Source organism: Metopolophium dirhodum, chromosome 4 (genome assembly GCF_019925205.1).
Source record: "Metopolophium dirhodum isolate CAU chromosome 4, ASM1992520v1, whole genome shotgun sequence".
Lineage (NCBI taxonomy): Eukaryota > Metazoa > Arthropoda > Insecta > Hemiptera > Aphididae > Metopolophium > Metopolophium dirhodum.
In genome coordinates this window covers 5,653,139-5,797,317 of record NC_083563.1, presented here as the reverse complement: position 1 = coordinate 5,797,317, position 144,179 = coordinate 5,653,139, and the positions used below count along the sequence as shown (strand labels likewise).

General features: G+C 28.8%; 2 protein-coding genes across 7 annotated transcripts in view; both read right to left on the bottom strand.

Annotated features, from left to right (window-relative positions):
* Positions 1 to 3,246, bottom strand: part of LOC132943265 (uncharacterized) — a 10,645-nt gene extending 7,399 nt beyond the window's left edge. For 2 of the 5 annotated variants that reach the window (XR_009664336.1, XM_061012181.1), the window contains exons 1-2: positions 2,491 to 3,240; positions 1 to 469 (exon numbers count right to left, since the gene is read on the bottom strand). The exon at positions 1 to 469 is cut by the window's left edge and continues 4 nt beyond it. Coding sequence is in view for 4 of the 5 variants with exons in the window: in XM_061012181.1 (XP_060868164.1) it covers positions 1 to 469; positions 2,491 to 2,638 (617 nt within the window). In the remaining variant the exon portion in view is untranslated. Of the gene's footprint in view, positions 470 to 2,200; positions 2,308 to 2,490 lie in introns of all 5 variants that reach the window. The other 3 variants (XM_061012179.1, XM_061012178.1, XM_061012180.1) reach the window with 3 other exon arrangements.
* A 44,289-nt stretch (positions 3,247 to 47,535) lies between these two features.
* Positions 47,536 to 143,418, bottom strand: LOC132942468 (Ig-like and fibronectin type-III domain-containing protein 1). Of its 2 annotated transcripts, none has more exons than XM_061010878.1 (24): positions 143,195 to 143,418; positions 107,552 to 107,599; positions 94,234 to 94,339; positions 84,381 to 84,608; positions 80,211 to 80,321; positions 79,863 to 80,105; positions 79,557 to 79,718; positions 79,133 to 79,347; positions 76,766 to 77,001; positions 76,291 to 76,497; positions 75,896 to 76,229; positions 73,320 to 73,647; positions 67,723 to 67,898; positions 67,301 to 67,439; positions 67,098 to 67,233; positions 66,006 to 66,198; positions 64,989 to 65,235; positions 59,478 to 59,788; positions 56,012 to 56,165; positions 55,172 to 55,315; positions 54,632 to 54,743; positions 52,525 to 52,727; positions 50,167 to 50,348; positions 47,536 to 48,612 (listed from the first exon to the last, which is right to left on the bottom strand). In XM_061010878.1, the coding sequence occupies exons 3-24, from the start codon at positions 94,292 to 94,294 to the stop codon at positions 48,454 to 48,456; spliced, it is 4,281 nt and encodes a 1,426-aa protein (XP_060866861.1). In that variant the 5' UTR covers positions 94,295 to 94,339; positions 107,552 to 107,599; positions 143,195 to 143,418; the 3' UTR covers positions 47,536 to 48,453. The 2 variants fall into 2 exon arrangements, with proteins under 2 accessions (XP_060866861.1, XP_060866862.1); XM_061010879.1 differs by lacking the exon at positions 143,195 to 143,418 and adding an exon at positions 129,312 to 129,837.
* Positions 143,419 to 144,179: the final 761 nt, after the last annotated feature.

The following is a 144,179-nucleotide window of genomic DNA, read 5'->3' as shown; positions in this document are numbered from 1 at the left end:
ATTCTTGCTTCAAGCCGTTCTTTAGCTACTTGACTTATCACTGGTGCAGTAGATATTCGCTGAGCTTTTTCTCTGCAAAACTCTACATGTCGATCATACGATTTAGGTCCAAAATTTCGTGCACAATGTGGACATTCTTCAGAGTCAACAGGTTTAGTCGGTAGTTTTTCATCAACTTTTTCACCTCGTGCTGCTTTCACAGCTCTAACAAGCTCTTCATGCTTAGCTTTCCAGTTTTTTTTTGAATTTTCTATGCCAATATAGGCATCTTGAGCCTTTTTCATATGTGGTAAATATGCTGCCATATCAGTACCTTGTCTACGCTGTTTAGACGAATCAAATGGTACCTTACGTTTTTTAGCGTTTTTTTGGCATATAGTTGAGTGACGTTGTAATAAACTTGGACGGAATGAACGATTGCATATTATGCATGGTAACAATTCAATAATTTCATTTTCTTTTGGAAATCCTATAATAATAATAACAAAAATAATAAATATGAATAAAATCATATAAATATATATATACCCATATTAGATTTACAATTTATACAGATATTGAAACAAATAATAATCTTATTTAGTGATTAATGTATACTGATGCAAAAAACAGTATGATTTCTAGTGATCAATATTATATATGAATATTTCAGGAATAAAAGTACAACTATGAAATTAAATAAAAAGGAAAAACGGTTAAATACTCGATGATTAAATGTATACCAGGAAGTACAAACAATACTTTGATAAGTCAAGCACGTAATGAAGGGGGGAGGTGGGAGTGATTGCCCCCCTTCCCCCAAGACCATATTGTAGTAACTAATAATTAATTAGCACATTTTTTAAGCCTCAGCTTTTCTGAAAAAGGGTAATTGCCCCCCTCCCAAAATAAGCACCTATTTACGTGCCTGAGATAAGTTGTAAGTCAAAATGAAATTTGTGAAACTGTTTATAAGGATTGGACTAAACAGTTGGAACACCACTTCTTATTAGTTCAATGTATGAACTATATGATTCAAATGTCTACAAAAAAATATTATAATGTCATATGGTTCTATTTCATATTAGATATTTACGAAGATATTTATTTATGAAGATCGATGACTAGTGACTAGTGACTATAAAGGAGTATTTAAAGCCCCAGTGTTATATTTAAATATAAAACGAATACACACCCCTAAAAAAATCCTGGTTACAAGTATACAATGTTCATAGTAAGATAGGTAGATGGGAGACCGCTTAAAAAAATTTCAAACTTATTTAATGATTAAAAAAAAATGGAGAGATAACTATTTAGATAAACATAAATACCACAAATAATAAAAACTTATTTCTAGTCCTGCAAAGTTATTCTCAAGATGTGCATGTTTTAAAAAAATATATTTAACTAAAGATATTTCTACATAAAACCTGCATATTTTTTCTTAGAATATATACCTAAAAATAAATCCATTTGGTTATAGAATACAATTATTAACGGAAAATAGCACTGAACTCTATATAGTTATACAGCTTAGTGGAAAATAGGTAAAAGATGATAAAAGATTTAAGATTTCATAGGAATTTCACTATTAAATAGTAAAATAGATATAAGTACTTGAAAAATTTTAATCAATGATTGGTAATATATATAGGTAATTAATAGAAGAATTATTTATTTATTCTTGCGTTTAAAAATGCAATGCAAGAAATTGTGAAGAACAAAACTTATTTTATTTTTATATTAATATTTATAGTGTTTTAAAGTGATATGTACCAATTAATTAATTGATTTTTATTTATTTAGGTTAAGTAGCTATTACTTATTATAATATTATTATTATTAAAATTGTAATAAGTTATTACATTTTTTAAATATGTCTATACTCTATACCTGATACATGTATAACATTATTAAACTATAACATAAGTAGTAACATATTAACAAACCATGTAATACCTAGATTGATATCATGCAAATAAAATAGTTTCTAGCTTCTTTATTTAGCTACTAAGGTATCAGATTTTGTGTGTCAATATTTCGTTAGGAACTCAAACTACAAAATTATATTATATGTATGGATAAAAGTTAAAAAGCAAAACAATGATTAAATAAAACAAATCAAAACGGATGGAAAAATAAAATATATTAGACACTAATTATTAGTATCTATAGGTAGACCATGGGGATTTCAAGCAAACACAGTATAATAACAACCTACGTGTCGAATACAAACAGAATAGATGAGCAGTAGATAGTGTAGATCTAGATAATGCCCGAAATTGACCTTGGATTTTTTTCATCTCAGTATGATTAATCAATAACTGTCTAGAAAAAATCATAATAATAACAATAATAACAATATATGCGTACATAACACTGTACAACGGTTATGTAGCACTAGACCGTACAATGTTATATTATTATAACTTTACAAAGGGTAAAAATAAAAATGTCCAATAGAGATCAATCGATTGTCATTATAATAAAATAAAAATTTGAATTAGGTACCTTCGTCATAATGTGCTTGGTCCATTTTCGGAAAGTGGATCTCGCGAAGGATGGCAACAACGAAATAACGAACCACTCGTCTATAATAGTATGTAGGCAGCACACACACCTGAGCAGGCAGGTAACAGTAGGTATGCTGTTGTATCATGTACAATATAATTACATCAGTTTTTGTGACACTCGGCAGAATCACAGATGTCGGAGAGAATGTTACGTTCGAAAACAGCGTACTATAACTTAGCAACAAGACGGGATGGTTGTTAGTTGTTACTATAATAATATCACAATAATTATATCGTCGTATCCATGAGTATCATGCGGGGGCGGAAAACAATCGATACGACTCGACAACGGCGAACCGTGTAGGACGACACAGCGTACCGACCAACGAACCGTTCGTACGAGCACGTCTTGTCGTCGGCATACAAATTATACATGCAATTTATGACTACAGTCACACTTCCAGTACAATAATATTATTATTTTAAATTTAGTATTTACGTCTTATCTGATGCGAAGCCAGTAGCGAGTAACGACGATACGAAACGCACGGTAACATTTCATTAACTGAAGAACTGAACTACAGTACAAAGTGAAGCGAATATTGTGAATGAGTATTGAGTGATGACTGACGAGTGAAAACAACGTAATCTGTTTATCATACTATTATCATTACTTATGATTATCTATTACTGGTGATAACTCTAATGGTGATAAGAGCGACAGATTAGGAGGACGTGCCCAAGACCACAGATTTCTATCCAATTGTAGCACAGATGTTGTCGTGTACTCGTGTAGTATGGTAGTAGTAGTGTAGTAGTAGAAGTAATAGAAGTCTGTGCCACGGGAGGTAGTACAACTTTACTACACTCAGCGTCAGATATATTAGGCATGGCGGTGGCGCGGAATAAGGAAAACCAGGGGTTCTCCGTATATGGATGTTATTCCGAATAACAACGATGTGGAGAAGATATTATCTTTCTACATTGTGCCAATAACAAATATTAAAATATCCATCAGATAGATTCTATATTAGTATATTCCCACAGGCTTAGATCATAATTTAATAGTAAGACCACCGGTATATTCCATAATTTCCATATCACATTATAATCGACGGTCTTCTAAGACCGTGTTATGATCTATTAATATTGTCATTGTCAGCCGAGGTCATTTATTTTTGTACATATTTTATGATAAATAACTTGGTGGGGAGCGCCGTGCGGTCGAAAGTCGAAACACACCGCAACTAGTTTGGGCTACACTGAAAAAAGCCGCCGCGCCTTGTCAATTTATCTGACGCCGACCAGTGCTATCAAAAAAAAACTCTGTCCCACGAGAGATCATGCCGCGCACCGACCAAAACTAGTCCCCCCACGCTTCATACCTGTCAAAGGGGAACCAGTTTCGACAGCAGGGTGACGCAGGGGGATGCGCAGAACCGGCATATTCTCTCGTGGGACAGAGTATAGTGCTGTACGGCACCATACCTTTTTTATAAGCATTTAAAGTTCGAATTTTGACAAAATTTATCAAAATTATTTCAAATTTAACACCATCTATTACAGTGATCTACTTGTAACCTACAGTACAGCAGAGCGACATGCACTTATACCCGCTTTTTTAAACATTACTAGTAAATATTTTAAGATTATGGCATTTCCTAAGAATATTTTTCTTATTATTTAGATTTTAGAGCAATCCATTTCATAGTAATAAGTACCTATACAAAAACACGAAAATTGGCAAATTATTTTGTACTTAAAATTGATAGAATTTCAATTTCAATTGGTTGACGGTTGTTAAAGGTTAAAAACATCTAAACTACATAACATTTTTACGAGCATTTGAAAAATATATACCTAAATAACAACTTTTATCAAAGGAATATCGTTTCAAACGAGATTAGTTCATTTGTTGTAGTGATTCAAAAATGATTAATTATATATACTTGAAACTTTCCACTATTATACTTTACTTATAATATTAACATTTTGAGACCAAAAGGAAATAATATCGTGGTTTCCCGCTAACGAGTAATGAAAATCATATTACCTATATATAGACGGCAGCCGTCGCGGCGCGCCGTCGCCTCGTTCGCAAAATAGGTTAGGTATATACAGTATAAACACAGAGTACTGACAACCGCGATCCACTTAAGAGTTAAGGATCAAATTGTCCAAAGTAAAAAGACGTTTCGAAAAAATATGATCAGTATATAATATAATACACTAATGTACATAATTATTATACCTACTAATTTAAAATTTTAAAATAAATACAACATTTTACTGGAAACCATGAATATAGTATACATTCCAACTTGTTTATTTTATATTCTGAGTAGATCCTTGAATTTATTGATTATAGCTACAATAATCTGTGCTTTTTGATTCTGAGCGATGAATGTATTGATTTTAAAATTGTAAAAAGTAACGATGTGTGTTTTTTAAAATTTAAAAATTGTTTATATCTGTGTACACAACTGCAAGTAAGTACCTAGTTGAAATAATGCTTCGATTTTAAACTTCAGTATCTTGTTCAATGGGAAAGTGAATATAGTATTGGTACTTTGGGGAGTAAAAAGTAAAAATTCAGTTGTTTTCAAAATCGCCAAGAAAAACAAAAAAAAAAAATTAAAGAAAACCGGGAATTTTTACACAGGACAAAATGGTTTTTGGTGTAACTCTAAGACTAATGACCGTAAATACATGGCATTTCCACTGAATGTTTCTATAAGCATAAAATATTTTGACTTGTTTTGAGCTGCTTATTCGGAAATTTAAGTCTCCAATATTTTTAGTTTTTTTTTTTTTTTAATGTCAATAAAATACGTAAAAATCACAAGAGTTTGCAAACTATTTTGAGTTAGAAATTAATATTAATTTTACTTTTAAATCTAAGATTAAAAGATTTAATACAAGATTTCTCATATGTTTGTCTATCTTTCCTTAAAAACGTCTACCGGAATGTCAAATTAAATTTTTATGAGCGTTTGAAGTTCAAATTTTTACAATATTGGATATTTACTCGATTTCTCAAGTAGCGATTTTCTTATTTTGTTATAATTCAAAAATGAATAACCGTAGATACTTAAAATTTACACCATGTGTTTTTTTCATCAAATCCTATACTTGATTATTTTTTCAAAATATTTTGACTTGTTTTGAGCACATTATGGACATTTTCAATTTTCAATTTGTTTAGTTTTTTTTTCTATAAATGTCAATAAAATATTATTTGTTGGGTCAAAAAGCGTTAAAATGTAATACAAGGCTCCTGATATATTGTTACAATATCTAGTAGTTTAATAATAATAAAAATTCAAGTGAACAATTTTTTCTTTTAAGCATTTAAAGTTTAAATGTTGACAATTCGTATTTTAAAATTGTAAATTGCTTATATATTTTAAAATACTCATAGCTCTCTTAAAATTAAAATATATTAAAAGGAGGGCAAGTGGATGTCTCTCTGCTATACAGTAAGTTATAATAGTGGGTCACTGTATAATGGATGGTATTGAATTCTTTGATATTATAATATCATTGTATACGAAAAACGATTCTGAGCGGAGATGGTTTTTCAGTGTGGATATTTTATATTATGTTTATACCTATTATTAATACAGTAAACGGTATAAGTTGAATTGTTATTCTAACATTACAACAAAATAACTAAAATTGTTATTATTGGTTATTTAATATGTAATTTCGTTTAAATTTGAACATAAGATAATTATAAAAAAAAAAAAACTGTTTTTGTATACTTTTTGGTTACAGAATAACTTACTTACGTGAAACCTTGTTTTAAATTTGCAATCCTTAGCTATACAAATTGATCATTTTATAACTTTTTAACTACAAAATCATTTTTAAATTTTAAATTTGATAAATGATGTCGAAAATCGAACTTAAAATATTTATAAAAAAAAATTGTGCATAATATGTATTCTTAATATTGTTCAACTGCTGTAGTAATAATATTTCAGGAGCTTTGTATTATACTATACTACACATCTGTCCTACTTATATTATTCAGACATACAGTATTATATAGTATGCACCTACATAAACGATATTGTTTACAATTTTAGTATCTGTTACAATAATATCTGTACCTCAATTTATTTTGTGTTTCTTTTTATTCCTATAGAACACTATATTGATTCTTGCACACTAAATGATTTATTTTTAAATAAAGAACCATAAATACAACTGAAATAAAGAATCATAATTATTTTTAAATTAAAATGCATGCATCTGATTTACATTTTTCAAGTGTGCAAGTACAAAACCTATTAATTGTTCCATTGGCCTTTGCCGTTGTTGTATTTATCAATAATTATCTTGGTACTTATTTAACAATATTTTCAAAAATCATACAGGTATTACACAAATAAAATGATTTTAATTTATTAAAATTAAATAATAAAACTACAAATAATACAGATTTTATATTTTCAATTTGTTGTAGGTATGTGACACTGTAACTGTATAATTTATTTTTGACTCCCTACTCAATAATACCAGACAAACGTTTTGAGGTCGTTGACTTGTTAAATTTTATTACTTGGTATAGGTTGAAGTACTCAAGTTTTCAGACTATTCCAAGCAATATCATCAAAACTGATATATGTAATAATAATGATCAACTATTATGAAATGTCCAATGTTATGTAATATTGATAATGCCTTGAGGGGTGGTGAGTGGTGACATAGTGTACCTTGTGATTGATGTATATTGCCAAAAAACAATACAATCCGTTCAGGGACGAACCGAAGGAAGGTCATAGGGGGGGGGGGGGTACACCCCCCCACTCAGCAATATTTGATTTTCAGTCGGCAAAATGGAATTTATTTTCACCTGAATTAAACCAATTTTTTTAAGACGAGGAAAGGAAAATTAAATATATTGTTTAAATGTTAATATTGTTTTTACTCAATATTTTCGTAATGGGTTATGGAGCGGATTCGCAAAAGTATAGCGAGACTGCGAGAATCGGCACTCAGTACAAGATAAAACACCTAATGAACGGCTTTTTGTCGGCTTATAACCATAAGCGCAACTAGGGGGTTGGCTGGAGGGCTTAGCCCCCAAAAACTTGTAATAGACCCGCAAAATAAATTATTCATTTGTTTCCTAAAATACTAATAAATCTTTAAAAATTAAACTGTATTTCTTACTTTTTTTTTTGGGGGGGGGGGGGGAAATGTAATTATTTAATTTTTATTTAAACTTTACAATTATTTTATATTGCCTATGATAAAATATGGTAAATATCATTAGCTGTATGCCTGTATTTGTTTGAAGGAAACGATTTATGTCGGTATATTGGTAAGATTGTTATACATATTTTTAATGAATATGCACTGAACTAAAGTATAGACTATAGAGACAGTGAATTGCGGAATAAAAATCTCCCAGACTACAATGTTACTGACAACTAGGTATTGATTGATCAAAGATTTTTAAAAGCTAATTAGTGTAATAATTATCATATTATTAGTATTTAATCACAACTATATTATACTTACTATAACTACTTAATAAATAATTTTCAAAAATTAACAACAATATTATTTTGTTTTATATCACGATTTTATACACTACTTATAGTAATATATGGGCTGTCAGACTGTTCTCGCTCTGAGTTGTTTTTCGTATGCAATAATTTATCATTCAAATTTAACACATCCATTGCAGTGACCTACTCAATGACGAGGTACACCTGCTGTATAACGGAGTGACTTAACCGGGTTTTTTTATACATTCAACGATGTAAAAATAAAACATTTTTATGTAGGACCTTTATAAGTAGTAAAACATATAAAACATAAAAAGACGATATTTTACAACGCGCGCGTGTGTGTAATGAACGACGTTCGCCATACGACTATTTAAAATATAGTTGACATAATGACATTCTTCGATTAATAGATACTATATTTTATGATTTTTAAGTAATTAATTCATTCGTTTTTTTATATTAATTGAAATAAATACTTAATTTGTTACAATTATTATAAAGTATATAATTGTTCTGCATATTATTTGTTGTAACTAATTATATATATTATTTAAATAGTATATAGTTTTTTACACAATCTTACAGTTTTGTTTGATATCAAATCGTGTACATTATTTAAAGTTGCTTTGAATAAAGTGAGTGATATGTCCCAGTTGATGTAGGTACCTATGTTATTTTATTAATATTGAATGTGTGTGCATGCGAGGTAGGTATGACTTAGGATTGACGTCGATGTTTGGATTCCATTAGAAAATATTCTATAACAAATCCGTGTCATAATGTCACAGTGTTATCACAGAATAGATATAATACTTAAATTATACCTAGATATTATCGTATACTTTTTTGTGTTCGTAGATGATACCTAATATTGATTGCAATACCTATACGTTCTCTGTATAGTTTTTGTAGATTAAGTATATTGACTGGTTTCCATTGTTTAAGTTTAGTGGGTCATAGGCATTTGCACATTTTGTTGATGACATAATTACACCTTTTTTCATTGCATTTTAAAATTAATTTTGTATGATTTAATATAGGTAATTTAAGTTAGATACGATCATATTATAAAACTGCGCACAAACGTGAAAGTTATAGTTGGAGGAATGTATTGTTGGTTGTTTCTTCTTGGTAGATTTCATGTTGTTCTTCTTGTTGACATTTCATGGATGACATTTTTTTAAATGTAACCAAAATGCTGTAGACATTTTTTACATATTTTTAACGATTTTATATTTTTTAAACATCTCAACTATATAAAAGGTTTTTATAAGGTACCTATGCTATTGCCTTATTTTATTACCGGTTTATCATTTGAAATCGGAAATCAATATAATTGTTTGGTTCTCCAATAGGGATTTAATTTATAATATATCTGTTATTAATTAATTAGGTACCTACTTAAATATTTGTAATATTATTAAATGTTTCATTATGTATGAGATTTGCAGTTATTTTTATATTTATATTTATTAAGACATCCGTGTACCTATTTCTAAATTTGTATTAGGGGGGGGGGGGTTTGTATTTAACATTATTTCCCTTTATACTTTATAGTTTTATAATTTTATCTATTCAAACTTATAAATATTTTTAACTTATATTGTACAATACTTCGGAATTATTACATAATTACGTCCACAAACTACTAAGATTTTTTGAATTTATTACAAAGTGACGCACGTAACTTTGGGCCCGAACCCATTTTAAGATTAAGAGTCTCGTGCTCTATTCCGAGCTTGCTGGGTGGCAGATAAAATTGCCTACTTTGTGATTTCCAATCATAAACAGGTAACATGATTTCTGATTTTGAATTTTCCTCTTTGACCTGTGCCGGAAATGTTTTAATGTTCACTTCCCAACGGTGGCGCTTTTCTATCACTGTGATCACTATCTATCTAGTCATGTCAAAAGGAACCATTAAAGCAGTGTACTGCAGTGTACTATACTAATAATAGGTACCGTGATGGTATACAAAATTAATTTCGGAAGTTGTGTTGATACAATGGTATATTCTAAATTCTTATAATATAATGTGTGATATTATATAAAACGCAGACGTCGTATATAGGCGTATAGCACTGAACTATATAAAACGGCGCACACATTCGACAAAATGAATATACAAATTCAAAATTTAATGCACCATAGCGAGTCTCTCCAGTTCCTACAACAATTAGACAAATTAAAATATCAATATGAAAAAAATTATTAAAATTCCTGACCGCACCAATATTTATAAAAAAAAAAAAATAATTTTTGGAATGCATTCCATTTGAATAAAATTATACATTTTCACTTATTAATAGTTATATACTCTAATTAAACTTGGTATTGCACTATTAGTGTCACACACTCACACGACATATGATTTTAGGGCCTCCCCATTGGTGAAAGTAAAAGGTAAAATACTTTTAACCATGTTTTCAATATATTATCGACTTATTCAATTAATTTGTATCTAACTTTAGTTATAATTTAAAAATTCAAATTCTATTATGATTAAATAACATCTATATCAAATATTATGGCCTTAATACATAATGTATAGATTATCATACAGCGTAGGTACCTATACCTACCTATACATAAAATATGAATAATATGATAAACCTACAATATATACATAGCTACTGTTATTGCGTTCTTTGTTCAGTAACTAAAATTATTAACATATTAAAAGGGTCCTTTAACCTTTTCTAAATAAGTGTGTACGATGCTATTAAAAAATGAATTTAATTTACTTTACAGTTTACCGCATTTGTATTTTGGTGCTTTTTTGTTTTATATTATTTATAGTCACTACATATATGTATTATGCGCATAAAATATACAATTTTACTATTACTGGATAAAATAATAGCTTCTATAAGAGGATCCAGCACTTAATTTATCTTTTATAAAATACCTTACCCAGGTGGCCCAGGAACCAACATTATCACACATAATAATATCATTCTGTATAGATCCACAATGAAAATGATCATACCAATAAGTGTTATCTCTGTCATTAAATTGTATATAAATGTACATTCGTACACATTATAACAATAGGTTGTTTTACATTTAAATGTATATTATATAAAAATATATAATTATCCAATATAATATTATTTTGTACGTATTATTAAATACGTCTTATTTATGTGGTAAAAGTGGGAAAAATCTGGCCGACTTCAACATTGGTCACAGCTGTAGTATCTAAAGACAGCTATCTAGTTGCTGTATATATAATATATATTATATGGTTTAAAACGGTGTCTAAAACTGTGACGTTGTTACTTGATATTAATAATATCATGTCTAATATATTTCCGGTCACACCATAGACAAATAAATCATACGCTGATACACATGACAAAATAGATATATGTATCACACCCAAACACATGTGATTTTATAGAATTCCGGAATCTATCATCTTGTGCTCACAAGATGTTTAGATAACTTAAATAATTTAATTTATAACTTGTTGTAGGTATACCTATTAGCATAGGCGCAAATTGACTAAATTTTTTGGGGGACTCAAGCCCCTTTTACCATAGCCATATTGCTTAGTACTACAGAATATAAAAATTAGTAGATTACTAGATTTTGAACTGGGAGGACTTGACCGACATTTTGGGGGACTAAGTCCCCCCAGCCCCCCCCCTATTTGCGCCAATGCCTATTAGGTACCAAGCACCAAGGAGTAACGCTTATTATATTATATGTATAGAGTTCTTAACATAATATTGTTTTTATTATTATTAATTCCATAACCTAGAACCTACGTTATACTTCTAAACATTATTATTGGTAGTTTTTGAAAATCCGAGCCTATACAGACATACAGTGATTGATAAATTAAAACAAAAAACCTGGCGTCACATATTATATTATTATTTAATTTAAGTGACACTAGGAAATAAACATGACAGTTGTCCCTTATAAAGTCGTAAAGTCACATTATAAGGACTTACGCCCGGTATAGTAGCCTATTTACCCCATGTTATTCTCGTACATGGTTACATGGACCATAAAATAACATTGCTAAAATGTACCAACTTTAATTTTTCATTGCACATGTCTAACTTATACTTTTATCGATTTTAATTATTGTTTAACAATTACTAACCAATAGTTGGCATACGTAATTCAAATTTGGTTAAAAATAAACAAATAAATAATCAATTTGTAATTTTTTCAATATTCTAGGATCAACAATTATATTTTTTTTTTCAGTAACATTTGATTTGTACTCCAACTTAACCTGCTTTATAATTTTAATAAAGTAAATGTAATGTACCTACCTACATTAAAAATATATAGATAAAGATATTATAAATAGTCTATTAATTGTCTCTTTTATTATTTTATGTTACCTATTAGACTAAACTATTTTTTTTTAGTTTTTTTTTCTATAATTATCAATAAAATTTTATTAGTTGGGCAAAACAGCGTGAAAATTTAATGCAAGGCTCCTGATATAATGTTACAATAGCAGTTGAAAAGTATTAATAATACATATGCACAATTTTTTTTTATAAGCATTTAAAGTTCAAATTTTGACAAAATTTATGAAATTTATAAATTAATAATTATTTTGTAGTTAAAAATTTATAAAATGTTAAATTTTTTTAGCTAAGGATTGAAAACTGAAAACAAGGCTCCACGTAAATAGGTTATTTATAGATTACTTTATTCACAATATTATCATCAAATATACTTGGTAATATCATAGGCTGACTGACCGTTTTCGCTCAGACCCGTTTTTCTTATACAATGATATTATATCATTGAATTCAAATTTAACACCATCCATTACAGTGACCCACTTCTAACCTACTATACAGCAGATCGACATCCACTTACCCACCTTTTTTTTTTTTTGTTTTTCCCGGGAATATTAAATTTGAACCTCACATATTGACAGTTAGGTTATTTTTAAAATGCAATGTTTAAAATTATTATAACTATTAAAAAGGGAATATTTATGTTTAGGTTTTCATATAATAATATAACTTTTAAAAGATGGTTAGGTTATTTAGCTTGCTTTTAAAACCAAATGATTTATAACATATAGACAAAGTTATACTAATATTTTTCTTAAATTTCGTATTAAATTTGTGTTTACCTCTATATTGAAATAATGTTTCTATGTTTATATACAAGTTTAACAAACATTTTTTAAATAACTTCATAATTATAATGATTTAGTTCATTGTAAACAAAATCAGTATTGGGTAGTAGGTATAAATTCAATATAAATCGAATTAATTTATTGACTGTTATTTTTAATTTGTTTAAATAATGAAATGGGTATCAGAAGCTCATCCCGAACTCTCATTACCATAAGAAATAAGTGACTGAACGAATGAAATATACACTAATCTAATTGCCTTTTATCAAGACATCAAGTACATCTCATAAGATACGAATAATTTACGAATAAGTTGAACTAGGTAATCAATTTGTTTTCTCCATTTTCATTGAGAATCAATATACAACCCTAATTATTTTATATAATTAACATTTTCATAGCATATACATGAGCAATTTGATTTATTCTTAGTTAAACATAGTAACGAATGATCAAAGAATCTTAAATTCCTTTGAGTGGTGATATTTTGTGAGTTTAATGTTTGGTTTTGTTTGAATTTAGCTCCAGCAAATTATTATCCAAGATTTAGGTGAGTTGAAGCCTATTATATTTGCATTATAATATAAGTTTTCAATATTTTTTTCTTGAAGATGAATAATTTATTACTGTATGATAATAATAAAAACGGATTATATCTGCAGCGATTTGATCTGTAAATTATTTTTTTTATATTTCGTTAAATATTGGATTGGCACGTTTTTTAATAATGGAAATGTGTGTTATTAGTTTATAACATATTAAGTATGCATGGATATTTGGATTCTAACAGTTATTTTCTATTGATTTATGATTGTAATTGTGAATATAGTAGGTGCTAAACGAGTAATATCAAATGTTATTGAATTTTTTAATATAAAAGAGGTAACTAGAATAGAACATGACTTAAATTTAAATTAATTTAATTATTAATATAATAACTTACAATTTTGAATTTATCGATTAATATTATAAAATTATGGAGTAGATAAGTGCTTTAGGTGCGTTTTACTATATTATTATAATGGTAATTATATTGCTTAAATAATTTGCATATTATTATAAATCTAACATTGAATATTAATAGTATGTTTTATAATTAACTAAAAAAAATCAATTAATTGAAATAACATAATCATATTGTAATGCAAAAACTTGAAAAATATAATATTTTTGGAAGTGTTTTTTCCAAACATGTTGAAAATCTAGTGTGTTATTATGACTTGCGATCAAAATTCATATCTAATAGGAAACACCAATCACTAGGGACAAATTTTAAAAGATTGTGATAAAAATAATAGAAATACGCATATAATTTTGTATAAATATGCTAAAATATGCAATACCAAAAATTAATTAAAATTTGTGTTTCCTATTAACTTTAGTCAAATTAACTACACAAACAATATAAGACCTTTTAATTAAAAAATGAATATTATTCAATCAGATATCAACTTTTTTTTATATTTATTGAAAATCAGTTTACACCTCATGGGCCATGGCGTATTGGAAAGCATATAGATACATTATTTGTCGATTTTAAAGTGTTTGTAGTTTGTACCGATCAAAATTTCATAATTTATAATAATATATCCTACAAGACTTTTTGCTTATATTAATTTATTGCAAACAACTTCCATATTTTATATAATATTATTATTGTGCCCAAGTACAATTTAAAGCTTTCATTTCTCTAGTAGATTTTTATATTAAAGTGGTCAATATTTCTTTTTCTACATTCGTAACTTATCGCAAAAATATGGCCGATTTGTGGGGGGTGACAATGTCCACCCTAGCCGTGGAGGAGGGAGGGGCTACGCCATTGTCTATATCAGTTTAATAACTTATAATTTTTCTAAAAATACAAGTGAATGAATAACTAAAGTTATATTATTTTATATTAAAAGGCTAACAACTTACCACTCCTGCTTTTTTTTTTGTTCCATCCTACCAATCGATTTAATAATGCGATAATATTTCAGAAAAATAATCTGAATTCGTCAGAATGTCTATTCGAGATCAAGTGCGCCCGCAGGATAAAATCCCGCCCGGGGCAAGATAAAAATTATTTATAATCTAATATTAGTTATAGCGATATTGATATTAAAGTACATGTAGTTAAAAATTCCCAGGGGGGGCAATGGCCCTTTTGGTACCCCCCCGCGGGTGCCCATGTTTGAGATCGGTCAGTCCACGTTTTAAGATTTCTGATTTAAATTCCAAATAATCAACGTTTGAAAATTCCAAAATTTCAAAATATTCAAGCTAAATTTATAGATGTTGGGAGGGGGGGGGGGGCGAAATTGGAAAAAGTGAACTGGCCAATCTCAAGTAGACATAATCATGAATTCAAATCATGTTAGGTTAGGTCATGAGGTTTTGTTGAAAGAAGCCACCCTCTAAGACTTTCAACATAACTTTATTCTAATATCACTTGAAATCTTGTTGTGCAATAATTGTATAGATTGTTTGATTAGGAGAAAAAAGGTTAATTAGGTATAGAAAATTACAATCTTTAAAAATTATTTACAAACAATAAAAATTAATTTGTTTATATGTATAGTTACTCAAACTGTGGGTTTAATATTATTCATTTTATTTTGGCCAGTGGTGATATATTTTGTGATTTTGATAATTTTTTTTAAGTACCAAGCAACATTCAGTCGCTGCAAATGTATATTGAATAAAAATTATAAAGTACCTACCTACACCAACCTCCTTTGTAATTATGTATTGAATTATTCACCATAATTATTTTATCGTAATTGTTTTGTTGCCAAGCTTTAATGGTTTTTTTTTTCAATCGGTTTTATACATACTGCTTACCAACCTATATAAGATTACATAATAATAAAATAATATATTATGATATGTATCTATATAATATATATAATATATCAATCAGAAAATCACTGTTATTTTCTTCTCTTCAACCTTTCATTAGTATTTAAATATTTTTCTTAATAATAGATTATTATTACCTAGCGTGTATGATAATATTATATAATACAACCAATGAATGTAGAAATATTTAATATGCTAGGTAAAAATATAGGTAAAAGCATTTTGTTAACTATGAAAAATTGATTCTTTTGATAAAAACGTCTATTTTTGTTCACCAATAGGTCGACATTATGCACTTTACATACTTATACCTTTGAATTATACTAGTTATATATATTGCAATTTTTTGTTGCATGTTATTTAATCATATATAAATATTTTTTGACCGTCACAGAATATTATAGAATATGTATAGGTAGGCCGTAGGTACTACGTGCATACTGTGTATGGTAAAATGGTAACATATCAATAATATATCATTATTATTACTTGCAGACAAAGTTATTGTAAATTATTAGTATAGGTTTTTTCACGTTTTATATTTCACATAAATTAGAATATTATGTTTGTAATTTTGTATAGGTATAGTCGTATAGACATGATTAATTTGGTGTTAAAATTAGTTTATTATATCACTGGTGGTTACAAATGTTATTATTTATAAAATATTATAAATTAAAAATACAATAATGAAAAAAGTTAAATAAAAATAACTGATTCATAAATCATCAAAATATTTAGTAGGTACCAAATTTTATAAAAGAAATCACTCAAGTATACTAAGTATGTCTACCTTTATCAAAAAAAAATATCAGTCAGAAGTCAAATTAAATTTTTATGAGCGTTTGAAGTTATTATTAATATTATTTTGTAGTTAAAAATGTATTAAATGTTCAACTTTTATAGCTAAGGATTGAAACTTTAAAATAAGGTTCCACGTAAATAGGTTATAATATATAAATTACTTTATTCACAATAATATTAACAATTTATTTATATACTTAGTAATATCATAGGCTGACTGACCGTTTTCGCTCAGAATCATTTTTCTGATACAATGATATTATATCATTGAATTCAAATTTAACAGCATACATTACAGTGACCCACTTGTAACCTACTGTACAGCAGAGCAACACCCACTTGCTCACTTTTTATGTATTTAATTGTAAATTTGTACATGTTTTATATGTTTTATATTTACAGTTACAGAAAGTGACAGCTGAGTGTATCAGTTTTGAGATTGCATAATCCATGATTTATTTGTTACACAGACGGTATATTTCAAATTATACTAATATAATTATATGAAATAAAACAATATAAATAAACAAAATGAGTGTAACACGTATAATATAAATATATAATGGTAAATATTATAATCAAACGCCATATTCATCTATTACAAGGACTAGGTGGTTGCAATAGTATTTTTTAAAGCGATGTTTGATTGCTATAATATACCTATATACGTTTTATAAGCCTATATTATTGCACCGCGTAATGTATATGAGTCGTAAAATCGATTATTTAACAACACTCCTCCAAATGTTCAATTCAAACAAATTATAACGTCACAATATGTAATATATTATATAGTTACAGTTGGATTTTTTTTTTCCGACAATCATTGTTCCGGAGCCAAAAAGGCGGTTCAGTATATTATAGTAAAATATAATATATAACATTATACAACACACTCCATCGGTGTGTCTTATTACACAAATTGTGAGCACTAAAATATAAGTGTAGGAAATTCGTGAGGTTTGATAACAATATAGAAAGAAAAAAACGCAAACACAGCAGTTCTATGTAGGTACATTATAATGGACAGCTGTGTGTGCGCGTAAACCTAACATCGAGAAATCTACGCACAAATTAAAACAGCGACAGCTATTATTCCCGCAACAACGACGCACTTTAGTAAACTTTATATTGCATATTAAATTATATAATATAATATAGTAAATCATTACAGTGATATATTATAATGATTAAATCATGTACAAATAAAATTTATATTTTATAGCATAATATAGTTTTCGCCGTACTGTTGTGCATATTCTGTACCTACCTATACACTTGCCGATAGCTGTACAATTAAATAATATATATAATAATATTTTAATTCCGTAATGTTGGGTATCATTATTTCCGTATGACACGAGCTGTGCATAATAAATGTGATAGCAATATTATTATATAATATATTCGACGGGCCTTGATATAATAATTCGGATACCCGTCGACAAACGCTCGTGTTTAGTGAACGCAAATGACACTATGACAGCAGTGTACCTACCCCGTCGTGCGATCAGGAAAACTTTTATAGTGCTCATACCATACCTAGTAATCATTTATTTACGATGTGAAAAACTCTCCGGAAGTCTTGCACTGCAAATGATTGCAGCAAACAGATAATAATATAGGACGTACCTAACATCGCAAACGCGCGTCGTATATAATAGGTATACGCGTATACCTAGGTATCTCTTATAATCGTTATAATACTGGGTACCTACGTTGTTTCCATACAGAACTACTCCAGAACGAAGTCATTATGGTTTTTATTTAATCTGTATAGGTGTGGACGAGTTACAAAATACTGACATTACGTCATTACCATATTTATATTGCTATGTGCAGCGGAGACTCACGAGTTTATTATCGACTACGCGTCTGTAAATTATACACCTAATATTATAATATAGAATATTATATAGGTATAGGTGCCAACTGTCATTGTTAATTTTCTATGAATAATCTCGGCTGGTAATTGGCGAACACGATGGATATTATAATATTATTGTCGACTGCTGTTTATATCGCATTACATTATTTAGTATTAGAATGTTCACTGGAATTCGTTGTTAATTGAAAATAGGACAAGGATCAATGAAGTCCAACAAAAGCTCAACAGTCAACATGAAGTTATTTAAGTGCATACTTTCAAAATAATAATAATAATTGTTCTGACGGGGATGATAAATTAATTTTAAATAATACTATAGTGGAAATAATATTAAAAATGAAAATTCGTAGAATGAAGGGTACCGAGATCAAAATGTGCCCGTCATAAGCAATATAAACATGAGGTCTGTTAATTTATTTAACAATTAAAACTTTTCGATGTAGACCGATATCTTAGGAAAAACAAACAAAAATTGCTAAATGAGCAGCATACTCTTCACAATAAGTCTCATTTAAAGGGAGAATAATTTATAATATTCTGTTAAAACATTCGACGTTAAGTTAGGTTTAAAAAAAAAAATATTACTAATTTTGTCTTTATATTATATTTTTTTTAGTTTTAAAATAAATTATTATATGATTGTCACATAAATATTTTATCAAAATTATTCGGTTGAATTAAAATCTAAATTACACTATTACATATCTATGTATGTGAAAAGGTGTAAAAATATAAAACTTAATAACCTTACCATTTTCATAGACCTATATTATGAATTAAGCACATATCTGTACTACAAATTCAAAATGTATTACTCATACAATAAGTCGTTGATTATAGACGATATTATGATATCATTATAGGATTAGGTAATTATAGTATAGACTATAGACTATAGTATAGGTTCCAACTAAAAATGTATTTAGTGGTATAATTGTTTCCTCTTCTGAATTACTATACTAGGATAGTTATCAAATGGCCATAATAACAATGTGCTTGAGGGAGAAATTCTAATAAGCTTGAGCAAATTTTAAAATCACCGTTAACTAATACTATTAGTTTAACGCGTAAATTTAATTTTATTATTATTTGTTACTGTTGTTTTAATTGGTATAAAAACCTATACAATTATAAGCTGTACCTACCTAGTATAAACCAATTAACATTTATAATAACTCTAAGATGTATTACCCAATATACCCAATAGCTATACCTACTTAATTTTGGATTCTCAGCGAAGCGATGAATGTATTAATTTTACAATGATGTGTGTATTTTTTTTTTTATTTTTTTATTTGTGTCTGTGTACACAATAAGAAGTCGAAAAAATGCTTCGATTTTTAACTTTAGTATCTTGTTTGATGAGAAAATAAATCTAGTTGGTGCATTGAAGAGGTCAATATTTAAAATTCACAGTAGTTTTCAAAAGCAGCAGGAAAAACAAAAAAAAAATTAAGGAAAAACGGTAATTTTTACCTAACCTTTTTTATTTTTAAAATTTAAAATGTACCAATTCTTTAAAATTATATTGTAGGTAATATGCATATTTTATTTTGACAACCCAATGAATTATGGTTGTATATTGTATGATTTGTAAAAGCCACCCCAACTGAAGATATTAGTAATGGAGTTTTAATTTTACAGCTTACATTGTTACACGGGAAGTGGGTATCTACCGAACACTCGAAATTACTTTCGTTATTGTATATGAATATGCTATCACAGCAGCCCTCAAAATATTTAGTAAACTTACCTGTTGCATACATTTAAAAAAAAATAACTACCTTTTTAGACTTAGTGGACTGGATTGTTTTTTTTTATTTCAACAAGTACAAAATATTAAATAATAATAATCTTTTTAAGTCTGTTCTGAGATATTTTGAAACATTATTGATGGCCATAGAAAATATTTCTCTCAGCACGTTGGGTTGGGCATTGAACTTCAATATACCCACTATTATAACAAATATATTCTATTGCGGTTTATATTGCATTTTCCATTTACAAGTCTCAACCCGAGGTTTGATTTTGTGTAAAAAATACTAACACTGTGTATTAGTTATAAATTGGAATATTTTGTTTTAAATTGGTTGCATTTTATTATAGTAAGGTCTCAAAGTTTTAAATTCATATTGGATTTAGGAATAGTTTATAAAAAATTATTTTTGTATTTTGTGAATAGTGAATGCGTGATAGTTAAAAGTTCAGATTTTGAAAGTAGACAAATTGTGAGAGTACCTCCGTTTAAATATCTTATTTAACTCAGTAAATAAAATAAGTTAGTGAATAATTGTATTACATTTTGAAAACTAAATTAAATATGGTGAATCATATCAATTTATTTCTTAAAGTTTACTCAAGGTACCTTATTAGACGATAAAGTTTGGATAAGAACATTATTCAAAGCAAAGTTGAAATATGTCATGATTGAATGTGCATGTAGCATGTGATATAAAATGATTTATTTATCCATTTACTTTGGTTTTCCAGTTATGATGATATACCCACGATTGGATATTATGTTTAAGATGGTAATCGAAAGCAATTTGTGGATTTTCATGAATAGAGTCGATCGCTTAGTCATCAGCATATTCAGCAATAGCATAGTGGTTGGGGTATATTGTATTTGATACAAATATCTATATGAGTGCCTTGGTGTACTTAAGTTTTTTTTTGGTTGAGAGGTATGAATAGATTGGAATGAAAGTATTGTTGTTCTGCAATATGTATAGCACGAGTTGAAAAGTATATGGTGATGATAGTATATTGGTTTTAATTATTAAAAGAGACCAAAATTAGAGACCAGTAATTTGGCATGGCTATAATTAGATGTGAATAATACAATTGTGAGGATATTATTTTTGCGTTAGATAAAGTGCCACAATTACAATTTTGAGACAACAGTGCAAAACATTTTTGTATCATTTTCCCGTTAGGCCCAAATACAGTGTGACGTAGGCCACTTGGCCACTAGTTGAGAATCAGTTTCCTTTCCAGATATTGTATTATAGTAGAGATAAATACTAGAAATTACATCTTATCGTATATTAGTTTTAAAAAAATGATTTTTATTTGAGCTCGTAGATATAGTTAGTTAAATTATAGATGGTTAAAAAAATAAACGAAACACTTAAGTGAATAAAAATCACCGTATAATATGTAAAACAAAACAAAATAAAATAGTAATAACATTATCATAATATTGTTTATTATTATTATTAAAAACAAAATAAATATAAACATTTATAACTTAAAGTATTAAAAGCTTGTTTTTATCAAATATGAGTTATGTATCGTAAATACGATGAGGTATGTATTTATATACTGTTTTCAAATAAAGATCATAATAAATGTAACTCACAGGCTAATCAAGTCACCAATGGTTTTTTTTATCGATCTATAACTTTCCAAAAGTAACTCCCAAATTTCCAAGTTTCTCTAAACCATAGTTGAACCTCCTCTTTTCGAGAAAGATACCCCTCAATGTATGTGCTGTTAATCGTATGGCCACACCCGTCACCAGTGCTTAATATCATCATCATCCTAAGTGTGATCGTATTGTGGTGAAAACTACAATTTATCTCAGTGCATCAAAGATTATAGAAAAGAAACAGCCAAATGTGCTTTATTCAGCGGGCCTCATCCAGATAATTATAAAGGATGTCAAGTTCACAAAGAACTAAAATATAAACTTCAGAAACCCAATCAGATAGTTATTATTCAAAAAATAAACTACCTCAGCCAGAAATTTCTAACACTAACGAGAAACCTCAAATCAACTCAATAGACTTGGCTCCTTCAAAAAACTTATAACTAAACAACAAACCCCTCCAAGGATAGTTCCAGCACAGTTAAACTATGGTACTTACTATAGTACATGCTCGTTAAATTATGTTTAGAACTTTATTTCCTATTGTCTTTTATTTTAATCACGTTGCTAAAGTATACATTCAACCAAAAATGTATTCCACTTCAAATTACAAGATAAAAAAGTAAATTGATATTTAATATCATTTATTTTTTGTAGTTTAATATTATTAAACTGGAAAATAGTTTAATACAAAAAAATATGTGAAAACTTTTTTTTTAATAATGTGTTTCTTTTCATATTTATACCTATGAAGATTTTTCCCCTATAATATATTTTATAAAAATATTAAAATTATATTTACACGTATTTTGTAAAAAAAACTTTTTTTTTGAATATGATATTCAAGCATCTTTAGAATACCTACCATTATTAGATTTCTAAGTTTTTATTGTTATTTTTTTTTATGTCGTTATAAATATTAATAATATATTTTTCATTTACTTCTCAATAGTTTTACGGAAAAATAAATTGAAAATTAAATGTTTTATTTTACATTTATTTATAATATAAAATTATAGACATTTTTAACTTAGGTAATAGAAAATAATGTTATGACTTGTGATTTCTAGAAATAATTACTTAAATACTTATAGAAGCTCATAATATATTTAGCCTATATAGGTACAGTCTGTTGAAGCTTACCTGGAATATCTACGCAAGATGAATGTCCAAACAAGGTAAAACCCATGACTAAATAAACAGACATGTCAGCAAAAATTTCATTTTCGCTATCGTCGCGTATGTTCCCCAGACATGGAAAGAATAATATAAAATGTAGAATGTAGAATCTACAAATCTAAAAACAAAATTTGTTTATTACTTTTATTGGGTATTTATCATTTTATGGGTTTATAATCAATATATTTTTGTAAAATAATGTACTTTTAATAATGAGACGCATTAATACCCGTCGGAATAAATAAATATACGACGAATTATTATTTATTACCCACGTAATTTTTGGTACTATATTACTATAATAATATAACTGCAGTGGCGGCTCGTGGTTTGGACGACGGGACGATCGCACCCCTACTAAAATTAAGAAAATTAATTGTATAATATTCTTAATTTTACATTTTTAAATAGTAAAATAGTTATAAATTACCGTGTGCTTGCGGGTACGTCTAAGCTGCGTTCTTATATACGGATATTGGACGACCGGCAGCGTCGTAGGTACAAGTAATATTCAGAATTCGTATATAATAACTTATAAGCAACGTGTGAAATCGTGTGCGTGCGGGTACGTTTATTGTTGCTGCGATGTTAATAAATAATTTGACGGTTTTTGTGAGAAGGTGGTCAAGTCAAAAACTACAACTTTTCAGGAGACGATAAAAACGTATTTACTAATGACATAATAATATTTTATATTTTATATTGCTAAATTATGTTTAAAACTACAAGTTGTTATGATTTTGAAAACAAAATTTAAACATTTGTTATATTTAGTTATTTTTAGTCGATTTATCTGGTATGACACGAAGCATTTATCACTTTACTGACTTATAACTTTGTGCACATAATGAATTGTCCATCTTATCACAGACTAAAATTCAATTATCAATCTACTTCTGACTTATCCATTTTATCACATTCTACTAAATAAAATATTATATTATCCTTCCATCTTACCTGCTTTGTAGTTTATTGTTTATGGTCTTAAAATTACTTTATTACAACATTAATATTGAATATTAATTGTCTTATCATAAACGATAAACCTAATTATTATATAACACACATATTTCAAACAATAGACATCATACTATTTGTTTTTACAAGTAACAAAAAAAAAACTTACAAAACTTTTTTGTTAGATACTTAAATAATGTGAAATAGGTTTTAATCTGACTTAATGTAATAAACCATAATATTATAAAAACTATTTAAGGGGACGGAGTGGCCGAGCGGACTAAGGCGTCGGTTGTGTCACACACCGACGCTGGTTCAAACCTCGGTTCACGGGTGGCATTTTTCTTCGGGCAAGTCACGGTGTCCGGAGAGAAGTGCCGCCGTCCCCCACCCAGCCATGGCAGACACCCACGGGTGCCCACTAAAAAATCTGCCAAAACTACACACACGTGTAACACCTACAGTTCCCTCCCCTACAAACAAAAAAAACAAACAGCTAATGGCCATAGTTGCCGGGCTTTACAATCATTAAAAAAAAAAACTATTTAAGATAAAAATGCGTGTAGTGTTGTGTAACAACATAAGAATAATAATTGCACATTAAAATATTATAAACATAGGAACTTATGTTAACTGGGATAGGTACCTCTTTATTAATAAAATTATGACTTTATTATTTACATATCTAATAATAATTTTTTATTTAATAAGTATAACAGTAAAATATAATTAACCTTATTGCACAACTGTTAATTGTAATAAAAACCATAAACCTAATTAAAAAATATTGTTAATCACTCTCATTTTCTGAAATCAAAGGAACACATACATCATTGGATGTTTTTAAGCTCTTATAAAAATCATGATATACATCTGGGATAAGACTTAATAAAGTCATGAGATAAATTTTTTTTCTTGTGTAATGGGTAGTGGACCACTATAAGTTGTAGGTACAGTAAATGTAGGGTTTGGGATTCTTCGAGTCATGTTTAAAGTCATAAATGGTAAATCTTCAGCTAACGAATTCTTGTACATTACTTTATTTTACAACGAAACTGATTGAGTTAGTAAGTAAAACAATTTAATCATAACAATACTATTGTATAAAATCAAAATATTAAAACAAAATAATAACCAAGCAATACAAAACATGGTATATTATAAACATTGACTTGTCCAGTTTCTCACGAAAAATTATTATAGATTTAGACTTGTCCGTTTACGCACATGGCTATTACATAAAACTATTCATATAGCAGAAATTACAGTTCTACCATTAGACGCGGCGTAAAATTCCCTACAATATGCACCAATAACCCGAAAAATGATAAAATCTGACTTGACCACCTTCTCACAAAAACCGTCCTTATATACGGGTTTGGACGACCGGTAGCGTCGTCCATACAGTAAAATATTTATATATTACTATATTGGGTAATTTATTTTTTAAAATTAACAGCGTTGTCGGTTGCTAATCGCTATATATTATTATTTATTATTATTTTAATTTCCATTTTCTACTGCGACTTGCGACTATATAAAAAGTAAGATGCATGACAAAATAGATTTTATGTTTTGTATATTTTCGTATACCTATTTAAATAATTTGCAATACCTATGGCTACCGCTATTATATTTAAAGTCGCACCCCAACCACCAGCACCCACGAGCCGCCACTGAATATAAGTATATTTAATAAAATAATAATATATTTAATATTAATTTAACATAAATTTCTTGAATTCTATATAATTCAGAAAATATTTCACGACCCACCAAAAATTGACTGACGACCCACCAGTGGGTCGCGACCCACAGTTTGAGAAACGCTGATGTAGATTATTATTTTAGCGTACAATATTTAAGCGTTTATTCCAAGTCTGGGGAACACTTTATCACAATTGTATGCACATTATTATCGAGCTGACATGCCTGTTTATTTAGTCATGGTAAAACCAATAATATTTAAATAAATATTTTATTTATCTTATCTAATTTTCTAAATATTTTCACAAGCTTGTAATATTATTATATATTTTGCATCATAATATCGAGGTATATTATATAAGATTATTATATCATTTTTTTTTTCAGTCATAATATTTTTAGTTTAAAGGAATATTATTGTTTGTATAATGTATAATGTGGTAGAACTCAGTAAATATAATAATATACAAGTATAAATAAAGTATATTTTCTTTTAATCTGCTGATTATTCTCATAGTCGCGTGCCCGTCAAGACAAAACTAACCATTGGAAGATATTTTTACCTCTGATCACAGTCTGACCTGTCTTATACTCTTATGTCGTAGTTAAGTTAGTTTAATAATATATAAGCTTCCATCGAGATAAATAATGGAAGCAAGTATAAGCAGTAAGTAGTGAGTACTGAGTATTAACCAATTAAATTACTTATATAAAACGACGGACAGGATAAAAAGACTGGGTGTGCGCACTTGTTTAACAACAATACGTATATCATCGTGATTTATGAAAACAATAAATCTTAACATAATTTAGACGCTATTTTTTGATCTTTGAATTACGATTTACGATTATAACATTTAATAATATTCATAAAATGTGTAGGCATTGAAAGTTCAAGTATTAGATATAATGAATGCAATTTTTAAATTGTATAATAAAAATCAGTGAAAAATATATGTATATTATATGTTATATTATATTATAATACTCGTATGTATAACATTAAATTCTTAAGTTAATAATTTATGAAAATCTCAATAGCTGGTAGTAGTATTTATTATTTATCTGAAGTGCCTACCTCTGTAAAATTTATAAATTTCATCGACTTTGGGCATTATCTGTAATTATTTTATAATTTAAAATGTTGAAATAGTTTCATCTTCATTCGTGTAAAAGTTTTATGATAGAATATTGAAATTCTGAAGCGCTGCATCCAACCAAAATAAATAGGAAACTTGCTGCAACGTCTTTAAATCCTTTTAGATGTTACTAGTGATCCAATGTAAAATAATACCTTAAATTATTTTTATCTGTATACATTTTAAATTATAATAACTAATAATATATAATAATATGTTTATAATGTTTATATCATAATATTATAATTTATTAAGCATAAAATATAAAGTATAAAGTATCTACATAAATTACCTATTTTTATTTAATTATCAGAACTTATGTTATTATTATGTCATAGTATTATGATATCACAATACATTTTAAGAAAATAATGTATTCTTGGAACATAGTAATTAAACTATAAGTAATACTGTTAATAATGTAACCTTTTAATAGATCAACTTATCAATTATACTTTTATGATTTTACGGATAGTATACATTTGCTAATAAAATATTTGTAACTAGGTAGGTAATTTAATGTTTGAAAATTGAGTGAATGCTGAAATTCCAATGTAGCCATTTTATCCCATGCTCAAAATAAATCGCAGTAATTGTACAGTCAGTACTGCAGTCAATAAACAGCCACTATATCATGTCAGAGTTTTATTTGTTTTTAAGGAATTGAGACTTTACGATTTACTTAAATTATGTGACATGTGACACTACAAAGTAATATACAAGGCCAGCTTTTAGTTAAATATGCATTATTACGCTGTAGATCGCAAATACAATTATTAGAAAAGACCAATAACGATGTTTAGAAGTATCAGATGTCAATTATTATCATTTATCGTCATTCGTCAGTATAATCACCGCAGCATTTAACAGTGATAGGTAGTAGGTAGTTTAGTGGCAAGCACACCACGTATATCATATGATAACGATAAATTACTGTAGGCACCTATGACCTATCTGTAACATTTGTTATGATAAGAGCATTTACAAACACTAAAATACATAATATATATTATTTATAAATTAAACATTTATTACTTCATTACTGAGAAGAGACAGTAGACAACTAGTTAATAGTTTATTATTTATTATTTATAATATGATAAGTCTTATAAAATATATATTTGAACATAATTTGTATTCCTTCATGCTGTCGTGGTCGGTAACTGTCATTCCGTAACCACATCTAATATATTATTTTATGGTTATATGTGAGTGCATAAGACGTGTTTTAGACGTACGTTATAGTATTATAGTATTATACGCATACTACACATGCGTTTTATTGAGAAGGGCTACCAATTCGTACAAACAATTTTTTTTTTGTGGTTATATTCATGTAAAATATTCACCTCCTGCCCCTTAAAAATATAACCACATTACGCCATCCACAGCTACAAGTGACATACGTTTAATATTTAATAAACAAGTACCTATTCATTATGTTTAAATTATTTTATTTTTGTTTTCACTATTGCTGAGTGACGCAAATTGTTTCGTTCCCTCTATACATTTAACAAGAAAGTTCTAACAGCAGAAATGCCCATTAAAATGTCAACTGAGAAACGGACCCCCTCTGTGCAATATACAACAGATTGACGAATTTTCCAGTCCATAACCAATGACATTCGAAAAATGAACTGGGATTTTTGATTTCTATTGATCTACAAATACTAGTGTAATGTATAATATTTAGACTTAAATAAAAACATGGGATAATTAATTAGAAGGTCATGCCGAATATTGAAATGACTCAATATACATATAGGTACGGCGGATACTACTTTGAACAGTGGAGAAGGTGACGTTGACTGGCGTGGACGTTGTGCGTCGGGTCGTCTTGTGGAAAAAAAACTGCTGGCGATTCGATCCTGTAGAGTCCTTATGTAATATGATTTTGGTGTAATCCCTTCGTCTGATAATATGCATCGATATCTGCGTTTACGTGTTGATGTGTTTATGATTTTGTCTTCAGCGGTGTGACAAAGGTGCCGCCGGTAATTTATTGTGTTAATTATGTCCAAACGTCTTGATCGGAAAATTGTCGGCGGGGTCTTGAAGTATATGAGTTACAATGCGGTGTCGTCTGGCGCCGTTAATAATATTGATTTTGTTTTTACTAAACGTCTGGTCGGTGAGGTGTTGAATACTATTTATGTTTTGCATGTGTCGTGTGTGTGTAAGAGGGTGCGTAGATATTTGCCTAATGCGTATATATGTATATGTATTATGTATATTGCATCACCCCACATTCCATATGGTCCATCGTTTATTATAGTTATCCCGTGTTTTTATTTAAGTATATCTATATCTATATATATATAACCTAATTTTCTTTCATAAGAACTTTGTCCTGACAATTACGAACATAACAAAAAAAGAATCAGCCAAATCAGTTCAGTAGTTTTTTCGGTTAGCGCGGTCGTAGAAAACACCTTACAATTATATACAATAGTATAGATTACACTAGAATTAAAAAAAAAATTAATTTGACGATATCTTAATCGGTTACATCATCCAAATGGATCATAATATTATATTAATGTAATTATTATTATTATTTTTTTTTTTAACTAAAACAAACAAGAATATAATATATACTACAATATGGTTTATGTACATATATATTATAGATTCTGAGCGGAGCGAGAAAGCTAGTGGTTAGGTTATACATATATAATACCTTATCTCTAAGCAAATTGGATCAAGATAGTACCTACTTTAGAGAGGTCATTTTGCGATTTCCTCAGTAGTTATTTAATGCCACAGAAAAAACTACCTACAAATCACGAAAAACCGCTAAAAAGGAATTTTAATTTCTAACGCTTTGGTTATCACCATAATAACGAATAAAAAATAATAATATTATAATATTAATTCAACTTACAAGATATAATAAATAATAACAATATAAAAATTCCAGACTGAAACCGTCTCCGCACAGAATCGTTTTTCTTATACAATGATATTATATCATTGAATTCAATTTTAATATAATCCATTATTAATGTACCTACTTGTAATCTACTGTACAGCAGAGCGACATCCACTTACCTGCTTTTTTTCTGTCAATATTATAGTTATCTAGTAGCTATTTTTTTTTCTTATTATTAAATTAGTAAATAAATACAATTATATAAATTTTATCTTTTGCATATAGTACCAACGTAATATTTTTTGCATACATAACATAACGATATGATATTAAAAACGTGTAGGTAGTTAATATTATTTTGTGTTTACTGTTTTAGTAATATAAATTTGAAATATTGCATTTCATTAATCTCGAATTATCAGTTGTAGATACCTCATAATATAGTCTATAGTCAATAGTCATATAGATAACTTAATTATTTACGATTTTTGTTTTTTCAATCCAAGTGTTTATTATAGTTAAATCTATGAACTATAAATAAACACTGAAATGATTTCTTATAATATTTATCTTTTCAGTAGTAATTTATAGAAAAAGGAAATAATTTGGTTATATAGTTTTGGTATCTCACCCTAAAAATCTTTACAAGATCGTCAAAAATTGAATTGTTATAACAATTTGATAATGTTTTTTCTGAGAAGTCTACTCAAGTAATTGTGTTACGAGCTTTTTTTTGTATACTAGCAATTTTTGGCTCTTATTATACATTTTAAATTATCCACAGACTTTTGGAGTTTTTTTTCTGTTTATAAAGCAATTTAAAAAGTTTTTTCAATGTTATTTTTTAAGTTATCTAATTCAAAAATAACAATATCAGCGTAATTTACAGCTTCTGTTACTTCACGATTTATAGATTGTAATGTTTTACTTAAATGTAGCTTATAGCTAAAAGAAACTGTAACTTTGGTCATATATAATATATATTATTGATAAAAATTCCATACCAAATCATACTTGCATATTCACATACAAAAAATTACATTATAATTAATAAGACTTAATAGTACCTGTTATAATTTGGTACCTAGAGAGTAGAGGGCAATAAGAGCAGATGAAAATACCTACTGTAGTTACCTACCTATCTGCATGGCCACATCTAAAATGGAGTAATTCTCTCTAAGTGGATCTACAAGTGAAAAATAATATTTAGTTTAGGCACAAAATTCAACTATTATAATTCATAAAACCATAAAAATAAATTATTTTTTAAACACAAATGTATTAATAATAATGAATTACACAATATGTATCACATGTATATATTATGTGTTTGAATTGGATTAGGTACCTAGTATTCTGTATTTCTATTTGTGGCACTACATTATAGCATGTATATTGTATATGAATGATGAAACCCAGGGGGGGATCCAGAGTTAGGAAACTGTGGGTCAGGACATTTCCAGTGCCGCAACTAGATTTTGTGGGGCCCAGATGCGAAACATTTAATGGGGCCCCTCACCCCTATAGATAATAATCTTACCTTTAGATGTTATAAGAAGTCAATTTACTCTAATTTATAAACTAACGAAGCTACATGCTGAGCGTAAAATTTGCTATGTTACCCACTTGTAAGACGGAGACAACACAATATGCTGGTATCAGCCTTCAGTTCATAATATTTCATAATATATTATAATTAAAGAAAACTCAAATATTATTCCTTCATCGAGACGTTTTCTAATTCTTCAGAAAACTGTCATTGACAAGTAATTATACCGAACAAATTTAAATAAACCATGGTAAAAGTTTATTGAAAAAATAAATATAATTATGAAACATTTACACGTAATAAGTATATTGACTCATGTGGCCATATTGCATAATACACACACTGAATTAGCTTTTAAGTAAGTTCGGAATTAGGCCAACGTTATGTATAAATATATTAAATATTATTATACACAGGTACATAACACAGCCAGAAACTATAAGTAATATATTTTAAAATTTGATATAATTTCTATATGTATAGTTTAGTTTTTTTTTTAAATGGAAAATTGTGATATTTAGAATAGGTATTGAGAATTATCTTAGAAACATTAAAAATGAATAGTAATAACACTTAAGCTTGATTGAGCGGTTGAAATAGATACACTTTAGTCTGCAATATGAAAACATATTATTATGTCTTTGATAATAATGATATATAGGTACAAAGTTATTATAATATAATAAATTATACATTATATACCTAATATATTATACTTGAAAAATAGATTCAACTCAATTTAATGGTACCTACTTAGTTAATAATATAGTTGTTAATCTTTATGAATCAATATGCATCATCACTAAATTTTTTTATTGCAAAAGTTTATAAAGATTAAAGACAATTATACTATTGTAGACATTTAAAAAATAACTTTATTTGTGTTTAAATTTCAGTAATTTTCTACTTTATTTATAGAAATATAATTTACTAGTTGTATTACCTGGCTAGGTAAAATTTTCATTCGCATGGGAAAAAAATTAAAATGATCTTTTGAAATGATTTTTTGACGCTTTCCTTAAATGTACATACTACATACATTGATTACGGCTCACATGGGCTGTAGCATACCTTCCGCAGCGATCGCTGGTATATATTCGTATGCTACGAACTCCATGAAGCCTGACACAATTTTCAGAAGGCAAGCCGAAGACGTCCTAGACATCTCGTTCAGAGGGTCCACTTCTCGAACTGGCCTGGGTTATCCCTCCCAGACTTCCCGTTCTGAATCCCTTCCTTATCAAGCTGGCCACAGCCCACAGCTCTAGCTTCGCGTGCTCAGATGGTCACTCCCCTGCTGCTTCCGCCTGGCGAGCCCTCTCCTCTTCCTCTTTGAGCATCAGAATCTCCTCCACCATCTTGTAGAAGATCCTGAACGTCTCTTCCACATTGCAGAGGGCTATTGTCTTCTCCTGTTCGGCACCACCTATCAAACATGGTTCAAACTACTTTCTAAACATTTTTTGGTATCTATCTAAAAACGGGTTCAGACATTTTCCTTAAAATTAGCAAAGTATTTTTTGATTTTTATAACCACAACCATACATAATAGACATATTATTATATAGATAGGTATAATGAACATTTTTGATTGAATGAGACATCATTAATTAAATCAATGAATAACACATGTTCCTCTTACTAAATTTTAACTGATTGAAAATTATTAAATATTGGTTAATTATTTGATTTTTAAGCAAAAATATTTTAGTATAATAAACCACATCACATTCAGGTTACTATTTAAAAAAAAATAAAAATCTAGGTAAACATAAAAAAAAATTAAAAAAAATTTACATTTTATTTTTTTTAACTAAAATGAGTGTCTTACTCATGCATGATGAACCTATAAAAAATATAAAAATAAAAATAAATAAATAAATAATATTATACATAATTCATTTTAATAAACATAATATAAATATATCTACGATCACCTATATAATATTATAATATTATATTATAGGTACGCGTACGTTTAAACCTGGTTTAATGGTCGTAAAAAGTGTATTGCTTTTTATAATGTACATACGATATAGTTATTCGTGATGACAAAATGTTGATGGTCATTAAAAATGAAAAAATAAAAATATATTTTTTTTTGAAATTTATAATTGTATAATGGATAAACGCACGCAGTTACGAATTTGCATAAATGAAAAACACGACCCTGTTTTTTGTCGCATATTTCTATGCCTCTTTAACAAATTATTTTTTTTCAGACCACGCGTGACGCAAAATATAATATATATACTTAGTACTCTCTTCTTTTGAATGACTGGTTTTCGACGAAGCTAGGTATACCTACAAAACGGTTTAAAACGTTCTTAATTACATCATCGTCGTAATTAATGCATGCGTCCATTCAGATCAAAAAATAAATAAATAAATACGAAATTTATGCGAGAAAAATCCGGCCTCAATGCATTTAGAATTTGATATCATTAAATGGAGCCAATATTAATGCCGTGTGTGCGTGTTAATTATATGGTTTATAGTTTATACGATGTAGGCAGTGAAAATGATACGCTGCAGTTCAGTAAACACGCTTCGACAAATGCCATTAAATGATGACGAATTCGGCACATATAGCAGCGTACAGCCCTTAAAATGTTGCTCCCATATGCGAACAACAGTAATTTAATTGGCCTTGATCTGTATCTTATTATTATGTACCAATGAACTAAATATTACAAATTGTATTGGATCGGAACACCGGGGTTGAAAAACTAAAATCCACAAGAGCAATACGAATAGGGCTTAGCGATAATTTCAAACTTCGTTTGATAATAAAATACAATAAAAATAAATTTTTTAAATTTTATTCGATAATTTTATTTAGTAGGTATTCATATTGTGGCGATGGTACACATAATAAAATACAATAAAAATTATTTTATTTTACAATATTATTTAGTGATGGTAAGCGCAGCACATTCGTAAATAACGCACATAATCGATTTTACGACTTACAGTTTGGTAGTTCCATAAAAATGTCGTCGAAATTAAAAGTAAAATAAAAAAATGTTATCATAATATCCTACTTATTACCTACATAAATGTTTTGAAGTTACCAAAAAAAATGTAAATAAAAACTCGTAGGTACTTATATAAACGTGTTTTACTATATGTTTTATGAATTTCCCGACTTTCGAGTATTTAATATGTACTCTGTGAAATTGTTGCGAGTTCCGACTGTAAATAATTAATATTAATAGTAGACTGGTTAAATGCATATTTTTATAATTAAAAAACAAAAAAGAGTTGGATGTGTAACTGCCATCATATGAGTAAGCAATTTATTGATCCGAAGTGCGACTGATTCGGTAGACCACATGCCAACGTTTTATTGTTACTGAATAGCTAGATTACATAATACACACAGGTGCAATATTATGGTTTTATTATATTTGTCTGAGTGATAAAAGGACATTTACTAAGGGAAAAAAGGAAATTTTTATTATGTTGCAAAATCAAATTTAGTGCAATAATAATTCATCAAATCCAACCTTCCGAAATTTTTTTTTCTTAAATATTTCTACGATATATTGTTAAAGTTATACAAACCATAAGATTACGATAACGTATTCCACTGGTTAACTCATGAATACTAAGTTTTTAAAAAATAATATGCCCACGCCCCACAGAGAAAATGTGAATGATTTTTAAAATTAACATAACATAGATGATCTATTATGGATATCAAAAATCAAGATACTAATTAGAATTTTAATAACAATTTAAGATAACGTTAAATATTAAAAATTTTTTTAGTACTATATAAGAACTATATTAATATTTAAATCTTAAAAGGTTCGAGATAAATTTCGTTCAACTGAAAAAATAAAAATAACATTATTATTATATTATTTTTAATTGACCTCATTGTATTGAGGTTATACTTTTGCATTTTGCTAAAACGTAATTTATACACTTTACAGCTTTGAGTACTTGCAGTCTCAGTATATCACCGAGTACCTACAATTTACATATTAGTTTTGATCGGTTGAATGCATTTTTTAATTATTCGAAAGCATATATTGGCGTACGCGTTGTACCTACATTATAAGAACCCATTCTGGAAAGTAAAATAGATACATATTGCAATAAAACCAATAACTTGTCGTTCGTTGAGAATCTAGTAAAATTATGTATACAAATTCGTGTATAATATTATTTTATGCGCAGAGAAAATTTAATAACAACGTACCCTTACCGAGTATCTGAACTCTTTCCGTCATAAAATGAGATTTTTGAAAATAAATGGAATCGTGATATTATGTAATATACGTACTTACATAACTCTTGAACTCTAAATGGCGTGAATGGAAATACCTTTATACCTTCATATAAACATTATTATAATTTGACTATGAAAAAGTATTCGTCAAATGTTGTCATAATGACAACATTGCAGACATCCATAAAATATTCAACTGCTGAATTTTGCAATTCCCGTTGATTGTTTGTTTTACTCACAGCGGGTGGATTTAACTGAGCTTTTCTTACACTTATCATATATATAATTTTTTTTTTTTTTAGATGATTATCACAGAGTGATGTAAATGTATCGGTTCTACCATGATGATGATGGTGTGTATGTGTGTGTGTGTTTTTTTCTCACAGCAAATTGGATGTAACTGGCACGAGGTTGATAGTAAAAATTCTCAGTACTTTTACAAATGAATAGAAAAAATTAAGGTAAAACTGCAATTTTTACGCAAAATCGCTTTTGTTTATTTGTTGTTATTCAAAAATCATATAACCTTCAGATACTTTAACTTTGAAGCTTTTCTTTATTATGTTTATTATTATAGTTTACTTAACGCAATACAATTTTCAAAATATTTAAATTAATTGTGTGTTGTTTATACCACGAACCTAATTACACTGTTTTGTGGTATACCTATGCGAGTATTGTATTATACATTAATAACAGTTATAAATATTATATTCTGATATCATATTATAAATTATAATAACAACTATAAGTCAATGCGTCATATATTAATATACGCGATTTGTTTTTGCAATAATTATTACTTACTATTTCAATCTAGGTACTTTATATTAATAAAAAAGTAAATTATTAATATGTAGGAATATAAATATTAATTGAAATATAGGCTAACAGAACGTCTACGCTCAAAATTATTTTCTGTAGGTATGCAATGATTTATCATTCAATTCAAATTTAAGAATTCACATTCATTAAAGTTATCTATAATACTCAATAACAAGGTACACTCGACTCCCAAGATACAGCAGAGCGACTTCCCTTATTTATTTAACCGTGTGCTTAAGAGGAAAAATGTATTATTAATATTTATTATTGTTTACGTATGATATCAATCTAGCTACTATTTTTTTTTATTTTATGATAAACAATACGAGCATTTTTATTTAATTATTTTGAAAATTAAATAATTCAAAGAAAATATTTTAAAAAAATACAAAAACAACAACAGCAACAATAGAACAATTTTAGTGTCGTACAGGTTTAATTCAAAAAAAATATGATGATCTAATAATTTTAGATTCTGAGCGAAGCGATGAATGTATTGATTTTATAATAATGTGTGTTTTTTTTTAATTTTTTTAATTTTTTTTTTGTGTCTGTCATCACCTTTTAAGACAGTAAAAATGCTTGGATTTTCTTCAACAGTAATTATTCTGCTAAGAAAGTGAATCTAGTTGGTACTTAGGGGGGTCAAAAGTAAAAATTTTCCAGTAGTTTTTAGAAGCGCCGTGAAAAACAAAAGAAAAATTAAGAAAAACGGAAATTTTTACGCAAAATCTGTTTTTGAGAAAATCGATTTTGGTTTTTGGTGTAACTCTAAAATAAATAGGAACATGAAATTTTGTTGGTTGTTTATATTTGCATTTTCTATCCACGATCAAATTTAAAAAATATTTTGATTTGTTTTGAACTGTTTAGGAACATTTTCAGTTTCTAATTTTATTAGTATTTTTTTCTATAAATGTCAATAAAACTTTATTTGTTGGGTAAAAAAGCTTGAAAATTTAATACAAGGCTCCTACTTTATTGTTACTATGATACTTGAAAAATATTAAAAATCCTTAGTCACAGTTTTTATTTATAAGCATTTAAAGTTCAAATTTTTGCAAAATATGGAAAAATCACGAAAATTAGCAAATTATTTTGAGTTAAGAATTCCTAGAAATTTTACTTTTTAAATCTAAGATTTGAAAATGTAATGCAAGATTATCCATAAGTTTATCTACCTTTATCAAAAAAAAAATGTCTACAAAAAAGTCAAATTAAATTTTTATGATCGTTTGAAATTCATGTTTTTGCAACATTTGATATTCACTCGATTTCTCATGTAACGATTTTCTAATTTTGTTGTAACTAAAAAAACGAATGACTGTACATACTTTAAAATTTCACTGAATGTTTATATTAGCATTTTCTATACACTATAAAATTTTGAAAATAATTTGACTCTTTTTGAGCTGTTTACGGACATTGTCAGTTTTCAATTTTTTTTAGTTTTTTTTTCTATAATTATCAATAAAATTTTATTTGTTGGTAAAAAAGCGTGAAAATCTAATGCAAGGCTCCTGATATATTGTTACAATAGTAGTTAAAAAATATTAAAAATACAAATGCACAATTTTTTTCATAAGCATTTAAAGTTTAAATTTATCAAATTTATAATTTAATAATTATTGTGTAGTTAAAAATTTATAAAATGTTTAAGTTTTATAGCTAAGGATTGAAAATTTAAAACAAGGCTCCACGTAAATAGGTTATATATACATTACTTTATTCACAATAATATCATCAAACATACTTGGTAATATCATAGGCTGACTGACCGTTTTCGCTCAGAATCGTTTTTCTAATACAATGATATTATATCATAGAATTCAAATTTAACACCATCAATTACATTGACCCACTTGTAACTTACTGTACAGCAGAGCGACATCCACTTACCCACCTTTTTTCCATTAACACATATATATGCCACATTTATAGTAAAATATGCAACATTTCTTTACTTTGGTCGATATTTAATGCTTTTAGAGATTTAGACATACACTATACAATATACATATTAAATAGATTGATTTAAAATTTTTAAAAACGCGTTGTACCAACTTTTGTAATTTGTGGTTAAATAAGAAGGCATTAGATCGCTAAATAAGTGTTTTAATAATATTTTCCATCAAATGACAATTATATTAATATTATTACCTTTGTATTTTAATCAACAATAAAAATTAAATTAATCGATCATATAAGACCAAAAAAAAAAATTGAGCGTAAATTATCAAGATATTCATTTAATATAAGACTTAATGAATTGTTCTGAAGAAGACGCATAATTATAATTATTCCAATTTTATAAAGTTATATTAATATATTCGTTTTCCACAGATTTGCTGCATTCTATTTAAATAAATATTTTGAATTAAATTGTATTTAATACCATTCGTTTTTAATAAATTCAGTGACGAAAAATAATTTAGTCAAATGTATAATACTTTGGTAGTTTTTGCGCACCACAGCTGTAATGGCGCATAAAACGGCGTTGGCGAGTACCTCAACAAATTCAAATTCCTCGAAAGTACCCTAGAAATGTATCGCGAGATGTTATACGCGACTTATCTAACGGCGGGTCTTCTCTACCGTAGGGTGCTACGAATACTTAACTGTTCAATAAACTCCCAAACCATAACCCTGGTCCGTAGGTATTTATAAAACATTAATATAGGTAGGTAATACATTTCGTTTGCGTTAATTTAATAACGTATTTTGGAAACGAAACGACAAAATATCTCTTGACTCAACGCAAGCATTCCATCTTGACACTTACACATTATTAGGTATTACGAGCGGTGTACTTATAATATATACAATTTGTACAGCAATACGCAATTTTGTAATTTTATTTTTATTTTTTTAATCACGCAAATGACTAACATTCTCCGCTTGAGCTTATTCCGGATGAGCTACCGTGATGGCCACGGCGCGACGTTTTATTCAAAGCATTTATTTTTATTATTACTCCTTTTTAATTTTATTCGCATACAACAGTTGGTCAATACCGTATTGTTGGCTTTCGAAAAAAAAATAGAATAATTAGATCAATTTCCCGTATTCGCCGTTCAATTTCCGGCCGTCTCTAACGATCGAGTTAGTAATCGTCGTCGCCGCCGTTGTCTTCGTCTTCGTCGTGCGTTTAGCATTTATCTGCGCTACATAATGATTTATTATAATTATATATAGATATATACGGGGTGATACATTTAAATTAAACAATCATCATGAAAAACACAAACGTTTATGAAAATATTTCTTTTACAGAATATTTTAAATCGTTTCAAAACAACATTGTTGACTATTTTTTTTCTTTATTATTTTAAGTTTGCAACTATTTTGAATGACAACATTCATTTTTTATTGAATATTTTGAAGTACAGCATTTCGGTCCATAAAAATACAATTTTGAGCAAGTAGTTTTTTAGTTAAAGGTAATAGGTAATTAAGTAAGTTTTTAAATTTTTTACGAGTGGAGAAGTGTACTAACATTTAGTGGGGTACCTCTCCACTCTGCTACACATCTAAACATTAAATACTTATACATTAATAATTCATAAAGTATACACGACAAAAATTCAAATTTTGTGTTTCAGACTAGTGACTACAAAAAATAATTTTGCTTTGGATTAAGGAATAATTGAAAATGCGAGTTGTCACTAAAAAAGTAAGAAATTCAAAAAAATATAGTTTTTTTTGTAGAATGTTATTTTTTATGGACTAAAATTATGTTGAAAAAAGTATTTTTTAAAAAGTGAATATAGTTTTTGAAATAATGAGTTTCTTCCTTTAAATGGATCACCCAGTATAATATATAGTATACATGCATATTGTATAGGTTCTATTGTTAAGGCAACGTCATTTTTTCAATTGTACGCACACACCACACATTGTTATCATAATATAATTTACTCTTTATTTTTTTTTTCTCTCACCGCTTCCCGTACCGAGATTTCCATTAAAAAATAGACGTAACGCGACAAACATCGCGTCTACGGGCGGCAACGTCTTCATATAATAGGTAAGTACTCGTTCATACTTCAGCCGCACAGCTCGACGACAACAATAATACATAGTACATTATATAGGTACATACAGTGCACAATATTATATACACATGCAGCAGATACAAGTTCAACACTCGGCAGTCAGCTCCCGTGGTTCCGACAATTTTGCCGGATATTCTACTCCTTATTTATGCGCGGTGGAACCGCTATGGCGTATACGATTCAGGTTAGCTAAGGAAATAAAGCGCATTACAATAATATTTACCAACGTAATAATTATTAAAATATTACTATATAGTATTATTATAGTGACTGCAGGTACGAAAGTGTATATAATTGTGGGGGCTTCGTCGTCATCGCCATCGCCAAATACTAGAATTTAGAGATAATATTATTGTCCTTAACTGAAATTAAATTATCTCTTTTTTCAATAACTTTTACTTGGAACCGATTTAAATAACAAGACTTGACGCAGAATAAATTTGTTGGACTTGAAAGCCGATAAAATATTTTTTTTATTGATCTTATAGGCATCAGAAACTTTGGCTATATTAGCATCTTTTAGTGGGGATACTGTTGGTCGAGGAACACGTGTATGTGTGGTGAGGATTTGTCACTAATAAGTAATAACCCGGGTGGTCACCCTTCCGGGAACTAGCAGCGCCGACCGATAATTGACCTCAGAACACATTAGTGACCAGATCCACCGAGCCACACCAGGCCACTAAAATATTTTATTAAAAAATAAAATATAGCCGTTAGAAGTTTAAAATTGCTTTTATGAAAAATGTTATACTTTGGGATTCCTCCTTTTGGTTCTGACACGCTACGTTATCACGGTGCTTGTATAGTCGCTTCGTTTGTATATGACATTTTACGGTTACTCAATTTTATTTCTGCACTAACTGCGAGAAATAATATTATATTATATTATGTTTTATCAAACTATACACCACCCATGCCATAATGTGTCATTACTTTGACATTTATAATACCACCGCACTATCCTGCTGAGCGAAGCGAGACGAGTGACATGCACCGATGTACCAGTTCTCCATATATTCTGACCATTTTTAAATTAAAGTGTTATTTGTGGTTCCTTGTTTTTGACACCTAATAAAAACGTATTAAATTGCGGGTACATATTTTATACCGAAGTTTATGTTTTATAACATACAATAGGTACAATGTCGATGTAAGAATTCAGAAAGAGAAAGACGGTTTATAAAAATAAAATTGTTATAGGTACTTATAATATCACAGTACCTATGTAACTTAATACACTTTAAATGGTTTATATTATTCAATATGAATACCTATAAAATATTAATTTTTATCCCGTTCAAACGAATGTCTGAACAAATTTACACATCAAAAAGTCACAACTATACTAGGTAGTATACTGTAATATAAAAGTTTTAGCATATTACATAATATGTTTTGTATCTCTCGACCTTTCTATAATATTATTATTCGATGAATTATCAGTAAACGTATAAAAAAAATCCAAGAATTACCCACGTCGTTCTATCCTCCATTCGTCCCCCATTCAAATTCCACCCTTATTACCGTGTGCACGTGTACCTACAGGCTACAATCAGTTGATTGCAGAGAGAGTGTTTGGGGGGGGGGGGGGAGGTCGAACCTTTCTTCCACGACATTTATATTATGATGGGTAAGACTGCAATATCTGTAATGCAAATGATAATTGCAACACCGACGGATGTCATACAATATCTCACAATGTGTCTTGTTAATTTTGGTAAATACTGGTGTACGTTATTGGAACGTTATAAATACGTATTAAATTGGATAAGTCACTGGTTGTGTTTACGCATTACTATTGTTAATTTTGATCTTTTTTGAAAAACAATCGCGCATCGACCGTTTAAAAGGTCGTACATCATTTGTACATCAATATTATTTAACAATAGAACTGAAAGAAAGGTGTACACCCAAAATCACAAATTGTTTTCTAAATTTCTAGTGGTACCTATCTATCATTTACAACGGGCTCCTGGACGTCAAAAACTAGACTATATTCTAAAACATTAGCCAACTAGCCAAGTATTGATTTATAATATTATTTTTACTTTATCAGTTTTTACTCAGACTATATTATGTTTATAAATGTATTTTAACTATGACCATAAATATAATTATAATGTGCCTGATTGAAACAACACAATTTATTTTAAATTCATTTTTACTCAAACTATATGTGTATAAGTATATTATTTGTATTATAACTATGACTGCAATGTGCCCAATTGAACTGAACACAATTTATTTTAAATTAATATTTACTCAAACTATAATATATTAATATGTATATATTTGTAATTGTTTTTGGAGTAGAAGTGTAATCAAGTAGTTCAAAAATGTTAAATTTCGAACTAGAAAATAATTTGCATATTTTCGAGATATATCGGAATATCGGAGGTATCTCTAATATCCAGGGAAAATTCGAACCCTTTGGAGTGTACCTGGATTCAAACTGCATAATATTGTCGCGCATTCTTACACGGTATAATAAGACATGGACATCGACAGACATGCAATCGCACTCGTCTGTAATGCGCATCGGCCCGTCCACCAATGGGCCGTACCTATAATCGTTCGCCTGCGTACGTCTTGCGCACTTGTATATAGTTGTATATAATAGTACATAGCATAGGTATATATTATTGTATAAAGTTTGTCGCCGCGTGTAATTAATCTTCGGCGCGGCGTTGGACGCGATAACGACACACGAACACACTCTGTGAGTGAGTGCGGCGGCGACGACCGCGACGACGCGCGACGGTGGTGTGCGCGTCGTCGTCGTCTTCGTGGCGGAGTAATGGATGGTTAAACCATTTAAAATGTAATTACTTTCTCTCCGAGAGACTTTGACGTTGTAATAATAATAACAGTAATAATCATAATCATAATAATAATAATAATAATAATATGGCGAGAGAGGAAAACATTGTATTATTTTATATACAAATAAAAATACGTGATATAGACCAAACTCCGAGTGCCAATTAGTGGACGACGTGGTCATATAATGTCATGTAAGGCGCGTGCTTATGTAGCCTAGTCGGTGTCGTCGGAAATCGTATATTGCACTTCGGTGCGAACATATTATTAATATTATCATTTATCGGACGGTAACCATACATAATTTTTTTTTATGATTACCACTACAAATCGCACGCCGACGTGATTTGATAAATATTTAATTCAACATCATGTCTCGTGCAGGTATACGCACACGATATTGTTGTGATAATAATAATAATATTATAGTAATATCGTATCGTACGCGTTCCGAAAAATTTATCAAAATAACGTGCAACACTGTCCCGGAATAATATTACTTCATTTTAAATTTAAATTAATTTATTCCGTCCGTTCCCCCTCCTCGTGCTGCGTATATAATGGTTTTAAGTATTTCCCCTGTTTAAGTATTTGTCCGTTGTATCTCACGGAACACATTAAAATGCGTATCAATTTCGTGCTTATAAGTTATAATGTCATTTTGCGTGCCGGCTAAAACGCAAAATGCTTTTTTACTCCTATTACTAAAAGGAAGGGTAAAAACAGGAACGGCAATCATTTTGTTACAAAATTGTTGTCCCGGTTGTAGCGTATTCTGTAATGACCGGATTTTTAATTATTCCGCATAATTTTACACTTGTCTGATTTACCGAGAATAATATCTAACGATAAACTTTTACCGTTTTATAAAATCTTTGATTTTATCATTGTAATTTTTTTTTCATTTTTCATGTCGCAAATAACGTCAAACTCGTATATACCTAAATAATAACACAACAATATCATGATATATTATCATTAGCTGTACGCGGTCTGTCGTATAAATTATACAACTTATTATTATAATAATATAACATGTCCATACAATGCGTGCACGTGGATTGATCGAAACGGTAATTTATTTCTGCCGTTCTCGAGTTATTTATTATTCAGCGTTTTATTTTCGTATCAATTTGCCGCGCGAAACGTTTATTATAATTTATGACCGCGCGTGGCATATACAACCAGATTATTGTGTACATTATGTATTGTATTGTTGAACGTTGTTGGTGTTGTTATCAGACATCCTACCGGTATTGTGTTGGTCGTGGTGGACAGGTGTGCACACTTCATAACAGGGATCAAATTCGAGTTCGTCACTGGGCGTTATAAGATAGGTAATATAAAATATATATTATTATATCGAACTATCGCTGTTATTATCATTTATCATAGACACCGCAATAATCGCGGTACCGAACTCTGCGAATCTAGGTAGGCCTCCTGTAGATCCCGTGGGCGGTTGAACTCTTACAACTTTTATTGTATCGATAATAACAGTCTCGAAAATAACAAGGCGGTGTGTGTACATATTAATATATAAGATTACTACCATCAAGAGAATGTGGAGCAGAGGATTTTTTCCAAAATAATATTCTTCCAGATTTAATAATAATATAATCGTGGCAGCTGCAATGTACACCAAATGCAAGAAACAATAACCAACCAAACAGCGGTTATTCACTAGGCACGCGCATCCTATTTTGCTTCTTCAATAATATAGTTATTAAAAATCTGATTTTTGGAATTTTCAAATATATACTTAAAGACCTTCAAATTCTTGAGATTTTTTTCGTATTATTCAAGGAGTGTCCTGTGGATAAACAAACTACTATTTTTCAATTGAGAACCCCCTTTCCAAGTGTAAATTATTTAACCAAAAAATCCTTGAAGAAACGTTGACGTATCAAAATTCGAAATCAAAATTCAAACGAGTAGTTATTGAGTTATTTAACGTTGTGTGCTAAGGATATAGATCTATGATAATGAGTTTGGAAGACATGGGTGGTATGGTAATTTGAAAATTGTAGTTATTTATATTATTCGATCAATATTTATAATTTATGAAAGCGATGCAAATATAATTAGTAGATACTCCATCCCGATATTACCTATACCTTCATCAATTATAGATTTTATTTTTTTGGAAAATCACGTTTATTTTTATTATTCTTAATATAACAATTTCTATAAAATACGATTGAGAACGACATTTTTGGTAACACGATTGAGAACGCTTAATTTTTTTTTCCAAACGTTACCAAATTTAATCGAACGATAATGTGTTGATATTTATCGAACTTTTATCGGATTGACCGTATGTCATCATATTAATTATTTTATGTATATTTTACTGAATCTTTCAACTGCCAAATAAATAGTAAGGCAACTTTGCACTTAAATTCGTTCTCAATTGTATTGTTTTTTGTGGTTATTTTGAGTCATCAGTAAGTTCTTGGCTGATTTTAAGTGCGTTCTCAATCGTTCAGCCAAAAAGTTATAATGTTCTCAATTGTTCGATACCCAAAAATGTAATAACTTGAAAACTGCCCTTAGAAGTTTGAATTAGGTAGGTACCTTATATCAAAAAAATTATCTGCTAAATAATTCACAGTAAAAATAGATGTATCTCATTTGATAAACTGAAGTTTGTATCACCACAGGACACTCCTAAGTATACTATAGTACAAAACATCTCAAGAATTTGAAAATATAGTCTTTGAGTATATTTGAAAATTCCATAAAATAGACTTTGAATAACCTTATTATTATTGAAAAGCAAAATATGAGGATGACCATGGTTGGTGAATAACCCTGTATATAGGTGTATAGTTTAACCTGTATAAGTTCGCTATACATATATTCGCGTACCTAAGTTATTTTCGGGAAAACAATATTGGCCGGTCACGGACAACGGTAACCGGTGTCCGGTAGGTATAACAATATGGGTACCCACCATTATAATATTATTCCATTGTTTCACGGGCCGTGAAGGTCGTGCTACCTCGCGTGGTCCGATGACGGTGACGGTGGTATAGGCGATTTCATACCGAATTATTATCGCGATCGCGGCCAATATCGGGCAGTAAAATATTATTACCTACATTACATTCATGTCTACGATCGTCCGCGCAGTGCCCAGTTATTATTGCGATACGCGAATAGAAATATCGTCAAATATCCGTGGTTGTCGTTGTGCAACAATAGTGGTCGGGAAACATAACGTCATATGGTAATTTTGGTGAAAAATAAAAATAATCCTCCGTCACACCACGCATACGTTTAATATATATATATATATATATATAGTATCTCGCCCTATACCCATAACCATGGTTACCGCGTCCGTTACCCGTTCTACGACGTACCATATTATTATTGTAACACGTAAGCTGTTACGCGTGGCCAATGCGCACCGTACAGTACTATAATAGTCATAATAGTCATCTGGAGAACCCTTTTTGAAATAATATTTCCACGAACAAATTGTTTCCCGCCCGCAGCCGCGTATACATTCTTCGCGTAAAGACCTCGTTCTCCACCTACGCGTAATGATCGCCTTCACCCATTACTGGCGGAAATATATACCTACCCCTTCTGGAAATTTCGTGATATAATTTATTTTCAAAGTTCATTAACTTGATTTTAATTCAATTGCTTCATTCTTCCCGGTATTTATCTAATTAAATTCCCGGCTAAAATTCAAACGATTCCACGGCGTTATGGCGGCAATTAAATCGTTCTGCTTATAGCTGCTATATACGGCCGCGGTATTATGACAATGTGTGCGCTGTAATTGTACGCATAATCAAACATTAATGTTGTTTAAGCTGCACTACATATACGATACGATATACTAATATATACCGTTGTAGTCATATTAAATATCCAAACAAATAGTGTGATAGTGTAGTATTATAGTGTAGGTATACTTACCATTTCCCTTATCCGTCAATCCGAAGGGTATATATGAACATGATAAAGACTTGTTCGTTTTAAATATAAATAAGCCAAAGACAAATTGTTATAATTTTCCATTTTCAGACATGCATATTTGATAACGATTTTTGTTACATACCTATACTTATATTATGTACACAAGGAATAATTTGAAAGTAAGGAAATAAATAATTTAACAACAGAGAATAAACAAAACACTCTTATATTTTCGCATGTAATCCTATATAATATACTGTACAAAAACCACAAGTTCATTAAAATTTCAATAATTGTAATTCTATTCGATTATACATAATATACGACGGGTGCGAATTGTTATTTTGTATCTGTATATTTATATTTTTATATAATATAGATATTATAATAGAGATCACAGTGGTTACAAACGTTAATACGTCTTATAGATAATTTTTTTTCTTACTTTACAAAACGGTTTTAAAACAATAATATTAAACTTAAATAAAAACATCTTACAATATTATATACCTAACAATGACTATACATAGTAGCGGTGTTTAAGGTATTGGAATTATTTACGTATGATACATTAATAATATTATAAACAAGATGCTTTCAGGCGCATATACATAAATACCACATATATCACGCAAACATAAAATACTGTATATATAATATATTATAATACCCTAAAGAAATTCATCTAATGACCAGTTATTATTTCAATATAGATTTAAACGCCTTTTAGTGTAAAGCATCAAACACACGATAGGTACATCGCTCCGTGTCGTATTTGTTAGTTCATTTGGGGTTTTTTTTTATGATAACTAAAGTAATGTGTGGACACGACTTAGAAAGACGCTGAAGTAGAAATTGTTTTTCAACAAAATAGGTCTCTCTCCCTAACCACCGTTTTTCCCCCCTAAAGCTAGACATACCTTTATAATACATGGTATTTATAATTTTTTTTTTTCGTGTTATTAAAAATACGATTTTGCGACCTTATAGTGCTTAAAATAAAATGCAATATACCGTATATAATCATATAACAATCAATGTGATTTCACTGATTTCTATATAAATATATATATATGAATTTTTTTTTTGAGTGGGAAAAGTGGGATTTTGTTTACCCGACCTGTAGTCTCTATGGCTTCAATCTTTTAAACCCAGCTCCGTCCGATCCAAGTTTAAGTTCTTCATATAATGTGGGTGGCACTTCGGTGGCTGTATGCAAGTGGTCTTGTTTCCATTCGGCGGTATTGAGTCCGTTAGTTGGACCCGAATAAGGTAAATCAGTATGATTCTGTAACAAACGGATACGAATATAATTTTAGAATACTTTAGAATTATTAAAACATTTAAATGAGATAGTTAATAATTTCCGATATTTAAGTAATAAGTATAATAGTATATTATACAATGCACTTTTATTTACATCAATGTTGAAATCAAATTACGAACACACTAAGAAATAATTTAGAAGTAAATGAAAAAAAAATAATGATAATAATATATATTCGTTTGAATAAACAATATGAAATAATAAATATTATATAGAAATATACATAATAAAACAAAGATATTGTCAAAATGATTGAATCAATTAAATTTGTCAAGAAATAATATTAAGTACTTCAATTATTACTCTTGTTGAGAAGTACGCCAATAAATATGAGTACAATTAATTAATTGTACTCTAATAAAGTCGGTTATTTACTAGGTAATTTATCCTTTTAATCAATTTAATGAAATGTCATAATAATATTTTATATGCACAGAATTCATTTTTATTTTATTTAAAATGTCAATAATGAAATATTTTCAATTTATTTTCGGTTTTTAATTATTTAAAAATTCATTTTTTATAGCTTACAAATTATTTTCATATTAATTGTTTAAACAATAATTGTATGTCAACGATAGAAATATTTATGCGTTGATTTAATAATTTCATGTACACTATCAAAATTCAAAAGTATCATAGTGGGTAATTATGAATTAAGTCACTGAGAACATCGAAGATTTATTTACGTAAATGTACCTAAATATAAAGCATACAGAATAGAATATTTAAGTTTTAAAATAAAAGTCATACGAAACTCGACACATATTATCATCAAATCGTTATTTCTGATGTAAGTATTTTTATACAAATAATAACTTCTTGAAAATATGAAATATATTTAGTATTGAAGTACTTTATGTTTTAAAATGTCGACCTTTTACCAAGTGCTGTTAAAAAGTAGTATTTAGCTAACACGAGTTTTAGTATAATCATAAAATAGCATAATGAACTACTGTTATTTAAAAAATAAAAAAATAATTACCTACGTATAACCAAAAAAAAAAAAAACTGGTATAAATAACAATAAAAATCGGGTAAGTGGATGTCACTCTGCTGTACAGTAGGTAACAAGTTAGTCACCGTAATGGATGGTATTAAATTTGAATTCAATGGTATAAAATGATTGTACACGAAAAACGATTTCGAGCGAAGACCTATAATATTAATTACTAAGTAGGTATATTTTATGATAATATTATTGTGATTAAAGTAATTAATTTTAGTATTACGCATTAAGATCTACTACAGTAAGTTAAATTCATTTTTGCCAAAGTGAAAGTGTTATAGTGTGTATAAAATATAATAATGTACTTGAAATACCTTCCATATACCTTTTGACCCCCCAAAAGTACCAATGTACCAATTAGATTCACTTTCCTACCGGAAAAGATGCTGTTGAAGAAAATTTAAGTATTTTTTTTGTACCAAAAGGCGAAGACAGACACAAAAAAAACACACACACATCATTGTAAAATGAATAAAAATAATTTTATAATTAAGAAATATAATTACCATGTTTTCCATGTTGACTTCCCTTAGGTAACTTGGATTTTCAAATGAGACTCCACTTGATGATTTGTGCAATAAATTACCGTGACCGTGCATGTAATATACTACACCAGCTACTATGCCTCCAACGATCAAAATTGCAACAAATACGCCAAATATAGTTCCGATATCAGCACGGCTTTCACCTAAAATGCATATAACAATAAACAAACATAATTTGAGTGTATTCACATACGTTTTAGCTTAAATCAATGTACTAAATTCAAATTAAATGATAGATACATTATGTTATTATATAATGTCAATATTACTTATTAAAAACAATATTAGTTTTGATTACTTTTTTATACAATTTGGAAAAACAAGTCGGTCAACTGATTTTACTCATCCAATATAAGAATAAACACATTTACGATAATTCTGCCTATTGAATCTTAAATATTTATTTTATACTTATATGTATCCAATATACGTAGGAACTTTGTAATATTTTGTGTAACTTATTCTGACCCAAATCGTATATAAATAATACTAGTCTACGCCAAGGGTCATCAAACTACGGCCCGCAAACAAGTTTTAACCGACCCCTCAAAGAACAGTAAATAATCTAAAAATATGTTTAATACCCAAAGTCTTTATCGCGCACGCGTGTCAATTGACACAATCACCTGTATCGGCTCTATCATAATTTACGAGCTGAACGATTAAGTTTAAATGTTAAACAGTGAGAGAGATTAACCACTTCGATGAAATTAATCGACAACGTCTATTCAGTTACCTCTATACCTACGTCTGCGGTGATTTTCGGCCCACTAAGAGCTTTTGATATTTAATGTGGCCCTCAAATGAAAAAGTTTGGAGACCCTTGGTCTACATTGTAAGATATACAGTTTATTATATATTTTCTAAAAAGCCATTTACGTATGAAATAATATTAAACAACTATTTCCATTACTGATTGAAATATCTGGTACATATTTTAATATTTACTACTAAATTATTAACTCTGGTGCAGCGTTGTACCAGATAAGTGTACCACGATTCGAAAGTACTGTATTTTATTAATACTCAAACGACATTTACGGGTTGTACGTGAGTCATAATATTATTTTGGTTTTGGAATGCATTAAAAAAATATCGTTATTAAAGATACCGGAAAAATATGTCACGACATTGGTGTAGCTATTTAGCCTACCCAGGACGCCGCGTGATCCACGAATTAAAAAAAATACGTTTAATTTTTATACCTTCCTTTAAATTAATGATTCCAACGAATAAACAAACTAAAAATATGTATTTTTAAAAACATCTTTTAGTTGGAATTTAATTAAAATACTCGGAAAAAATTAATTTTAATAAGCGGAGCCTATGGAACAATAAAAAATCCTATTTAATCAAATTCCTAGGACAAGGGTCAAATTTTAAGTAGTATTACTTTACTTTTAACTTAAATGCCAAATAACAATGTATTTTAATTTTATACTGATTGAGTATTAATTAATAACTTACCAATTTCCAACTGTTATAATTATTATATACTTTTGAGACTCAATTTAAAGTATTTTACTTATTTCAACTACATACGATCATCAAATAAATAAAACCGTATTATGACAATGTTACATAAAAGACAAAGTAAAATTCAATTTCACTTTTCAACTAAACGTGTAACTTTCGGTTATACTAGTAGAATTTGTATATATACTTTAATCTAACACAATATAACAAATTCATTCAGATTTAAATCCCAGAAACGTTACTTTAAGAATATAAACTACTTAAATAGATATTCTAGTTTTTATTTTATAGTATTATTTTTATTTTTGAACAGAATTATTATAGTAATGGTATGCTCACATTAAATATTATAATCACAAACAATTAATTAACGTTCAAATAGATTGATACATTTAATAAATAAAAATATCTTTAACTATTAAAACATTTCATCTTTTTTTATTTGCCTCAATTTAAATGATTAATCATTATTTATAATATATCCCTGCAGCTTCCGTAATTAAAATAAAAGTTATGAGTGTACATAACACAAGCTGTTTTCATTTTTAAAACATGGTTTTTAAGAGCTGTCAAAAATAGACCATAATATATAGTCTGATTACAGTGTTTACGATGTTTTCTCAATAATATTTTTTTTAAAAAATGTGTAAAGTTTGTTATTTGTTAATATATCAGCGCTCGGTAAAAACCAACAAAACATTGTTCCAGTTTGAAAAACTTTTTTTTTATCCCAGCGACCAGTATTTTCATCATTACGATAAACATTTTACAACTATATACAATAATTTTTTTTATATTATGTTCTAACAACTTTTTTTTTAAATGCAAGCTAAATAAACTCACCCATGCTAGCCGCCGACGTGACGTCCTTTTCGGCAGTAGTAAATCTAATGGGTTCAGTCAGCGTGCTCATGCCCCTCGAATTACCGGCTTTGAGCACCAACTCGTATGTCAAATCGTCCTTAAGCCCGCTAATTTTCATGGACGTTTCTTTCGTGTCGTTCTTTTCTGGCGGGCTGTTGTTGCCCACACGTCTCCAAAATACCCTAAAAACGAAAAATTGCATACATTAAATTGCGATATTCTACGTAAAAAAGTACTACATGTGCTGCTGTCATTAAAACTGCGAAATTCTTGAATTATTTACGAACAAAGTTGTTCAGCTAATTATGAAGTTTTTTGTGTAATCTTTATAGGGTTACTAGCTAACCTGTATTATATTGTTTTAAAAATTGATACTCAAATACTTGAATACTGTGAGTTGGTTTTTGCAGTTGATTTTTATCCGACCACTTTTAATTTTTCCTAATTACTGCAGTGTTTAGAAATACAAATACAACGAATTAGCTGATACTCATTAATTTCCACTTAAATTTCAGAACTTATGATATTCCATTTTTCAAAAAATGAATTCCATTGAATATCATATTGTAATACATATATGTGAAGGTTTTCAAACATTTGGTCACGAATAAAATATTGATGGGTCACACTATAAAAAATGATTCAATTATTTGCAAAATAATTTATAAAAAACAAGGGTTATCGCTTTGCTATAAAATAGGTTTCGAATATATCCATCTCATCATTGAGACTATACTCAATGTAATGAATTTGTTTAATTTAAACTCAATGATAGATTATTGCATACGTAAAACAATTCTGAGTGGAAACGATATAATATTATGTTAACACTAATCCTCTATTGCTGAGGATATTTTATAATTTATTTAGATTACTATTCGCAATTTATTTTCTTATTATTAATACGGTACGCTGAACTAATTTTTGCAAAAACTTCAAAAGTATATATTATCATTAAAAACTCTTATAAGTATGTGCTTAACCTACTATTATAAGTACTCCCAATGTACTTTAGAACGATATAAATAGTTTAAAATTCGTCTGAATATAGATAGAATAATACATAGGTGTATTATACTAATATTGCATATAAAACAATAATGAACGATATAGCAAATAAGTTAGCCTCTGCGATTAATATATATATTTTTTTTTATTTATACCGAACTTAATCATTTTAATATGATCCAATTTCGTCTAAATTAGAACTTGAAAAATGTCCATCAAAGAATGGTGCTCATTTATGTTTGATATTTTTAGAATGCTGTAATACTAGCTTATGAAAAACTTTAGATTACATTTTCGAGCTTTAGCTTTACAAATTAAAAGTTGTGAGTTTTCGATATTTATTAGTTGTTTTAAGAACAACTTATAAGGGATATATTGTATTGAAATGTCCAAATTTTTTACTTTCAAACAAAAATTGTACCTTAATCGGAAATTTCAAATATCTCTTTAAATAACGCAAAAAGAGCTGAGATATTTTTAAAATTATATCATGTATATAAAATGCTTGTATAATTATTTGGTATTTATGGTTATTTTCTACCTAGAAACCACCCTAAAAGTTGAAGATTGAAGCATTTTGATTGCTCCAAAAGTTGTTGATGGACACAATAAAAACTTTCACTTTTGTTAAGCCAATACCATTCATTTCTCCGATCAAAATCTAAAACTGTTGGATTTAAGCAATCGTATGATCAGGTAAACATTTCTATTATATTACTACAATAGGTACTATACTACATTATACACAATCATCATGTTGATTCGAATCATATGAATGAAAAACTCGTTGTTTTCGGTGTTTCCGAATAATAGATTACTACCACGAACATGAAAAGTTTTTCTAACTAGAAACTAAAAAATGATAATGATAAATAAAAGATACCTAAAATTTAATTTTTTTCCAAATTTAGAATTAAAATTATTTATGTAAAATAAATATTATTAAAAACGTTAGTGTTTTCGGAAATAAAGAGTGTGTTACGTTAAACGAATCACTCTGTATATATTATATTAATTATTACTATCAAACGTTAATTTGTTAGTTATGCAGAATAATGATTAATTTTGCCGCACGTACCTGTAAACTTCGACGGTCTGCGGGTTCTTCGCTGGCGGGTCCCACTTGACCGTGATAGTGTGTGCGTCTACGTTCTCCAAACGGACGTTGGTTGGTGGCCCCGGCAATTTGTCTACAAAATTATGTTTAATAATAAAGCAACACAATAAAATATGATTATAACGACGTAATAATATTATTACGATTATTTTAGTGGCGTATGTACGGAGCGGGGAATTAATGAATTACACATCAATATTAATAAACTTCCAAGTATGCAATTAAGTATATTATTTCTGTCTCCAGTTGAGACTACTCTGGATTACTCCAAATCGAGTTTTTAAGGTTGTGAATTAATTACCCCCTGCCATCCATCTACGACCAAATATACATAATTCAGTGTTTAAATTTCAACAGAGCATTATTCTTTTTATAATTCTTCGTACTCGAATCGAATCTCTATGCGACTTCGCTCCTTTCGGCCCAAACGGGTAAAGAGACGATTTTTGCGCACGTATTACTAATTATTTTATTCGGGTGCGCCAACAAACGGTTCTATACCTCTGAGCTCGTGGAAACAGGCCAGTATGGACTTGGAATAGGAGAGCACGCACATCTTGTTGTTGACGGGTTCACCTCGACACCACTCCAAACAGCGTCTGGGCACACCGCGGTCCGAACAGCAGGCCCTGTGATCCGACCCATCTGGAACACGAAATTATATTATTGTACATTTTAGTGCGTATGATATAATATGCATATTTTATGTATGCGTAGACCCCAATGTTGCGGAGTACCTATATGTGTATAATGGACAGTTTGCTGTACGACGTTATTATTGTATACATACTGGGCCGGGAGCCTCGAGATACTACGATAACATTAGTTTAAGATAATATCATATTACCATTGAGTATGTATTATAATATGTATTATAAATTATTGATAATATTATGATTACCAAATGCTATTATTATGTGTTATTAAAAGTGAGTTACAGTGTGTTATTATCATTTGATATTTTTTCGTAAAAAAAAGAAAAGCTGTTGAGTAGTTTGATAAAAAAAAAACGATGATCATGAATTAAATTTAATAATATTGCCCGCTTGCTATTATATCGGCTATATTATTATATTATGATATAATTGTTCAACATTTTTACTTGCTCCTTGTAATAAGTATGATAACTATAATCGTGTATACGAAAAATAAATCCCTTTAAAATATATATATATGTTATCGCCGTGACTCTGGAATTTAGTAATATAAACGATTATAAACGAAGTGTCGCTGACTGTCCGATACAAAATATATAAAATGGCACCTGAACGTGGGTAGGCAACGCAATAGTTCGCGACACAGGTTAGTTATAATGTTATGATATTATTCAAAATGTGGTACCTGATGCACATTTCATTAGTTTGTCAAAGTCGTTGAAACAATCGGCTCTGCCGATGGCCACGTTGATGTCCAGATATGACGAAGAACACGCGTCCAAGCAACCGGCCGTCACGTTTTGTTGAACGCAACATTGAGTCACGTTGTTGGTCATCACCTATAAATATATACAAACACACACACACATATTATATATATATATGACACGAGATGGACCATATCGGACGAGTCGCAGTTAATGGATATTGAGCACAGTTTAATAGTGTATTAAGTGCATTGTTGAAATCGTGGTTGTCGAGTCGAGTGTGTTGGGCGGGATGCGGAAAAGCTGTATTATAGTTGTTTTCGAGTACACAGAAATACGATGTACAGGGTGGGAAAAAAAAGGTTGGCGTCCCATATGATGCTCAATGGGTATTTGTTTCACTCGAAATGCACGTATTTTGATCACGTCCAATCAAGTTTTGACGATAATAATTTTTAATATGCCTATAATCATCAACACCGATTTGAGTAAAAAATTATAATTTAAATTGATACCTATTCAATTCAATAATATCAGCACCGTTGTATACGTGCTCGGTGGCAGTATGTTTATTAAAATCGTGAGATGCATGTTAAATGAAAGAATTTTGGGTCCAATCGCTTGGTAATATCTGTACTGTTATTATATATTTTCTAAACTATTTAACGCGGATTAAAATTTTATTGAAGTCTATGATTTCATTGTAACTTAAAATAATAATTATTAATTATTGACATATCTACAAGGAGAAAAATAGTAATAATTATTATTATGTTACACACTTTCTACTAATAGGAAAACTTTAAATTGTTAGTGTGCTTTAAGTACCTATTTGTTTTTTAATCTGGATATTTTTACAATAATTAATTCAATAATATGGAAAAATTAATAATATTACTTGCTTTATTCTAACAATAAGATTTATATTTTACAGTATATTTTGTTTCCCCGCATAATAAAACTTTAAAAGATTATAATGTATTTTGTATTAATCGATCGTTAAGGGGCACATTTAAATATTTTACACATTTAAAATCATTCCGTACTTATAAGACATAATGTTTGAATGCGTATAGGTGTTTTATCTATTCATTCCATTGAAATACCTACATCATTGAATGCCTGGTTGTGCTTTGTTTTGATTCGAATGAATGTAGAATATCGTGATAAGTATATAGGTACTTAACCTTAAGAAAATATGAAGTATGAAGGAAGATATTTTGTGGTAATTAGCTTAAAATAATAACTATTGTATTTCCCGGACTCTTTAATTTTACATGATATTAGCTTAACGTCGAGCAATTGGTCGCACAATTCTACCCTTATAGTGTGTATCACATGGTTTTTAAAAACTTGCCATCATCAAGTATACCATTGATTACCATAATGATGTTAAACTAGTGTTGCATATCAATGTATACATGAATTATCAAATTAAACTTTCGCTTCGGTGCCTGTGGTAATTTGTGGTCATCAGAAAAACTGTTTGGTTATGTGATAAAAAACACACCTACAATTTGAGTAAAATTAAATGAAATATAAAAAATACCTTCATACTTATACTAAATATAGATATCATACGCATACGAGTTTAATACCATCCTTTGGTCCACCTTGTATAGTATATTATACACTGTAGCCGGGGAAAAGTGTTTCGAATGACAATACAATAATAATATGACGGGTTAAACTAAATCGAGCAGAATGGACAGACAGTATGCAAATGTCATTCGAGACCAGTCGTCTCTCTCTCTCTGTCTCTCTCTCTCTCTCTCTTTCCCTCACTCTCTCTGTATAACTAAAGCGTATAAAAGCACATGATTAAATACTTGCGTGCTAGTATAGATATTTGATGTGCATTAAGGCGATTTCAAGGATTTATAAAAAAAAAAAGTCGTGGCCGCCTTTTATCTGTCAGTTCGAAACAATATGTTTGTATTATGCCATCAATCCTCGTTATTATATCGGTCGGTAATAATAATAATGGCGGGCACAACACGGATTTGCCAAACCACGCGCGTCTTGTTTATACCTAGCTATACCGCGTTACTAAATATTATATATATGTGTATATATAAGCACGAGTGGTGCGGTACCGTCGTCCCGGCCGATCCCACCGCGTTTAATCCCCCAGCGGCCTTTGATCCTATACCGTGACAAATGCTCCGCAACGTGACTCGCCCTGGCCGTCACAGCCACGGCGGAGGCGTTATTACCATTATATTATATACAATATGTCGGTTCGTTGTAGAGCCCTATCGTATAATTTATCCCCACCCCACCGCCCGCGTGGTTTCGTCGCCATTCCGGGGGTAGGTCGGTGGGTGACAAAAAAAAAATAAAATAGTCCTAAGCCCCTGGACTGAACCCGGCTAAGCTATTGCCGTATTTTGTCATTTGCGTGCGTATTCTAAGCCCTCCAAAACTCGTCAATATATATGGTTGTATATATGGATTGCCGTAAAAGAACACACGTGTGTCGCGCGCGTGTGAGTATGTCTATGATGTGCGTGAGTGGGTGTAGGTGTTTAGAGGACATGACTCATACTTATTGCCGTATCGTGTTATTTGTTTTTACGGCTATAATATAAGTACAAATATTATCAGTGATGTTTCCATCAATTTTCTTCAATGTACCTTACTTAGTCTTCGGGCGTCTGATCTAGAGTATTTTATATTTTACTTATGCCTGATGTGAGATGAAGAAATCACAAAACGATCAAAAATAAAATCCAAATTACATTTTTTTTCTAAGTCTATACGAAATAAAATAAAAGCAACTTATTTCGATAATTTAACAAAGGATAGGTATACCGCTATCTTTATAATGCACTCCTTAAGGCAGCCGATAGATTCGTTACCTATATTATTTTCAGCGTTCATAACTCTAAAATCAACCCAATCAGTAGAGATTCGAAATGTATCACCAGTTCAGTCAAAAAGACCGCCGGGACCTCGTCCTAGATTACGAGTTCATTGTTTGCACTGCAGTATATTCATGATTTTCAACTACATTTTGAGAGGATACGGTGTAGTAAATATATCGTACTTATTTAGTAGTATAATATTATCATCCGAGATATAATACTTAATATAATATGACGCGTCTGTCTAGAAACGCAAGTATCGCATCGTCACGAAGTAGTATCGTCCTACAATAACCCTCCGATTCCTCCCCTGGATACGCCACCTGCCTACGACTAAAACGAGTCGATGAGTTTTCTAAGGCCACGTGGTGACCGAAAATGTCTATTAGATTGGTCCTCCTCGTATCATAGTAAACGTGGTGTATCCTAATCGTTATTGGTGACGGACACGGGACTGGCGCTCATGCACATATTATTATATTCGCGTGTACAAGACGTGTGTGCTACACGCGACAATAATTCATTACGCGACGCATGCGCACAACCCGACCGGCGCGGCACAATGTGTTGTACTTACGGAGTTCCTGATGCGCACCGACACGGGCTTGGTGGAGCTGCCGAACGAGTTCTCGGCGTGACAGAAGTAATCGCCGTCGTCCGTCTCCGTCAGCTTGCTAATGGTGAGCTCCATGACGAACTTGGTGTAGTCCTCCTTGGACCGGATCACGTTCACGTTGTGTTTGCCGCTCTGGATCACCGGCGTCCGGCCCTGCGCGTCCCTCCAAAACATCGTTTTCGGTTCGGGGTGCGCGTCCACCATGCACTCGAGCGTCACGGTGTCGCCCAGGTTGGCCATGGTGATTTTCGACGCGACCAATTTGGGAACGTCTGAAACACACGGGATATATTGTTATTGTCGACGACAATGACCGTTGCGCGACGAAAAATAATAACGACAACGATGACGTCATAACCGGCAAATTAAATCTATAATACGCGGCCGCGCCGTTAAACGCATTACCGCAGCAGGTATATATCACGGTACAGTGTCTCCGTTTTCGCTCGCTAATCGGATCCAGTCACGTCGACAATACAAACGTTATTATTATAATATAATGTAGGCCCAGTTGTGGAGCCAACATACGCTTCAGCTATAGAGTATTTACGTAATTTGATATAATTTAACCGTACGCAGATCACAACGTGCATAATGCAATCTCCGGTACTCCGCCGCCACGCACTGTTACGCGGCGTTATAACATTATCATTTTAAGTGCCCGCGTCGTATTATTTCACGAAATCATAATAATTACACGATATCATTGACGGCGACGATAAAATATAAACACGCGTAATATATTGTTATTTTAAACATCACATTATTTTTTTATTTTTTTTTTGAGTAACCCGCGGCAACATAGGCCCCATTGGGTGTGGGGGAGGGCACTGTAGGTTTTTATATTGGGTAGGTTGGTACACGTGTGTGTTGTGTTTTGGCAGAATTTCTAATGGGGCACCCGTAGGTTTCTGCCGTGCCCCGGGTGGGGGGATGGCGGCACTTGTTCTCCGGACACCGTGACTTGCACGGATAAAAATGTCGCCCGGTGGTCGAGGATCGAACTCGGACCGGCTGTGCCGAATCCGTCGCGTTAGACCGCTCGGCCACCTCGTCCCCCCATCACATTATTATTATTATTATTATTTTATCCCTACAACTCTATCGGACGCGTTTTAACCGCAGACTGCCTGGTCTGTGATTATTTTATATAAAAACCGTTTTGTGTACCTACACACGGATAATACGTTTATTATGTTTGATTCGTATTGATTTTGTCCCCACATCATATAGAAGACGTTAAGCGATTTTACGGGGTATCTATTCCGATAGAGTAAACGACTAACTCTTTTGCGTATAGGTACCGTTTCAAAAATATATTATCATTCAATTTTAAAACGTATACATTTTTTTTATACGAGTGAATATACGTGGTTATTATTTTACTACCGCCAACCACATTACATTATATACACACATGCTGCAGTATATATAATGTATATTATATTTACTTAAAATAACCCAGTTAAACCACCGTAATCGAGTTTAAACAGTGCATGGAATAGTTCTGGTAATGTTTGCGTTAAACTTTTATTTTTGGTAAGCATTAACCGCATTTCGTCGACTATTATAATATAATATATACTATGTCCCTTTTATCCGCGGAAACCCGCTTTCGTCCATTTTATATGCTTTGGCACGAATTTAGTAAAACGGTCCATGACGAATTTTGATGCGATTTCTGACAGACTGCTAGTGAGAGGGTGCTGGTTAGGGAATGACGGTATCGATTTCACGTCACGGCGCTCTTAGAGCTTACTTAAATCGTGTCTCCGGTGGACTGACTGTGTGGTATAAAACAATGATGGCGAAGGGTGGTGTGTGGTGGCGTCGGCGATTTGCCGGTAAACCGAGTGAAAAACCACCGGCATATCGGTGTGGGGACGTCGCGTTGTCCCGGAGGGAGGAAACGCCGTTTTAAATGATATATTGCTCGGGATAAACGGCCACCGGGTTAGGTACATAATAATAATAATAATAATAATAATATCACATAATATAATATATTATTATTATTACTATGCGAACGGAGTATCGCCGACCTTAAAACGACCCGGGCGGCACATTCTACGCAAAACTGTTGGTTTTAGGGGTCCCCAGCACTTACCCCGATTCGATACAATGAGGATTCGTTCTCCGACCTAGTGTCCAAACAACGCCGCAGCGATGTTTGGTTACTAGACAGGAATCGAATTGGTCGAAACACACGTGCTTGGTTTACCGACGGCGATGTGTGCGCATGGAAACGTTCAATTTGCCGAATGGTTACAAAGGCAATTTTATACGATTCGTACGCGCGAGATCACAAATTTCCTCTCAACGAATCCGACTTCAAAGTCCAAACTTCTGTTTTAAAATGTATTTCGTTCTACAATTTATATCGCTACCCGCCGTTGAAGTTGTCGTCATTAAGTATTAAACACTTATAGCACTTTACCAGCCACACTGTACAGGGTAAACTGAATGTGTATACAGTTCAATACAGCCCAACGGTTGAGTGTTTTAATCGCTTTGAGATTAAAACCAAACATATTAAACCTTTACGGGTTTTATCTCATTACGCGTTCCGTCATTTCCATGTGAACAAAAAAATTACTGTCGTGGAACGTTATTAATTCTCATCCTCCTTCAAAACTATATATTGGTTGAACAATATTATGCTTTTAAAAATGTTCGGTAGGTACATCACGAGTGATCACAGAATATAATTACTTCTTCTATAATAGCGCAATGGAATTAAATCAATATTTTTCTTTCGTTATTCCTATAGTTTTATTCAGTTTTGCCTAGTGTAAAAATGTGGGTCAGTACGTCAGGCTTATAAAGTTACTTTGTAACGAATTTACGTTTTACGAATTCATACGTTTATCACTGACAAATGTTCGTTAATGGTGTTTTTTATTTACGACTTACTACAAAATAATAAATTTATCAAATAGCACACAACAAAATTTAATATTTATCTATAGGAAGCTAAAAATTTAAAATCCATAGATAAAATAAAAGAACTATTGTATACAATTATTACTAATTGCTTACACGAAGAGCAAAATTAAACCCAAGACAGATTTAATCGAATAATGCATCTATCAAAAACATTTATTTAACCATTATTCAAGTTCACTTTAGACCTAGTCTTGTTTTGTCTTCCGTATGTGTGAAATATATTGCATATAAAACATCCATCTTCTAGGAGCGAAGATGAGAGTGTTAAAGCTGTGACACGGAAATACTAGAAAGAAAAAAAGAAATAATCTCTCTTTCTTTTTTGAAATATCGTATGTTGGGTGCGTATTTATAATGTCAGGTAAAAACCAAAGCTTTGATAAATCAGAAAACAATGTGAATAATGTTCCCAAAACTTTCAAGTTTCAACAACTTCGTAAGTAATTTAACTGTGTTTGTAACCGTGCTTTGAAATTGTATAACAGATCATGAGAATTGTAATTAAATCTCTAAATATAGTTTACCATTATGGTGTCATGACACTCGAACGAGCGTTGAATTATTATAATTAATTTTTAATTTTTTTTTAATTCTATTTTATATATAAAGCAATATTATATATTAATATATGAGTATAAAATATTATGTTATTTTATATAAAGGATAAACGTCTTAAACTTTTCCTTCATTCGTTATTTTATATTCATACACACGTGTTTGTTTAATATATATCATCAATCGAAAAGTTAGCAAATTATATACACCAAACCGAAAGTTTTTGTAAATTTGTGAATTTTGAAATATTACGCGTCTTCAATGAAAATAGAAGAAAAATTAATAATGTATAATATGTTAAGATACATGCTATTCACATTCCACAAAACTTCAAAGAATTCTTTTAAAAAATTCGTTTCACGAAAATTACATTGTTGAGTTGATTTTTCAAAGCTTTCTTTTTAAACTAAACTGTCAACATCCAACAAAGGAATACAAATCTACATAATAGTTATCTGATGCCCATGTGTAGAAAGAGAAATGCGAAAGAATTTTCAGTGTGAAGACCACCGACAAAAATTACAACATCTGTGTATATTTATTGCATTAAAACCTAGTTTCTTAATTTTCTTTTTTTTATTAAAAATATTTTCTTTAAGATAACTGGACATACGGGGTTACATAAATCATCCAAAAGCTTTTATATATACCATTATTTATTTACAAAATACTCAGAATGTTGCTTAATGCACTCCAATAGTTTTAATAATTGAACAGATGTACTTTTAAATTTTAATGATATATAACTGTTTAATTATGACCTAAACGTAATTACGTGCTTCTTCTAAAATTCGAAATAGGTAATTTAAAATATTTATAAATAAAGTTTTTAATAAAACAATCGAAAAAAAAATAATATGATTGTGTTATTCGTGTTACATATCATTATATTAATATAACCTTAATTTTGTGTTCATTTCATATTACTTGTAGTAGGTATAAGAAACCAGCAAAAATCGAGATTTTTAATTATATTTTATAGAAACGCAAAACCATTTATTTCGTAGATAGTAACACGAATAAAGTGTGAACGTACTTTTAAAATGATACGATCTTGTGTTACCATAAATATTAGTTCATTATATGGGGGTAAGTTATTATATTTTATAATACACTGTTATTAAGATATAAAGTACAACACTACTAAACCAAAATGCATGTGTAACCTATATTCAAAAATAATGATGGACTATGTTTGGTTGTTATTAATATTTATGATTATTGAAATCATACATTTTGTATTTTATTATTTATTTTATTCATTGTATTATTTTCAATAATATTAAATGTCAAATATGTAGTAATATAATATATCATCATCATATATGTCCATAATAATAATATTGTGTACCATAAAATGTTGTCTTTTTTTTATAAAGTCATAAAAGTATACTTAACGTATAATATTCATTAGTGTCGTTGGTTAAATATATTACATTTTTTTACCATTATAATTTGTTATAACTTATAACTATGTAGTACAATAAATTTGGTTTTACACGATGTTAAAACGAAGAACAGAACAAAAATAATATATCTTATACGTCATCATATTACGAGTTTTTTTTTTTTTATTGAAATTTGGTTAAGTGCCTACTCGCGAATGTTTAGAATATTTTTTTGATCATTAAATAAAAATAAGTTTAGTTTGGCAACTTACTGTTAATGTATTGTTATGTACATACTATGTGTCTATATCTTTAGGTATACTTAAAATCTCCGAAATTTATCAAAAACATAAGACCGATAAGACATAGTTATGAAATTAGAATACTATATGAGAATAAAAAAAAAACTGCATTATACTTCTATACTGTAGGTATACTGTATACTAGGTATACGTTTTTGGTTTTAATAGTATATTAGATATAATGATAAATACACTAGCTAGCGGTATTCTGAGTCAGGTATCTACAAAGATATTATAAAACAAACAAATTGCTAAAATATGATTTTCAAAGTTTTACTTACAGCTAATACTGATTTTCCTCGATGATTGCATAGGCGTGCCGTAGCCATTATCTGCATAGCACGAGATTTCATCCATGTCTCGTGTAACGTTGTGGATAACGGTCACCATGTGTCTAGATGTCTCTTGTCTGACTAATCTTCCAGATATGTACAGTGATATGGTGGGTGATGGCGTACCCATGGCAATGCACAGCACGGTCATGCTGCTGCCTTCCATTACCAAGTTTATTGGATGGACCGTTGGAGGCTGTTTTAAGAAAATATTACATTAAACGGTTACAATAACTTTGAATAAATAATGTAACGTGTTTAAGTACTTTTTTGTGCATACACACATACAGACACGTCATGTATAATACAATCTCGGTGGCGTCATTTCAGTTATCATAGATGGGGTAAAAGTTTTTACCAGCTCATAAAACTGAATAAAAAACTTAAAAAACCCTCGCTTTGTTTGCAAGTTAATTTACACTTAAATTTGTATTTTGTATCTCAATTCCATTCCCATCTTACTTAATTGTATGTGTATCGCAAAAATATATTTATTTTTTATTTATTTAATCGCAACGACATGGAGAGTTAAATAAATATGATACCTATTACTATATCAATCCGTTTGCCCGGTGATGGATTTTGTGCAAACGAGATAAAATATTTTTATTATTATAGTAATTATTTCGTCCGTTGAATAAACAGAGAATCATATTAATGTCTTTGATCTCAAATTATATCAAATATACGAAACGACATGTATAATGTTTATCTAGTAATGATCAGCATATTTGTATTCGATACATGAAATACCTTCACCTACAATATATTTTTCGATATTAAAGTTATTTCTATTAAAATATAGTTTTGAATTAATAACATGAAACAAAATTTATCAAATGTGTAGAAAAACTACAAAACTTTTTATGTTTCAGCGTATTGAAATTCAAATAATAACTATATTCCATTGATCGTTTTACACAATGGCAATAATAAATAATAATATTATAGTAAAATACTACAAACCTCGACGAAAGCTGGATAAGCGGGATCGGTCCACGCAATCAATGTTTCTGACGGCAAGCTTTTACCGTTCTTCGACATTGCCACTATGTAAATGATGTACTGAGAGTTCGGAGATAGATTTTCCACGGTGTACGCGGGCACAGCCACATCAATTTGATGGAATACCGTTTCCGCTACTGATTTCCAATACAACCTAAACATATAAATATACATCACCTTTTTTTTTTAGAGAAAATTGTTGTTTTGAATTTTGTGGACCGTGGATTTTGCTGTGCATATTTAGTTTATTAAATTCGTCTAAGACCGTAAATACCTACTGTCATACTATTTATTCTGTTAACCGATAAAGCATAACAGTATAATTTGGTACATTATAATATAAACAGTCTTAAAATTATAATATGTAGCTATAAAAATAGGGTCGTAATGGTTTAGCAACATTTTTTTTTAACTTTATCACCAAGTAGGTACTATATTTTGTTTTCATTCCACATTTAAATGATATAAAAACAATATCGACCTCTATATTAAAATGATAATAAAGCGTTATTTAAACTACAATTATTTACGACTAATAGAAATAACAAATCTACAAGTATTTATTGTAGTTATAATAATAATAAAGAATTGAATTAAAGTAAACTGTTTAACGCTTTTTTTCAATATCACCAACGTACTTTTAAAAGACGATTTGTCGAAAATTGTAAAGTTTAATTTTTGCAGAGGCTTGAAACTAAGCCAATTCTTGGAAATTACACAAAAATTTGTTATCGAGGTTACCTATCTCATACCTTGTAAGACGATAATTTAGTAGGGTATTCGAAAACGGTCGTTTCCTGATAAAATATAGCACAAATGGGAAATTCAGATAGTCCTCTAAGCCCAGTTTTCCCACATAATAACAACGGACATTAAGAATGGGTTGTTTTATTGCTTTGAAAAAGTATTTTTCATAAATTACCATGAAACTTTATATTATCTTCTCTGTAAATCGACGGTCACTAAACCAATAAAATCATAAGTAAACACCCGTTACGTGTGCTAAAATGTCCATCTCGAAATGACCACTATCTACTAGTATTAAATTCTTACTTGTAAGTTATTTCTTCGGACACGTGACTAAACTCGGGTGGCTGCCAAGTGATAGTAACGTAGTTGGCACTGTGAGCTGAAACGGACAATGAATGTGGTGGAGATGTAACGCCCACGACACCCTTACCATCCAAATCTATAGTGGGGTCGGTAATTTTAGTAAATACAAATACATGAAGTTATTGTGTTTAATTATTGCATACCTGTTTCGGTGATATTGAGCAAGAGTATAGATGACGGTAATGAGGTACCGTGTATATTTTTTGATACGACAAAAACTTTGTACAGTTTCCCAGTCTCCAATTTTATCAATACCACTGAGTTTTCATTGACTTCCATTTGCTGCGAACAAACAAGATATCATAGTTGTCTTAATAAATATTCCAATCACATATTTTCTCCCTTTCATTTTATATTTCTTCAGCTTTTATCGTAACTTTCACAGTAATATAAACAGCTATCAACAAAACACGTTTATATATTATGATTTTTATTAAAAGCATACTAATTCTAATATTAGATATATTATGTCTCGTTATTCAATGCACAGCCAATCGTCTCTATCAGTATATCTTCACAAATTCGATCAAACGCTGTTCAACACATTAAAATACAAAATTCATACCTGATCTAGTTTTATCGTGTTTTCGTGCACCGTGGAGTTATTGACTTTTTGATAGTGCACTACAAAACTGGTTACGTTACTATTGTCATTGGGAGGATTCCATACCAACGAAACACTGCTGTTGGTTAATTTCACCGCGTGCATGTCTCCTACTGGCCCTGGTAACTTGCCTGTACCTGTGAGTTTAATTTATATTACTATTTAATATTAGTGTTCATGCCTACATGTTACATAAGGAATTTTTGAAAAATTCAACGCATATAATATAATATACCCGTGTAAATAATTACGAATAAATCAAAACTATTGTAAAATGTGTACTTACATAAACGTATACGTATACAATTTACAATACAAAAATGTAACTATTTTAAGTCATGTCAAAATAGAACATCACCGTTCATATAATGTTAACATTATATTGTATACTTTAGAAGTTTGGCTGTATGTATAAGAGATTACAACTTGAACACACCTATATCCCATAATAATTATTGTTTAGCATCTTAGGACTTGAAACACAAACACTATATAATATTAGTTCATAATATATTGAGCACGATCAGATGATATCTTTAAACTATCAACGTGTCATAACTTACGGCAGAAGTAATGTGTCGTTTTAAACTGTAGTGGTGAATATTAAAATAAGAGATAATGATGATTATTCATACAATCAAGACTTTGATATATTTTGCTAAAACGATTTTTATTGGAGTAAATGCATTTTAATCTGTTAATAGAATTATATTATTTAACTATTACCGTCCAGAGGTTTCCGCTAAAAAAACATATTATTTAATTTTTTTGGTTTATTTCGACAGTTGAAATGAGCATACAACCAATTTTAAATTCATATTTCTAAGCAGAATATATTTGAAGTAAGTACCTATTTCGATCTATAAGATCAAATTTCGGATAAGTATTTTATAAGTATTTAATGTTTGGGTGAGTGGAGTAGAGGAACAACATTTTACAGAGTACAGAGTTACAGTGGCACAAAATTATATCAATAAAAATATATTATTATTATATAAAAATGTTGTTTCTTAACTATAGGTACCTACTTAAAATTAGGTAAGTAAAAAAAAAATATTTTCAAAAACGTTATTATTTTTTTAAACAATGAGTGTCTTATATTCAATGGATTACCCGTTATACGCTTAATAGTAATAATATATAGGTAAACTATAATAATACGCAGAATACAAGGTGGAAAAAATAATTTCCAGATGGAATTCAGACTTCAGTAGACTGTGTATAATAGATCCATTTTATTTAAAATATATAGAAAATTGTTAACTTTTTAGTTTCCGGGATAACTAAGGAAGTTTTTGTAAAAACAAAAAGTTTTACAACTATCAACTTTGATGCGAAATTTTAATACATACTGACAATTTGTATTCTACGCTTTATTAATAGGTACCTATACCTTTATGAAGTTCCAAATAGTTAAAAATGTATGATTCATAATTTTTGAATCTAATAGTAATCTCTAAGAATTAATATTTGACTTCGGGAGAGTTGGAGAGTCCATAATTTTATTTTGTGTTACATGTTTTAAATTTAAATTATTTTTATCTGATTTAAATTGTACTGTTTTAATTAATGCTTTGTCGGTTTAGGTACTTAAAGTATAGTGTACCTACATAGTTAATATGATAATTAAAATACAAAATAGAGTAAAATCATTAATTTATATAATTATTAAAACATATGTAAAGATATTAATATATATTATAATATTATTATTTTTACTAACAAATTAAAAAATATTATCAAAAAATAATGGGTAGCTTGGTATGTATATGTAACACCACAAAGCATCAAAATCGTATGAACAAAATATGAGATATAAATTCTTATCATAATTAACGGTATCGATATTTAAATTTTATATAAAATTTGTTATTTGTATATTTTAAAAATTAAATTAAAAAGAAAACCAACTGGAAAATATTCTTTTTACCATATTTTGAATATATTATAAACGTAGAATACAATTTATAAAACTCAATGTTTTTTTAATAAATATTATTCGTAGTCCATGACTTGAAATTTTTAAGTTCACTAAAGATTCCACCAGGACCAACTCAACCTCCTCATATCCGAAAACCTTGACTTATCCCTTAAACAAAACCCAGACCAAAACAATTTAGGTATTAATTTTTTAAAATCAAATGATTTATTTGAAACAATTTAAAAATGCAATATTTAAATCTAACGACCATTTTTTCACTTTATTTTTTTTTTTAATGAAGTACCATTATTGTAACCTATTTGACCTATCATTAAAATAACATGTAAATACAATATAACTAGTGGTCAACTCATTGCTACCAAGTTTGTTAAAAAACGATAAATAACAACAAAAAAACCCGAATAACTTATCTTATATAAAGTTTTATTTTATTTAGCAATGGTAATAATTTGTTACAAAACAGACTATAAAATTAGAGTTAATTAGTCAATTTATGTGTTACAGTATCAACATGTAATATAAACTTTAGGTCCCAAAGAAATTTTTTGTTTTGGAAGTGGTCCAATAAAGTCGTTGCTTTTGGAGTTTCAAACTCACTACTCACATAGTTACATACGACATTGATTCAAATTATAAAAACTATGGTATTTACTGCACGTGCATTTTCAACAAAATCGAATCACCAATTTTAAATGTTGTTTGCCTGACCTAATTCAGAATTTAAACTGTTGACAATATTATATTAATTTTATACTTTGTTTATAAGAAATAAATATTGCTTTATTTTTACTTTGACCTGTTTTTAATACATAAAAATGTACACAAATTCGTTTTCCTAGTATAATGTGATGTATGATTAAGATACCCACCCCAGTGACTTGTCCAACTCCTGTTCTCGTTTTTTTTTTAATTTATTCATTTCTAAATATCTATGATCTATGATCAAAAATGTAATGTCTACGATTTTCAGGGTATAATAATGGTTCATAAAATAATACTGAAACACGCGATTTATATGAATAAAAGTATAAAAAAAAACTTAATTTAGAATTTAAAATGTCATTAATTTTGCTATTTTTTAAACTAATTTTTTCTTTATTTATAAATTAAATTTTAAGTAATTTGAATACGTGTTTGATATAATAATATGTCAGAGTCAGATATCTACGATAAATTATATGCGAATTATATAAATCGCATTTGAAAATAATAATTTAAATATCAATGTTGTAAAAAGTGGCATGTACTGTATTTTTGGTCAATTATTATGATTTTTATTATCATACGACTTTAATTATAACAATATGGGTAATTAATATTTTGGTTACCCAAATAAACATACCTATAAAGGTTTAATAGGCATGTCGTATATTAATTTTTATAATGCACATTAGTATATTGGGAAAAACGTATAATATATTCATTCGAGAAATTATTTGACATATATTTGCTTATGGGCAATATAATATTTTAAACAATGGATAAATTTAAATATTTATGTTTAAATGCAAAATCATAAAAAAAAAAGTAATTAAAATAATATGTTTTATTATTGCGACCATGAAAGAGATTCAAAAGTCTACCTAGTGAACAAAAAAAATACTAGTCGGAATATAGGTAGTTGCAATTATAAATATGCCATTTTCACGTTTTATGTTCTTGTATAATTAAACGCTACCGAAAATATTGTGACATTAAGGAGAGATTAATAAGTAATAACTACGTTGGAATAATAAAAATAATTTATTGCAATACGGAAATTCAATGGCGTAAAACGACAGGACAATTGTGGAACATAATATATAATAATATATAGGTTAGCTTTAAAAAAAAACACTGCAGTAGTCTGAGCAATCGTGTTCAAACGTTATTGCCACACGCAACAAACACGTACCTATATACCTACCTATTATTATATTTTTATGTGTATATACCAGATTATTGTAAAAAAAAAAAAAGCAGGTTACCTACATTAGTGATTTGTCTAAGGGCTTTGGTCAGAAATTGTTTAAACATTTTCAAGGATAACAAAAATTGTAACAACTAAAATATGGGTACTATTTAAAGGGACATTTTACCGAGTAATTTTCAAGACTATAATAATATAATAATTGTTAATTTGACGAGTGATTGCGAAAATATAAATGAAAAAAGTCGTGCTCGAGACAACTGCACACGTCATACTTACTCATTATGATATTACAATAATTACCTACGAACACGTCATTAATTGTAAAATATATTACGAAAGCGAACTTTATCGGCGTCGATGTCTTATTTCGCCCGACGCGGTAACCGACTGGCGACTACACCTACACAACATGCATACATTTTGCCGCGGAAAAGTTAAAAATATTATATTGTAACACACTCGACGCGGTGATTTTTTTCTCTCGAAATATTCGTTTTCGTTTACGGCTTATCATCATCGTAATATTTTACATATTCATCGTACATTGTCTGAGCTCTCGGTACCTTCTCGGAAATCGTTACCATTAATTAAATCACCCTCAGAATAATAATGTACAGCCCTGTTACAAAATGTCTCAAATTTCTCATCAGCCTGGTGTAAACAGCACAATTTATTGTTAAAATATATCGATGAGTGCAGCGTAATGTCATTTTAGTAGCGATTTTACATGTCTCGTGCGCCATTTCTCCACAGCTATTATTCAGACAATATTTTTCTTCTTCTGGTTGTTGAAAATTGTGGTTTAGGTGTTATACGTATAATATTTGACTCTTATCTTCCAATAAGCTTTATTTTAATATTTCAAAAAAAATCTTCATCGATTCCAGGAATCGTTATTAGAACCTGTAAAGATTTTACCAACCCCGTTGCCTTAAAAACGTTGTACTTTACGATGGTATAGTCGTGACATATTAACTAGTTGTAAACTATATAATTCTATAGTCTGGTCACTCTCTGTATCATGTTCATATACAATGCCTCGAAGCACTTCAGAATAGTTTCCTTCGTTTTATATCATATAAATGTGGTAGTCCACGTCAACCTTATTCACTCTATACATAAGCCTTTGTTATACCTACACAGTACACACTAATTAATATGAGTATTCTTGCTTTCGGGAGATATATTATAACTGATTTAAAATCCTTGTACAGATTGGTCAATGGATACATATAGACTGTTCGGAATTATTAAATTGCTTATCACGTCCCCGAATACCATACACGTCTTGATCTACTAGTACTTTTTATACACAATTACTCAAAACTAATTAATAAGTATGCCCTGAATGTTCTTGCAGCCTGCAGTAAATTTAACTACGTCGTGATTACATTATAGCTAATGATACCCAAATTGATTTGCCTATTTGATTTTAACTCTATTGAGTGTGTTTGTTATTATTATTGTATTATTAGATTGTATGCGTTGATTTTATTATACCTATATTATTCACTACGTTCGTTAATCTTTATCCCGTTATTTTTCTTATATTTTTTTGTTTCCGTTTAAAAGTATACTTTGACCACTACACTTGCATTATACATAATATTTGGGATTGCATCGGTGGTTAGAAATTAGCCGGTAAGTATAAGTGTTTTGGAGGAAGTATAAATAAATAATAGGTAATAATAACGCGAAACTGACCTTCTTCGAAACACTGGACGACGTTGCCGATGAACGAGGCGCAGTTGACCGCCACGCTCAACAGCGAGTCGGGCACGACGCCGGAACACAGCGGCGTGCAGATGCCGGGCACGCCGCGGCGGGTGCAGCAGGCGCCGTGGTTGCGTCCGCCCGCGCCGCACTTGATCAGCTTGTGCAGCTCGGCGCCGCAGAAAGGGGCGAGGCTCCTCACGTCCGTCATGTTGGCGTCGAACGAGCACAGGGGCATGCACATCTGCCGCAGCTTGATGTTGACGCAACAGTCGGTCAGATTGTACGGCGACGTGGTCAGCTCCCGGTCGTTGGCGATCTGTGGCAACAACAACAACAACAATGACAATAACGTTATCGTGTGTTTTTACACAGCGATGATGGTATACGAAAATACGAAAATATTATATTGCGTTGTTATTGTTCCGGGGACGACGAAAAAATAACAATACTGTGTGGTACGGTCCCACGGTCGCGGGACCAACGAGACGAGTCACGTGACCGCTGTTGAAATCGGACACGATTATTGGGATCGGGGCGCCGGCAGGCTAGACGTTTTTAAACCAATGAATACGATTGGACAGAAAAAATATCCCTTTGCCCGAAAAAACATTGTAACAATTTTATACCGACTAACACGGGTACAATAAATTATAACACTTTGATATTTTTTTTTCATGTTTGTAATAGCGCATGAATGTTAGACAATGTATTACACGAGGTGTGATCGAAAAATTCCCGGATTTGTTATTTTTCAAACAAATTTTAAATATTAGTTCCCTTCAAAGTATTCACAGCCTAATATTGTGCACTTATCCCAACGATCTAGCTATTTTTTGATACGATGTTGGAACTTGGCAGTCTTCAACTTCAAGTTGTTTGAGTTGATCCGCATTTGTTTTTTTGGTTTCGATCTTGGTCCTTAGTGATCGGTTTTAGTTTGTGGAAATAAAAAAAAATCACAAGATCGACTCTTATAATGAACGCTGAGTAATTTTGTGCTCGTTTTTACAGACTTTGGACAAACTTCAAGTTTTTTGGTCTTGAGACAACAATTTTGGAACCATTTTTGCACAGGCTCGTGGCATGCATAAACCGTCAGTTAAAATATTTATGAAACTTTTGACACCATTCCAAAATTTCTTCAGTTGATGTTCGATCAGCACGGGAGTTATCGCAAGCTGCTTCAAGACCCTCTAAAAACCTTTTGTGCCATTCAAGTATTTTAGATCTGTTTATTTCTTCATCTTCAAATGCTTTTTTAATCATTTAAAAAGTTACAGTCGCTGGTTTCCCGAATTTAACACAAAACTTAATGCAAACACGCTGCTCTGGTTTATTCTGCATAACAAAAACGACAGGCACAACAAAAGTATACCGACTTCAACGGATTGTCGTTCGTTACGAAAATAAAATATTAACTCGTGGCTTAATAACGTAACTGAGTGTTATCTTTACTTTTATTCAACTTGAGTATATCCGCAGTACGTTTATTTTTTGGAGCAGAAATAATTTTAGTCCCGATATTATTTTATCAAACCTCGTATTATATATTCCTGTATAGCGAGGTGATCGACGGGGGGTTTTCAAACGTATTTTATTATTTATTTTAACGTTTTAATGTTCACGGCTCACGCAATCACTTCATGGAAACTGAAGGATTTTTGTTTTCAGTCAAAATATTTACCACTTTTGCTGAGAAAATATTCCAAATACTTTTTCTATAGACAACATTGCAGATAATAGATTTGTCAACAGTGGTATAGAAAGAACGTTTTTCTCTGCTTTAGCAACGCTATTTTCTTTTATTTTCATAAATTTACATAAATATATAGGTACATTCGATTTATATGATGTCATATTATATAAAAATAATACCATTTTTTCTTTAAAATATATCGAAAAAATAATTATGGTAAAGCATAAACAATGTTTAAATCTGCATTGAAAGTATGATCTAATTTTAACTTTTATGTATAGTTACAATCTGAATAAAAAAATTATCAATGTGAAATGATTTTTTTCTCTAAGAAAATATACGTGTGATGTCTTCATAAATATATTGAAAGACTTAGTACTTTAGTAGATAGCTTACTTATATAAAATTACAGAATACTCAACTTTTTATTATTTATCTAAAAACACTTAATTTTCATTCGTTGTAAGCTTATCCATAAAATAATTCAAATATTTTCCATTATGTTTGATCTTGAGAATATATAAAAATATTCAAAAATTGCAGGCTATAGTAAACCCGTTTTATTTTATTCAAAAACGTGAAAATCACTCTATGCAAATTTTTAACAAGTTTTCCCCGATGACACTAAATGTGTATAGAATTTTATCAGTGTAGTACACAAAATACTAGACGCTAATAATAATTCTCTTAAGATCATATTATTTATATGAAAGTTTTGGTGTTAATAAAATATTACACGATATTTTATAGAAGTTTTATTTTAGCATCTAGGATGTAAATAATATACTCTCCCACCGATCTGGGAATAAAATATTAGTTTACCTGTTACTACGTAATATGAATAAAAATATTCAAAATAAAAATATACCTGGCTTTTAGTTGAAAAAACAACCCTTTGCGAGGGCTCTCCAGCACCGTGGCCATTAACAGCTTCCACGTAAACTTCATATAATGTATTAGCATTCAAATGCTCCAAAATAAATGGAGAATGTACATTAGTTATTGAATCGTATTCGTCATCGACCAGTCTATAAAACACATTATAATGTGTTACGGTATCTGCCAAGTCTTTTGGTGGTTCCCAATGGAATAAAGCAAAGTTAACATCAACGTTAGAAACGCGTAGACGTCTTGGAGCTGATGCGACTATGCCATATCCTTGAAGGAGACAGCTAGTGTAGTCATCCATGAATCGTAAACACCTGAAATATAATATGTGAAATCGTATCCAGTTTTATTTATGTCCTATCGGTTGTAATTTACTTGAAGTAACTAAAATCAATTTGAGTGAGATTTCCAGCGCACAAGTTCTGACATAACGGTGGCAAACCTCTCGCTCGGCAACACGGGGTGTGATCTATACCGTTTGTGAGGCAACTGAATGTCTGAGAAGCCCACGGAGCACATATCATTAAATCAGTAACCTCGGCTACGTCGGAGCGCGATGGGTCACATAATTTATCTAGACACCTATGGAAAAATAAAACACCTTAGGATTTTACAAAAATGCAATAAGACTGAAAACGCATTTATTATAGCGTTTTTATTGAAATTTTAACCCCTTTATTATATTATGTAATATTTCCAGACGACCAGTTTGCAATTAATCGACTTAATGCCAAACTTAATGTGTTTAAAATTTAATAAGCTATTGACAACGCAATCATATAATATTATAACGATACAACAAATACAGGATAAACACTCCTACATTACTGTATACAATTAATTTACTTACGCTGAATGTGTAATGCCTTTTTTCATGCAACATGATCGAATATCGGGCAATGGCGGTAACGTTGAATTATCTGTATTCGTCCTACGCGATGTTTTTTGATCGCTGTTCAACGTGAGGGAACGAATAGCTGTTGAAGGTAAACTTGAACCATGCTTATTGACAGCCACTACTGTTATTTCGTACATTGTAAATGGTATAAGCTTATCAATTTTGACTTCGTATTCTGATCCAGGTACCTGGTCAAGACATTAACATGTTAAGAATCGAACAAACTTATCATAGAAAATAAATAATACTTATTGTAGAAACAAAAATATATTAAAAACAATCAGGTACATTATGTATTATCAAGTAGGTATACTAGATGCATAGATACAATAACCGTGTCAAAAATAAATTGTATAATCTTGAATTTCGTTATTAACTGCATTAATAATTAATGTCACATTGTAATAAATTGTAAATTGTAAATGAAAAATTGTATTTAATAATAAAAGTATATATATATAACAGTATTATAGCAATCCGGGAAAATACACAGATATCGTGTTTTCGAGTAGGTATGCCTTTATACTCTTACCTCGAGCTCATATCGGCACAATGTATAATGAATGCACAAACGGTACCTACTGGTTTATTATTATTATTATTATATACATTTGATACCAATGAGAAATCATCGCATACAAAAAACTATTCTTCGTTTAAATTTTTTAACATTTATTTTACTAGGTACCCAAAAAAGTTTCAACGGGAAAAAAATCAAACATCATTGTAAAACCAATTTATTACATTTTTCACTTTAGAATATAAAATAAAACATTTTCCATTTTTTTCCATTTTAAATTCTGAGAAAAACATATTCAACAAAAACAATGATTTTGGAAATATTCAATTCCCTATATTTTATATCATATAATATGCTATGTCATACAAAGGACTTGTATTTACTCAAAAGCCTATTAAAGTGTAACAAAATTAAGGGTTTGGAAGTATGTTTTCCATAAATAAATTTAAATAATAGAAATAAAAGTACCATCAATATTTTAAACTTTTAAATAATTTATTTTGATCCATCTAAGTGTAACTAGAACTACCTTTTTTAAGGGCGGGGGTTGGAGTTATATAAAATACTTATATGTAAACAGAATTACATATATCTATACCGAATTTCAGATCCATGAGTGTGATAGACTTGGCTATGGATCGCTTACACAAATATAAACATTGCTTTTAATTAATAAAGATTATATTATTTTATATCAAACAAAGAAAAACACAATATATTGTACTAGTGTCTAGTAGTCAAAATAGGTGAAAAAATTACTACAGGTATCTCCCTGTCCTTAAAAAAAGAAGTTCTAATGGCGCTTATTGGATCAAAACAATTATATGCTTATAATATTTATAGTATTTGTATTTCTACTATTAAAATGTATTTATTGAATGCATATTTTAAATCCCTTAATTTAGTTACATTTCAATTGGCTTTTAAGTAAATACACAATGGTAGGAACAAAAATAAATGGAACGAAATCGTAATAGTTTCGATATAATTATGTTATATTATCATATTATATTGATGATTATTGATGTGCCTACATTTAATCAGTTTGAAAAAAAATCAATTGAATGTAGAAATATACTAATCAAGAAATATCTTTGGCGTAGGTCTTAAAATAAAGATATTATGACAGTTTCTTTCTAAGACAGGGGCTACGGCGTCTACTATATAATGTTAAGATCACGCAAGGGACTTCGACATTCGTGACGTTTTCGTATAACGTTCCTTAAACTCCGGCGTCCCCAAAGTACGTTCAGAATAATTTAAAAATATCGATCCATTAGTCTACGTAGGCTATGTGAATACATTACCGTTCATGCATTCGAACGTTTCAGACTTGTTTTACTTATTTGTTAGTTATATTATTATTATTTTTTTTTTTTTATGTTATTTGAAACAGGTTAGGGTGATATAATAGTCATAAATGGTAAACGGTATGCACGCTCGCCATTTACTGTGGGTAATCGCGTGGGTTGAAGCACTTACGAAGTTACCTAAAATGTCTAGAAATAAAGTAGGAGTGAGTAAGCGGAGAGTCACGAAGAGTAGGGTAACCAAAAAATAATTTATCCTCAGACCCTTTATACACACACACGAGAACCCTAGGGTATTACAACTACAGTACACGTTTTGAATTATGAAAACACATAAACATATAGGGACCGTTATTATACGTGAGCTGCAATGTACAATTTTCCACGAGAAATGAGTAAATTAATAATCAAAAATTGCACGGTGTACATGTTTTTGCTCGCGGACGTAATTGTATCACATTAATATGCTTATTATATAATATAATATACCTTGACTTGGATGCTGTGGGGCGTGACAATTGATTGGCTGTTGCCGTCGTTGTCCGGAAACGTTTTCATGCCGTCGAACGACCTGAGCATGGTCACATTGACTACGTACCCTTTGACCGATGCTGAGTTGGCTGACGGTTTGTCCCACGTCACGAATACCATAGAGCTGCTGTTTACATCCACTTGCACATCTTCGGGTTGACTCGGCAGAATTTCTAAAATGCACAGCAACGTCAGTACGTAATACGATATTTTATTTTGTATTTTTTTTTTTGCATCATTGAATGTCGTGTACTTATTATATAATATGATAAACACACAACAAAAGTAAAGTCGCCGATCCGTTTTTTTTTTTATATATAATATACTTATACACATTAAATCTTTTCCGTTTATAGCTTTTACGTCAATCAATAATGTTTACCTATCCCCTCTACGATGCATGCCAATGTCTGTTCAGTATACGGAGAACACGAGACCATGGTTTTTATATTATCCGTGATTGGGGTGTACTCCCCTTGGCAAACATCTTGGCATATGTCTGGAATACCTTCTTGCACACAACAAGGGACATGATTTCTACCGTCTGCAACGAAAATAATAATAATAATAATAAAAACTGTCTACCTCCCGGCTGAGTTAAAGGGAGAAAGAGAGAGAGAGAGAGAGAAGATGAGATGAAAAAAAAAATAGTAAAATGAAAATAGTGGAGGAAATGCGATGTGCTAACCTGCCATGCATTTTACAATGGACTTGAAGTCCGGTTCGCAGTTTTCCGGGTCCTGTCCAGTGGTGCCATCCAATATGCTTTGTATGTTGCAAAAGCCCAGACAACCCGAGCTCACGTTTCTCGCTACGCAGCAGTCCGTGTAGTTGTGGTTTTTAATGTCAATCGGTTCGGATTCGTCTTCTTTGCCGTAATACGCAGCAGTACCATTCTCAAATGGCGGCGGTTCCAGGTTACCAGACAACACTATTTAATCGATTTTTAATTTTTATATTAGTGTCATCGAGAGCCATAATATAATGTCATTGGCGTATTTAAACGATGTTGTATAATTATTATCTTTCAACTTACCCGAAAGCGAGTGGAACGACCTAACTACGGGGTCGCTATTCACTTCACATGCGTATAACCCAGAGTCGTTAAACTTGACGTTCTTGATGGACAATACCCATACGTCACCGCCTGTAAATCGAAAATAAAATTTAATACGAAGTATGAACAGAACACAATATATATTAAAATATAATACATAAAAATACATCGTGAATGTGTAAGTGTGTTGACGAAGGTTTTTCGAAAAACTAAATCCATTCATGCTTCGAGGGTTAAGAGCATAATTCTAAAAAATACGTAGGTCAAAACCAGATACGACATGAAATTCCAATAAATTGTATAATTTTTTATTTCGCTTTTATTACATAATATGTTGTGAATAACGACATCAAAATGGTACTTGAATCTACTCGAGATATACGTCGAATAATTTTGACAGAATCGTTTATAATATTGTATTGGATAAAATATATTGAATTCAAAAAGTCACTTACCCTCTAATATAAGTGAGTCATACGAGAAATATTATGATCTATGAAAAACGTATAACATATCGATTTATGACATAAAAAGTTATATACTCCATACATTATTGTGTCAGCAAATAAGTTTATGATTTACTTTTCTCATTCTTATTCAAATATAGGTGAATATTTTATACAATTTATATATAAATGTTTTAATTTTTATTGCATCTCTTCAGTATTCACACTAAATTTAAACACGATATACTATCAAGACATGACATATTAGAGTAACACATCTTCACATCAAAATATAATAAACTATCGATAACGTAATCACCTTGATCGTACAATTATGATATTATATTTTTAGTTTCAGTGATATTGAATGAGTACAAAAAATTACAATTTTTCTATAGCACCATAAATTTCAATGAAAACAATTTGACAGACATTTTTCAAAGTCTTACATTATTTTATAATAATTAAACTGACTTTTGAACTACCTAGTTAGGTTTTAATATACAATAGATAAAAGTAGAGTATAAATCTATATATGTTATACAAAAAATCATTAAAAACTTTTATATAAGTACCATAATATGAAACCCATTTAACTGAAATAATAACTGTTAATACTACCCGTATATAACAAGTATTGTGTGCTATATTTACGATAAAAGATTCATTCACACAAAAGTAATTGTATTATAAGGATGTCTAATCGTCCATCACATTTTACAATTTTTCGTCATAAATGTCATTATTTATTCATTGGTTAGTATTAAAACTTTAAGTTAAGAACATTAAATTATTATCAAGAAACTTCTAAGTTAAATTTCTTTACAATTCAAACGCACCGCACTGACTAAGTCACAATTGAATTTCGAAATTTACTAAAATTTATTGCTTACTCGTTTATTGCTTAATGATCAATTTACATTGGTCTTGCTGAAGACCTATCGAACAAACTACTAAAACGATCTGGACATAATTCGTAATAATTATTTTGGTAGTTTTGTATATTCTGAACTGTATTACCCCTTCTCATCCTTAAATGTATGTCGCCCACCCTTTTCCCAACTACCCTACGTTCACACCCGCGAGAGTTTTCTCCAGGACCCTTATCTGCTACGGAAAGGCGAGAATATTAATTATTCATAATCTAGGGATTTGCCTAAATGTGTATACCACGTTTAACAAATTACCAAAAGTTCTTATACAGAAATTGACGGGACTGTGAATTTCCTGCAGTGTAAATTTTGAATTTACTGCACCATTAACAACAAAGACATTTTAAACACCACGGGATACGTAATGAAACTTTATTGAGTTTATATTGCGTTAGCCGTTAGGGCCGAACAATGCTAATCCTCAACGTCAAGTCAGTGTTTATTGTGATAAAAACGTTTCTTTATTTTTGTTTGACTTTTTGAATCAAAACAATTTAAACAAACAACAAATATTTCCAAAAATTAATTAAGCACGTGTTGTATTATTCTAGTGCGAAGACCTATAACTATACGGTGGTAATATGGTCTAGTTAATGTGCAATTCGCCTACTTTTTGTTTTAAATTAAATGTATTTTTATAAGTCCTAAACCCTCGTTTTCTTGTAATTATTTTTCTAATATTATGAAAAATACCTTACAGGAATAATGTAAATTTAAATTTAAATATTCAAAAAATGTATAAGTTAAATGTACCCATATCAAAATTATGTTTATCTTTTAGTGTAAACTTGTTACAGTAAACTGAACACGTACATGTTTTACATTTCATATATCGATTCCAAAGTTTTAGTTTAATTCAATACTAAAGATACCATAGGTAAGATTTTTAAAAATTGTTAAATAAAAAGCTTAAACAATCTGTAGGTACAATGAAATGCTCAATAACTGTATTAGTTAATAATATTATGAAACAAACTACAAACATATATGAAGAAGTTGTTTAAGGAGTCATCTTTTTTGTTGTTTCCGTAAACGTTTTAGTTGTTATTATACATTTTTTTATTTTATTTCTGTTATAACATTAATATTATTAGTTTCGCAAAAGGTCACTACACCATTTCATAGTCACATAAATAAAAATTAAATCATACATAATTTAGGCATAGGCAATTATTATGAACAATACTGCCAATATTGTAACAATCTTATTTTATATTGGTTCCAAAATACATACATCAAATATCAATAAGTATTTATCGATTTTAAGTTATCTAGACTTGTTTTACTTAAAGATAAACAATTTAACATTTTTGATGCCATATTAACAACAGATGAGAAATTCGTTTACAAATTCAAACACAAGGTTCAACTGTTTAACTAAACAATCAACTAAAGGAAATCCGAGCGAAATCAATTCAACCACAACAAATATAATATTTTTTTGAATTTCTTTTCTAGATAATATTATACTTCTAATTTTATTTGTTTTTACAGTTTAAAATAAAATGACTCAAACTTTGAAAAATATTTTATTTATTTTTTTGGAATTAATCCGTGGCAATAATGGCCATTCGGTGATTATTTTTATTAAGTTTTTTTAACTGTGGAAGAGGGTACAGTTGGTTGAACACGTGTATATAAGTGCGAGGATTTCTAAGGATTTCTAATCCAACCTAACCCGAGAACTAATGGCACCGGCTGATACTTGACTTCAGAACATGGTTTGTGACTGAAACCAACCTGGCCACTCTTACATAGCTTAGGTAATGTTTATCAATATATATAACATATTAGTCTGGTACCACTAATTACTGCTGTTCACGGGTTCTATTCATATAAAATATTTAAAAATGTTACAATTTGATCTGACGTAAATCAAAAGTTTTTCACCGAGAAGATAATTTACATCTTAAAGTAGAACCAATTAAATGTATGCATTTCATATGCATTAGTATGTTCTTCTTGGTTTCTAGAGGTTAATTCGATAATTATTTAAGATTCCAAACATGAATTGTGAAAGTAATTTACCAAAACTTCACCAAACTGCCAACTGGCATACTTATTATATTAAAGGTTTATTTGTTGGTGGCAAACTTAAGTCTTGATGCGATCAAAAATCTTCACGGACAGTGTAAAGTTTTTAGGGTTATAAAAAAAGTTTTCCACGAGTATTTTTCTGCGGGAGAACTTTATTTCTCTTCTTTCGTTTTATTTTATCCTACTACTACCGTTTCAGAATAGAAATTCCCTATCAAAACATGATTAAATAACTCTTTGGAAAAAAAGAGTCTAATCGATTCAGTTAAGGTGTTTTTTAACTATACTCCTTCAAGGATATATGTACATTTTTATTTATTTTTTTCCGAAACCCACAAAAGTTTTTTGAATAAATAAGCGAATTTATCGATCTCTTGAGAGTGTGCAATTACTATCACGACCCCTTTCAAGTATGTGTTTTAATCGATACAATTCTATAGGTATAAAATATGTTTGCAAACTGTTAGGTATATTAGGTATATAGGTATTGTATTACCGTTCAGTTTACGTAGGTTTGAACAAATTTGTTTTGTCAACAGTTACAGAAGGATTTATAAATACGTTTTTGAGAATATTTAGGGATAAAGTGAATCGAATATAATATTATGAACCCATAATAAAGGCTCAAACAAACTAAACAAAATACACATTTTTATAACTATTCTTTATCGTTTAAAAAAATACCAAAAAATAAGTACCAAATCAAAATTACTTAGCATAAAATATCCTCTTACCTTTATCGTGTAAAACCTCGAACCTTCTGTCAGCGGTTATTCTAGATTCCGCTGCAGTCAAAACCTTCAATCCTTGTCTATCTTTATTTTCGGTTTTCCACAATACAGTGTGGTCTCCTAAATTTCTTACAACACATGTCATAAGAGCCGAGTCACCTTCTTTGGAATGTATAGGTTTTGCAGTGGGTTCTTGCATGACCGGCAATTCGGCAGTATCCAACAGTTGCACTAAAAACAATAAAAAGTATAACTTAAGTTCCAATATGTAGGTCAACAATTAATTGAAGACAACCTTCAACTTATTAATCTACTCCTATTATCCCATTGTAGACATCGTTGGGGGGTTCGTGATTTTATCAATACTATGTGGAATTAGGTCAAAGTTCAAAAGCAGCACATACGTCATAATATTACAACAGTCAGCACATGACGTCCTTCGTGACATACGTCTACATGTAAAACATCAATCGCCCTAATTCGCGTAGTATTGATTGAGTAAATGGAGAACAAAAGAGGAATTATTACTAAGTATTGGCTAACCATGTATGGGTTGTTTCAATATAATATTCACATATTTGTTATCTAAAAGATACATCTTAAAGACAATTTACACTAGACAATGATCAAGTCCATAGAAAACAAAATCGTTCAACCAGTACGGTTCAAATCCATCTATCACTGTGTAGACTCATACAATTGAAAGTTAAGACATACTGTACGAACCTTACAATAATAGTAACATGAACATGAAATTATTTTTGTGACGTGCATTTTTGGTTTCGAAAAACACAATATTTCATACACACTATCCGATAATAAAATACTATAGTAAAACTTAAATGTTCAAATAAAACAACTTTACGAGGGATTAATGAATTGTATTGCTTTCAAACAAACCTACTTTAATTTTAAAAGAATAACAATATGGTGTTACAAACATTTGCTGCAGAAAAAAAATAAAAACAATAAATTAGATAGTATTAGATTTATATTCCCAAAAACATGGGGAATTGTGTCAAACTTTACCGTCTATTTGCCTAAACAATAAGCGTGGAAAAATGTATAAACTAAATATAAACATTTTTGCTGAAAATCTAAAGCAAAACACAAGTGTTTACTCTATAAAATACTACTGACAGAGACCGTGAACAGTACCATCCATAAGGCACCTGGGTCACATCCACTCGTAAATCTTCACGTTCTAGCCACACGGCTGTATCTTTTATATCAATAAATAACATTGCACAACAAAACATCGGAGGAATGAAGTGAGTAGGTAGGTATTCGAAAAGTACAGTGTCATTCGCAGGTGTCGATGTGAACAGATAAACTAGTGGAATACACAACACATGAGTATTGTACACTCTTTGAAATAGTATACCTTATAATTGACGATGGATCAGCAATTAGTTAAATGTAAAAATGAAACTTAATACTCTAAATGTGCCAACCTATTAAATTACAACGTATACAATATATTTTAATATATTACTTGTACACATAGGTAATAGGTGCATGGAAGTATGGAACGTATAATAAAATTCCCACTATAACATTACTGAAATAGTTGTGATTTATAAAAACTAAAATATTCTATTTACCAAGGGTGTAACAAGAAATATTACAAATATTTAAATTAAAAAATTAAATCCCTAATCTTCATAGGAGTATAGCACTTAAAGCACTTTTTACTAAAATTCTAAACTTTGTTTCATTTTTAATTATACGATGACCTTTATTTGTAACTATAAGATAGAATATATTATTTTATCAAAAAAAAACTACTTGAATCTGAAAAAAACACATGAAACAGTACTTGAAAGTTGAAACATGGTTCTTTTGAAAATTATTTTCATACTGTTAAAGGAAAAGAAATCCCTTCCACTTGTAATCCACTAGAGGTATACTTCAGAAATCATTGTTCGAAAAAGTGTCGGGTTGGTGAAATTATTATACTGCAAAAAATAATTTTTACGTTATTATAAAAACCGAATACTCCTTATTAAGTGACTGACACTTCACGACTGAAACACTCTCCAACTTCGTACTTAAATAAGTAAGATAGAAAAGATCGAAATATAGGTAGTTATAACTTATATTATAATAATATATCCAATATATATAATATTTGTATATAATTAATAATTATTACAGTTATGAATGTTATTATACTTCTTAACATTTGTCAATGTTAGTTTAGATTTGTATCATAAAAATATTTAGTGTGCATATATTTTGTAAGAAAATAATTTATCATATATTTTATATTTTAGTTGTTGACAAAATTCTAGTTGAATAGATAAATAATTCACAATGAATACATTTACTAAATTGCTTATTAAATCAAAATAGGTAGTTAATTTATTTATTTGTACAGTTAGCATACAGCATAAGAGAACAAATTTGAAATGAAAATGTTGTGTGTATATTTAATTTAAATTTATATGAACACGCTTTTATTGTTTTTTACTTATAATAGAGAAGAATTAATTAAGTTGTTTTTAGGTCATTCTTTGTGATACTCCAAGCCTAATTATGTATTGACTTTTAAAGACATAGCATCATGTTATTGAAAATAGAACAATGCGTTCTTGATGAGTGTATAATGTGTTTGATTAATACAAATCTCATACACTATACAGACAAATAGAAGAAAGATTTTTCAGAAAACATTATATACAAATAATGAATTATTCAAACTAAGCAAAAAAGAGTTGATCTTCTCCAAAAAAAGTTGTAATTTTCTAACATTTACTTTTATGTTTACTAATAACGTTTACATTTTTGATTTACCAATATTTTGATAAAATTTAAAAGATAAAAATAGGAGTAGGTATTATTTAATGATGTAGTATTAAGGTGAATGCATTATGAATGGACATAAAATAGATTTCAATAGATTTTTTAGCATATTATACTATTGTTACATTCTAGTCTTAAGTTCCTATAAGTTGGATTTTATATATAATGTAGGTACTTATATATATTTGTTCTAAAAAGGTCTTTTACTTTTGACCAACTTTAGTCTTTACTTTGTGTTTTAAATACATAATGCTTTAATAGTTACTAAGTAAAAACCACATTGCCATAATTTATTACCATAAGTAACTCATTATTTGATTAAATATTTATTTTATAACATTATAAAACGGTCCTAATTCTAAGTAATCAAACTATAGTTAATAACCTACTACAAGTGTCGAGTACATATTGGATATAAACTAACTAGAATTACTATATAGGCACAACCTAACTTTAATGTTAAAATGTACTATTTAATCATCGATAAATAATAATTTTTATCAGAAAAATTTACACTTTTTATTAGTGTTTTAAATACTAACTTGTTTTTTATTTCAAAAGTAATTTTAGATTAAGATAATAGGTAGGTAGGTTACCTATATAATATTATGATTTATAGCCTAGGTAAGTACTTACCTGGTAGCAAAGTTAATTATGTCGTTTTATTTCTTTTTGTTAAATTGTTTAAAATTTTAAAAGTATATATCTATAATAGTACCATAAATTCAAAATAAATAATTTATACATAAAAAAAATAGAGACCATATTATATTTTACAGATAATACATTTTATTTTAGGTGAAACTGACCAATTCAAAATTTTTATTTTAACTTTTATTTTAAAACTTGTTATGTTTTTACTAAAATCCATTTACACCTAAAATAAACAAAAGTATTGAGGATTTTACTGTAATACCTAATAGAACGGAAAGTTATGGAATAATATATAATATATTATAATGTATAATGTGTCAAATGAGAATAGTTAATTATTGGAGGATAAAGGGATATGAAGGAGAGAAAACTGATAGATTTCACACACATGATAAGAAAAATACATATATCCTTAATTGAAAAAAATCAACTAATTTAGGTATATTTTGTTCTAGGTTATTATTTATAAATATACGTACTATATTATCTTCTACACTCTACATGGACGCTACATCTAACAGGGTGATATTTAATTTTTCTATACCGTGATTTATTTATAGCCTTACAGCACCGGTTGAAGTCATATTATGTTCAATTGATGTAGATTACCAATCGAAACATAAACAATAATTGGATATAGGTACAGTTTATCTAATCGCTAGTTGTCATTATAATATAGCCGCGTATAGGTAATAGCCAGAAGGTGTACAGAGTTAATAATATATTATAATACTATTGTGACCTCACAGTTAAAAAAAAAAATAAACAGATAAAACAAAAACGAAAACCACCGTCGGTGGTAATAGTGAAAATGTCCACCTACGCCTTACCTATTAACTATATCTCAACTGGTATCAGGTGCGCATAAAAATGTGCAACCACAAGTCAACGTGTTGGCCATCAGAACGATTTGTTCTTTGATTCTCACTTATCTCTAATACGGTAAATATATATATATATATATATTCCATATAGGCATAACTCATTGCCCGTAACCGTGTCAACTGTAAAATCACGGGGACGTTGTCCCATTTAGCGGCTATACAGTCTTCAACAGCCGGAACGACACTGCGGCACAGTAATAAAACGCGCGGCCTTCAGAAGTACACGGACTAATACATATTTTAGTGTCATTGGAAAAATAGTAAAAGGACATAATAATAAAAAAAAAAATGAAAAAAAAAACTATTCGTATAAATAACACGACAGCGGTGGCTCACGAAGAGAAAAACACTCTGACGTAAATTGACCGAATGAAGAGGCACGCGTGCTACAAGACACGTTGAAATAGTAAAATGCATACATTTTAGAGTGAAGTGAACAAGCTGTTATTTTTTGATGTGTGCGTTGTTTTCCTGAGTACGTATAGTATACAGTTATTCATATTTTTCACCATGGACGATATTATTATGTTCAAATATATTCTCGTATTAATGATAAATAATAAAAGAAAAATATCAAGTTTTATCGATCAAAAAAATAATAAGAATAATAATGAACAACCAATACTGAACACATTATAGATAAACATTAATGATTATATAAGATATATTTTTAATGAATTTAAAACGATAAAAACACAAACAACTTGTTAGGTAATGAGTTTTTATAATAGTCATTATAATTACCAACCTGTGTAATATTATATTTTAAGTATAATTAATATATTCCAAGTATAAATATTTATATTCGGAATATGGGTATATAAAATGAATACTGAAAACTAATGCATAAATGCATAATAACTTTTAATTTTTAAATTTTTTTTAATTATTAAAGCCAATTTAAACTGTTATGTAATTTAAGTTTTTTAATAACTCTTGTATTGTCATGTACTTAACTTTGTTAGCCGACTAGTTATAAAAAAGAAACTAGTATTATAAAATTGTCTATATAATTGCTCTAAAATGTGTTTAAAAATACCACATGAAAACTCGATGTTTTTCTATGACAATGCATTTCATTTACAAAACAATTAAAACAAAGCAACAATGTTGTTATCCTCCGTAGTTATTCTTTAACTACTCTTCCTGTCATTATATTATACGCTGCACAAGAACTCAAGAACAATGCACGTTTTTTAGAATTTGATATTTTAACTACAGATATTATGTTTTATACAAAGTAAATTGTACATAGTATATAATAAAGTTAATTAACTAACTGCAATGCGATAATATTCAAGATAATTAAATCTAACTATATTTGTCAAATAAAATCCATATTTTTATATAATATGACATATTTTATTATATCATATTGCCTGTCATAGGATTTACTTAATAATACTGTTGAGCTAGGTTTACTGATTAGAATATACTTAATAGGTACTGCATTTTAAAATAATATATACATATAATAAGTATCTTATAAAATATTATAAATTATGGGTGGACATAAATAGGTAATTAAATTGTATTCAAAGCAAAAAAGCGAAATGTAGATATTTGTAAATTAAAAACATTAATTAGACACATTTTACAATGAAAAATGATATTTCCACCTTGCTATAGACGTTTAGTTACTTCTCAATATTATTTATTACATGCAGGTAAATGTTATACAAATTAAATGATATGCATCACATTGTAAGTATGTTCATAAGTTAGGTACACTTACTTACTTTTTCTGAAGAAAACGTACAATAAGTACCTAATAATTATTATTATCTAGTATCTACTGTCGTCGGTCAATGTCAAATCATAAAATAAAATCACATTTACATTTTAACGATATAATATCATAATAATATAATATTTTATTCGTAATTTATTAGCTAACTCGTTCTTTATTATAAGTTGAACTTCATTAATAAAACAGTTTTAGTTTTTTTTCTTTATTTAATTACAATCCGCTCATATGAAATCAATACTTATACCTAAGTCATAAATGTATATAGGTAATCTGCCAATGTTTGCTGATAAGTAAATAATATTACATTTTCAATATTAGTATATATGGTTAATGGTTATATTAAATTATATAGATAGGTACAATACGAGTGTAAAATGGTTTGTGTTACTTTTTGTGATTAATAATGTAATGTAAAATGTGCAGATATCACAATCACACGCGTATATATAGTTGAAAACGGTATTATTCAATTTTCGTTTAAGTATCTGCGCCTATAGAATAAAATACGAAACAATGGGTTTATGTAAATTAACATTTTAGGTTGTTATTAATGTTTGCGCTAATTTGTGACACAAACACGTGCCCATTAAGAGTTCATTTTCGGTCTATAGACGGCGTTGGAACGAAAAAAAAAATGTAAATCGCAGCGATAATCGTGAACTACATTAACAGTCGCTGCAGAGGCTGCACATTAAAAACGGCGTACGGCGAATGACGAGGAAAGTTGAAAAACGTATGTTTAGAAAGAAAAAAAAATTTATGCTATATAGGCGCTGTACAGTGACGTGCGGACCACTATCGTCAGACAGTGAATTATACGTTGTATATTTTGTATATATATATATAGTATATACACAATACACTATAATATACAACGGACGTTTGATTTGCCATTAGTGCGTCCCATCTAATTACTATACAAGACATTAAGTTCACATTAATCTGGCTCCAGCGCCATACCCCCGCGGGACAGTGGTGCGGCGCGCCGAATCCCGCACAGACATTTCGCGCCGAATTCAAAGGAAAAAAGCAAAAATCTAGTGGCGGCGCCCGCCCTTTTAAAAGGAATGGCAAGTATTAATTGTTCGCCGTTTTTGGACCCACTCCCAGAGCCCGCGAAAGAGGGCGCCATTGACCGCGTTAAAACTCCATAAATTTAAACCCTATCTCGCTTAACGGCCGTTAAACATTAAAATTAAAAACCATTTTACCACCTAGAAGCGCGACACTGCTGCAGCCGTGCTCAGCGGATCACCGTTTTGACGACCATTGTTCCGCCGGACTCTGACTTCCGATTCGTTATTGATTCGGATCTGAAACGTGAAGACGACGACAAGTCGACAAGTGCAGACAACGATCGGGTCAAAATGTCAGGTCGGTCGACAACGGCGAGCAAAGTACGAAATATCAAATGAGAATAACTATACGCGGCGGACAGCGTATACAGAATACCTATGTCTTATCTCCGGCAAAAGAGAGAAAACGTGAAATACATTAACTTACTATTGATTTTAACTCACTATGTGTATATGTCTGTATAATAATATGATAAATGTCTTTGATGCGTTCCGAATAATTCAACTAGTGGCGCTTAATATTAATCTACGTGACTCCTTATATTATAAGAAAATAATATTGATTTCCTTAATATGCATATTTTAACCGTCCAATTTGTCGGATTAATATTATGCGTTAACGTTCATAATAAAGTTTGCAATCGAAGTTTCATTGGAATTAAGAATAATTATAAGTCTTCAATAAATTATTCAGTCGTATTTCTCGAGTGAAAAATATTATAACGCCTGCAGTGTCGTCAGAGTCATTTCAAATTAACACGTTTTAAAATAGGCATGTGAAGATGAAACAATGATTAGCAAAGCGATTATTACATACACTATAATAATAATTAGTAAAATAAAAGTAGTGTTTCTTCAGAGATAAAAAATACCATAGTGAAACAATTTTATGGAAAAACACAATATTAAATTCCTTAATGGTGCCATAAAAACAAAAATAATGACATAAACAAGAGCACTCACAAGTCGACGATGTTTGAAGGCTAACAAATTGCGATTGAAATTTAAATTGAATTTGGTATGTGCATTTTAAACGAAATATTTTAAACTGCCAATCACAATAGTATAAAATGAAAATACATAAATTAATACTTTAATAGTTAAGCGATAATATTATAGTTTATTATTCATAAAATTACTTAACATATTTTACGTATCTCGTAAGTAATAAATCAAATAATGACTATGACTTTAGCTTGCTGTGAACAGATTTTAAGCAACAGCAGTAGCCAATATAATAAAACAAGTTAATTGTTTTAACCTGTGTTCCAAAATGTTAATAAAGAATAATAATATGTAAAGTTCTATTTTTAAGATGATAAGCTAAAATAATTTAACATTTAAAGGTGTAACGCGTAAAGAAAATGAATATTTTGGTACATTAAGGACTAAGGTACGTAAATATGATAGGTAAGCTAATCTTAAACAATATAATCAAATACAACAAATTTTTTTTATAATAGGGCAGTTTCAGTTTATTGATCTGTTTGTTCATACATTTCTTAAATGCTTACACATGTTTATATTTAACGTCATAATTGAAATAGATATATAAAATCGACTTAAAGTTGATTATTGATCAATCAATAAAATAATTTACTGTCCAATTCATTATCATTTGAATATTTATAAATTGATATTCTTGACACCGCTAAAAATGTGTGTCTTAGGTATCAAATGAAAATAATAATAATAATAATTGTATAAAAACTTAGTATAGATATTAAATTATTTTTATTGTAATATATTATTAATGAAGTACAATATATTTTTCAATTTAAGATTCACATTTATTTAAATTTTATTATACACTTTATAGGTATAATAAACGTATAAATTGTATTCAATACAAATTTGTCCAACTAATTCATATGTTTTTCTAATATATTATACATAAGGGTAAGTATAGAAATTCGCTATAAAATATGACTTCTTTATTACCGGTGTGTCAATAAAGAACTGAATTATTATAATTCGTTAATTAATAGTTAAATAGTGGTATTATAAAATACATTTTAATAAGAAAAGTTTTCTTCTATAATACTTTATAGAAAATGATTATAACTTTAAATATATTTTACAAAATATTTATTTGGAATTTATGTTAATGTTATTATACTTACACTACAACTAAAATCGAGCTTATTTAAACTATAGGATCCGTTTTAGTGATAACGATTGAGACTTAGGCACGATATATTTTAATATGAATGTAATAAATAATAATATATTTTATAAATTTAAAGAATCATTAATTATCAACAAACAATTAACATTTACCTACGTATATTAAAACTTAAATGGCTTCGATATTTTATTTTCACCATAGCTTAGGAATGTCGAATTTCAGAAATTTATTTTTTGAAAAAATTTGAGAAATGTCAACAGCTTAGTTATTAAAAAACGAAAACCAATCATGAACACTTTTTATACAAAACTTCATGATCTTGAAAACATATCTAATATAATATAATTTGCACTGGTTTGTATCTTAAGCAAAAATAATATTTCACACCCAAGTAATAAGACCGTCAATTCGCATAACTTAAATAGTTTCACAAATATCTTAAATACCCAAGTACAATACTAAATTACAATTATAAAATACTCTATGTAGACTGTCAAGCCAAATTAAAATAGCCAAACTTAACAACTGTACAAGAAATAACAACTATAAATAAACTTACCATTATGGATGACGTTAATTAAAAGAAGTACAACCGGACCAATGCGAACGTTGACAATCATGATGGTCCCAATCAGCTGATCCGGGCTGTGTACTAAGGGTTAACGCTAAAAACAAAAAACAAAAGAACACATTACGAACAACTTCATCTAATAACTACGTATTACTATACTGAACATTTATCATATATTTGCGTATACGTTTGTTTATGGATCACTGTGTTACTACAGCGGTCACAATGAATGCGTTTGTGATTTTGTTGTGATATACTCACCTAATGTTCGATACGTGACTGGAAGTTTGGACTGGATACTAAAATGGAGGGGAAACGGCGAGTGAGAGACGTGACGAAACCAGAGCCTAAGAGACGACTAACAAGATGTATGGTTTTAAGATTTTTTTATAGATATCTTGTTAGAATCATTTAGAAATCAGACTATAATGGGCTATTAGATAAAAAATAATAATAATAAAACCATATTTTACACACAGATACTGTTTTGTTAATGTTTTTCGAAGGTCGTATATAACACTTAACTAATATACAATATCTATAGGTACTATCATGAATTCTGCCCCCCCCCCCCCGACGATACCTCAACATATATAATTAAATTTAGTCGAACCAACTATTTAGCTTTATATTTTTAAGGTACCTAAACGAAACATAATATCTAACTAATATTTACTCATTTTATATTAAGTAATAAATATATTACCTATTTCCAATAAAACGACTCAATAATTGTCTATTATATTTTAGCCTGTATGGTTATATAACATCACAATATTATTCTACCTTATCTCTTTTAACATTCATAATTTTTAACTCAATTCTGTTGATTCTTCGTTCTAAATAAGCACATACTATAAAATATTATATCATATATGCACATATTATAGGTTGACCTAGTTAAGTGTTAATTACAAATATGCATTTTAAATTGAAATAAAACAAACATACTGTGCATTTGCCTTTTGAATCCGATGATTGATGATATTTGTATTTATTAATTAACAAGTTAATAATATTGAGTTTATAAAAATAAAATAGTTTACAAGATGTCATGTTGACAAGTGAATAGGTAGTAGGTACCTAATAATTATTGCCTATGTTTACCTATGTGCGTCGTATACGGTTTAGTAATTAGAGATATTATTATAAGCGTTAACTGTATTATTTGTTCCTATATAATATATTATACTGTATTAAATAATATATAATATTCAATATTCAGTTAGAACCGAATAAAATCGTTGAATTAATTTAGAAAAAGTAAATTTAGGTATTATAACTTTACGCAGACAACAATAATATATTATAGATAAAAATAGTTGAAAATAAAACTACCTACAAAATAATAAAAATAATGAATTATGTGAATTATTGTACATTAATAGCGATTGACAATTTTTTATACATTTATATATCACTATTATGAGGATGGAATAGCCCATAAAATCTTTATGGACTACACAAAATAGTAAATGAAATTAATAGCAATACTGATTGAATATACAATTTACATTAGTCAAACGGGGGTTCAATAAAGTTGAGTTATTCGTTCCAAATTCGTCGAATTGGTCGAATACGTTTCCTATACCCATTTACCTAATTAAACGAGAAAACAATTAAACGATATTATACAATATGATGAGCTGTATAGACGGTATACAGGTAGTAATAACGGTGATATAATTTATTTGGGTAACACCTTTAATGGGCTTAACTAATCGTAATCGTTTGTTGAACAATCATGGTGGCGATCGGGCGTTGAAGGGTTTTTGGTATAGCCTTCCAAAATGATTGAGTTATGGTCAAATCTGTGCGTGTCCCTATTATTATAGTGCCCCATCGCAGTCGTGGTAATGACCGTCGTTGGGCAGATCTCATGAATATTATTGAAACGTGCAATACTGTGTACATGGCCAATAATTTATATGGTGGAACGTATACCTACTTGACTCTTATCGCATTGTAATTAATATATGCATAGATGAATGGCGACGGCAGCCCGCAAAACGTTGACGGATCTATATTGTTATATTATAATTCTAGTAGGTGTGAATTGATTACTCGACAATTTATAAATTATTACTATCCACCACCGCCGACAGGTGTCTAGAAATGGACCACCAATATTTATTTATAGTCAATATTATAACTGCTCCGAAGACTAAATTAATGGGAAAATTAGTTTCCGTCGTCCCTGGTCCCACACGTCAACTAGCTAATAAAATACAATAGGCGATGTGTTATAAATAAAAATAAAAACTGTTCGTAACATTCCTTTAACCCAATATCCAGAGAAAAAATGTCGAATGAGAAAAATAGATAAAAAATAATCCTTGATAAAATAATTTCTTGTGGTTTATTTTGAGGGGTGCAATAAATTATTTATGTGCCGAGCAATCGATTCGACAGGCAGCAAGTCCTTGGGGTTATAATCCAAGAAACATTAAAAAGAATCGATGTATACGCATTTAGTTCGACGTTACACATACACTCAGAAATAAAAAAATATATCGTAATTGTTAGCTATAGTGGCATTACGAAATTGTAATATTAAGTTAGCTAGATCAAATCGATTCGTCATAATTTGCCAATTCAGTCACATTTGTGTTTTAATACAATTATGCTAATCAATCACGAGTAGCTGTTATATCTACTGGTCAATATATTTTTTTCATCCAGGTGTAATGAACCAAATACTATAATGGCATTTAGTGTGAAAAATAGTATGACCACTGAGTGAGTTACATAGAATAATATTTTTGCGACATTCGTTTAGACATTTATTAACAAAATATATACACAAATTGGTAAATAACAACAACAATTGTCAATATTATTTGAACCTTAAACCAAACATGATACATTATTATGGTTTATGATACATATATCAAGTTTGCTTGAGACGTCAAGATTATTTGTTTGTCTTTAGTTTTCTTACGAAGTAATTTTTTTATAAAATGGTCAGCAATTCGTTATATTAATTCGAATACGTATACAGTTGGTACGAATATTATTATTTTTAATGTTATTTTGAACACAGTAACAATATCATCAAAAAATATATTTTAAATAGAGTTCGATTGACCCAAAATAGTTCATAATTTTATTAAACTGTTTTGTCGTTGTTTTTCCAAATCCTTAAGAGGATTATTATTCATTAAAAATAACACCATCTATCAAAAAATGTATCATTCATTACGTTAAAAACAAATTAAACATATTTAAATAAATTTATAAATTTAATTAAGTAGGTATGTGTACCGTTTATAAATACACGTACGCATTAATGATGCATTTTGTTTAACTAAGTTATATTATGTAGTTATATATTTTATTGGGCATTTATAAGCTCACTATTTAATGTTAAAGCCATAGAACAACAATACTCATTTTTTCTTTAAAGATTATACCTTATAAATATATATTAAAAATAGGTACTATAGCAATCAATTTGATTTCCAATTTTAACAACTTTTAGTTATTGTAAAAACATATAGTTTAAAAATATTCTATAAAACAAAAACAAAATAATCATGAAAAATTTAACAAAAAAAAAAAAAATTGAATATAGTTGATACTCAAACCGGAGTCAAACATTTAAGTGGATTTATATAGTACTATATTACAGTAGTGTAAAAGATAATGATCAAAAATATAAATAAAAACAAGTTTAAAACTACTTTAATATACAGTTATTATACTTGAGAAAAAACTTTAGGTTTTTCATTAAAAAATGTTTTCTATATGTATTTGAGTTCATTCAGAATATACAAAGAAGGTAGTACGATATGGAATATTACTCTACCTACTATCTTTATCAGGTAGGGTATAACTAAAGTTTTAATTTAAACAAATATAAGAGTAATATTTTACTTGAAGATATAAAAAATCATTGGTATTTACATATTGAATTTAACTGATTACTTATATATAACAATATATAACTAGTAACTAGTAGTAGATAATCTATATTTACCAATGTTCTATGTCGAGATTTTGCAATTATAAATGATTGCTCACCTACAAATAGAATAAGATAAAAATCCTAAATACACCACTGCATATATTGTATTTCTGGTGGTCAGTATCCGTGTTTTTCCCCGTCCACACCGATAACTATTTTACTCGTTATATAAAAAATGTACTACTGCATAGAACGTAAAAATTGAAATTTCAAGACCCTATTTTTGAATAAAAATAAATACACCTATATATTATAAGCCAAATAATAAAATGTCTTTGAGTATGTTGGTACCAACTTATATTTACTTATATATGCAGTTAACTGACAATCTGTGAGACAACATGGATTTATAATTCAATATAATATTATAATACCTTTACAGTTTTATAGTTCTCTGTTCGGTATAATTCATTATCATAAATAAAAAAAATATGTAATTATATTAATGCCATTGTTTAAGGCTTAAACTTTAAGGTATAATTGGAATATTTATATACTCATACTCATTTCACAAATAACATTGAATTTAAGGCAATTGTTTGTTATTATTTAAATTTTAACCCTGTAAATAATACACTTTAATAGCATGCTTGAACAATATAATTTGAAACTTGAAAGATTATTTTTGAAGACATCAAAGACACAATAAATGTGTATATTAAATATACTTCCAATTGTTTGTAGGTAAGTATTTAGCCGAGTTTAGTATTAAATAAATAAATACTAAACAACACTACAGAAAATAAAGTCCATACCAAATATTAAAATCAAATCCCAAAAGTCAAAAAATAAGTTTACTCGATTAGTAATTTATTTACTTGAGACATGATGCAATCCATTTTAAGTCTTAAAACTAATAATTTCCTCATGCAACAAAACATCTTTGTATAGAAAAATATAAGCACTACCTATTTTCATATAAAAGTTGTAATACTTTTGAGATAAGTTTAAATTGAAAAATAATATGATATGACACGAACCATCATCCGAGAGTTATAAACACAATAAACATGCTATATGACATGGCCATATCAACTCTTTTAATCTTAATCTGAACATAAAGTTTAATTACAAAACGTCATAAACCTTTAAAAATAATAGACATTTAAAATGTAAACAACAAATCTCTAGAACTATATATAATTAAGATTTAATTGATAGTAACAATACAATAAACAATAGAAATATTTATCAATTGTTGACCAAAAATATAATATTATATATACCTGTAAACAATATTTTAGGTACCTATATGATTTCCTAAACTATAAAATTATAAGTAGTTGTAGTTAAATAGATGAATATTTTATGTATAATATCGACATAAATGAACAGTCGCAAAAAATATCTAATTAAAATATTAAAACCAGATATCCAGTTACACAAAAAATTAAAACTCTGAAGCCTTATAAAAAAAAAATTAAATCTCGTGTTAATTCATACAAAAAATATTTTGATAAATTATTCTCATTTTCAATCGAGTCTACAATAGCAATAAATAATCAAATTTTTATTTATTTGAAGAACTGTCCAAGTTAGGTATATTAGACTGATCATTATCGGCGTTATATTTGTGAGCTATTCATTTTTTGGACTAACAGATTAGAAAACATCAAATGTACTAATAAATTATAAACGTATTAACGTAATACATCGTTAATATTTTAATTACAACTATTGTTCAAAAACATATACTATTATATTTGTAAAAAATGTAATTACTAATTGGGTTAAATAAATAAAACTTGAAGTTATATGTTGGGCTAGTAATAAAATATTTATAAATTATCGTGCTAAATTTATTCCAGCAGCCCAAATTTTCACCAGGTCTAGGTGGGGATTTCCCACCCACCACCCAACCCAATCCGCCCCTGGGCATATATTAAAATGTAATTAATCACACTGTAATCTTTTAAAATATTTATGTAAATAATGTGTAGTCACCTAAAATTATTAAATGTCATTATTAAAATTATCATAAGTTATTTACAATACTTAGACGTAGTTATTTAGATTGTTATTTTGTATGATGGTAAATTTTCTCTATAATTAATATTTATTATTTTCAGTTGATTCTATTTTAGTATTTTGTTTTTCTCGACAAGCTATTTCATTAAAAAATCATTAAAAAATAGACCACACGTCTTGGGTATTAGCAGCCATGTTGTGTGGTCGAATATTAATTACAAATAGCGAAAAAATACAATTATAAATTATAATATATTAATATGCATATTATATCACATTATAATGTGCGCGTTCTCGTTAAAATATTATCATAACACCCTTTTGATTTAACTATTCTCCCGTCTATTTAATAGCACATGAATGTCTCAAAACAAAAGCATAAATTAAAAATATACAATAAACTTTAATTGAAAATCTTTATGCAAAAAGAGCGTATTTACCATCATAATATTTCCTTCTTGAAGTTGTTCTAATTGCAAATGAAATTATTGTTGTAATTTAAAAATGTTACAATATTAATTATATAGTTTTAATTTTTTTGAACTTTAACAAAAACTATATTAAAGCAACATTAATGAATAATTGTAAATAACAATAATTAAATAGTTTATCAATATTATGAGTTCTTTTAAAATAACTTTACGATAAACTTAAAATTACGTGTACGTAAATCTAATGTGAAAAAACTAACCAATCTGTATTCGGTAAAGATTCTTTAGAACCATTGACCAAATTGTTATCATAAATTAATTTAAAACAGTTAAGTCGTAATAGTATATTAGTTTTTGTATTTTTTTTTTTTTTATGTAGTTATATATTATTGCTGAGTTTTGTCATCGAAATATAATACCATTTCACTTAAAACTTTTTTTATTCGTAATTTCATAGTTATACAACAAATAAGCAATAGTAGTCAACTATGTAGATACCTACGTATGAGTATTATATGTTTTTAATTATTAACTAATTTAAATTTTTTTTTTAATTGTTTTTGAACATATTTTATTAATTAAATCTCCTCAATTAATTCTACATCCGATTTAACGTCATCTTAAAATCTTAAATTATTATCCTCACACACTGCACTTTCACATTAAGACAATGCAACTGCCCTACCATAACTCTCAATAATCTGCCCATCCTCCCTCACAGAATGTTCGCTATCTACGTCTCCAACTGGATAGAAGACTGACCTGGGCCCACTGTGTCCATACCAAGCGTATTACCCTTAACAACAGATCCCGCCAGCTGCGGTTCCTCCTAACTTCCAAACACATAGAACTAAACAATAAAATCCTCCTGTATAAACTTCTTCTAAAACCAATATGGTCATATGGCATACAGTTCCGGGGTTCAGCTAAGCCCTTAAATATAAAACAAATCCAAACTTTCCAATCCAAATGTCTCCGTAAAATCACAAAAGATCCTTTCTATGTATCAAACGATACACTCCACAAAGACCTCTCCATTCCAACAGTAAAAAAAGTAGCCAACAATTTCTATACACGCTTTCACTCTAATCTATCCAACCATCGCAATCCACTTGTTTCAAATTTATCTGTCCTTAACATCCCTGGTGATCCCAGTAGGCGCTTGAAACGTAAATGGTGCCGGGATCTTCTAAACGATTATACAATTAAATCTGTCAAAAAGTTCCATCACTGGGTGGATTCTTCTTTCAAGCCTCCAACCCATCAACTCCCACAGTGCTTGTGCTTATTGTAAAAAAATAAATTTACAGATTGTATAAATGAAGTAATTATGTAACAAGAAAAAAAAATTATTATTCTAAAATACATAATATAGCTTTAATATTGTAATATTATGTTTAAATGTGTTTAGTATTTAATTGTTATTTATTAACTTTCAACTTTTTAATCCAAACAATTCGTGTGAATAAATAAAAAAAAGTGTAAAAAAAGAGTGGGCGCTTGCCCTTTTTGGTTTACATGTTTGGCGCCACTGGTACCTAGTTCATAATAATACTACAAAATACTATACTGTACAGCAATATAATTATTATTATTGTGATATCTTTTTTTTTTTTTTTTTTTTAAAAATTTGGCTTTTATTAGAAGAATTACAATCTATACAAGGTACAATAAGTAAAAGTAATAACAATTAACAGACAAATAACAAGAATAATTACATGAGGAGGGAGTCACACATTTGTAACACCTCTAAATATTGTGATATCTATATAAATTATAAAGTAGTATTTAGAGTCAGTATAGGTAGGCACCTACTTAAATAGAGTCAATTGAATGTACCAATATCCCTAAGAATAGATAAGGTAGTAGTATAAAGTTTTAATCAAAACCTATTCAGCAGTTGCATGTTGGTGAAAAATAGATTGTTAAATGATTAGAAATAAATTTATAATTAATATGAATACGCAATCACGATCATTCCTTAAAAACCAAAGCTTTCATCGTTGATAAATTCATAATATTGGAAAGTTGCTCAAACAAGAAAGTTTTTTAGAGTATAATGAGCAAAGAACAGAAAATCTTGTGTTACGATTTAAAGTTGAACCAAAAGACGCCTCTATGACGTATTCTAACCGGATACATTTCTGCTTTTAAACTTCCGACTAAGGATAAAAGCGAATACGCGTGACTTTTAATGTTAATCACACAAAACAACATGCGAACTCCAGGAAGACATGCCAACAGTGATATAACTATAGAAACCAAAAGTTCTTTATAAAAGTAATTTTTAATGATATTAAGTTGCTACTTTACGTGGGTTTAAAAAAAATTAAGGATTGTCTTACTTAAATAACATATTATATTTAATCATTTGTAACTCAATATAACTATCCGATAGTGCAAAACGTAGTGTAAATCTTAAATAAATATAATAATGAAAAAGTTACCTCGCACATTTTGTTACACAACATAAAATAATATTAACCACTGTTTTGAACTAAGCGAAAAAGTTACTTGTTTCATAAATATGTGTTTCATTTTTATATTTATCTGTGAACACATTGAGCACGTTTTGGAGTGAAAACGCTCTAAAACGTTCTAATAATTTCATAGCTGCGATTGCCAATTATTGGTTTAAATATTGTACGGGTAGTCGAGTGAATATTTTTTTGTTTGTAATATTTTAGTAGATTTTATTATATTGAAGATTGTGTATATATAATTATTTAAACACAATTTTTAATAAAATTAGTAATGGCCAAGCAGTCAAAGTTATGCGAATGTACGCAAAGGTTCATTACCAGTATAAAAGAGTTAAACGTTTATGATTCAAGAAACAATACTACAAAACTAACTTTGAATATGTATATGCATTCATTTTATACCTAATTAAAAAGTTGAAACTGTTTTTTGGATATGTAATTATGGGCTTAATTCGAACGTTTTCCTAACTTTAGGTCTATAGGTAGTCTCTATACTTTAAACATTGAATGTATATATTATTATATGTTTTATATTTATTTAGTATATTATGATTAAAATGGAAAAATTATGATTTGTTTATAGATTTAATTTGATAAAAATGTATAATTTTCGGTATTAGACTTAACAATTTAATATACAATTATTTTTAATATTTTAATCAATACCTGGTTTTTATTTATTCCAAAAAACATTAATCACAAGTTTTTATGGGAAATGTCAACTAACAATGCCATACTCCCTTTTCATAAATACACGAACGTAATAGTTTCTTATTTCTTTCGAATGCATAATTGTTATGGTAAAACACGCCGAACTAAGTGCCCAACACTCAATCCCTCTATTCTGTCTGTAATTATTTATATATATTAATTTTTTGTCTTGGAATTTATACTTAATATTAAAACGTTTACAACTTAACATAATTAAATCATTTAATTTCGCTTTATTAAAAAATAATTAATTATAAAATCTTTATTAATTACTTCTCATGGAATATAATGGTAATAAATCAAAGTAACGATTTTATACCTTTAAAAATAACATTTTTAAATATGTATGCACTATGCATATTGCACAGTGCATAAAATACAAATGGGTACAAATAACAATTACAAAAAAAATAATACTGCTAATAATATCAAGCCATAAAAAAAAATTCACTTTGCTGTATAAGCGTATAGTATGGGTATTGAATTAAATAACTATCTATATAATATCATTGTATACGAAAAAACGAATTTGAGCTGGGAGCCGGCATAGTTGGTCTATATTTCTAAAGATACTTATATATTTAAGTTAATTATTAACACTAAACAGATATATATTAAAAGGTTTCAGTAATATTTTGAAAATAGCATCGTGTTTAGCTAATAATGTGTATAGGTGTATACGTAACTGTGAAAAGTTTCAAGTGCCTACGAATATATTTTGAATTAAGTACAAAAAAATAACTAAAACCAATTTAGCAAAAATTGTAACTAATATGGACTTACGCTCAAATTGTTTTTATAATTTCAGAAGTAACAATTTATGAGGAACCTTGTATTTGATTGTCAATTAAGCGAGCATAAAAAAATTATTTACTACATAATTTATAGATAATTAGGAATAAACTAAAAAAGGTCAAACATTTCAAATGTCTATCGATAACCTAAAAACTGCCAAAATATTTACAAAATTACACTTCTTATGTCAAGAATAATCTATTATAAATATTTGGTAAAAATAAATGGTTACGGTTATTCGTTTTTGAAGAATATCAATAAAATAACAAAATCAATTTGTCGAAAATCGGTGTTGTGTAAATATTTCTGTTTTTCATTCATTTTTTTCGTTTTCTTGTTTATTAACAAAATTGCGGTGAATTTTTCACTTTAAGAAGTACCAGCTAAATTCAATTTTCTAACAGAAACCCCAATCGAAGTTAAAGATTTTTATTGCTCCAAATATGATGATATAGACAAAAAAAAACATCATTATAATATTATAATTTATAACCAATAAATTTATTGTTCCGCTCAGAATCTAAGAGTACCTATTATTCCTTCATTAATTTATTATGATTTTAATATTATGATACTGTTATAAAATAATTATTAATCAATAATCATATTATTATTTTTATATTTATGTTTTTTATTTTTAAGTAAAAATTCGTTCAAAAGTTATTTGTGGAATTTTTAATTTTTGTTAAAATAAAATAATAGTTTTATAACTAAAATCTCACATTCTCGAACTATGTATTTTTGTATATAATTTGAATTAATTCTCATAAAACAAAACAATTTTTTCCTAAAAAATGATTTTTTAAATTAAGTATATAGGTATAAATAAAACGAAACCAGAGCAACCGAAGTAAAATAAAATTATTATTCATATTAATATATATTTTCTAAGATTTGTGCTTATGTATTTTTTTCTTCTAACAGTTAATAAGTTACTTAGGAACTTCTTTCTACCTAAGAATAATAATAATTCTACTCATCCACTGAAACTATCAGTTTTTAATTTTGTTCACAGTGTAAAGATAATCTCCAGTACCTACCCGTCGATAAATCCTAAAGGTTGAATGAATGAAGGATAGCCGATAAGTAGTATTATCCTATTTTTCTTTTTTTATAACATACGAACACCCGTGTATTATTTCCAAATGTTCGATATTACGTATTTTTTAGTTTTTAGTAATAATTACTAATTATTAGTATAATATATTGTATATACATACTAACATACACGTACAGATATGTGTTTATATATTAATACGTTAAACCATATTTTATACAAAATAAATGTCACGTATACAAATATACAATTTAAAATTAATAGGTACTTCAGTATTTGTACGTGAATAATACTAAGGACTTGATGTTTGTAGAAGAAATATGATTTTTAGTAACATAATACTGTCACACGATATTAAATGCAATACCATAGTATAATAATATTATTATAATATTTTCTATTAAATAACATAATATAAAACAATTATTTTATGTATACAAAATGAGACTTACGTTATTTTGTAAACAATTTTCGTATTTTTAATGATATAATTAAAAAAAACCATTATACATTTTAGAAATATTAAATCTGTACGCAGAAAAAAAAACAATTAAATATAAGTCAGATTGATGCCAAAATAAATTCAGTTTAATTTTAAAATTGAAATAGATTGTTTTTTATTTAGTTTATATTTGTTTTACCTAAATATAAGATTAATGGAGATATGAATTTATGAAATAATATATATAGAGATTCACCAAGAGTGATTTTATCCTTTTAAGTATCCTTAACTACTATACAATTTTTAAGTATATTTTATGACTATGTTTTCAAATACTTTTTTTACCATTTAAATCTTGTTGGCGATACAAATTACTATTTTCAAAACATAACTATTGTTTATTGTTAATCGAAAGATTTTTTTGAAAACGTTTACGCACTCAAATTGTAATTCAATTTAATTTACTCTACTATCGAAGTATTTGTATTTTTAAATCTTTGTAAACTTACTATACACTTTGAATAAAATATACAAGTACCTATATTATTATATTAATTCGTACCTAACATAAAAATAACTTTTACCTATATCAAAGATTTATTCCTTATACCTTAACATAGTGAGCTGTAATAAAGTGATAACTGATCAGTAGTGCTCACGTTTTATTTTCGTTTCCACACATCAATATTTTTGTTGGGAATAATAACCGATTCGTCGTAATCCACTAGGGTTTTAGTTTTAAAACCGAAAGTGGCGGTATTGGACATTTTAAAAACTATTGCGGGATTTTACGGTCAGATCGAAGTATGACCCCAGTAATGTACTACGAAATACTACCGTAAACCTGTGTAATAAAATTCAACATGATTCCGTCGAGCCATTTCCGTGACATCGTGTGCACTTCATAACTTGAAAAATCAATATATGGTTTCAATAAGGAAGTTATTTCATATTTTTTGGACAAAAAAAAATCGTCCTATAAATTATATTTATATTATAAAAACGTTTAATCATTATTTACTTTTTTATAGTTTATTGGTTTTATGAATTATTTATCTAGACACACACACAAAAAAAAACCAATTAGTTTTATTAACCAAACGCGGCTAACAGTCAAACTCGATACAGACATAATAAACTTCCGAAGATAAGAAGACCTCTTTACAGTTTATACTATAACTACTGTTCACATAATCTATTAGATTTTTCGCCCCCACAAAAAATTGTGATTTATGGACCAAACTTTTGTAAAACTCGTCGAGATATTTTTTCACTAAAGAAGTTTTAACGATTACATTTTTTCTGTTTTTTGTAAAATCCAAAAATTCTTAGTATTAGTCAATTAAAGTTATTCTATCATAATTGGGTAAATATATTTTAGCCTCACTTTCCGATAAAACTATTAACTGTACTAAACTTAATAATTATTTGTAAAATATACGTATAACTTACATTTGTTTATGGCATAGATTCTTGGTCCGGTGGCTTGTAACTAAATTCCTGAAAAAATACAATAATAAAATAAAATATTTCATTTCATAAATTGTAAAGTCAGTTTTTTTATTTACAACTTTTTATTATTCACCGTACGTGAAAATATAATACGAGGGTATTTGTCTTACATGCCATTCATCACTAGGCTTAGAGAGGGCTCATACAATTTACAGATGAAATATATACCTATGTAAGACGTACAAACACCGACCTATCAAAAGCTGCTCTTGTATATTATAATTACATGAAATTTCTTCTGGACTACACGTTTATAACGGCTGACACTTATATATTTTAATTGTTTACTGTAAAATAGGTGGGTATGTACAATCAGATGGTATATTATTACTATTATTTGTATGATATTAGTTCGTTACAATTTCGCGCGAATATATTGTGATGCAAGTCGCGCACAACGAAAAATTACTGTTGTTGACATAATTTTGCAGTACATAGTTTGATGGGGAAATTAAAACATAACTATCCGCCAGGACATTATCGTACAACAATACAAATCTGCATGTTACATATAGGTATATAATAATAATATACCTATGTTATCTGCGCGTGTATATTCACGACAACTATTGTGTAAATCCTACACGTGTTTGCAGTTAGTACTCGTAGACGGCAATAATTGTGTGCCGTGGACATGATTCGGTTATGATGAAACTCGATTCCTAAAATAATAATGTATCCATAAAAAAAAAAAAATAATGGGCATGCAAATACGAATTATAACGTTATAGCAGCAGTGGCCATGCAAATACGAATAACGCTGTATTATAATATTATTGTGGGCATGCAAATACGAATAACGTATACCCATTATATTATTGTACATATATAGTGTGCTGCAGGTGGATAATAACTCCAATTTGACTGGAAAAATATTATAATATGCAATTAGCGAAGAGGTGGTTGATTCTAAGAGTTTCGCATTCGGGTTAACGACCTGCATTAATATACCGGTATGACTAGTTGTCTCGACAAGTTGATATGGATACGACCTTGAATACAATAATAAAATATATTCGACAGCACCAATGGTAATGTTGTGAGTTGTGACGATGGTGAAAAATCAAAGTCATTTATCAATACTGATCGTTTTTCGCTAATGCTTCCATCGTAGAAAATATAACGAAACATACGCTTGTCAGTTAATACTTTTGGGTATACTATATCTTGCAATATTCTTTGTTTGATAATATTATGTTGAAAACATAATAATGTAATTCTTACCACGAGAATTTAATTATTTTTGATACGAAATACGATATGAGTGATTATAATAATGTTTGATTTATCCAATGCTGCAGAAAATAGTGCGACTCAAATAATACATCCACGATGCACAACTTTACTATAATACATTTCTAAGATACAAACTGCTCAGAAAAATGAACTTTTTATCTACCTATAGTGATATCAAAATAATTGTAATTTATTATATTTTATTTCGTTCAACATTTTAAAGAGCTTTAAGACTATTTTTAAAGTAGATTTTGCAAACGTAAATAATATTTTCACTTGTACCGTAATCATTTAAATTATCTGAAAACTTAACATTTCCCAGTATTCGTAGTTATAAAAATACGCTTAAAATCTATTACAATATAATATATATTACGTATTTATGAGCCGTACCTACCTAATAAAAAATGTATTGAAAAATAAAGTTATATTTTATGATCAATCTGTATGTGCTTACTGTAATAATTTGTTCTGTTCCGTATAACATAATCATAATAAAATAAAATTATAATGTAAAGAGATTATTAGCAAGTATTAAAAATATTATAATTTTTCTAAAGGTAAAATAATAAATACATGAATAACTTAAAATATAGCCAAACATAAAAGCATAATACTGTTAGAAAAATACGATCAACTAAATGTGTTTGCAAACGTAAACCCATTGCATAACGTGCTCAAATAATGTTCATATTATATCGTCAGTAAAAATAATGTTAGTTTCTTGTTATTGTAAATATACTACTGTTGTGTACGGGAATTGCGGATGTAGCCAATAAATTCCATAAGAAGGAACAACGAATATGACATATAGCCAACAACTAAATCGCATAAAAGTAATCACTCTGGGGATCTTAATTTAATCTTTGTTGCTGTTAATTGAAGCGTAGCAAAGGGGAGAGTGTACGATCACTATATTAGACCAAAAATATAATTGTTACACTTTTGTGAGTAAAAAATAATAACATTGTAAATCAGAATTCAGAATAATAATACAAGTGTTTCTTCTTCTATAATTTATACTATGATTTATGATACTAAATTTGATACTACGTATACCTAACATAAAGTAAATAGTATGAATACAAAATACATAAATAAGTCTCAAATTATAAAAATTATTAAATAGTCCATTATTTTTATATAATATAATATATTATTATTTAATGCAGTTGCAAAGGATAACTAGGTATATTTTCGTGGGTCAAAAATGCATAATTTATTGTTGGTATCTCTAATATTGTAGTATAACACTAACACATTATACATTATAATTAAATTAAATACAAAAATAACATCATAATTTTTTCATTGATTTAGCTTCTGTTTTTAATTTTAAAATTCCAATGTAGGTATTTACATTTTTAACAATTATAAGTATTCATATTATATTAAATTTAAATATTATTTTTGCAATGTATAACACATTTTCCAACTGTAGGTAATTAAAACTTAAATGTACCGTGTATACATGTTAAATACTATACCACCATTACCTACATGTATCAGATTTTGATAGATAAAAGACAAGTACATAAATTATCAGTAGTTAGTTGTTTTAATCATCAATTTTATTTTAATAGTTATAAAATACAATACTTATATTATTGTCATTTATTTTTATAAATAATACATAACGTTATACGTTTAAAGAAATTTCGTTTAAAAATCGTGAAAGTTATTTAACATAGAACCACAATGAATTACACAATCGACTTTAATTTTTTACTCAAATGACAATATTTTTAATTTCAAAAATATTTTTGCTTATAAAACGCTTTTATGTACAATATATTGGAAGTTTTAAGTTACGTTTAATATATTATGTTCAGCTAATATTAAAATAATTGTAATTTGAGTTAATAAGTAAATAGTAAATAGTTTATGTATATATAATATTATATATTTATATACTTGCCTAGTACCTAGGCTACCTGGCCAGTAGCCACCTAGGCCTAAACTAAAAGTATAGCCAAGTGTGTATATATGACATTAATTCAATGATTCTTTTACAATTTTTTTTAATCATATCAAACAAAACATTATGTAATTTATTAATTAAAACTAACGAACATGATTACTTAACAATGTTAAAAAAAACCCTTTAAAAAGCTCTATGTTCAAGTTTAACAATGGTAAATGTTTTTCTCGAGGTATTTATCCTTATTTCCCCAATAAAAGTCTTGTTTACAACAAAACAATCTAATTGAATGAATATAATATGGTTTCGACTTTTTTGTTGTAGGTAAGTCATGACCTAAATACAACAATTAAAAAAGTTGAATTTCCAAATATTTATATTATTTTCAAAGAGTTAGGGAGTGAGCAATAAAAATGTTTTTCATAAATATTTATTACAAACACAATAATATTATACCTGAAACAAAAATAAGCACGTCTCGACTGACAAAATGTCAAAATGTATAACTTTATAACACAATTAATAATTTCTTTAATAAATATATTAGTTGTATCTAACCTTTAAAGGGACTTTTTTTTTTATAAAAGCACTAAAATTCCTGTACACTCTTCTAAAGATTTCTTGAAAGAACTCTTTAACGCATAATTCCAATAAAACTTATCAACAGTTAATAATACATTATGTTGGTATAATAGTATTATATAATTTTTTTACAGTTTATAATTTCACAAATAGCTATAAGTAGCTGTAATATGTATAATACTATACTTTTTTGAGAATAATAGAATATTTAAACACAATCTTCATTTAATGTAATTTTTTTTTTCTTAATAGAAACTTAAATACATAATATCTAAACATTTATTATAGCTGGTCTTATTTATTCATAAAATGTTATCCTTACATTAATAGTTGAGGATTTTACTTCTTGTTACTGAGTAAATAATACATTAATACCTAATAACCATCATATTATTGTTATTATGTTTATTAATATTATATTCATTATTCATATACATTTAGACAACTCAAATATATTGTTCTGTGCAATTGAACTAATTATACTACATTAATTCATATTATTGTCTTTATTACCTAGGTACACATAACGTTTAGATTTCATTAAACATTAAGGATGTGATACATATACGACTATAATAGACACTAGTACCTACCTACATTACTATAATAGGTGTTTAACATTCAAGTCCGGATAAAGATAATTTTGGGCCCATAGTTAAATATATTTCAGACTAATATCAGGTACAATTCGCATAGGTACCACATCCTATTTAACATACTATATATTATAGTCGTTAATTTTTATATGTTTAAAGGTGGTTAAAAACATTTACTCGGTTTACGAAGAGTATGAGAGAAATACTTCACTGAGATTCGGTAGAAATTGGATAAGATTACTTTATAGTTTAAGGAATTATTTAATCAAAGTCCTTTTTTCTTAGTATAGGTACTTTCTCGTTTGTAAACAACTTCTTTGCGCTCAAAGTTAATTAAGATACGTATATTATATAGGAACATCCTATATTACTATATTTTATGAAATTTCAACTTTACTGTAGGTACCTAAAATATTATTTACTTTGAGGTTTTTTTATTTTCAACCCAAATAATTGTAATTCTATACTGGTGTAGTAGTGGTGTGTTTTGCTATCAAACCCGTTATCTTTTTCTCCAAACCGTCTGTACTGTTTGCGTTCAAGATATCGCTTTGAAAAAAATAGTTTAGAAATAAAAAAAAAAAACAATTAAAAAGTCATAAGTAACCATATGCAGAGTTTTATATTCTTCATAGTATATTGTATCGTTGGTACTTTATAATTTTTACCAAATAATAATCATAATAGGTACGGACAATTTAAGGACGCCAACGTCGTGTGAAACAGTGACGACGCTATAGGTAGGGACCTGTATTATAATACATATTATATGCGTGAGACGCATAATATGTGTAGGTACAGATATCATAATAATATAGCGATAGGTAATGGGTTTATTATATATTATTGTTATTACTGCCATAATAACACTATAAACGTGTTAAAATATTAGTGTGTCGTCGTAGAAGCGAGACGACGTGACGCGGAGAACTGACGATGGAAATATTATCACGAGGAGGAAAAATGCGTATATTTACCTCGACACACGCACAAAGAATATGTTATTATTATTGTTGTTATTATTATTATTATTATTATTATTATTACTATAAACGGCGTAATATTGTCTTTGGGTCAATCCCATAATAACGGCGGCGGCTAACACAATGCGGTTAACCGTCACGGCGCGTTTATGCTAATTTACCGCACAGCTGAGCCGCTGCCGGTTTCGCGTGTCGCAACCTGTGCGGGCGCTTGGCGCGGTCACGCCGGACGGCGGCGGCGGCGGCGACGACAACGACGATATTGACCTTGGACGAGTTTTCGAAAGGTAAACCGCGTGAACGTCGACGGCGACGACAGATCGACATCTACCGCGGCGGCGGGCACACGCGCGCGCGCGCGCTGTTAAATTGGAATAAAAATAAATTCACATCGCGGTGTACCTATCTGCATAGTAATAATAGTATGTTTACTTTGTTATGTTTATGTCATTCACGGCAGAACCCACTTGCCTCCGTGTACTAAGTACCTATTTGGAAATATCGGAAGCAAAAGCCATCGCCTTGTGATGCAGCGGCCTGCGCGAAATTGTACATACACAATATTATTATATTATTTTACCTCTGAGCGGCGACGAGCGTACAATAATAATAATAATAATAATAATAACAATATAGTATATTATTATTATTATGTGCGGAGGTAGCTGGGTATTGTATTGTAATAATAATATTATTATTATGTTTTATTACACACCCGAAATCATAGCTCTAGATTTTTATTTTACACGCGTGTCGGCTGTGTAAAACTGTCGTAAGCGTTTATAACATATATTATAACAATATTATATTAGTGTATATTTTATTTTATTGGTATTATTATTATGTACAGCATCGATGTAATAATAATATTATTATATACTATAATATCTACTACCAAATCATTATTATTATTATTATCGAATTTGGTATTTTATTCCGTATCACAATATTATGCCATACTATGGGACTATGAGAGTACCTATTATACCCATATAATATCTTAATATGTAATACAATTATGTAGGTACGTATATATTATTGCAGTTTCAAATAGTCGCTGCTGGACTTATAGGTAAGTGTTTAGTATAGATATTCATATCCCATGTTTCAGTATATTGTAATACATATATACAATATACATATATAAATTGTGTATTATAGTAGTTAAACGAATAAAAGTTCAAATCTAAGGACTTGGTTGTATTAACATGGCATGTGTAGAATTTTAACAAAATAAACATATAGAGTAGAACGAAACAAATATAAGTAAATATTATGTGTATACATAACAATATTTAAACCATACATAAATATTAATGAAAACAGGTCAACAAAATAATGAGTATTTTTTACAATTATTGAAGAAAATAGGTGACGTAAGTAAAATAAAATATTAACCTTTTATATGGTAAAATTGAAAAAATAATAAATTATAATATTGTAATAAAACATGTTGCTATGTCAAAGTACATAATATTATAATAGATCTAGGAAATAATGTAGAAGGTTGACGAATTAAATATTTGAAATAAATAAAAATATAATAATACATCTTCTAAGTTCTAGGGTCTATGTTCCAAGAGAGTTAATGTTAATATTATAGTTTAATACTTTTTATAAAATTGACAGTGGTTTTATTAACCACGGTAACGAAAATAATAAAGATGGACTGTCGGACGGACACAATAGAAATATAATATGTTATCTGTTATTCTATTACAGAATAAATATTCATTAAGGAATCATTCGTACCGTAATTTAATATTTTATTATTTATAATCAATGGTACCTAGTATCAGACTGTGATGGTATATCGTACATAAATCTAAAAGGCTAAAACTATATAATCAAATAATATCTAAGATTTTTCTTGAATATTTTATCAACGTTGAAAGGAAAGTCATATACCTATAGGCACTATTTACTATTATAGTAGTAGTTTTATTTATTTTGTATTAAATTTGTATTTTTAAATAAATGTTCTATTAAAATAATTGGGTGTCATAGTATACTAACATTACTGTGTACTATATATGTTAATATGTAGTATAAAATAGAGAATTGGCATGTTTATAAAAGTTAAGGTTAAGTAAGTAAAGTTAGGTGCGTCTCAGATACTTATAATATCTCCTTATTATATTACGTCATAATAATATATAAAATAATAAAATATTATATTATAATACTATAATATTAAAATATGTATAATAGGTATTAAACTCAGAATTTAGATAACATTTTAATAATTTCTACCAATGTACCACTTAATGAGGAAATTCCATAATATTGTGAAAACATACTGTTATGATAAAAAGTTTAAAAAAAATGTCTTTACCTAAACTGAAAGATTAAATAAATCATCATATATTTACATTTCGGTCGATAATGACAACAAATTTAAATATGTTACGTGAGTTGAATATTGGATATTTAGGTGTCATGATAAGTATAACACATATTATACTTAATGTTTTTTGTGTAAACTATCTACCTTGGACTTAAATTCAAAAATTATTTTTGCTGACCTTTTATTTTTATTTTGTGATACTTCAGTAAACTTAATTATCAGTATAAACTCATAGCATATACATCATTAAAAATAAAAAGGGATGAAAATAAACAGTGAGGTTCGGCTTACAAAAAGATTTTCTCTTTTTACTATTTTTACTTATGCGTATAATATCTAAATATATTATCCGCAATATTACCCATTATAATTTAAATCTCACATTAAAATCAAAATTATTCAATGATATGTTAAATACAATATCTAAATCTGATATAATTTAAGACTTTAGGAGCATAATGAATATTTTTAAATATTTCAAATCGCAGTATTAAATACTAGCTGTAATTTTTTTTTGTAATTATTAAACTTTAAAATGTAAAAAAATGCCATATAAATTATAACACCAAATTGTATAAAAGTTTTAATTCGTTGTAGGTAACTAATAACTAATCAAAAATGAATTTTGAATCCATATTAATCATAATGATCACATAAAAATGTTGAATTAGGTACCAATAAACATAATTAACACTGTAATGTTTTCAATTCCTTAACATCGAAATTCTAATATCCCACATTTTCCTGTGTACTGGGTTTTAACGAGGCGAAATAACAGTTTAATTCGATAATGGAAAAAACGGAAACTTAAGAGTTAAGAGAGTTCATTTAAGTAATAAAAAACACATCATTCGGCGTCATTTTGAAAGAGCATTAACTCCCTAAACGAGTTTTATAAATATGGTTCTGCTCGTAATATTATAAATTAATTTTATAAATAAACTTTAAGTTTTATAATTCACACGGTAGTGTAAATACAATGGGCATTGTGTTCAATGCATTAAACTGATACTTAAGAGAAAAAAAACCTAACATTTGAATAACAATGATTATAAATAGCCACAAAGGTACTTAATAATTATAAAATGTAGAATTTATATATATATATAATAACGAATATAACCAAAAAATAATGGCCGTAATACAACTATTTAAAATTAAAATCTCTTCAAAATAATATGTTTTACCATATTTTACTTCTCGGGTGGTATTAGAGTGCTTTTACAGTTATAAGTTATTCCAATCACCAACATGTAATAAAAATTACTTATTTAAATATTTTTTTATTAATTTTTGATAAAATAGAAAAAACATTAATTACATTACACTAAGCACAAAAGTTACATTCATAGAATAAAAGTGGGTAAGTAGGTAACTGCTCTGTTGTACAGTAATTATAGGTACTCGAGTGTACCTCATCATTGATTGGGTCACTGTAATGGATGTATTAACTGTTAAATTACTTAAATTTAAATTCAATGATGTAACTATCATCATATTCAAAAAACGATTCTCAGCAAAGACTGTCTAACTTTTTGGTAACCAAGGTAACCACACAATTATTTTAATAACAATATTTAAATTTTAACAAATATTCGTAATTTTTTCATGTAATTTACGATTATTTTTTAAAATATAGATACTGCTCAATAAACCACCCCCAAAGTTAAAAATTGAAGCATTTTTTTCTATTGTAAAAAGTTTCTCTATAGACAGAAAAATAAATTTAAAATTTAAAAAAAACCCATTGTAAAATCAACACATTTGTAGTAGCTCATCTTAGAATCTAAAAAAGACTGACATCCCTCAGAAAGTTAGCACTTGGAACGATACAATTACAGTGCCTACCTATTTATTTTACACCGGACCGTCGGTTTATCCCACAGATCAATAGAAGCATTTAATTAATATACGTAGGTATGGCCTTTCACTGTAGCACAGGTATATATAAAAGTAGGTACCTATACCATGTAGTGATATAGGTAACTACTACATACACGGCGTGCACCGACAATGTACCAATATACCGCGTTCAGAACTCAGGATCTGTGTCGATACTAAATAACCATTTTGCACGTGACAGTATCGTGTTTTCGCGCCAAGATCAAAGCAGTACGCGTTCCTATAGAAACGTCGTCAGACACTCAGGCGCCAAGAACAGCACGCGCGTAAGCGATAAGTGCGGGAAGATAATGCAGTGTTGCGCGTCTGACGATGCGTGAAGTAGCGACGTGATAAAATATAAATATAAGAATAAAACTGTCAAAACATTTGACATTAAATACTATTTTCTTTTTCATCAACAAAATTGTAGTTGACACTGAATTTAATTACTTGATATTTTATCAGGGAGAACAAATTTAGAGAAATAACAGAAATAACGATAGGAACAGCATCATCATTTTCGCAATAACGATGGCAAACACAATATTTTTGTTTTATGAGCTGATTTAGGTATCTGTCGAGTAATGAACATCTTATGCAATAATAAGCTCTTGAGAAGTCGAGTAAACGTTGTTATTACTTTATAAGTTATAACTTATAAACATTTATTAATAACGTCCGAAATGTTGCAGTTGAGAGCTGTTGTATTTATAAGAACCGAATACCGACTAGCCGGCGCGGGATTTTATAACGAGTCGGCGACGGATATTTTCGAGTAAGCGAGCTTTCTCGGTCCCTAGGGCTGTGAAAAATAGTACGCGGAGAAAATATCCAGTACAAAGTTTTATCTCGGTACTCTACGTCTTCTACTATTGTATTTTTCAAATATTTTATGTTCCGTACAAACTTGTTCGAAAAAATCCACCCAATAAACCCTATGAGCTTGAAGAAATGAAGAATGTTTGAGTTTATCGATCTTAATTTAAATTTGTAATATTAAATTTAAGTATCTGTAAATAATAATTTAAAAAACACCTATACATAGATAGTTATATTTACATACATAGTACATAGGTATCTATACTAATTTATTTAATTTCAACAATTTCACCTGCAAAATATATATTTTTAAATTATATTATTTATAATTTTGAACAGATATTATTTTTGTTTCTAATCAAGCTTCCTCAAGATTCAAAACCAATTATTTTTTTCATTTTTCTACTATACTGTAATTTTCATTCGGACTATAAACACAACGGTGCTTTTATTTATATTGCAAATGGAATTGAAAAACAAATGAAATAGTTTATATAATCGTAACAAATTTGAATAAATAAAGCGAAATGTAGATCGGATTTCAAGTTTTATAAACATGGACGCAAGAAAATAACCCAATCCTATACGAACTAACCCCTTGGGTGTTTAAAAAAAGCTGTTGCCAAGTACATAAGTTACATAAATACATCCAAAACCCAAATGTATTATAATCTTTACTGTTCGTTTTAACGAGCTAATATTTTATTAGCACATACATATTGATGTGTTATACTAAGTACTAACATAACATTTATTTTTAATAAGAAAATATATAGATGTATACAATGTTTCAAAAGGAAACTTTAAATTTCAGTAGTTTTTATAAGGTGTTATAAACATAAAATATAAAAATATATATAGGCATTAGATACATATCCACCCTATGATTAGTCCAGAAGTCAGCACCTACAATTATTATCAAAAAATACTCATGGAAAACATTGGAAATAGCTAAAAAAAATCCATCTCAAAAAGTAGGTAAGTAGATGTCGCTTTACTGTACATAGTAAGTTACAAGTGGGCCAGATGGTAGTAAATTTGAATTCTGATATATATACATATCATTGTATAGGTACCTATACGAAAAACAATTCTGAGCGAAGACGGTTAGTCAGTCTAAGATATTAAATTCTGAGCAGAGCGATGAATGTATTGGTTTTACAATGATATTGTATGTTTCTTTATTATTTTTATTTGTGTCTGTTATCACTTTTTAGGACAGTAAAAATACTTAGATTAACTTCAACAGTATCTTTTCTGATAGGAAAATCTACTTGGTACTTTGGTGGGTAAAAATTAATATTAGCATTTTCTATACACTATAACATTTTCAAAATATTTTGACTTGTTTTGAGCTGTTTACTGACATTTTCATTTTTCAATTTTTTTCTATTTTTTCTGAGGAATTTTGACCTCCTCAATTCACTAACTACATTCACTTTCCCATCGAACAAGATACTGACGTTGAAAATTTGAGCATTATTGCGTCTACTTATCGTGTACCCAAACGCAAAAAATATAATTAAAAAATTAAAAATATACATCATTGTAAGATCACTCCGCTTAGAATCTAAAATGGTAACCCCCTTCTTCAAACTAAATAAAATAGGGTTTCCCACCATAGACTTTCATATTTTTTTTTCTTTCTTATATAAAATACTGTAAGTATTTGTGCCTGTACTGAATATATTTTACTAATACTACAAAAACCATTGAGTGTTTGTCCCCTTGCTACTTCACCTAAGCTACGTCGTCTCAAAGAAGAAAAAATGCAAAAAAATCCCACCAAAATAATCAAAAAAACTATTATAAAAAGAACCAACCGATATAAGTAAAAATAAGCACATTCAAATTTCATATTCGAAATCGTGGTATTGTGGTAACATGACTTAAGTTTAATAGATCTCAGCTTGTTCTTATAATAGTTGAGCCAACAAAAATAAACAAATGCTTTGAGTCTCTAACCTAGTCTGATAACATTATAACATATTTTATGATACTTCACTATTTATAAGTGTTATATTGTATATATAGGTATACAAATAATAATAAAGTTGAAAATATTATTAAAAATCATTGTAACTAATAATGCCTCAATTAAAAGACCCCATTTAATTAAATTGATGGCACTTAAAGGAATTAATTAGTATAATTTCCACTGCAAAGGGAATAAAAACAGTCAACAAAAAATTAGGATTTTATTGTTTAATCGCTTTAATATATTGCCTCTGGGTTAGGTCAGATTATAATAATATCCCGTATACTGTATAGAGATGAGCAACTAAATATAATAGTAAAAATAATTTACTGTGTCAACGGAGAAGTGAAGTGCCAACTTTAAGAGCCTATTCTAACCCGAATGGATAAAAATGTACTTATGACGAGCACCACGAAGTATTTCGCGCACTCCCACGGTTGCAGTAGTTTTCACATTTTTTTACCCCACACAATACAGGGCCTCCATATTTTTGAGCACGACGAATTATATTATTTTAAATAATGCGATTGTTTTATTCGAGTGTTTATTCCGGTTGATAAACGGCTGGAAACTGCGACTGGTACTTGATATAGTAACAGTATGATTTAGGTTGGAAGGTACGTGCAGAAAAAGTCGTGCTATATACAGACAATATAATACAACGCGTTGTCATGCGCTCGCCGCCGTGTGCCTGATAAAATAATGTAAGTCCACCTAAAAATTAGGTAACACGTACACTTGAGTAAATAACGGAACATTCCGAAAACTGAATACAAAATATTGAACAAAAATTATCTATCATGTAGACCAGAAGAAAAAAATGTAAAAAAAATAAAGGAAAAAAGGGGGTCTCGTGGCGAAGCTTTTGTAAAACGACTGTTTGTGCACGGTGCACAAACACAAAAGGACCGAGATGACTGGGCTATACCACGGTGATCGATATATATATATATATATATATACACAAAGATATATTATACGAGTAAAGAAATACGGAAAGGTGGAAAATATATGAAGGAAAAATAAAAGTATTTAGGTGCATCACAAAGCAAAAGGTTTTGGGAGCTCACCGCAATCAGAAAACATTTGAACGGGTGAGTACGGGAGACCGTGGAGCTGTTGTGAAGAAGAGATGGCGGAGAGAATACGGTATCGCATCAAAAGGAAATATGTTCAAACGGCAGCGGCGCGGAGTACGTATATAATATAATATAATATTATTTATTATTTTATTGGCGTCTCTCACCCGCGCGGGTTCGAACCTGTCAAAATAAAAAATAAAAATATATTGAATTCCGTCCGAATGGGATCCGCGATCCACAATAATAATATACTATATACCTATATATAGCTAGTGGTATATACCACTCCGACCGCACCTGCATTTATATTATTATTATTACCATTATACTATTATACAGATATATATATATAGGTACCACCGGCTGTCTGAGTCCCGTGACCTCGGTAATTGCACGTGCCATTTGAATAATTTAGCGCATTTCGTTGTTTGGACTCGTTATTATATTATACCTACCTATACGTATATACATACATAATATGTATTCGTATAAAGTTCACCCCCACCAAGGGGGATGGTCGGAATTCGCGCAAGTCCGACGACCCTATAGGACATAATATAGGCACATATAATATTATATATGTATTATAATACGCGTCGTAGTACGCCCTATAGGTATTCTATACTCTCGGCCGATGTTGATAATCCCACGAACGCATACGATGCTTGCGGGGGTATTACAGGGTCGTTTTATTATCACCAGCCCTAAAAGAACGTGTTGGACCAAAAATAAAAATTGAGACAAAAACATCACTCGAGGCATTGTTTAGTTTTAAGACCGTGTATACCATCTGCGCAATAATATAATATTATATAAGCTCGTTATTAGTGTCGGACGATGCCAACAATTTTGATTTCGACGACAGATACCTAATCGATAATAATAAATTGTTTGTTTTTGTATCATATTATTATGGACAGACGCGTAAAATATAAAACATACTACCTGTGTACAGTTTAAAATTGAATTATTATAATTGAACCACTGTTGAGTGAGGAGAAAATGTACAAACCATTATCGCGGTGACATTATGATATTATACGCGTAAAATATTGAAATCGATAGGTACCAGAAAAAAAAAATGGTGTTTCCTAAGCATACCGCGAGGGCGTCGAGGAATCGAATATAATATAAAAGTATAATATACTCAATATTATTGGTATCCATAGTGTGTTTGTGCGTGTCAGTAGTCAGTACGCTCGTTATTCATAATCATTTTATATTATTACTATATTGATTTAGTCCACCGCGAGTTACTTTTTAGCTCATAAATCCCGAATATCAGTGTACACATACTCAGTTGCATACTTGTTGATTATTATTCACGTTGCCAGGAAATAATATGTACCGTGTGTTGGCGACGAGCCGCGAAACAAATTTAAAACTATTTTCGAGAATATAGTGCAGCAAGGCTTGCCGCGCGTGTGAAAAGTCTGAGCCATGTTGTCGCAAAAACATAATAATGTAATCACAATTATTATCTGATAGGTATTTTATAAATTCATAAACCTATATTGATTTAGGTACGCAACACTGCAGTGTCGTCGAATTCAAACAGATAAAATGCATTATGATATTATTATTTCGTCGTGTTTTATACTTTGGTCATTAACACCCGTATAACAGCAGACACGGCGATATTATATTATTATTATTATTGATGACGAGCACGCGATTTTCAATCATAGTAATTATTAATCAAATGGTGACGATTAATGCTCATCACCCTGTATGCGCGGTGCTGGTTTTCATCCAAACTATAAATCCAAATGCACGGGACGTCGGAAGGAGGGTGTTTGTGGTAAAATAGGTACTAAAATCGTTGTATGAAAGCTAATCGAACACGTCCCCCGTGTATTGGCATCGTATATTATTCCGCTATGTACTATATACTTATTGGCTGTATACTTGTTCGTTACATTATATAATAATAATATGTTGTCGTGTTCGTCGAGTTGGAAAAACGTCGTCCGACTAGAAACAGAAACGATATATATTATGCTCTACTATAATAATAATATACTGTAATGACTCCCATATTTTCTAGTATTGTTTTATTTTTTCTATTCGTAAAAATATTATGTACTACCTAAACGAGTTCGTTAGCCTTATTATTTTGTAAGCATGTGTCCTCGTCGAATAAAATGTAGAAACTAGAAAGATTTAACTCTTACAAGTATCAATTGTATTATTAATTAATTTTACAATTGTCAAACATTGATAACCCAGAAGAAAATTGTAGCTGATTATAATATATTATTCATTCAGTATTCACGCGTAACATATTAGGTATGACGTATATTTGTTACTAAATTAAATTAGTAAGAGGCAAAAATTCATATTCATTTCAGTTTTTTTTTATTTCTGAGAGTTTTCAAATGTGATATTAAATGCTTGCAGAACTACATTAAAATCGAAAATCCACACACATAATATAAAATTTAATTCTCCATTTTGATAAATGCTCGTAAAAGACGGAAGCTCTACGCTGCCTCTATTCAATATCAAACAAACGCACTGACGAAACCCCGGTCGTTTCTAGTAGTAATAACAGAAATATATTTTTCGTCATTTATTTTCAATTCATTCCTAACGCAAAAAACGAATTGAATACCCAACGATCTAGAAAATAAATGAATAACAAAACTACTCATCATATTACATTCCTTGCGTTATAGGTTAAAGGTTGGTTAAACCTTTCAAATATTTCAGGGTATGAATACTACGGTAGCAATAATTTATTTCCAGGTCAATTTAATGATAGATAGGTTCTGGTATAGTAAATAAATTGAATAGAATGAAATGTCTACAAAACCTTATTGTGTTTAATTTGTGTACACTTTTCATCGTTTTGAAGAATATTTTAATAACAATTAGACGTCATTAATGAATACCTAATGTTTTCTCAACAATAAATTTTTCTTGTTATACATCACCTTTACATTCTGGAGCTATACGTGACTTTCGTGTACATGTAAGGGTCATCAATTTATTGTTGTAATTTGTCAAGTAGAAGCTAGGGAGAAAAAGTTTCATCCTTCAAACATTTTACTTCTCAATTTTCACAGTAATTTCCAAGTATAAGGTAAAATACTACCTTACAGTCAAGACGAAAATAGGAAATTTACAACACAATCATATAAAAATAATCCGTCAAATTATTTTGCTATAGTTTAAAAAATAAAAATACAAAACACTTTATAAAACTCATAAAATTTAGATACCCAACAGTAGTTTTGAAAACGTTGAAAGATCCTAGTTAATTGAAAGTACATTAATTGTACAAAGTCATTCAATAATACTAATTATATTAATAATTATTATTCAGTATAAGAAAACATAATGCAAGACAATATTAGACGAGTTCAGAATTCGGCACTAACACACAAATGTAGCGCTAATGGATCAATATTTATTTTACGTTTCTACTTAAGTTAATTAATTAATTAGAAAAAAAATTTAAAAAATAAATATTATATTAGATGTCTAGAAGTAAATCTGTATTTTTAATTATTATAATAATAACAAAAATAAACAAGAAATTAAAAGCACGTTTTACAAACATTCCAAGTTTTTGTTTTGTATAATATGTACTTAACTATATATAAGTTATTTATCCAAAATGAAATATGTCTAAAATTAAGCAATATTACAATATTACAATATTACCTTTTAAATTAACTAATCAAATTCATTATATATACAATCTCAAATTTACATTAGTAAAATATGGTAAACTCGCCTAAATAACATATAATAAATACTACCAAACTATAATAATAACTGTCACAGAAATATAATAGGAGATTTATTTAGTATAATTTCAGCAAAACAAAATATAAAAGATAATTATTACACTTCTAGGCCAAAAACCATCGTAGAATAATACTTTTATAAAATCAACAATGGTATTGGAAACCATGGTTACTGAAATCTCTACGCACAGACAGATACAATGGCTATATAAGCCATAAGATCGTATTCTATATATATATATATGTAGTGTAGTTAGTGTAGAAACCTAAGTATAAAATATTGTAACTATTGGTTGTAAGACCTGAATATCAAATAGTAATAACCAGGACGGAGCCAATGAAATCTGTAGACAGTGGCTCCGTAGGCTAGATATACTACCCGTTATTTTTCTAATGCTCTTCAAAAATATAAACTGTACACAATATTTTGTACAAGTAAAACCATTTCATCGAATGTTACAGATACAATATTTATGAGCAAACTTCAAGGTTCATAGAATATCTATACAGTCCCTAGTAAAATTAATAATATTAAGAACGTAAGATAATATTAAAATATATAGACATTTTCAGAACAACGAAACACGTATTAAAAATGCTAATTAGAATTCAAATTACTAGGTAATAGGTACGTTGAAAAAATCTCTGAGCATCACAATATTTACACTCACTTTCTATCCTCGGTATTCTGAACGTTGTAAAAAGTTGTGAATAAGCACGTCTTAATAAATGTACTTGTTGGAGATAAATGTCCACTATGGCTAATCCAACAAGGGAAAACAAAATTGATAGGAACAAGTTTGTATACACTTTAGTACTATAAAGTATACCTAGGTATACACGTTGCACACGTTATGTATAAAATATGCATTATGCGTCGCGTCATATGGTCAACATCAGTTTACAATAAAGTCGAAAACGTATTCAATCGGTGACGTGCAAGACCCTATACTACAAAATGTTGTATCACTCTAAAAAATAAGTTTATCGAAACAAAAATACATACTCACTATATGACTGTAAAAACATGTTTTCCGTTTACAGATAGGTATTTAAACATTTTAAAATGATAGGTTGTCATTTAAAACCTTAACAAAAAAAACATCATGATAAAATGTTGTTCAAAATTGAAATCTTTCAAGGATTTATTAATATTTTAAGTAGGCACCTACCTACTTACTAAATATGTTAGCAATTTTTTTTTAATACACAAACATTTATATCAAAATAATGATTGCTTACCCACTTTTAAAATAATCGCTCCGTATAGTGAAACGGATTGACTATCATTTAATAATGGACGCACTTAAATTGCATCCCATATTCGGGTAGTTGAAACCTTTTACTCTCTTTCAAATCGTAAACATTAAATGTTTATGTTTTATATATATTCATTATTCAATAAATTACTCAGCTACTAATTAATTGTTTACAATTATACTTTTTTTTAAATTTATGATATGGTACGTATTGTTTTTTTTATATGTATATATGACATACTGTTGTACAATGATTAATTCTTGGACTCTGATTATTTACTGTTATCGTTTTTTTACTCTTTGGGTCTTTTCTTAATTGCTTATAAACTTAGAGCCTATCGAATAGAAAACCTAATAGCAAAGAAACTGATATATATATTAAATACAATCAGCCGTAACTAATAATTATTTATCGAAACGAAAAGCTGTTGTATAGCTGTTTGCCGAACGTCAGCATTGTTATATAGTAACAATTAGATGTAGAGCAGGGAATAATATTATATATTCTATGTTGACGGAAGGAAACTGTTAGACACCACTGACAGTGTCAGATTTATTACAGAAAGCGTTATTATTAATTAATACGCGACCATAATTAATGGTCAACATCTACGTATAATTTGCGGGAAGGGCGAATATTTCTTAAATGGCGTTTATACTAAAAGATGAATAAAGGGAGAAAGGAGTAAAAGCCTATACCTACCTACATAGCGACCCTCCCCTTCCCATCCACCGACATTGTCTACCCAGTCCAACACTCTTTATCCAACCACCCCTCTTTATCATTACACGGTTTGAGTGGTTTAAACTTCGTGCTGACGTTATCGTTTTCAACCGATTAATCAAAACGAGGGTTCGCAATGTATATATTATATACGTATTCCGCAGGCAAATTTCACGATAGTTTTGTTTAGCTCCCGTTTCACTACAAACATACCCAAAATTACCCATGAGCAATTTGTGCTTTTTGCGTTTTATTATCATATTTTTCCCTTCGGTGCTCGATTTTAAAAGTTTGACTTTTTTTTCGAAGTTCATAATATATGAACAAAGTGTAAAACGTTTAACACGAAATAACAACATAGTTCGATTCAACCAGAAACAAAAATTATACATATATTATATCTTAGTAAACAAATTGCTCGTAGAAAAAATACTAAATTTCTTTAAAAAATAATTCCGAACTAAATAATGTAGTTATAAAATTGTACGTTCTTAAACTTTTTTTTCTAATTTGTTATGTCAACAACATTTCTATTTAGATCGTTTCATGTCACTTATATTTCTGTATGCGTTAAAATGTATTTTTAATGTGTATATTAAAGAATTATTTATAAAAACGTAAATGCTAAAAACACAATTTATTTTTTTAAAGAAAAGTCAATTAAAACTTTAACTAGTTTAATTAGTTATGTCAGTACAATTGTTTGATTTTAAACGAGTTTTATAATTTATAGTAAAAATACTTGAAATGTATTAGTACTATAAATTATTTGTAAACATCCTAGGTACAATTCAAAATATTATCTATAGGCAAAATATTGTAATATTTTATTTGTTATAATTCAACAGAAAATCCGAATAATTAGACTGATCCTCAAATTAAAAATTATATTTATTAAATATTTGAATGTCTTTATATTTAAAAGTCTAACTGTAACATAGTATTTGAATTTATTTGTAACGTAGGTACTGAATGTCGTTATTTTAGTTTATACAACTATTGATGATGTTGCTAAATAATAAATAATAAATATAATGTAAAACATGAGTTCTGGAACTCATACACCCTAGTACACACTATCTACACTATACACTTCATTCTTTGTTTATATATAAAAAAAATTCATCTAAAATTAGTTTGATTAAATTTTAACATTTTCAGAAAATTTACGTTTACCTATTATTTTACCTAATATCTACATTGTTCAAAAAATCAAATATAATCTAAATGTAAGATCAATAAATGTTATTTATTTTTTTCAACAAAAGAAATTTAAAAAAAAAAATGACCAGCAAGGACAAGCATTATTTTTATTTTGTAAGCTTAAAAAAACATTTACCTATACTTACATAATATGTATTACCTAATCGTGATAAATAATTAATAAGGTAAATAATACAGTAATACAATTAATGATGAATTGAATTTTTTATAAAATACGCATTTGAGTGTTATCAAAACGTATTAAATTTAAAATATTTATACAATAAAACAAACGAGCTTAAGCGATTACAAAGCCAGTACAGACAACCTTTTCTTCTATCTATGGTTATATGTTTATGACGACAACAGTTCTGGATACAATCCAACCTTCTGGTCATTTCTGTGCATTTCAGCCATGAATATTAATATATATTGCTGAGATACCGTAAACGGATCTACAAACCGAAACCAAAACCTAAACAATTCGATCTTCCTCTGAGGTCACACGTTTGATGATATTATTATTTTAATTTTGAAATAATCAAAATAATAATTTAATTTTTCATTTAATAGAAAGACCTCGAGGAATTAAATACGTTTTCAAACGCCTATGTCATTATTCAAAGTAAATACAACAATGTTTGAACATTTTAATAATCTATTATACCTATTATAAGCTCGTGTTGTAGGCGATCGTCACTCAAAAGAGTACAAACAATTAATTAACCTTGACCCGAATGGTATTAACGTATCCGTATCCGTACTATCCATATGATGACTTCCAAATAGTATTTTTGGACCTGTTAGTTGTACAACTGGTTGCCATAAATAGTATCCTAAATAACCAGTTTTTTGCCAATTTTAGATTTACCGTTAATAATTTATAGGTATTATAGTTAACAATACTATTGAAAAAAATAAAATTTTAATTTGTATATTGTCTTTTAAAGTAGTTATGTTTCTTTTATGAAAAACAAAATTATTTTCCATACTCTGTAAGTACTCCAGAATTTCCATTATACATACATTTCAAATTCATTCGAAAGTTTTTGGAATAAATAAATAATAATCGAACTTGTAACTACTTGTAACAATTGAGTGATGAACACATAACTTTATACGCGCCCATAAATTACACAAAATTAAACAATAGCGCAAAAATGACCTTAGTCGATTATAAATTCAATGATAAAACCCATATTTATAGTGTCTATCATAATTACATTTTCTGGAACCTTTGTAGAACAAAAAACCTTTAATATACTAATTTTTTTCAAAAAATATACGGTACAAAATCTAAAAAGTAGATAGGTTTAAATTAAATTACTTACATGTATAATATCAATATAGTATGTATCTGTTGTATGATACGGAACACCAAATAACATTCATAAGAAAAATAATAACTGGTAATGGGTATTAGTAGTGATTTAATATACAATATGATATTAAACATTTAAACTACACATTATTACTGCGTTAGAATTAAGAAGTCAAAAGTTTATATTTATTTTTTTTTTTGCGAACATTCTTCTCTGCAAACGATGCTGACGGCGCTTCATTGGAGTAGAGCTTCATTGGCACAGGAAGTTAATCCGAACCGGTTTAGCGGTATGTTGTGATGACCCTAGTCCTATAGATGTGGTGTTGTATAATTGTGGCCTTGTCCACCATTTAATAACCGGTTCGTAACGGTTCATCTACACTGATTATTGAAGTGTCGTAATGTTGTTGCACCGACACGTACAAGACGTATACAACACTTGTCATAAACACAAACTACAGGTGACGACTTCTCTTTAATAGACGTAGCTAAGACACCTAATAAAGATTCATGATTCATTTTATTTTCTTTCGTGATATTTCAATTAGTGATCAAACATTCCAAAAGTAATATATACTCGTATGAAAAGTAATAGGTTCTAATTTTATTGTGTAATGGTACCTAGTTCCTTCTAAAGGCTTTATGATTGTCGTGATTCAAAAAATATTATTGTAAAAAAAAAAACTCAAATGAATTGTTCTATCATTTTCTTTGTCGTGAAAAAACAGAGGTAGAAATGCACTATGTACAATACCCACATGATGAATTATTAAAAAAAAAACTATTTCATTTGTTTAATAGCGATATTTAAAAAAAAACTTTCAGTACTAGGTATGCCTTACTTTTAACAATAGCATATGGGCACAATAAAGAGTTAATTTTAAATACCTACCTACCGATACTGACGTACAAAATGTTTTTAATGATTTCTTTTTATATTTACATATCTCCTGAAAACTATTCTAACTAAACATAATAATATAATAATCGACTCATTTTCATTTTATTAAGCCACTAATCATCGTGATAGATAACACGACACCAATACGACATTAATATATTATTAATTAATTATTTTTTCTAGAAACAATGAATACAATCAAAACACTGAAACATGATCAAACATTTTTAAAATGCGCACATTTCAGTGGCACAATGCAAAAAATTGCAAATGATAAACAAGCGAATACTTCCGTCTAAATTTGAGTATATAGGTATAAAACGTTTAGTAAACGATCGATAGAAAATAATAAATTAAGTTGATTTGCTCATTTGATTAATAAGGAAAATATTGACTTTAATGTGCAATAAGTGAAAAACAACTTATTCCACTAGTCATAATAATATCTTCAATTAGATGCGCAATACAAAGTCATTGTGCAAAAAGTATAGTCATGGGAAACACGCAGTAATCTAAATCCAAGGTTTATAGCATATAATATTATATGCATATAGGTATAACATATAACGAAAAACAAAATCATTTTTTGTATTTCTACGTTTATTTGAGAGTACAGTTTTTAAAACTACCTACTAACCGTTGTCTTTCAGTTGTACAGGTATACAGCATTACAACATTATGCATACCGTTATACGCATCACCTTTTTAGATTTTGATAAAATTCATCTATTATGATATAATAACAATATGTAACTATTTTAATTAGTTCATTATAAAACATATAATATAGAAGGTACTTTGTAGGTATCGGTATGCACTAAGTACATAATATTATAGTAATGCGGTGGTTAATGGGAACGTTAAACATCCATAATCTTAATTCTTAACGATAACAATCTGGTATAATAGTACTTAAAGTCAAATTAGCAGTGTTTGTACAAGAAAATCGATACCTACTTGTTTAATCATCATTATAATACAAGATTTGGGGCGCGTTTCAGAAAACTCGAGTTTTAATGTATATATATATATATATGGATTATGGACTATATTTACAACGTACTACATACATTTCGTCGGTACGACACGAAATTAATTTACTGATGAGTCGGGGAGAGTAAAAATAAATAAAAATAGAACACACGAGAGTAATATTATCACATTAACAATTGAGATGTAAAAACCGTCCATAAATATATATACATATATCGTACGTTGACTTAAGTTGAAGCAAAGGAAATAACAGTGAAAGGTTTTTATCGGCAATGCGTGTTTTGCCGAAGCTGTAACGAACGTGACATGAATTTTCGTCGAGATCCTAGCTAGTGGCCACAGTATATAGTGAGCATTACGGCGTCATTTGATTTATACACCATTATTTTTCATCACGGTGATTCTTCTTTGCAATGGAAAATGTTTTTTAAACCGAATATTCACGTGTACGCGGGTATAATAGTCAATGTCCAATAATGATAGTTACCGGCTGTATAATAATATATTGTTTCGTTCGTATTTTTTTTTTTTTTTATTACACCTAAATTAAATGTAGGTTCATTTAGATAGGTACCTATAAACAAATTTTGTTCGCCGAAACCCAAACGTACGTGTTATAGTCGATATTCGCGATCGTATTATATTATTATGACCACCTTGAAAATGTATTCAGAGGGCCATTCTGACGATCTTAAGAACAAAAGTTCAACCATTGACCCACAAATTATTCATTCAAGGACGCCACGACTATATGGATATCCGGAGGACACGCTATAATATAGATTATGGACTAATGTGTATAATGTTTAGACTCTAGACCTAGGTACCTCTCGGTACCTAGTTATTAAAATATATAATCTCCGATCTTAATTATTAAAAATGTTTAACAAACCTAATGAAAGCGTAAAAAACGGATGTATCGCATTTTTAATATTATTCGCTGCATCATCAATTCTACAGTGAAAAAACTATTGCCATTTATTATTCTATTTTTGCATGTTATCTATATCTAATTTTGTCAAACGGATGGAGATTTTCTAATTTTTAATCTGATTTTAAAATGTTACAGATAATATTATTTCAATTGAAGAACGCTATCTCTTTATTTCTTCTAAGTATGCACCAAAAAATGTTATTATTTTAATAAAGCCATTATACAGATTGAAGAATGTAGGTAGACTATATTATAAAAATCAGTAAATCAATTCACAGGCAATTTTTTTTATTTTATCTTTGTTTGTTTTATGTCAGAACAATCAAACTCGAGAGCATTAATATATTAATATAGTATAATAATATTACTAATCATTTTATTAATTGCTATTTATGGCATTCATTGAATATGATCACCACGTCAGTGTGTTTAACTTTATTTTAGATACTATAGTGACTGGCGATTGCTTCTTAGAAGAAACGTTATACCCGTTGTGTCCGCTTAGTGTCTTACTAACACACAAACATGGCACATTTTACGTTCAGAATGATCCATTTTACTCTGTTGTCTTACATCAGAGTAAATTGACCTATTATCAAATTTAAAAGTAAGGATATTGTCAAGGGCCCCCACGTAGTATTTCTTTAAATTTTACTTTTGATGCGAGTTATGAGCATTTAAAATACTATAAACAATTTTAAATATTTAAATTATATAACTCACTTTAAAATTAACAAACATAATATAAAAAAACCTGCATTGGGCCTTAGAAGATATTTATCTTTTTAAATTTGATAAGATGTCAATTTCCTTCAAAATTAAAGACAATATATTTAAATGGATTATTCTGAATGTAAAATTTGGTTTGTTGTGTTTGTAAGACGAAGGAAAGTGAACCAATATTGAATAGTTTAGTTATCAATAGGTAGTATAATTAGTTATTCCAGGCAGATTTTTTTTTTTAAATTAAACTAGTCAAGAAATTATAGTAACTCTCAAAATCTTGTCCTATACATAAATGCGCAATATATTCAATAAGATAATAATTTCCCTGAAGAAATACAATAATAATTTGATCATGTAATAATGTTTATGTATAATATAAATTCTAGAACATTTGTTAAACCTTTTCTATAAATTATTCAAAGAAAAATATTTATTATTTTCATAACAAACTTAAGGTATAGTGTCTCATTACGAAAGCTGTTATCGTCAAATAGGCCTATGCACAGGGTTGTAAAAAAATGTAAAAACGTATCATGAATATTTGTATTGTAGTGTACCTATTATTTATTTTTTTTGAAACGCAATACATGCATGAACTTTTTCAGGTTCTTAACGAGCGTTGTTATATACACACAAGTCCCCCTGAGATATAATCTCGAGGTTGTTTGTCCCTAGTAAGATAATATTAAAAATATGCTATTTTACTAGTATTGTATTATAATATACATGGATATAATATGTACCTAGGTATATTCCTATTCGATATTATCGAAACTGCCTACGCGTTTTTACAACGTGTAATTATTAAACGTGCTTTTTGACATAGCTTGCACGATTGCGAATGGGTATGAGTGATTAATATTATAGTTTTTTATAAATTAGCCATAGATCATTAAAAAAAATTAAAAATGGTGATAGGTTTGTCAATGAATGAAATTAATCTTTAAATAAAAAATCAGTACGTAAAAACGTATGTAAACTAATACCTATATATTGTATAGTCATTAGTATAATATATTATATATTATTTATATACTTTGTAGTCTGATATACTACAACTACTGTCCACTGTTTGATTGAGTTCTATAAACTAACTTTATCTGTCGTTTAAAAAAAAAACAGACACAAAGTTGATAGTTTTGCTATCTGAAACTTAATAAAATTATATTTATGACGGAAAGACATTGTGTTGACCTTAAGCACTGGCAGAAGAGCTGTCCGTCTAGTTTATTATTGTATTTAAACTGCGCGCGTTATAGTTATAACTTATAATTAGTAATAATAATATTAAAAAAAACCAAGTTTGGTCCTAATTACCAATTATGACTACGTTTTAATTGCGAAAAAATAGTATATTATTTTATTTGACCTTGGACGTGTTTTTTTTTTTGTTTCATATCATATAGCCGAATATTTCGTTGTACCGTGACTGGGTGGAAAAAAATACGATTTACGCACATTATTATGTTTTTGTTACGTCTGTGGACACATATACTTGAACAATCAAAAAAATGTCTTCTATATGTCTTTTATTGGCGCGTGTTCTACCACACGAACATGAGCTTTTGTATTTTATTTTTTGGCAATAAAACGGGTTTAATACTGTTCCATTTCTCTGGAAACCGGTGATGCGTTAAAACATGGAAGAAATCAATAAAACCACATGGCCTAATGCCAATGCAAGTTTTAATTACGACTTCCTCCGAAATATAATACAACTTGCTACAATAATAGGTTTGTAAGGTATCCATAAATATACAATTATTATTATTTTCATTTTTTCATGTTGCCGTATAAAACAATAAAATATAATATTTATACCGTACAACTACTATATATACTACCTACTATATTATTATAAAATGTATATATTATATTGTGATATGACGACGACGACATCATATTATAGGTCTTCTCTCAAACACACATGGTCATAAATATATATGATATCTTAACATCATTCTAATATCTTAACATCATTCCGCTTGGTAGTCAATTATTTCAAAGTGTACTTGTTCACCGCTGGGAGTTTCGATGCGATTCACTTACACGACGTAATAGCGATTTGTGATACCTGTCGTTCACAAACCTACGTCGGAAGGACGAAATTATGCAAAGGGAAATGTTTCATCTCTGTACACGTATTTGCTATTATAAAGGCATACTGTATGTAAACCAATAGCTTAAAATATAAATGTTATTGTATATCTACCTATATTATAGGTATACTTTATAAAAAAAGTAAAAAAAAATAAAAACCCAATAACTATATTATGTGTAGGTATTAAGTGTCACTTAACTATAAATGATCGTAGCATAGTCATTATACCTTTTTAAATATTTTTTAATTTATATTTTAAAGTAGATACAGACATCATACAACTAATAATTATTGTTAACAATCGTATAAACCATATAATATTCATGTCCATTATTTATAGTAATTTATTTATTTATAGCCATTATTCATGATTTAATAAAATCTCACCGTAAATCCTATAAGTATTTCAACAATGGTTTGAGAAATATTTTCTTCGGGTATATAGGTAGATTGCAAAAATATATCGCCTACTTATTAATGCAATGTGTTTCCATCGAGTTTTAATGGACCACGAGAGATGCAAGTAATAGCGTGTTATTCATTAGCGAGTACAACTATAAAGGCAGGTTTTATTATTTATTTTTTGTAATAATTTTATAACAAGCTGCGTTACGGTCGGAAGTTTAACTTATACCTTATATGATTTAAATTTTCATATTTTTATAGTAAAATAAATATTTGTATTTTAAAATAAAAATATAATAATGGAAGGTCATAATATTATAGTAGATACAGTATGTTATATATTGTTAATTCATGTAAATATTATAATATGGTGTGTACTAACTATAGAAGTTTTCAAGTACATTTCATACCATATACATTGACCTGAGAACTTGTAAATAATACGATTATATGTTGGGTAGCCATTTTAGAGGATGACATAATGTACCGAAACACAAATTCAAAGGTGCATAATTGCCTGTGGACTCCAAAAATAAACTACTTAAGTTGTATAACATAATATACTATAACATTCAAATGAAATCATTTTTTTTTCTTATTGTTATTATTTTATTTTATTGTCAACTTGCTGTTTAATTTACCATGCATAATTTTAAGTAGGTAGTAGGCGCATCTTGTAAGAGTGAAAAAATTAATTGTGTATACGTAGTTATATTTTAAATGCATATTTTGTATTTTGAAAAAGTTGTCTCTACCAAGTTTTTAAATAAATAAATTTAGTACACTACTTTTTTGTTTGTTTTCACTATTTCATCTCCGCGAGGAGCAATACATTTAAATAAAAGTTCAATTGTGCGGTTTTCAACGAAAAAATAAGAAACCGGACCAAGTTATTTTATACGTCCGGAAAGTGCAGTAAAAAAAAAAAAAATTAAATTCAAAAACTTTGTGTTTTATTTTTTTATCGTTGACTTGGATGTGGTTAAAATACTAAAAGCTTTAACGTTTGCCACGCGTGAATTATATAACTTTACGGATTGAAAAGAACTTTGTGCAAAGTTCGATACCGTAGTGTGAGCTCCCACAACCAGTAGATGGGAAACACATAAGGTTCAATATTTACTTAGACGTTTCTGACAAAACAATTATACCAGTAAACCTGCCCTGCAACTTTATTGAATGCACATCTTTATTAAACGCCAAGCAATGATCAATTTCGGATGCAAAGTTTATACAATATATATATATATATAATGCATAACTTTCATTTTAAACTCATTTCACTGGATTATCATGTTTGTTGGAAAGTAATTTGGATTCAGTCGACTACTTAATACATTTTGAACAACATAATATTGAAGATTGCAAACGGGCAACATAATTTTCTTTCAACCAACACTTTTTCGGGAATGAAATAGAGCATTTACATTTTGCATAACATATTTTAAGCATAATCTATCTGTTGGAAATCGTTCACACATTTTGGGTGCCATTGTAAAGCTCCTAAGATTAAAAGAAATATATTAAACTAGCTTAAGTAAAAAAAATTTACATAAGTACATAATTAATAATCGCCTATGAATTCAAAGTTTATTTTAGATTAATAACAAAAAAAAAAATGTTGAAGTTAAGTTCATATTCTGTAAAATTGTAAATTTGTTCAACGTAAAAACAATTTATAGAAGTTCAAAAAATATTAAATATATTTAATATTATATTTTACTTAAACAGTTAAAGATATTTTTAAAGTAACGAAATTAAACAAAAAAATCACGACAAATGTAAAATTGACAACATTTATTTTTTACCGTATTTTTCTATTTTAAATAATGTGATTATGGAGATAGTAAAATTAAATATTTAAATATCCTTTTAATAATTTTAATTAGTTTATATTTTTTAGAACTAATTTGATTGTCGACCGGTTAATTGTTAGTTTTTTTTTAATTTTATGTGTACATTTTTTGCCCTTATTAGTTATAATCTGTTTAATTTTAAGTAGTTACAAAAATATAACAATACCTTTTATACGTTCATTTTATCCTATAGGAAGAATTTTAAATGTCATAAGGGTTAAAAAATATTAGCAGACAATGTTCACGATCATTATTTATATAATTCATACATAATATTATGTATAGTGTAGGTATACGGTATACCTATGCATATTATTTAATAATAATATGTATTATTAAACCTCTTATACTTGATTCACATGCAGAAAGGAATAAAGTATATACAAGTGTAAATTATAATTTTATATTACTGAAACATCAGTCAATAGCTGTTATAACTTAAACTTACAAAAAAAAAAGGATAGCTTAAACAAAATTGCATTGCTGATTTATAATGTACAACTATAATACAACTCGCCTATTAAGACGTTTGGTTATGATTCTTTAATATAATAACGTCACGTCTTAAATCATTCGATTTGGTGTTTACAATTAAGTCGGTAAACATTTTATTTTTTGATTGTGCTTTAAATTGAACACACAACTCAAGTCGAGGTCCTATACGCTTCAAAATATAATTTAAATTTATTTGCAAATACTATTTTGCCAAATCTCTACAATTGAATTACACAAACCTTTGCATACATTTCTTTGATAAAAATAAATAACGCAAGCACCGGGGTTTATAATTTGAATAAGCCTTAACTATTTTATATTTATTTCTTAATTCTTAACTCTGTGTAAAATGTATATAAAAATACTGAAACCAAAGTTTTAGTCTAATGAATAGCATATACTCGAATAACGTTTCTCATTAGGGTGTTGTCGGAAGCTCACCAACTAAATATTGTAGATACATTTTGAAAGTTACACGAAAAGGTTCCCAAGGGTTAATTTAGCGTGTAATGACCCTTATAACCACAAAACATTGTTTTGCATAATTGGCGTTGGTTCTATAAACCTGCAATAAATTACGATCGTGTTTATGCACTTTTCAAATTTCCGTGGCACCTACACAAAATATGGATTGCAAAATAATCTAGGTACACTATAATACTATATCGTCAACCTTGAATAGGTTCACCTATTTCTTAATTATTATAGTTTATAGGAAAATAGGCCAGTATTACTTGTACCTATAATACTACGTAGTAAAGAATGAAAAGACAAATACTTTGAAGTTGTGAAGAAACTGTATTGGCAACACAAATAACGTTTTTCCTTATTCAATATTCTACGATGTCATAATTTAATCAATGTGAAATTATTATTTTCATTTTGGCTAGATCAACGTATAAATCAATTATCTATCATTGGCCATTTATATGAAGTAAGTATATGTTTTCATCCTAATACTATATTATATAGTATACAAAGAACTTAAAAAAAACATTTTTTATTATTTCAATAAATATTTTTCAAATAATTTATGTATTATCGTGTACCTAATCTTGGTAAAAATATTACATTAACATTTTTAATAACATGAAATTGCTTTGGCCTTTCGTATAATCGTATATTAAGTTCATTGTTTGTGTATTTTTTAAAGTTATCGTCTAAACAATCAGATATAATATAAAAACATTAAAAATACTTACGAAAATTATTTAAAGTAAATTAAACATTAATTATTAATCTTTCATATTATGAGTTTATTAATAATACTTTTAAATAACAGTAATATTTTTTTTAATCGCAAGAACACAAGAAGTTCAGGATTACCTACTCGTAACCTTTATTAACAATATGTTCGATAATTATTTAATTTATAATAATAAATTACTGTAATGTGGCTATTAAATTTACATTTATTACATCTATAACGAGCACCTACAATGATTTTATGTAACATATTTTGAACGCTATAAGCATAACTATTACAATTGTTTGACTGTAATTTGTAATAAAATAAATTATAAATCCTGATTTTTCTTATGGCCGCTTTTAGCGTTCGATCAAAATTAAAAACGATAGTTATATAATAACCAACTTAGAGTTATAAGTTTTAACTTAAGAAAATTATAAATTTGTTAAATAATATTAATATAAGTACGATCATCTGGTCATGCATTTTACTTCGATAATTTTAAAAAATATTAACAATTAACGCTACAATATTAAAATATAGATGATTTAGTTACTTAAAAAAATAAAGTATTTCATTGTGGTCACAATTACACAAAACCTTTTATACATATAACAATCACACATTAAATTAACTTTATGTGTTTTTACCACTAATGTATATAATGTCATAAGGAATAAATTATAAATAATTTTTAAAGTTACAATTATATTGGTACTTATTTTTTATTGCAAATGTACTTTATAATAAATCATTTTTAAATTTATTTCTTGTACCTATAATGACCAGCAGATATAATTGTTTTGTTTATTGTTTACTAAAAGAGATTTATAGTACCTACCTATTTTTAAAGCTAACATATCTAACATTTAACAACTGGGAGTTGGGACATGCCTTGTAATACTAAGAATTTATTAAGTACAATCTAAACTTTAAAGTACATTTAATTAAATAATGTTTTCATCTTAAATTACACACATTTTGGTATTTAAATTTTATTAAAAATTATTTATAAGAAAATTATCATCAGAATCATTTACTTATTTGTTGTTTTTAAATAGTTTAGTAATACTACCCGATTGTAAAATATTAGTATTGGAATTGAAATTGTAAGTTGTTTCCATGTAAAATGTATTGTAAGTTGCGTGAAGTATTCAATGTTGTTAAAAAATCGTAAAAAAAACTAAAAAAAAAAATTGAACACTGCAAATCTTAAGAAAAAAAATGTATTATATATTTGGTCAGTGATATTTTTCAAAAATTATGATTTTAAAATAAGATTTAAGTTTTGAATTAAAAGGTAGATATTGCAATTATTATTTTGTTATAAAAATTATTATTTTAATTTTCTTAATTTTTAAAATAATTTTGAAATGCTTACTAAAATTAAATTAATTTTTTTTTACTATCTAATTTATAGTTCTTAACAACTATAGATATTCAAATATTTTCAAGTTGTTAATTGCTAATAATTATATGATTAATTTGTAAATATTTGTAATTTATATATTGTATTGATCAAACGTGTTGTCCGAGTAAATAATTTTCAAAAAGTTTGTTCGTAACGGAATTCTCAAATGTTAAACTTTCAAATAAAAATCGTTTGACAACCATAATATAATAGTCACTATCTGTATAAAATATATAATTGTATTTATAAGAGGTAGATGTGGAGTTTTATTTACACCAATGACCAATGATATTTGATACGTTTTAAGTAAACCGATTTATGCGCTTATTCACGACCAGTCAAATACTTTGGTAGTTGGGTCCGACAATTCTCAACAAAAATCATGATCTTATCCAACATATAGTAAAGGCTATTGATCCAACGTTTTAATGGTCCCGTATTATGATTAATTCGTGCATAACCTGAAGCGCGAAAAACCGGAATGCGCAAGGTGTCCGTCGGTCGTCATACATGTACCTACACACTACACACAGTACGCAGCTCTCCGTAATCTTTTTCATTTTTTTTTTCCGGTTGTTCAGCAATCCATCCGAAACATTGACCTCGACAGTACTCCGTTCTCATGCAAATGTACCACAGCCACCTTAATTATTGCACTATTGTCCAAAATCCACGACGCAAGTAGGTACGATTTTTACGAGACTTTTTTATGCATGCTATTTATTTTTATTTTTATGTACCTACGCATACACAATATACATACCGAACAAATCACAACGAATATTTTGTAACGTTTGCATTATTTATAATAAATGATAATGTATTATAATAATCGTTATTATTGTTACTATGCGTAGAAAACATGGAGCTTCTGGTCACGTTTCTCAGGCTGAAGGTTGAGGCCTTGTCCTCGACTTGAAGAGGCCGCGTCTGCGGTACCTATATTGCTGCGAGACGGCAATAGAACGTGATAACACCACCGACTGTGTGACACTTTAAATGGATTCATCCTGTGTATTAAGGTTTTTTTCACTTCTATGTATAACGTACGCCGGAATGTTGGGGAGCCGCTCCTACCAATATACCGCTATCGGCCTATTTAAGTTCGCGACAGTTCGGTTTGCTACTAAACAAAAAAGGATTACCTACAAAAACAAAAGCATTATGTTGTTCTTGGATGTTGATAATAGATCCGGTTTCATTTCATTTCTCTTCAAATAAACGACGTGTAAGTATTCAATTTACGAGGTCAGAACTTTTTGAAAGGGACATAAATAAAATAACTTTCAATAGAACGAATTCATATCGTAAATTATTACTTGTAAATTATTTGTTCTAAACGAACACAATCAATGTGCGATTACAATCGTCTCGCATATTATTTTTCTCCGAGAATGACCATTGACTAACAATAATAATTGGAAAATATATAGTTTTGAACAACACACGGTTGTGATATAACTAATAACATTTTTTTTTTTTACTTACAATTTTTGGAGCGTATCCAAATAATAGCTAAAGACTTTAATTTCATTAGGTCTAGGTCTAAGGTTTCGCAAAAATATTTGTACTATTTCACTTGACTAATCATCTGTAACATGAAAACTGCATGCTCGATTGTTCAGCATGGTATCAAAAAGATCGTTTAGTAATTAAGAAGAAAATATTACGTAACTCATAAAATTGTTTATGCAAAAAAAATACTGCAACATTCAAGTACCTAAATATATCAATTTAATAATGTGGTACCAGTTATACTAGTATAGCTAATAATATAATAATAAAAAAAAATGTGGTAGGTACCTTAGATAATATACCGTTAATGATATGCACGATAATACCTACAAATATTATACATCATCTGATTCTGATTTTTTAGACCATATTAAAATCAAGTTACTAAAAATATATGTTTTAAATTACAAAGTTGTCGAGTATGTATACTCAATTTATTTTAAAAAAGTTTTAATCATATCTTTATTTTCTAGACAGTTTGTTATTGATTTTGGCTTTATAATTATTATGATGTTATAAATACTCAACCAAAAATAAACTTAAACATAAACTATTTAATAACTTTAAAATATCTAATTAATATTTAGAAAAATAATAGATTTAAAATATGTTCTAACAATTATAGAAATAATGGTAATTCATTTATTTTTTAAATTATATTTACCAAGTTTTTATTTTTAAATATGTTACTGCATAAGCGATACACAATATTATTATTATTTATTATTATAATATTAATATATAAATTAAAATTAATAATGTTGTATTATTATTTATTATAATTTATAAGAACTAAGTTTTGACTATACCTAAGTACCTACTATTTAATTTTTAATTTTTAATCTCGACTTATAAATTTAAAATATTTTATCAGCATACATACGACACACCTATTTATAGATTTTATAACTAAACTACTGTATAGTGAATAACTTCAATTTGTTTGAAAGAAAAAAATTTAATCGTTCATAATTTTAAAATTTTTGTATGTGTTTATAATATTATCTCTCAATAATTGAGAATTAATAAAACCCTGAAATATGTATTCGATATTAACATAATTATAACTAACGAACCTAAAACAAATCATCAAAAAAAATATTTTTTCAAGTTATTTTACATTTTATATTTGCAAGTTATGTAATAAACCAGCTTAAGTGTGTATGGATAGATATATATTATATTCTTTGAATTTATATTTTGATTTTTTATATTACCTATCTAATACAATATATAATCTCTTATACCCATATAATATAAGTCAATGTGAATAAAATTATAATTTTCCAATGTTTTGTTAATGTGAATAAATAAAAGTGTATCAATAGCTGCAATATTATATATTATATAAATAAATTACTTACTATTTGGTTTCAGTAGTTGGTACTTTGGAGCAACAAGTAGTCGAAGAAAGATTGTAAAAGTAATAATAATAATAATAAAAAAAAAAAAACGTTTTCTTCCCCGTTACGATCGTAATAGTAAAAAATAAAATGTATATCGTACGGAACCACGCGAAGCGGACGAGAAAGGGGAACACCAAACACGGACCAAGACGCGCGTCCGACTGACAGCCGTTCGGACTCGGGAGTTAATACTTCGGGGAGCCCCTTCTTGCGCCGTGACGCGCACACCCTCCCGGAACGAACTGCCGCCGCGATCGCCTTTTTGCAAACAACCATGAATTATTACAAATAGTTTTAAAAACACCGGGGGAATGTTTTGAAATTAATTTTAAGGGCAATTAAAAACTGCGGGCTGGAGGATGACGATGCTGTGGACGGAAAAAAAGTTTTAATAAAATATCCCAGCGGTATTTCTTATAGTATCCGCCGACACCGCAGCAGCAGCAGCAGCAGCACAGTCCGGGGGGATTTGCCGCAATCAAAACGATAGAGGAAGAGAGACTATAATATTGCTCCACAAAGTCTTCCGCAATATAACATGACGATAAGGGCGAAAACGGAGAAAGGGAAAGGGCGAGCGCTGACAATGCGGATGAGAGATGAGTTGTTTTTCTCGGATATTTTCATTGCACGTTAATTGAACACTATACCTATATGGCTGTATTATATTATTAATTATTATGGTCCAGAATACGAGTTGTGTAGTACCTATAATAATATCAACATTGCGTATAGAAAGGGTTGGTTTAATCAGTTACATAATAATATGTATCAAAGGTAGGTAATATCAACGTAGATAATATCAAGTATTCAAGTTACATATTTTGTAACGTGTAATTTGTAAACGATTACGTAATTTTCAAGTAACTTTAAATTTTGGAACTTATCTTGTCATCGTTTTATTGCAATATTAATTAAAAGATACATGTATCTAAAGTTAACA

Bases quoted from the DNA above. Each gene is read 5' to 3' on its own strand.
- LOC132942468 (XM_061010878.1), bottom strand. From the start codon at position 94,294: ATGATTGTCAACGTTCGCATTGGTCCGGTTGTACTTCTTTTAATTAAC. The intron at 80,106-80,210 runs GTAAGTTGAAAG...TCGATTAAATAG, and splicing joins GTCGTTCCACTCGCTTTCGG to TGTTGTCTGGTAACCTGGAA. The intron at 67,234-67,300 runs GTATGCAATAAT...ACCCCACTATAG, and splicing joins GCTCAATATCACCGAAACAG to ATTTGGATGGTAAGGGTGTC.